This window comes from Amblyomma mixtum, chromosome 7 (assembly GCF_055824585.1).
Source record: "Amblyomma mixtum isolate Tamu chromosome 7, ASM5582458v1, whole genome shotgun sequence".
Lineage (NCBI taxonomy): Eukaryota > Metazoa > Arthropoda > Arachnida > Ixodida > Ixodidae > Amblyomma > Amblyomma mixtum.
The window spans coordinates 86,308,506-86,433,277 of NC_143018.1; the positions used below are offsets into that span (position 1 = coordinate 86,308,506).

At 47.0% G+C, this 124,772-nt stretch overlaps 3 protein-coding genes across 3 annotated transcripts; all 3 read left to right on the forward strand.

Annotated features, from left to right (window-relative positions):
* The first annotated feature begins 6,807 nt into the window (after window positions 1-6,807).
* Window positions 6,808-36,159, forward strand: LOC149336712 (uncharacterized). The gene is made up of 8 exons (XM_089554216.1): window positions 6,808-6,935; window positions 11,016-11,167; window positions 18,123-18,378; window positions 20,588-20,754; window positions 30,435-30,526; window positions 31,625-31,783; window positions 33,000-33,069; window positions 36,047-36,159. Exons 1-8 carry the CDS (start codon window positions 6,808-6,810, stop codon window positions 36,157-36,159), a joined length of 1,137 nt encoding a protein of 378 aa, XP_089410342.1.
* Window positions 36,160-49,582: 13,423 nt separating this feature from the next.
* On the forward strand, window positions 49,583-95,392 carry LOC149336713 (2-Hydroxyacid oxidase 1-like). The gene is made up of 8 exons (XM_089554217.1): window positions 49,583-49,710; window positions 53,870-54,021; window positions 58,747-59,002; window positions 68,683-68,849; window positions 69,464-69,555; window positions 87,513-87,671; window positions 90,426-90,495; window positions 95,280-95,392. Exons 1-8 carry the CDS (start codon window positions 49,583-49,585, stop codon window positions 95,390-95,392), a joined length of 1,137 nt encoding a protein of 378 aa, XP_089410343.1.
* A 5,494-nt stretch (window positions 95,393-100,886) lies between these two features.
* LOC149336714 (2-Hydroxyacid oxidase 1-like) lies at window positions 100,887-115,846 on the forward strand. Its single transcript, XM_089554219.1, has 5 exons — window positions 100,887-100,965; window positions 101,580-101,671; window positions 107,958-108,116; window positions 110,883-110,952; window positions 115,734-115,846. The coding sequence occupies exons 1-5, from the start codon at window positions 100,887-100,889 to the stop codon at window positions 115,844-115,846; spliced, it is 513 nt and encodes a 170-aa protein (XP_089410345.1).
* Window positions 115,847-124,772: the final 8,926 nt, after the last annotated feature.

Here is a 124,772-nt window from a genome sequence, read left to right on the forward strand (position 1 = left end):
TCGAGCTTGGAGCTCAGCGAGGATCTCAGCGTCGGTCTCGTGACTGTAGGCTCTATATATGATTCCTCGCACGGAGTCATCGGGGGCTGGGGCGTACGTGGCTACCAGGATGGCGTTGGAGTCAATGGTTAAAGTTCGTATTTTAGCATACAGGAACGCCCGTTCTTTCTCCGGTGTGCTGATGGTGACAGTGTTGTTTGTGGGGTGGACGCGGACTTGGTCGGCGGTGATTGCAAGGCGGCCGTCGATCTTGGCGGCGTTGTAGATGGCCATCGCCAATTTGGCCGGGCCGACTGCGTTGAGGTCGACGGTGCCTTGCGGTCGGAAGACGATTTTGTAGTCCTCTGTAGGCAGGCGAGGAAGTGGTCGTCTTTTAGTTGGCGGTGGTGGACGGCCGCGGGGTCGTTGGTCTAACAGGCCAGTGGTGGCTGCGGGCGTTTGGGTGGTGGCCGGCGGCGTTGCCGGTGGTGGCGGGCGTCTGTAGCGGCGTTGCATTTCGAGTGCCGTCCAAGTGCCATCGGCCAGCTCCGCGGCGGTAACATCCGTGCCGGTGACTGTGTACTGCATCTTTAAATGCAGGGAAGCGCCGTCGAGGCGAAGCGGGCGTCGCCGCCGCAGGTGGGAGCAGAGCACGCACTAGGCGTGCTGAGCCGTTAGGCCTAGCTCCCGCGGTCGGGCGTGGCCGCAAATCGGCCGTAAAATTGAAGGCACTCGCCTGAAGGTGGTTAAAAGTCCCACAGGTGACGCCGGATCGGTGGCGGGCCGTCCTGTGAAAAATTGGTGGCTGTAAATAGCCGGAAACTGGTGAAATCGCCGGAAAATCGCAGACCGCATATAAGATGCGTCCGCTCGCTCCGAGCGCAGTCGGCGTTCCTCCACTGGACAATTTGGACGGAGGTGGCCGAATTGGTTCTTGGAGAGCGCCTGGTATTGGGGCTAGTCGCCATAGCCATTTAGGTTAAGGGCGGGTTGTAGTGACGCTGCTCCGAAGCCAGCATTCGCGGGGAGCAAGGCGCCCTCCACACCGGAGAGCGAGCAGCTGTCGTCGTAGTCTACCTCAGGGGAGCGCCTCGGATGTTTGAGAGGGCGTCCGGACACGTCCTTGTACGGACCGCCGGGCCTGCCCGAGGGGCGCGAAGAATCCGCAGTTTGTTGGGAAGTCATTGCGGGGATTGTCTCTTGCAATTTGGAGATTGCGCTGACCACCATTGAGATTTGGTTTTCTATAGCTGCAAATAGGTCGTCCATTGCCCCGAAGCGGGCCTCGAAATTACTACACCTTCCAGCAGGACCCTTCTTCATGTGTCTGTGTGCATAAAAATTATACGGCTAATCTAGTGGACTTGGAACTTCGCACTGAATACTCGTACGTGATGGCGAAACTCCTTGCGCTCAAGAAACGCGATGCACCACTCCCCATACTCAACACCTACTGTTCTCCCCGACTCGAAAATGTAACGTTCGCACCACTCTTTAGCCGCGCTGTAAAGGCTGCGCGCAGGGACCCCCTTGTAATTGTAGACGATTTCAACGCCCACAGTACGCTTTCTCCTCACGCCCACAGTGCGTGAGGAGAAGCGGGGGCGCAAACTAGCGGAACTTGCGTCCACGCTGGGCCTGACTCTCCACACCGACCCTGCATATCTAACGTGGGTGGGTAACACCGTGACTCGGGATACGTGTACGGACCTTACCTTTACCAAAAACATTGCACACTCAGAGTGGGCCAGTATAAGGAAACCCTCGGTAGTGAGCACTGCCTTATCAATACCACTGAAAGAATTAAACCATTGGCAAGACCCCATGCACAAGCTCGGGTTCCTGACTGGAATAAATTCCGGCAAGCTACATTGATTCGGCCTCTATCCACGAACAAGGATACCACGCATGGACACAAGGATTGCCTACACACTTTCGTTCGACAGAAACTCAAATTCAACTGCCGGAGGCAACGACAGGAGGTGGACAACCACCTTCTGCACCTCTGCGAGGCGCGGCACAGCCCTGTCCGCAGATGGCGCCGCCAAAAACATAATAGAAAGCTTAAAATTCGTATCGCCGAGCTCAGCCAGCGAGCGGCAGAGTACGCGGCCCAACTCGCCGACTCGAACTGGGTGAACCGCTCTAACAGGGCGGCCAGACAAATGTCTAGCCGGGGCACGTGGCGCCCCTTCCGCGCCCTAATTGACCCAAGTCAAACTCGCGCTGAGACACAAAAACATCTCCGACGACCTATTCATAGCTTTGATGAAAATAGCTCAAAATTAGCGTCAAAACTTCGCGACCAGTATCTTTGCTCTCAACAGGACTCCCGAGACCCCGCGTACTAGTATAAAGGTTCAGAGAACGCGGAGCTGGATCAGCCGTTCCAGCTGCACGATCTGAATGCGGCTCTGGCTAAAAGCAAACAAGGAACGGCACCATGCCGGGACAAGATAATTGTGAAACTGCTTGCCATTCTTCCTGACCCCAGCTACGAAATCCTCCTCGCTTTCATCAATTCAATCTGGCTTCGTGAGGCACCCCTACCATTATAAAGGAAGACCGCCCTGGTAACTTTCCTTCCCAAAGCCGGCAAAGCCATAAACACAGACAACCTCCGCCCCATCTCCCTCACGCCTTGTGCGGGAAAGCTGATGGAGACCATGGTGTGGGACAGGCTGTCTGGGTTTCTGGAAAACCAAAATGCATTCGCGGACACCATGTTCGTTGCCACCCGCACTGGTCTGCGCAGGATATTCTGCTTCAACTCGACCGGGAAATGCTGAACCCTTCCGAATACCCCTTCAACGATAAGGCAGTACTCGCCCTAGACTTGAATGGTGCTTTCGGCAACGTTACACACGAAATTATCCTGCAACATCTCTCTCAGACCAACTGTGGACATAAAACCTTTCAGAATATCAAACAATTTCTCTCGGATCGACAATCTCTCATCCGAATTCAAGATTATGAACACGGCCCCTATTAACTGAGAACGAGAGGAACACCACAGGGCGCGGTCCTTTCGTCGTTACTTTTTAATCTGGCCATGATGAAACTCCCGGCTGAGCTGGCGCAGGTCGAAGGCGTTCAGTATGCGCTGTATGCTGAAGACATAATCATCTGGGCCAAAAAGGGATCGGTTGGAGACATTGAAGCCAACTTGCAGAAAGCGGTGGGGATCGTTGACGCCTACACCTGCCGCTGTGGCCTTCAATGCTCCCCGTCCAAATCCGAATTTGTGCACATTCGCCCGTCGCCTAAGTGCACCACCAAAACTGATCTATCGCTGCCCAGTGGCCCCATACCCGAACACGATGAGATTAGAGTTCTTGGTATCGGGCTTCTCTACTGTTAAATTTTATGCCGGTGCCCGGGGAATCGACGCATTCCCAAATTATGTGAACAAGAGTGCTCCTTTTTCCGGAATTCTTAAATTACGCTGTCGTTTTCATCCCAGGTCTGTGTCAAGTAGACCAAGACTGGGCAGATGCAATTTCCAGCTTGTAACCTCTTCCAGATACGCGCCCCATTGTTGGGGAGAGACCGATCCTCGGATAGAAATGTCCTTCTTTGTGATTTATAGTATTGAGTAAACTCGTCATATGTGGCTATGCTATCTTTTACTCCTCTGCATTCGGGTTTTCTCTACGGCCATTCGGTAGTAGAGATCTCAAGCGAGCTCGTACGCAGCTTCGTTTCCAGGGACAGATGTGTGCGCAGGTGTCCATATTACGGATATTCTTCTATTAATTGGCTTCGTTTTCAGGATGCGCTTGGCTTCCTCTGAAATTCTACCTTTTGCAAAACTTCGTGCGGCTGTTTTTAATTATATGCGCTCGGGTACGGGCACAAGCGAGCGCTGTTGCAACTTCTTCGGCCGTCGTTACGTATCGGGTGTGCGACGAGGCCGTGCTTTTGAATGTGCCTTCTCCATCTACCACTGCCGATACTACCGCTTCACGCATCCCGCTTGTTGCTTCCACATAGGCTACATCCTCGGCTTTCTTCATTTTCATATTTTAGCTAGCTGTGGCCTTGGCCCTGTGCTCTCTGTGTTCTTTATTGTGTACTAGGTGCATGTTTCTCAGTAGGGGTGTGATTAGTAGATTCCTCCTCACGTCTGGGCGGACGTGTTTTTTCGCACGGGCCTCTGTCTGGTCGGAGGCCTCTCCTTGCTATAATTGTTCTTACCATCCTCATTTGGGCTCCCAGATAATAATTTCGACCTCCTGCGGATCTTTGACGTGCACTGACATCGCACAGCACACGGGCGCCTTTTGCATTTCGCCTCCATCGAAACGCAGCTACCGCGGTCGGGCCCGAACCCGGGTACTCCGGCTCAGTAGCCGGGTGTCATAACCACTGAGCCACCGCGGCGGGTAAAAAAAACTACTTTTGCACAATTTTTCGTCGTTTGCAATGCTACACCGCCAGCCACTTTTTCTCTGAAATTTTCATCCGCAAACTTTTGTTCTTGACTACGCAACTGCCGCTCTGCCTGCCTACCGAATTACTTATCACAGTGCCCGCATTACTGAGTCGGTCCACGAGGAGTTCCACGACTGAACAAGCGAAAAGCTCCAGCTTAATGGCGGTTTGTTCGCCAATTGGAACGAAAGTAAAAAGTATCATCCAACTGCTTCGAAAAGCGCTTGATTCGACGTTTTGCAGTCTGGCCCTCATGTACCGCTCGGAACACTAAGCTAGTATCGACAAAAACGTATTCCGAACAGATACAGCCGCAGCTCTGCTCGCAAACAGTACGAAACCAGCTGCTTATGCATGCTGCTTTCGCAGTCCTGAATTCCAGACGGATGGCACGTGGTGAGAAGGTGATGTTCAGGGGCTCGCACGATTTTTTTGTTATGAGTCGTCAGAGAGACAGACGCAGGTGGTGCGAGCGATAGAGTTTTTTAACGATGTTTTTGCCTTACAGTATCGTAGACTCGTGCGACACAGACCCGCACACAGATGTGAAGTCGTCAGGCGAGGTTCAACGAAGGCATTCAAAAAGTTGATTTGTGCGGTGCAATTAGGGCGTTGTCTGTTCGAACAGCAAGTGTAAGTAAACAGTGGCTTTTCCTGCCTTGCCCAAAGGTTTGGAGTTGCATTTCTACCCCCCTCCTGCAATATGCTTTTGGTTTTCGTTTTTTTTCCCACCCTCTTTTGCCTGCATTCCAGGTTGTAGTCTTGTAAACTAGGACAATCCTGGAAAAACGTTTTTGGGTAATGCTTGCGAATCGCCGGAGACATTTTCAGTGTTTACATTTAGTGGGTTATGGATCGCGTAGATCAACAAGCGTTCAGACGACAGCGTCAAAGTGAACTTAATCTTTACCCGACTAGACAGACGTTCATTCATTTTGGACAAGCAGAGGCAAGAAACTTCCACAGTTCATGCAGAAATTCGTGACTGGATACAATTATTCACCAAAGACAATTCTTTTTCCATATGTCAACAGTAAATTCATGAAAAAAAAACAAACAAGAAGTCGCTCCAATCTTCAAGCTTATTTGTCTTCGAGCTTTAATTACATTTTGTGTTTGAAGAAAAATGTTAGGAAACTAGACAGATTTATGGGGATGCGTAGAAAGTTTGTTCCTTACTCAACAAATTTGATCTGAGAGCTCCAGAGTTGCAGAAAAGAAGAATTTAGTTCAAAATTTCAAATACCCCATGTGCGAGGCGTTGTGCAGAAAAGGGGTTAATTTTGTGATTAAAATGTTATATGAAGGATTTTTTCATAATTCGCAGACTTGCCTTGACTCATAAAATGAGGCTTGGATTAGAGGATTCACAAGCCTGGCAGTAGTAATGAGCTGTGAAAGTTTGAACATGTGAATAAAGATGCGTAATTATATGACGAAAATAGTAAATCCGTAGGCCAAAATTATACGTTATACAATCAAAGTAACAAGTAAATTACTGGCATGCAATTTAAAGGAGAGATTTCAATCTTGTAATGAAATCACAACGAAAAAAGGCGGGGTGTTCGGCGGCTAATTTTAGTTGCCAACCTCTTGAGGTATCTTCGTGTTTGTCACTGCTGCAAATTGGGTAGCCTGCTATTCGGAGAACTTACCTTTTAATGATAATAATAATAAAAATAGTAATTTTATTTCCAACAGCTAGCGTTGATGGAGGGGGTGGGAATAAAAGCGATTAATGCTTGATAAAGTTCCCACCAGCTTTACAGCAAGTGAGCAGTTGCATGCGATGGCACTTCGGTCACGACAGCTAAGAACTAATTGAAGAAGAATAAAAAAAAGAAAGAAGAGGCAAAGTTCACTTAAACGTGCGCACGAAATAGCAGTTCGCTTAGGAAAACAAAACGCACATCAACACAACAACAATGCAGTGACCATTCGCAACAAAGATGAAGTTATGAGTTATCGTTATCTGTGAGGAGAGGAATGTCAGCGCACAGTCGGCGCCAGTATTTCGTCATGAGGGATTAAACGAAGGACGGAAGAAAAACACACAGAGAAAAAAATTGATAAGCGTCGGCGAGGGTCACGATCGATACGAGATCCACGTGCTGAGCACTCCAGCGTTCCGATGATCGACCCACCGCGACGGTCGCAACCAAAATGCAGCTGTGCACCTATATTCCTGACGAATTTTTATTTTTTATCTATGCTCGGTATCATGATCCATACAAGACTCGGATGACATGTTTGTTACCCCATCAGAAAGACCGCACTGTTACGAAATGAAGCTAGATGTTGATAAAAGAAGACAGCAAGCAAGACATGAGAGTGTTATGCTGAGAAAAAGATCAAATGTAAGTAAGCTTTCACACTTTGTTAGCAATGCAGTCCATGGCGGCCACCTTGTCGGATATCGAGCACCTCGGGGAGGCCAAGCTGGATGAAGGTGCAAGGACTTACATCTCCATCGGAGCCGGTCAAGGTCACACCCTGAGAGAAAACATAGACGCATTCAAAAGGTGCGCTTTTACTATCCATGCATGCGCAACACATTTGACATAGTTGCTGCAAGTGTTAAACCCAAGACTAAATTTTAAGCGTTAGAGGATAAAACGGAAATTTCTGATCTATTTATTTCTCTCTGCTTCCCTGCTACGCATGTTAACCACGTGATGGCTTTGTGTCGGGCACGGACCGTGCGTCTTATCAAATTAAATGCAGAGAAATTTTAAGGCGAAAGCCTTTAATGCCCCATCGTTGTCGACAGAAGGTTGTCAGCAGAGGTCTCACACTTTTCGGTTGGTCGAAATGGTTATGATGTCAGAGTGCGCGGATTCGCAGAAATGAGGTCACCCACGGATGCCTGACGCCCCCTTTTGGAGCAGACGACAAGTGATAAAATAGTTGTCGTCCGCTCCGACCGGTGGCGTGAGGCGTCCATGGGTGACCACATTACACACTTCATCACTGCGAACGGAGCCATGCATACAACCGAACTCATCGAAGCAGAGAGAGAGTCGTGCTAGAGAAGCAGTCAAAGTCGGCAGTCAAAGTGTGTAGTTGTAAAGTGTAGTCAAAGTGTGTAGTCAAATAAAGCACTAGTGCAGCACAAACAGTCTCGCAGTCAATGCCAAACAGTGAGCCGGGAAAGGCTTTCACCTTGCTCCACTTTAGAGAGCCAAAGTGCCCCCTGAATTTTTCTTCTATTGCTGAACACTACGATGAACCCTTTTAAACACGATGTGCATACCTGCATAGGCAAAACTCGCAGCTCTTTCTGAGAACGTGCTACGCCTTCCGGTGATTGTACTGCTTCAGACGAATTCAAAACTCTTAACATGGTCTGGTTGCGATGCTAATTGCTTTGAGGAGCAGGCCGGAAAAGAATTTCACTGAATATGTCGGTAATCGCTCCTTCTGTGCGGGATAATGAAAGTAAATGTAATTTCTACCGATTTGCCAGGAGGCCTGCGTCCTCAGAGAAATATTATAGGACCCTCGTTAGCACGTGCGTCTAGTTCGCGGAGCTTCAGGCGACACCACGCTAGTGACACAGGTGAGGTACGCATTTCATGGCACAACGCAACTGAAGTGTTCTTCATGGTTTCTACCGAAAGAAACAAATTCATTTCTTTAAACCATGGCAGCAGGTCCTCCGGCATAATCATGTAGTCATAATTTTTCACCCGCTGTAAAATAACCTGATTTTAAATTTCTTCCTTCGTATCATCAGAAAAATTAAAAAAGAATTAAACGTTGCATGACACCTTGAGTATTGAGTACATGTCTGACGAATCCACGTGAATAAAATTGTGAAGCATGCCATAATTTAAAGGTTTTATACCCAGTCTTGTCGTCGCCTGCAGAAAACAGCTGTTCGTTTTTTTTCCATTGGAAACTTGATTGGCTTGCGAGCACGGTTTTGCAAGATAAATTTTTTTCTCACACAGATAGTAAGCAGCAAATACCGGGCAAAATGTGAAGTTCCGAGCGGAACCGCCAAAGTTACTGCAATGCTATCTTATTGCCTCGGCGCACCAAATCCCAGCTGTACTGATTGTAGAGTGCGCGACAAGGACAACAGGAAAGGAGCGAGTCTCGACGTTTCATTTCCGGAGTGAAAAAAAAGTCGCGTTTAATATAAAGGACTGAAACCTCTCATCTCATGTGAAATAGCTATCTCAACCGCATAGGTTTTGTTAATCTTCAGGGACCTTGCACATGTATCCTAAACCTTCAGTACAGACAGTTTGATAAAGTGTTCATTTGATTCGAGTTAGTGCAGTTCAATGCCGTTAGATAGCCCTAGCTATTGCCTTGGCTATAAACAAACCACTATGAAGCGATCATCCGAAAGCCATATCTTAGATCTCATAAGCAGGCGTTATAAGTCACCTTTCTGGCTCCAGGCACTAAGTGAGAACGGCAGAGCATTGCCACAAATGGGCTGTGATACCCTACCGTCGTAGTGCAATGCTTGCAAGGCAGTTCTCACTTTAACATTCTCGTATGAAATATCAGCTCCTCGCATGCTGTGCGCTCTCCTACTCGAATCACATTTTTCTGAGGGCAGCAGGGCTAAAACCTACTACTGGAACTGAGGGCGGTATAAGAAAAATCAGACAAGCTCTGACGTACTCGACAAAAAAAAAAATGAAACGAGGACAGCCCGCCGCGGTGGCTCATAGGTTATGGTGCTCGGCTGCTTACCCCAAAGACGCGGGTTCGAAACTGGCCGCGGTGGCCGAATTTCGATGGAGGCGAAATTCTAGAGGCCCGTGTACTGTGCGATGTCAGTGCACGTTAAAGAACCCCAGGCGGTCGAAATTTCCGGAGTCCTTCATTACGGCGTCCCTCATAGCCTGAGTCGCTTTGGGACGTTAAACCCCAATAAACCAAACCAAACGAACAAGGACAATGGGTAAGCAAGCACCTCATATTAACGTTGATGAAAGGTGAGCAGCCGCACGCAACGAAGTCACGAGATGATGAAGCTTACGAAGGCCGGCCAATGCAGGTAGCAGGCGGCATGACAAGCGCTTCTATGCCAGCGCGCTAACGCAGTAAAACATATTTTTATTGGAAGAAAAGCGTTATTCTCTCCCAGGCAGTCTACGTGAATAGAAGGTTTTTAAATAGTAGTTACTAGTATAGTCTTTAGCCCTGTGCATCTCAAATATATGCTCACGTCTTTTATTCCATTATTATGCTTTCCGCTCCTCTCATTTTCTCAATTACGCTTCACTGACGATGACTGACGTCTCTGGCACTTGGCCCTAGACATCCTTCGAGCTTCGCTTTCATGACCCATGACTATTGACCATGTTTGTTTCGTTTACGAAGATTGTTTGTATAGCGGCGTCCCAGTACAAAATCTCCTGACACTCGATTCATCATAGACCTTGCATCGAAGCAGTTCAGTGAAAGCCTGAGAGGACAAGTGGAACAGGGAAGCAAGCTGTGACATATCGCTGATTTCTTACAAGTCTCATCAGCCCAGAAAAAGAAGAGTTTTGCGCAGCAACACACTGTTTTCTAGAAATGAAATATATTACCAAAGAGTTATTTTCACAATCGTTTTTACTTTGCGTTCTGTTTAAATCTTGCCATTAGTCTACAAGCGCAGCTATACCTCCCGGAAAACGGAAGGTGACTAGACGAGTTGAGTTGATGACAGCCGAGCAGCAATGAAAACGCGCCGCTTATTCTCAAAGTCGCGTTTTCTTCGTGCAGGGCACCAATAGCAGCCGTAGGTAACATGGTAACATGGGCCCATGATGTAGGCGCTTAACTACTTATCTAGGCTTAAGTTATTCAGGCTCTGCTGGTTATCCAACATGGTTATCCCTGTTGGCCACTCTATATGTGTGGACGAGAGGTTTTATGAAAAATCAGTGCAATTCGCTATAAAAAATGTGTCCACGTTGACCTCTTTTCTGTAAGGTATGTAGAGTATAAGGCACGGAGCTTCACGGGAGCTATTAGCTTGGACAAACTTGTGCGGGTACTTTAACGTGCATAGACATCGTAAAGCACAACGGCGCTTTGACATCGGATATCCGTTCAAAATGAAGCCGCCGCAGCATCCGGGATTGGACCTCACGGCCTTGAGTTCAACAATCGTGCGACACGGTAGAGCAAAGGCTGCCAGAACGTATGATCACTATAAATGTCGTCCTTGACGCTTCCGGCAAGAAATATCACTCAAACACTTAGACAGCTTTAACAAATTCTGGCTTCTGTGCTTGTTTATGCGCTCTCTGCTGTCTTCGAATTAGTGAGTTATGCAATGAGCCACATGATTTCAAGTGACCGTGTTTGCCTCTGCAATCTGCTGTCCGTCTCCCCGTCCTGATTCTACCCGCGCGACATACGATTGCAGTGGCGAGCGCACCCCCTATATTGAATGGTTGTTGGAAGTGAAAATTCGTGTTCATAAACTATTCGCGGATAGGGCTTTCTTTATCCGCCACCTTTTTTTTTCCTGGAAGTTATTAAAACTGATGTGCTTGATGTTCGTCTTCGCCACTGCAGGTCTAACCTAAGAGTGCCACTTCTCGTGCCTGCCACTTTCAGTAACGCAAAATCGTGGCGTGCAGGTTCCGCTTCAGACCGCGGATTCTTGTGAACGTGGAGGCAGTGAACACCTCAACCACGTTGCTGGGCCGCACCATATCCTTCCCGGTCGGCTTGGGGCCGTCCGCCGCTCACAAGCTAGCGAACCCCGTAGGGGAGATCGGCACCGCGCAAGGTAAAGCTGTCAAATATGTGCTCCGTAGTCGCAGTTTTCAACTTACGCCAATAGAATCATGGACAGCCTTCCTTTGAATTATTCTCTCGAAGATCTCTTCATCGGCCTGATCATTCACGGGTTTAGCAGAAGCGATTGGAATAGGAAAATGAAGAACACATCTCCCGAGCGAGCGCCATGTTTTCAGTGCCACACTCAGTGAAGTCCTTTTATTATGTGTTCCAAGAAATATTAACTACGGAATACCAACGCTGACGAATTGTGCAAAAAACAGCGCGAACAAATGGGGACGAAAGGAAGAATACACAGGAAGAAGCGCTGACTCTCAACTAAAGTTTAATAACAGGAAACACGCTTAAAAAGGAAACAGAAAACAAAAAACACCAAAACCAGAACGCACGTGCTACTAATTGATATCCAGATATGCAACCTCACAGTTACGCAGGAGCAGGGATGGTTTGCTGACACACAATCTGGCTTCCTTTGCCATATTATACGCCTCGATGATTTCTCTGGTCAACTGGTCGGGGTGTTTGTACAAAATATCAGTACAAAGCAAGGACAGAAAACAGGACAGACACTCTCGGCAATCATCAACTAGATTAGTGGAGCGATTAGATTCTAATGAATTGAGATGTTCTCCGAGTCGTGTGTTAATACAACGTCCCGTTTGCCCAACGTATATCTGACCAGAAGACAGGGCGATTTTATAAACTACCCCTTTGGAGCACGCCACAAATCTTTTGCCGTGCTTAACACCACAAGACGCTACAGTACAGGTTTTTTGGGATTGCGGGACTTATTTTCTACCAACGGGGTAGAAAAGGGATATTTTCTAAAGGGGTAGTTTATAAAATCCCCCTGTCCTGTGGTCAGATATACATTGGTCAAACGGGACGTTGTATCAACCAACGACTCGAAGAATATGTCAATTCACTAGAATCTCTCCAAGAGAATTTTATTGGACCCCGTGGTTACACGATAAGGGACCACAGTCCCTCAAAAAATACAAGAGTACAGTTCGCGACTAGTGTCGCTCGATTACGGAAAAGCGATCACTCAAGACACGACGGCGACTCCTGTCGCCCTGCAAACAAAAGTCATTCACTGCACGTAATAATGTCCACAGTGTCCATAATGTCCGGATGCCGCGGGGGAAGCACGCTCCCTAACTAAATAAGAAACGCGCAACAACACCGCGCACTGCACACACTCAATAAGGCAGGAGCCGTACGGTCACGCGGCCCCTGTCGACGGCGATGAAGCGAGTGCTCCAAAGCCGAAGGAACTCTTCCTCGGGGAGCATCACTCGGTCCAGGCAGGCCTGTTGGAAGAGGCGCGCCCGAACCCGCTGGAGCAGGGGGAACATGGCTCGCTGCGGTCGGCCCTGTAGAGACGCGACGCCACGCTGGCGCCACAACACAAAAGCGCCCACAAAAAGGAGCAGGCGCACAAAAAAGTCGCGCGGCCTAGTGCGCGCGTCGAGAGTTACAAAAAACATGCGGGACAGAAGTCTCCAAAAAGTGCGCGCCACGACGCACTCGAACATGGCGTGCTCGAGGGTCTCGGTCGCACCGCACTGGGGACACCGCGAAGAAGGAGCGATACCCCACGCGGCGATGCGGACCCCCGTCGGAAGGACACTCCAACCTCGCAGCCAGCCGAAGTTGCGGACGTCTGGTGGTAACGTGTGTGACGTCAAGTCCCGCCACCGTACCCGCCTGCTCCGCTGTAGCTGGTCGGGTGTAGCCTCCTGAATTGCCAGGAGCTCGCAAACGCGGGAGGCCTGCGTCTCAGAGACGTCGACCTCGGGCAGGGTGGCGGTGAGGGACTCGGCCGTCCGGCAGACATACCGGAAGAACCCCGGCTGCTGTTCGGCTGAAGGACCTGTGCAATTACCAAAAAAGAGGCGCCGCGAAGTCCCGAGAAGGTAGGCGAGGAGCCCTCTCCCCGGGTAGTCGGTGGCGTTGACTAGGTCGCGGACGCCTCGAACAGCAAGGACGCTGCACATAGTGCGCAGGTTGTGCAGGCTAAACCCGCCCATGCTCGTGGGAAGACGGAGGAGCGCACGAGCGACGGACTCCGTCTTTCCCGCCCAGAAAAAACTGCCACATAGTGTGGCCAAACGACGCGTAAAAGTGCGCGGCGGGCAAGCGACGCGGGCGATGTAAAAGAGCGACGAGCACACGGACGATCTTATCACGAACGCGCGCTCTGACGGCGAGAGATGGAAATTCGCTGCCACTGCCAGACGTCGCTCTGCGGTCGCTCTCAACTCGGACCACGTTTCTCGGGCCACCTCCCCTGAGGAGAGGAACACGACACCTAACATCTTTACCGCCGATACCCACTCTACGTCGCCCAGCAGGTCCGACGAAGGGAGCCAAAGCGCAAAGCTTTGCTCTTGCTCCTGTTAAGCAGGGCTCCAGACAGCTCGCTATAACTCGAGAAAAGCCGTAAACACGCTACGTAGCTGTCCTCGTCCCGCAGAAACAGGGACACGTCGTCGGCGTAGGCGGAAACCTTGACCTGACCTTGACCTGGTAGGGGGAATCCGCGCACCGATGGACTCACTGCTATGCGGCGCAGGAATGGGTCCAAGCATAGGACGAACAACATTGGCGACAGGGGACAGCCCTGTCTAATGCCGCGTTCTATACTAAACGGGTCGCTTAACGAGCCGTTAAAAAGCAAACGGGCTGTGAGGCCCGAATACAGCTGCTCTAAACGCTCCACGAACTCTGGCGGAAAGCCGAAAGCCCCGAGGACGCCGAATAGGTAGCGGTGCTCGACACGATCAAAGGCTTTAGCCTGATCGAGCGAGACGAAACAACCCGGGATTCCCGTTCTGGAGGTGAACGTGAACAAGTCACGCGTTAGTGCGAGAGACGAGAAAACCGAGCGTCCGGTCACACTGCAGGCCTGCGCAGGGCTTACAAGCACCGCTAAAACCTTGCTCAACCTTTTGGCCAGCAGTGACGCCACGATCTTGTAATCTGCGTTAAGCAGAGTGATCGGGCGCCACGCCTGCGGGTCAGATGGGCACCCGCCAGAATCTAATCACTCCACTAATCTAGTTGATCATTGCCGAGAGCGTCAATACTGTTTTCCGTCCTTGCATTGTACTGACATTTTGTACAAAAACCCCGACCAGTTGACCAGGGAAATCATCGAGGCGTATAATATGGCAAAGAAAGCCAGATTGTGTGTCAGCAAAACATCCCTGCTCCTGCGTGACTGTGAGGTTGCATATCTGGATATCACATAGTAGCACGTGCGTTGTGGTTTTGGTGTTGTTTGTTTTCTGTTTCCTTTTTACGCGTGTTTCCTTTTATCAAACTTTATTTGAGAGTCAGCGCTTGTTCTTTTGTATTCTTCTTTTCGTCCCCGTTTGTTCGCGCTGTTTTTTGCATAATGTATCCCCAACTCGCCCGCTTAGCTACCCTGCTGATAAATTGAAAGAGAAAAAGGTTTAATAAGACATTATGTTCCGGCTCGGGGATTTAAGCAAATATGATATGATGCTGGAGTTTGTACGGAAGGGGTAAGGCGGATACCCAACGCACAGGCCACGTGGGCTAACAGCGACCGTAGTGTGTAGGCAGAGTGGAGCAGGTGGAGCTTACCACCTCTCCAAGAAGAAGCGCAGCTCTGGCAGGAGAAGTTTTGGAAGTAAGTTGGTAGCGAAAGGTGCAGCTTTACGGGGTAGTTGGTAGGTGAGCAACGGCGACACAACTCAACAGATGAAGAGGATGACATCCGCACCGCCAATCGTGACATACTTGCGACTTTTGCATTTTAACACACTTGTAGTTGCTGCGAAAAAATTTGCACGGTAGTGGTTGGAAAATCTCCATGGGGCTGCTTAAGTTGACCCATGGGATAAAAACAATTGCGGCCAAAACGAAGAATTGCTGGTAAAACAAAAACCAACGCAGAGGGACAGGTTAGCACAATCGCAGAGGAGGTAAACTGGATTCCCCGTAAAACAGCTTATGCACCCACTTTCAGCCTTTGACAAAAGTTTAGACTGGGGGGGGTTTTGCTTTTTAGCCACACCGTCTGGCAAGTAATGCATTACTTTCTGCGGTCCTAGTCTCCTGAAGTTAAGATCTCTGGCTCTGTTAACTAAAGTCGGCAAGACTTTCGCAAAGACTAGAGGAGCCCCACTACAAAGCTTGCAACCAAATCCTCTGGTCTATAAACTGCTCACAAAGGCTCGACCCGATGTGGCCCTGTGTTTCAACTTGTTTCTGTGCGTCGCATTTAACATGATTAGCGGTCAGGACTCTGTGCCGTTGAAAAGCGGGTGTCGTCAACGCCGTCCGCGGCGTTGGCCATGAGCGAAAAATCCACAAAAAATCTCGAGACGATCAGCCTAATGGGCAGGTGGGCCGCCTAGGTGACATGACCTCGTGGCGTCATCACGACCTGCCCATCGGATTGTGAACAAACTGACCACCATGGTAGGCGGTAGTTTAATCAAAGATTGGTCAGAAGAGGTTGCTCGGGAGGAGCAACTTTGCTCTCACAATGGCAGCACCTGCTGTCGCAGGTTAATGGCGCATCGCTTAACCGCTGCTGCACTGTCAGATGGGGTACGATAACTTCCAGCGATCTACGAATGCAGCGTATGATCCATTCCGCATGCATGGGCAACAAGCCATTAACGCTTTCGCATCACGCCCTCCAGGCGGATCTTAGCTGTCCCCTTCATTTTTTCTCTGGTGCGCTGCAATTCGTAATGGTCCACAAACTACCTAGCACCCTTACGCTTAGGGCAAGAATGCTTGAGAGGAATGATGGCGGCACTACCACAGCTATATAAGGCAATCGTCGTCTAGCTAGTCGCATGTTGATTCCTCATTCACTCATATAGTTTCTAGTTCAAGAAAATGGCAGCTAGTGGGCCAATCAACAGTGTGTGGCTGCCTTTAGCAAAGAGCTAACAATCTGTCCATCAGCAATGAATATACTGACGAGTATTGACGAGGAATACTGACGAATATTGGAGTCAAATTGCGAATAAAAATTGATATTTGATCAGCCAAAAGTATTATCCTCGTGCAAAGTGTTGTGAATAAAAAAATTTTGCTTTCTTAATTTTAAATCCGAACGAACACCTATGTTCAGAATCTATAAGAACAGATAAAATTCCCGGTATGCTACACCACACTTGAAATCCTATAAAATAGTTTAATAGCTCACTATTTTTGCACGGAAATTTACGTTCTATCGCGGACAATTAAACATGTAAAGACAGAGTGATGACCTGCAATTACTGGTGGCGCCGTGTAGCTACGAGAACATACTTGTAACGAAGCACAAACCATAAATTATATACCTGGAACTACAGCAGCGTGTTAGCTGCATTAAAGAGTTCGAGGTAGGATGGTTTGAAGGAATCATAAATTAGTGAACTGACAGCGAAACATCCAGACGAGAGTGCGGACAGGCGCTTCTTCTCGTCGCGTTGTTCTTGCATGATTACGTATGTTGCCGTACCTACATACAGCTGGTATCAAATTTTCGGCTGTGCTCTGTTATTTCATGTTAGCTTGCTTATCAGAGTTTCTAATGGAAGTACATATTTACTGCTCCTGAATGATTTATGGCTAGCTTTCGCATTAATCATACTACATAAAGCTTGAGTGATTGCGTCAATGGTTTTTTTAACATATATGAGAAAATGTGAAGCTCGATACCAAACACAGAGACAGGAAGCCAAAAAATGTATTAAAAACGACGATCACTGAGGCAGTGGTCCTAGCCACCGCAGGTTTAAGGGCCCGAATCAAGTCGCAATACATTCTCAAATAGTTCACACTGTGTTTCAAGGGCTGAAAACGTCTAGCACATGCCGGTAACTCAAAAGGGACGTCCCGCAGTTTACGTTCGTATGGGCTGAATAGAGCCTCAAATTTTTAAGCAATCCCTGCAATACTCGCCCCATTCGCGGTATAGATTCTTTTTCTCATTACTGAAAATTAGCCCCACTCCCACCCTGTTCCTCTCGTGACAAAACAGAATAATAATTTCGCGAGCCGAAGGGCGGGGATTTGTCTTGCATAAGTCGGCAACTCAAAAACTGCATTCTAACAGTTACGCTTGCAGCGGATAACTACAATCGCCAATTCCGAAGGGATCCCAATATAAATCACAGTAGAAACTCGCCGCAGTGACATTATAGTTTGCTGTTTCATGACTAAGAATAAACCTTGCGACCACCTTCCGCCATTCGTGACAATATGCAATAAGAATGTCCTTGTCCTTGTAGGCTGTCCTTATCGAGACTAAGAAACAATATTACTTCACATTATGCCCAGCTGTCATGATAAAACCTAATGATAACGTTAGGACGCAAAATTGCAGAATTTCACAATTTTTAACACTAGTTTATTTTAACAAAACTTCTGATTGGGCTAGATGGTGCATAGCTTATTTTGAGCGCCTGTCCTGTGTCTTTCCTCTCTTGTGTGCGTGTTGTTGTGCGCTTGATTTCGTTTTAACACTAGTGTTGAAGAGGACGAAGCTAAAAATCTGCCTATCCATAGTGGCGTAAACGCAGCAAAGCTCTCATTTCAAATATCTGGTAGCAGCCTTATTGCGTACTTTTGGGGTTACTTCTCTTGTATTTTGACAAAGTAGGCTCTGCTATTTTCTCTTCCCATCTGAACAGTTCACTTTAAAAGACCGAATTTCACACGGGGCTTACTTTTTGGCCCAGTGTTCATAGCTTAGCTGACCACTATCCAGCATCACAGTGACCGAACAGCACATGTACGGTTCCCTGGACTTGGTTCAAACAAGACTGCTTTCAGCAGTAACATTGTCCAAGTTACGTTAAAGTGACGGGGCCATTACCTTTATTATCGCGGACCGGTTTACAAAATTTCTCGCCCTTCTTTCAGCCGCCCCAGAGTCCGAACACTGTTTGTACTTTCTCGTACCACAGCGGCACAGGCAGCCGGAACAGTGATGATCCTGAGCTCCCTGAGCACCGTGTCCCTGGAAGACGTGAGGGCAAGTGCTCCCGACTGCGTCCTCTGGCAGCAGGTGTACATCTTCAAGGATCGTTCCCTCACCGAGTCCGTGGTCAAGAGGGCGGCAGCCCACGGCTACGCGGCCATTGTGGTCACAGTGGACTCGCCCGTTCCAGGAGACGGAGTCGCGCGCCTCCAGTATTTGAGCCGTCTACCAGAGGGCTTGAGGTTCACACTTCCTGGTTTATTCAATGCATACGCGTATTGAAATTGCCTAAAAATGATAGAGAACAATCCAGGCACACGTCCCAAAGTTCAGTACCGTAGCAGGACCTTTTTCAAGCCCGTTTAACCCGCTATGTGGAAACGTCGTTCATTTTCTACGCTATATGCGGTCACTTTGGTCGAAAATTGGTTTTTGATGAAAGGAAATGGCGCAGTGTCTCGCTTCTCGGTGCACACCCCAACCACGCCGTGAGGGTAGAGAGGAAGGTGGGAGCAAAATAACCGAGAAAGAGGTGGTGTGCCCCTCCAGCAAACTGAGGTGCGTCTGTTGAACTGCAACGGCTACTGCTGTAAGCGGGGAAACTTGCAGATGCACATACTGAATTTGGACGGTAATTCGGACGTCATAGCTCCACAAAAATCTAGTGACAAGGCAAAACCGCCGGGCTATAAGGGGTATTAGCCGCCAGGAAGCGACACAGGGAGCGCATCGGTCTTTTTCGCAACCATTTTCTAGCCACCGGGAGGACTGCATCCTACTGGTGATAGTATCTAAGAACAAAGTGGACGGCAAATTTTTGTGCAGAACGTGTACAATTCTCCTAAGGATAACGAAACAGCAAAACCGTAGCTCCTGATTAAAACTAAAAGACTAGTTGCAAGGCCCATCTGATAGCTGTAGGGTATTTCAACGCGCCGAGCCGTGAGTAGGGTCATATCAGGGCTAGTCCGAAGGGTAAGAGGTTGTAGCAGGTTATTCACGATTTGGGAATGACGCTCCTACATAACCCACAAGCACACACACGGATATGAATCGACGTATGCGTGATGCCTATCCAGATCTTACGTTGGTGCAGTGAATCCAAATCGCCAAATAAACGGACATGTGGCAGGAGGCAGTGATCACTACATCCTGTCCACGCTGTTTCGGACTGCAAAACATAGGACAAGTTGATGAGGATTGAGATCACGGACTAGGACAAATTCAGGAAAGTCAGGGAAGACACCGCGGACTAAGAGATTGGGGACTTGGAGCGTGGACCAAGGTGCTCAAAGAGGACGTAAGGGGAACCACATAGGAGAGCCCAGTCGGGGAAGAAAGGCGCATTCCCGATTATAAGCTTCTCCACATGCGCCAGGCGCCATGTAGTCTCATGAGACGGAGTAAACAAAAACACAACGGAGATTTGAGAAGGCGGATTGCTAAACTAGAGGAGATTGAGGCGTACACGCTTGCGCTCCAGGATAAGCAGTGGCAACTTGCACTGGATCTTCTTGATCCGACGCAGGCCAAATAGGAGCAAAGAAACCAGATGGCGAGGCTTGTGAACCAATACAGAGGATCTGTGGAGCATTTCGCGGAGATCTTAAGTGTCGGTGCATTAACAGTACGAGGGGGGTCGACTACCAGACTACAGGGGAAGGAGAAACCCTGAACTAGAAGCGGACTTTACGCTGGCGGAAGTGGATTTTTCCATAGGGCAGCTCCGCACCACGTCAGCGTCCAGACTGGACGGGGTGACGAATAAGGTCTTGAGGAAACGTGTGGGTTGGGGAGAGGGAGGGGAGCCGGTCGCTGAGGTCCAGACAATCTGTATCCCAGGGCTGTACTTGCAGGCGAAAAGGATAAATACGGAGGCGTTGGAGAGGCTCGAAAAGACGGTCAGTGCAACGATAAGACTCACTAGGAGAATAGCCGACCGGAAAAGGGAGGCCCAGGACAGAGACGTGTAAGCTGACGGTGGTGGTGATGGTGGATACGTGTCCGGACTTAGCCTTACTGCGTGTTTGAGGTGTCCACTGAGATATACGACAGTTACTGCACCATTTTCTTTCCTCCAAAGCGAGTTTCCTTGAACCCTTGCTGTATAAAGCCATTACAGCTATCACTGTCGGAACTTTCTTGTCTTCGAGACAATTTCTTCAATGTAACATGCTTGTTCATGTCAAGAAGCTTGAGCCTTGGCTACAGCCTTGGCTGAACGCTAATGCTTACTTAAAACTTCAGTGCTTTTTATAGCTATTTGTATTGGGATATAGTTATAAAACATAAAATATTAAAATAATGACACAAATTTATGGTTTTTCTTACTCATAATTTTATGCCCAATTAACTTTTGACACTGAGGGGGATTTCAACCACTAGGATTAATTGGACATGGCACTGCGTTAGAGTATTAAAATGAAAAATATGCCTTTGGTGCCTTCGCAGCTTCGCAAATGTGCAGGCATGTTTCGAGAACAGCACGTGCTGTACTGAGACAGATTACAGCCTATATTCGCCTGGAATGGACGCTAAGGGTAGAGCCACTTTGAAGGATCTGCAGTGGTTGTGCAGCCTTTCGGAGCTACCCGTGGTTGTCAAGGGTGTTCTCACCGGTGAGTAGTGCATTTCAAGCGTAGTGCACCAAAATGATACTACGTTTCTTTCATAAGTTTATAGCTCGAAAACCCTTCTGGCTGCACTTTTCTGGTTTCAGCGGTGTGTGTCTGTGTATGTGTGTGCAGACTATGAATAGCAAATGTAACTTGCTCACTGGATCAGTGGGCACCTCAGTCGCTTTGTGAATAGGTGGTATTGTTGAGGGGGGAGGCATTAATTTAAGGTCATTTACAGGTGACAGTGAGGACGGGCCTTAAGGGCCAGTTCCTTACAAATTCTATGAGGGGTCCCTAGTCCGGGACCCCTGTGGCTTCCGCGGCAGCTCGGGCGCTAGCCCCGAGAGCTCATTGGCTCTCTAAGGTAGGGCAGCCGGGCAGGTCAGCCTGCCAGCTCTCTCGGGTAGGGGGAGGAAAAACGAGGTAAGCGGGGCGCTGTCCACCTACAAATTCAGGCAGTTAAGCGCCTTTCATCTTTGAAAAGCAGCGGAAGGTTTATACACCATTGATTTGGAGAAGGAAAGGCGCCTAACTGGTTCGCTACGTCAGTCAACACCTTAATGCGCTTTGAGATACGAAGTGGCGGTGGTCAAAAACTTTTATCACCGATTAAATAATTAGAGAGGTGATTGGAGTAGGGCCCTATTGGCGCCTTTCCTTCACAATAGTAAGTGTAGCCCCTATTCCGAGCCCAATTTAGAAGCAACACCTGCCGCGTCCGTTGAACCAAGGCATTTTGTGTCTTGAGGTCTTGACAGCCGAGCGGGGCCGTCTCCCAGTCATCTCTGGTAGAATTGAGATTTGGGGGGTATATAGGCTTTATTGGCACGCCTAAACCATGTGGAAGGTGTCAGCCACTTCCCCACAGAACTCGCACGCGTCATCAAAGGATGTGTTGAAATGTTTAAGCACCGCCGGGCACAATACAGTGTTAGTGAGAATTTTGATGATGATGCGCAGGTCCTCGCGATCCAGTACCTTACAGGGGGCCGTGTAGTGCCGGTGCTCCTCCTTGTAGTAATCGGTGATGTGTTGTGGAAAGTAATGGCCAGATTGTCTGATTGGGAGTACCCTTCCAAGGACAGGGAGATAGCCCGGTGAGAGAGTGCGCGGGCGGCCTGATCGGCCTATTCGTTTCCCTGGAGTTCCTGGTGACACGGGGGCCCAAATCAGGTTGCGGGAAGTGAAGCTCCGTATGGGCGGTGGTGTCTACCAGGAAAAAAAACCGTGCTTAGGAACAAAAACCTTAGTGCGGTGGGTTCGGCGCGACCCAGGGGCCAGCGTGTCCCGAATTCCTTAATTATAATACAATTTTGCCCCCTTTCTCTTTCGCACAATATTTCGGGCTTAGAAATGCTAAACCACCAGTAATTTTTTATGCTGAAACAACCTAGCTGTTAAAGAGTCACGACAGTTATTACGCTACTGACAGATAGTTGCCATCAAAGCCCCGCCAGCGTTCACAGACATTCAGTGTTATGAACCCCGTTAGTCATAATTTTATAAACATCACGTCGCAACAATGCAGAGAGGTTATTTGCATGCAACCCGCAGCTTCCCTCACTACTCAATACATTCGTTAATGTATTGCCAAGGAATGCATCCCAGGATACCGCAGTTACTGCAATGCGATGCCACAGTCACATACAACAACCACGGCATGGACTCTTTCTGTCAGGCACGTCTGCAATTCTACAATCCCTACGTCCAAACTAGCGTTATTACAGTTGGCTTATTTGATGGAGCATGACCTCTCAAATCAGTGCAAGACATTAGGATGAAAACGAGACACTCTATTACATTTGGTGGGTGTGTGTCCTATGTACTGTTTTGCACTGTTACCTCAGGTATTATTGCACATAACCTTTGCCTCTAACCTGGAGACGTCACTAGTAACGTATTTGCTTGCTGTTAGTCAAACACTCTCCGTAGACCGATGGTACCTGGTATTTAAAGAAAAACTGGAACAAAAAGTTTTATTTTATTTTTGCACGTCTCCATTTTATGTTTTTAACCAGTCTGCCTGCGTTCCCTTTCGAAAGCATTCATCATCTTGCATTGGTTTGAAAAGTTATTTCTTTTTGTGTGTGTGAAAATGCTTTTTGGTGACGCGCAACAATTGTGTGATTCAGGCAGAACTTCAGAATATTTTCCATTCGGAGAATTCTCAGTTTTTCAGAAGGTTCTGGAAAAGCTGTCGGTGGAGGGGAATGGAAATCTTCTAGCGTTTTGAGAAAATGTAGAGAATTAGCAATGAATTTTTTTCCATAGAGGCATTTCTTACAAACTTTAAAGACGCACCCAGGGCGAGGCACAATTCACGCTGCAAATTCAGAAAATAAATCGAGAGAGCAGAGCAATCGGCGAGTGCTGATTGCGTTTCTTTGCAGCCGCCTCTCAACTTACGACATTTGTTGCCACTTTTGCGCTAAGCCTTTACGCGTCCCCTTTTCCTCAGAACGATGCGAAAAAGATTCGAAGACGCGGCCGACACGGTGGTCTGCACTTTCCTGCGCTTCATCACTTGATGAAATGTCGACGTTACTGTTCAACATCGTCGATGATGGTGACGATGGCGACTCTTAGGTTGTCTGCAGAAAATTAACTGAGCGACCAGACAGCGGTTTCAACTTGTACCAATCCTAGCGCTGTCTTTCAAGTCTCGTCTTTACACTGGTCGGTTTCTAGAAACTAGTTTGTAAGGGCACCGCAGCATAAGCCATATGCGATAGCATGACTCAGCCACCTCAATCCCAAGTCAGGGGCTCAAGCTGTCATTAGCGGCTTATACGATTTTCCAAGGATCAACTTTTCAAGACCAAGTTTTAGGGCATGCAAAATGAAAGAAAACTTAACTGTGCACCACTGTCCAGCTAATACAGACGCCAGCGCCAGATCCTCCCATAGCGGTAGGAGGAAAGTTAACTGGAGCGCATTAGCGTCGTCATGACAACGCTATCGAGGAGAAAAAAAAATATAGCCGATTTAATTTGGTTTGGTTTATTGGGGTTTAACGTCCCAAAGCGACTCAGGCTATGAGGGGCGCCGTAGTGAAGGGCTCCGGAAATTTCGACCACCTGGGGTTCTTTAATGTGCACTGCCATCGCACAGTACACCGGCCTCTAGAATTTCGCCTCCATCGAAATTCAGCCGCCGCGGCCGGGATCGAACCGGCGTCTTTCGGGTCAGCAGCCGAGTGCCGTAACCACTGAGCCACCGTGGCGGGGCTTTTAATTTACTTGACCAAATGCGGAGTATGTGCACTAGCATGTCGCTGTTTCATTCCTCTTTCGGTTCGAAGCTAGGGTTTCAAGATGAGGCTTCAGGCAAAGATCGAAGAAATCGGTGATTGAGGACATTAGTGGTAGTGAACTATAAAATTTTAAGCCAGCTTAACGCAGTTTAAGAGAGCATTGCAAAAGCGGTGTGTTCTGGATCCATTGTGCACCGATAGTTGATAAGGACGACGACGTGCAATACACAACGCGAGATAGTGGCAGTTCAACACGATGGGTCATCGCATACCCCAACTATATTGGACGAAAGCATTTTTGAGCGGGAAACCGTTGATGAACGCATTTTTTCTTCATATAATGTAAGATTTCACCATAAAAATCAACATATCCGCAGGTCACCCGACGGCAGTTTTGTATTTTTTTTTTCTATTGACGTTTTTGTTATCGTCAAAAGCGGTCCCTATTTGTTTTCTATGGCAGTCTTAACTGTCCGATGCGATTGATCGAAACACTCTAAAAGAAAGTTTTTGATGCATATCGCAAGAACGAACCATTGCCTTCAATATTTCCATAACATTATTATACAATTTTCAAATTTTAAAAATTTTCGTTCCAGAATATTGGACAGGATTGCGGCGATAGCACTACCGTAAAAGTAGAGCTTCAGCGGTTTGCAGCGGTGACATACAAGGAAGACTTGATAAGGTCTAGGTCCATAGGTTTCTGGAGGTGTCTTTACAAGGCAGACTACTCTTGCAAAGGAAAGAATGTAAATTCAATAAGGAGGTCGCACCTACCGTGGTGCTCCTGGTATTCTTGATGCCCCCTCTGACTATTATCGGACGCTCTTTTTTGAAGTTATGGAGACCAAAAATGTGGGATAAGGTCACTGTTGGATACTCTAAGCCTTTCTTCGACTTAACGATTGATATGACTGCCGCCAGACGTGGATGACGAACGAAGAACGTTTATTGAAAAGCGCGCAGCAATATAGAGGCCCGAGCGTAATGATAACGCGGCACTGAATCATGATTCGAAAGACCGCAGTGACGTCACAGCCCACCGTCGCGCTATCACAACGATGAGCAGCGTGCTGTAGTGAAGGGACATATCACTTTGGACAAAATTAATCTGCCCTTTCCATCCTGCAGGGTCAGAAAGTTCTTGGTCGAGATGGTATGACTAGCGAGTTCTAAAAAACATTTTCCCTTTGCCTTGCAGCTGTTTTGGTGGAGCTTTTTCGGGCATGCTATGATGTTGATTATCTGGCTCCACCTTTCTATTCGGAGCTTACTAAATTAATTACAAAAAGCAAACGTACCAATCAGTTCAAAACAGTTGAAGGATATTGTCCAGTTTCCCTCTGTAGTGTAGGTCACAAACTTTTTTGGTAAGGCTCTCTGCTGTCGTCAGCAGCTATTTTCGCTGACTTAATAAGTCAGGTCTGTGGTAACACAGGCCGCATTATCTAATCCAATATTGATATTACACTTCAGTATTGAAAAAATTATCAGATAATAGTGGCCAAGTAGCTTTTATTCAAAATGACCCTGCCAAGGCTTTGATAATGTTCGCCATGATTTCTTGTTTAGAGCTTAGAATTCGGAAAATATTGGTCATGTTTCGCTCAAGGGCATAATACTGTGCTATAAGGAGTACCACACAAGGCTAATTGTTAACCCAACGCTAACCAACCACCTATGATTGAAATCATCTGTTCGCCAAGATTTTTCGTTATCGCATTTGCTGTTCGCCCTATATCTTGAACCCTTTTGCCTCAGTATTATAACAGCGTAACTATGCGTGGTATCTCTCTGGCTCAATGAGAAATTATGATTTTAGGTTATGCTGGTTACGTCACTCTCTTCTCTTCTGACAAAAAGAGTGTACCTGAAGCAATTTTGAACAATTTTTCGAGTTATCAGATGCAACTCCAAAGGATTTTGGTTGGCTCATTTGGGTGCGAGGCCAAGTCATTTACGTGACGTAAGCTGAGACTGCGGCACGTTTCACCACCTAGAGGTTCCCTGCACCAAATTCGCAAAAACGGAGCCTAATAGAGGTAAACGTAGCAGGGGCGGCAGAAAGTTAGGTGGGCGGATGAGATTAAGAAGTTTGGTGGGACACGGTGGGCCCAGCTGGCAAAAGAAAGGGCTAATTGGTGAGACATGGGAGGGGGCTTTGCACTGCAGTGGGCGTAGTCAGGCTGATGATGATGATAGTGATGATGAATGAGATTCACAAATTATGTCATGAGACCCCAAACGCAGGCTTGGAGGAGTAGGAAACTATCAGTGTTTGCTCTGAAACATTTTCATGTGTGCAAAAATTGCCTACGTGCTGCAGGTTCTCCACTGTACAAAGAGGAAAGTGCATGTGATGCATAGAATATTTTCTGCCTTCGCATGGTGCCTGTTTCTTTCTTTAGAGTCTTGGAATAGGCCTTGTTCACTTATTCATGCATAAGCTTCTTTCACGTTCTTTTCTTTTCCAAACCTGGCAGACCTCTCCTTTTAGTAGCTATGTCTATCAGGCGTCTTAGTGCTTATTGGCCTTTCCTATTCGCACGGACTGGGCCGACTCTTGAGAGGCATTCATGAGGATTCCTTAAGATAGTTGCTGATACCTATAAATTCCTCACTGTGTGCTTTTCGCTTGATTACCGGTAAAGCCTCTCCAGAAGGTCGTGACTCACGTACTTGCAAAGCATTCGTTTGCTATAGAGTTGTATCGGCAGCCTTATATGAAGTTTTTTGACACTCAGTGTTTTAAAGCATGTTGAGCGTATGCCAATTTCATCTGCTGCAAAACTATTCTTCTTTAAACTGCACACATCGACGCTACCTGTCAGAGCATGGCTTCACACCAAAGAGATCTTTGGGCCATGCATGCTGAATTTGTCCCTGTGCAATACGCCAGAGTCCATTGACCACTGTTTTATTCTCTGAAATGGTGCTATGTTTTTCTCGGATAAATTACAAAGAATACTTAAGAAGAGCATCGAAATCACACACTGCAGTACCAGTTTTTGCCTCTTGAGAAAAACTGCCCTTTATCTTGTGATCTCTTTATGCTGATGGGGATATTCATTGTTCCGTAAGCAGTGCACTTTGGTCGGGGAATATATGCTTCCTTGGAAGAGCCGCCTAGCTGGCTCCCCTAAATACGTGTGTGTGCCTCCCAGAATTTGAAGTTTGGGAAGGTGGGGCCGTGATGGGGTATATCGGGCTCGTATTATGCAATCCGGTGTTTCGTGTTATGGACGCCATCAGATTTCCTTTCCGACTGTGTTTCCATGCAATGAAAAAAAGGCGGCGATGGCGCAGTTCCCTCGTGCAGTGGCCCGCAAAGCAGATCTCATCTCAGTGGGTTTAAAACTAGGCGCGGTAGATACGGGCAAATTTATTTTGTTTTTGTAGGTCTAGCTGGCTTCTCCCAAAAAGACAATCAGTTTTTCCATGATAGGAACTCAAAGTGCTGGCACACTAATACTTCAAATCCAGCAGCTTGGTATCCCCGTGCCTCAGACAACTGAGCCACCACCGCTTCTTATCACGCTGCGTGCGTTGACAGAAATCACTCACTTTTAAACACCTGTTCTATGGCACTCACGACGTGCGCTGGAGTAGCTTAAACCGAAACTACCAGAGTTTCCAACCCATTGCATCGACCCTCACAACGGATCGACCAGTTATGACGTATATATGGTAGTCAGGATGAGATGGCACTAGGCTCAGTTGTAAATGTCACGTAAGAGATACGAGATGCGAATTCATGCTAACCTATTACTTGTTTGTTTCCTTTGCTTCCGTTATTAGGACGTACTGACTGAATCAGGCATGAGAGCCCCATTCGTCATTCTGAAGCGAAAGCTTCCCTATTGGACCTCGGCCTTCAATCAGGGACCATGTCAATTTGACCTTCAGCTGCGTTAGAGCTGAAATCATGAAAAAGAGATAAAGAAATTGAGCAAATATTCTTGACTGGGAGTCGAACCCGTGGCTGCGCGAACAGATCTCCTTTAAGCGCCGGTCAGCGGCCCTTAAAAAAAACTAGGCTATCGCCTCAGCCAGCACGCGTCGTGTTAAACTGCACCACACTCTCGCGCTGTGCATTGGACAGCGTCGTCTTCATCAACTTCCATCTGCTCCGTCCGGCGGCACTTCCTGCTCATGGTCGTCTTCTAGGTAGCACAAATCCGTGCTTTCAGTCCGACTCGGATGTAGTAAACATCTGTATTTTTTGCACTTAAGCACGTGCACTTAGTTGGTTATGGCAGCCAAATTATCTCACGGGTGGCTCCGGAGTGAAGTACATGAATCGCGGAAAACGAAACACGCACGAGCTTATTGAGCGATACTTGGTGAAATTATGCATTTTGGCCTGATTAGCGCCCATGAGAAGAGAGTATTAGTTTTAAAAAAACGGCATAAATTAATGTGAGGGACTATGGCCTCCTCCGGCTTTCGATACCTCATCCTTACGCCACCCGCAGGAAACCTTCTCCATTCCTCCGAACAAATAAAAGTTATTTCACTCTTGAAATGGAGTCGGGAAATGTTTAGGGATTTCGGCAACAACTACAGGAAAAAAGTGGCTGGCATGGGGAGTTTTTTTTCTGTTTAAGGTATCGAGGATCTACAACGGTACTTACCTTCATAGGCGTATATCGTGAAAAAAATCAGGATCCCAGCCACCACATGCAGCAAACTGTGACAGAAAGCAGAATAAGCAGATTCAACAACAAGGGCGCAGATGCCAAAACACGCCCCTTAATTTCGCCCGGTCTTGAGGTAGCTCCAGACAAACTCGTACTTACCTCCGACAAAAGTGAACCACATCCACCCTACTGTATACCCAACTCACTTCACCTCCTGCCAGGCTGGGCTACACATCTCTGCCACTACCTGTGGGTCTGCCGGCAACTGCGGACATTTGGCCCCATACTAAACGCATCCCGCTCTGCCTAGGAGGACGCTCTGGTAGCCGCCGACCATATCGACCAGCGAGAGCTGGTGGCCAGGGCGGGCGTCAACCGAAAGCCAGAGGGCTTCTGGACTTTTAAAGGTCTTCCCGGGGTGCCAGAGTTACTTTTTAGTGTGGTATAACTACTAAGGACATTTTATAATTTCGTGCATGCGTACAGGATTGGCCAAAAGTTCCCATGCCGCAGGGTCTTCTTTTCTTAAGTATATCCTGGCACTTAAGAGGTCGATGAAGCTATCAAAATAATCAGTGGTTAAAATGATGCTCTTGTACCTTGTGCAGATATTTTTAGCCTCACGGGTGTCTTAACTGTCTGACTATGCTGCTCAAAAGTGGACCCTGCGGCCTGGGAACTTTTCGCCGACCCTGTACGCATACACGGGTCTCAAGTCTGCTTCATGGCAGGCGGTTCGCCTTCCCATCAGGTTGTGGACAATTTGTCAGGTGTGCACGCCTGGCGGCCTTTTTCTTGGCTGAAGGCCTGGGTAAAAGCCTTCAGTGAAAAGGCCTTATGGTAAAGTGTGTGGAAATATTGGGGGTGAAGTCTTCCGCTTCCGCACTTCCACACCGCGGATGCAGAGTTGCCGCTCGCTAACCGCGGAGGGATTCGTGCTCGACGGAACAAAGGGAGGGACGACGGAACGTGAACACTCATGTGTTATTTATTACACTTGCAATGAATACATAGAGTGGGCCCGCTAGCTACAGAACATCAACGAGGCATTTTTCAGAAATAGAATTACAGCTGCGTAAGAAGGGTTTCCGACTTACCGACTGGGGCAGGGGCGCGACTTCAGGGGCGAATGTTTGTACGCGCCGACAATGGCGGCCGGGTTTTCCCGTGCGCGCCGCCTTCTTTGGGGCAAAGCCATCTTCGAGAATTTGCTGGGGGAGATGAGGAGAACGCGCGTTTGCTGCGCTGCTAGCTTCTCTGCTGGGTCCAGAAGTCCACCGGCAAGGCACAACAGATCTCCGTGCCTGCCGCGGAAGGTGACGAGAGTGTGCGGCTGCAACCGTTCGCGACGATGGCCGGATCCCGAAGAGACTCTCAACAGCTCTACGGAGCTCCGCGTAGCCTTCGAGGTGGCGCTCCCTTCACTGCTTCCGCTTACCCAATGTGGGAAAAAGTTCCCTCCTCGCCCAGCTAGTGCGGTCTTGACGCACGGTGACGATGGTCGGCCGCGTCGAAACAAAGAGGCGGGGGGAGAGGGGCAGGTTTTCCACAAGGCCTTAAGAATGAATGCTTTCATAGTAAATGCCTTCCATCTGAAGGCCTTTAGGCTACAGGCTTTTAAGGTAAAGGCCTTGACGCCACATGCCTTCAGCACGTAAGGACCTGAAGTGCCCATTGTATCAGTGCTACTGCATTATTTTCAGCCCTTAGCCATGCTAAACCATGCGCTATTTTTTTTTTCACAAAGTGAACTCTACTCTTCGTCCTCCTTAATTTCGCTGCAGCCGAGGCAGCACTGGCAGCACACCGCCATGGTGCCTCAGCTGTCATGGTATCCAACCACGGCGGACGTCAGCTCGACGGAACCCCGGCCACGGTGAGTGAATTACAAAGAAAAACTCCGATTGTGTATGGACACCTGAAAAGTAATTACAAAAAAATGAGCACGCGTCGACAGTAGAACTGCGTGCAAATAATCTCACCTCCTTCAAGGATTTTTGTGGCATCCTTGAGGTGAAAATAAAGGGGCCACTAGAAATATCTTCTGGGCAGTTACCTTGTGTTGCCCAGATTGTGTGGGGCTGTTGGAGCCCAAATGCTTTTCAAAGTCGAAAAAAGACCCTCTTGCTTCAATAATCGCCATTGGCCAGTAACAGCTTCACATCAACGTAAGAGGTAAGCCTGAAAATCTCTTGAGGTAATTTCAAAGATTATTAGGGAGAACGAGCTGAAGAAATCCAAGGCAGTAGCCGATACGCCCGAAGAGCGCGAAGAACGGCTATCCGTGCGGAGACGCCAAACTGCGGAACGCAAGAAGCGCCTAGCCGCTCTCTCGGAGCCGGTAATGTTCGCTAACAGCAGCCAGCCCAACAGAGGAAGAGGTGAAGGCCTTTTGCTACGCATATCCTGGCATAGCCGACCTAAGCTACCGCAATTTTTTTTCTCTCCTCTTTGTTTTTGTAGACAGCGGTAAGAGCCTTGTCAAAGAGAAGGGGAAAATCGACTTTTCGAAGGAGAACGTTCCGGCAGCTTAGCAAATCTGTCACCTATTCCATATTTATGATATTCCTCTAGCCGAAGTGCATATCACCTCGCATATAAATGAAGCAATGGAAGACACACTGTCAAAAATCGGTTCCCTACCATGTCGCTTCTGCAACTTTCACGTACGAAACTGCCCAGGCCAACCCCACTACAGAGTGTGGGGCGCATACTCTTACCATAAGCATGCATGCTGTCGATGCGAAACTCAATCACCACACTACTTTCTCTGCACTCGGTGCTTATAATTCTCGACACAGTTAGGTAGCTCATCCTGGGTCCCTGCGCCTAATCATCTGTCACTTTTGGCGCCCATTTACCGATGTGCTGGGCGAGCACTCTACCACCAGGATCATCAGTCGCAACCTCGGCCACTTAGTGCCAGAACACCGTACAGGGGCCGTCTAGTAAAGTATTTTTCTCTGTGTCGCAGGTGGACGTCCTGCCCGAAGTGGTGGCGGCCGTGGGTGACTGCATGGAGGTGTACTTGGACGGCGGAGTGCGCTCTGGGGCCGACGTGGCTAAGGCACTCTCGCTCGGTGCGAGGGCTGTGTTCGTAGGAAGGCCCGTGCTCTGGGGACTCGCGTACGACGTATGCACATTTCCATATTCCCCGCCAGTTCCAGCCCTGTTATGTCTTCTTAGAAGTGTGCACACCACTGTGTGACGAGGTGTGCGTACTGGAACATCTGGCCCATGATTCCTGGCATGTACTAAGATTCCTGTCAGGCAGATTCTGTCAGTGGACCATTAGTAGGAAGAAACTACAGCGTCAGTGTGTTTTATGTTATCAAGGATTGTTTCAGTCAAATGAAGAACGAATAACTATAGAATGAAGATAGTAGAGCATGTAGGAGATTCGATGCATCTTATGCGGTCCCAGCATGCCGCAGGTTCATTTCCAGTACTCCTCCGAGTCGTCGAAGAGATAGCGATGCAGTTTTGTCGGTAATGTCGCAATCAGCCTATAGAAAGGAAAATCGATCTCGGCACGAGCTTTGTCGTTTGTAGTTTCAGAACCTAGTAATGCGAGAGAATTTAATTACGAAAGGGATTCAGAGGAAACCCCTTGCCAGCCACTGTGAGAAGCCATTGAAGACAACACTCTCCTTTGCATCACGAAATGACCATTCATACTGACTGCCGCTAGGATTGCACCTCCTATACCGCACGGAATGGCTTCCCTTTTTCACTGTCATACTAAATAATCGCAAATGGCTTTGTTCAAGCTGTTTACCCATGCCTACTATTTATACTTCGCTCCGGTCTTCAGCGGGAGTAAAAATTGTTTCAGTTAGATGTTATGTGAAACTGACGGCAGTTTTTTTTTAGTTGCGTTCTTCTTACAATCGATTCCTTTGGTAAATGCGCTGTCCGCGGCCCGTCAGGCGGGGATATTAGTTCGATAGTAGTATAATTGAAGAAGACGAAAAAATGCAAAGCGCAGCGTGAGAGTATGTTGAAGTTTCACACGACGCGGGATCGGCTGCGGCTTAGCATAGTGCTCTCTAGGAGTGGCCAGCGAAGCTCACCTGTTCCCTCCGCCGCGGGATAGAATACCAATCGCGGCAGTATTTAATTAATTCATTTATTAATTATTTGGCCAAGCTCACCATCAACGTCAAGCTTCACACAGAATCGGTGAGCCGGTTATATTTCAAGAAGTTGGGATTTCGCGCTGATACTGCAAAGATGCAAATAGTCGAAAGCGGACATTATATCGAGTGGTCTAGCTTGCTCGTGCACTGATTATCACACCCGTATGTCTACTTTTCTTACGTGGCGCTGTTTTACTTTTCGCTTCGCAGGGTACACGAGGCGTCGCCAAAGTACTGAACATTTTGAGAGAAGAGCTGGAGCGCACAATACGGCTACTAGGTGAGGGAGTTTTTATTTATCTTTCCTGCCCCAAAAATTTTTTGATTACATGTTCTTCCATAGAGGTGCGAAATTTCTGTGAGGCCTTACCACCTCATTTTCTAAGTGTAGCGGTAACTATCCACCTCATGAATCGGCGTTCTACCCCTGCATTATGTCCACAGAATGCCATGTCTGAGGCGCCACGGGCAGGCGCCTATACCTTCTATTTTTTAATGTGAGTTCGCTGGTTCATATTCAGGTCGCAGCAAGCATGTTGCAGGGGTACAGTTGCCAAAGCCACCTTTCCACTTTATGTGGCGTCGGTTTCGTTGGCAATGTAACACATGACGTCATGAGCATGAGCCCCGCCGATTTGTTCGAGCATAATAACGAGACTCGTTAACGTCACGTGTTCCGTCGTCTCCCTTACTCCACGGCTGTCGCCGCGGCTGCGTCAGTTACACCCTAGGCCCGCCTTGAATTCATTATTATGTAAGAACGCATAAGCGATAATAGGCCTCACGGGTGACAGACGGTCTGGCGTTAGGTACGCTTGCCCTAAAGACTACCCCCTCACCAAGACACACAAAGCCGCTTACCGCTTCCACAGCCTACGAATAGTTACTGCCCACGGCTACTCTACAACTATGACAGGAGAAGACACCCCTACCCGTAGCTAATGAATACATTTTTTTTATTTATCAAATTCTGCCGGCTGCCCTTCGGCGGCCAAGGCAGGAGGGCGTACAAACAAAAGATAATAAAAATACACTCTTGGCGTTCACGTGAAATTACAATATGAACACTTCCTAATCAAAAGAACAACATCAGAAGAAGTTAAGCCGTACATGGTAGATATGTTGTGGGGAGACCAGATATGAGCAGCAGTAATTGTGATGAAGCACGAAGAAAACACATGCACAAGCAAATACACATAAAAAAGACAACAACAAGACAAAACGTACAGTAGAGTGCTAGGCATCGCTTTGCCAGCTATCGGAAGGAGCACTTTCTGAAACGCTTATGTGCGCGAAAACTGGGGTCATGGGGGGAGCGAAATTGGGGTCATTTGAAACCACCCCCGCTGTCAGTGATAACAATTATTACGAAAAGGGCAAACGTGTGTAGAATTTATTTTGCACGAATATAAACCTCACCCTCGAGAACAAAGATTTTGTAGCCCAGTAATAATCACCACTTAGTCGTGAATAATGCGGAGCACTGTTTCGTGGTATGCTCGATAACCCGGGTGTAGATTTCATACGATATAGGAGCTTATTAAAATGAATGTAATCTGTTATTTATTATTTTTTCAATCAAATCCACTCAGGATATTTATTCTTTGAAACTTTCAGGTTTTTTTATTTGTTTTTTAAACTTTCAAAATCTAGAATCCAGGAGCAGAGAGAGGGACATTTATATGGAAGTGTTTTTGTTATGAACATTGTATTTGTAACGTTATTCAACCAGTCGAATTCTTACCATGTCAAGAACGAAGAAAATTTTAACTCTACAACGTTATAAGAAGCCGATTCGGCGGCTGTGCATAACAAGAGCTGGTCAGAGATTTTAAACACAGGGTCACAGTTACGAACAGCTACCTACAGCTTCGTTACTAGCAGGAACGCTACGAATAAATAATCAGACATCTGCGGAACCTTGTATGATGAACTGGAATGGCATATTGTTGGTCAGATTTTAGACATGGCTTGTCACAAGTTATTAATTTATTCTAGACTAGCTTTTGAGGCTGGGAAAATATCGCATTCGTATGACGCATTCTGAGCTTCTGCTTTTGTGTCGCCATTCGGCAACGATTGAGAGCAGTGACGACGAATTCCACGACACCCCCAGCCCCCTTTTTCTTCGTTACGAAGTAAAAAAACTCATTTATTTCATTTCAGAAGTGTATGGTTGCGAGTTTATCGCGGTGGTCCAAGTTTTCCTTGTGTAGCTGATGAAGGTATTCATTCACTACCTTGCTCAGGCTAAGGAAGAACTTGTGCACTACGGTAATGTACCAGACTTTTGTTTCCAAGTTTGATTATTGCTCAGTCGTTCGTATAAAATTCCCTAAAGATAATTCTTCGGCAGTCTCAGCTTCGAGGGTCGTTCGATTCCTTGAAGGAATTTTCTGCACACGCTGAAACAAAAATTTAATAATGGATCATCTGCTGTTGCTTTTACAAGAACACTTGTGCAACGCTCGTAAATGTACATATCTCTCTTGACAGACAATAAAATACCACGCAACCACGTGGTGTTAATTTAGTTTATAATGGACCCATCGAGGAACAGAATACGCAGTGATTTATTTTTCCTGAACACAGCTTCTATTTTCTTTTGGTCACACATAACTACGCTTTTGAAAAACACTTGGGACAACACAGGGACGACACAAACTAAGTCTAAATGAAACTAAGACATTTAAATGAAAGATGTCTAAGTGTCTAAATAAAGATGTATAAATGAAAGACTAAGAGAGCATCACCGTAACTGTCGCCAGATTAACTCACCTGGAAATCTGGCGGCGCATTGTGCCAGGTGCAATAGCTGCACACCCCACTTCCAACAGACCACAGTTCAGGTGAAATCCAGAGATAAGGCAATCAGGGAGATGTGGGAAGCTTGCTGCATGAAATCGGGTTAAGGGACTTGTGTAAGTGATTCATCGGTTTTGCTTTCCAGTCAGGAAATGCCATTCTTGGAATTGTATTAACAAATGTAAACCAATCAGCTGTAATATAATCTTTTTTCGATGGTTGTTGATATGATTGCAAAATTGCGGCTTAACTATGTTTTTTGGTGTTTTCCGTTATGACATGTGAAGCTTATATATGTGTGCTGACAGTTTGTGGACCAGTTGACAGTTTGCGGACCAGAGTTTGTGCCGTCACTGTGTTGTCCCAAGTCTTTTTGAAAAGCGCAATTATGTGTGACCATGTTAACTACCAACTAGCCCAATTTCAAACCCTATTAATTTAATTTTTCCCAGGCTGCCCTGACATCAAGGACCTCGGCGAAAACTTCGTCTTGCGCGAGGAGCACTACTTGGGGCCGGTACGTTGTTCCCTGCCAAGGCAGAAAACCTGGAGGAACGGAGTCTAGCTCGATGGGTCACTTGTGCCTGCTGCTAAAAATAAATTAACAATATTTACTTGCAGATGCGCACCTTTCCGTTTTATAACTAGTAGGATTTATGTTTTGAAGCTGCATGTAGGCTTAACAAGATAGAAAAAGAGAGCAAGTACTGAAAGTACAGGGAGCACTAATGAGGCTAAGGCAGGGGGGGGGGGGGGGTAAGGTCGAAAGAAAAGAACAATAGAAGAAAGAGGCAGAGATCAGATAAAAGATACAGTGACACGCAGGCAGTTTCACGCGAAAAGGGAGGAAAAGCCATCGGCTTCACAACATTGCCCACGACTTCATCATTATCAAAAGTTCATTCACCACGAAGCGTGAGCTGAGGTTGGATCAGGTGGGTGTAGAGTACAGGGCACGGGAGAGTAAATTAAAGATGGTTGATTCCTTTCTTCGGAGGGCTAAAGCCTGTCTGAACGTGGCGATTCGACGGTGGTGTAGGCTTATAGGGTTGATGATGCAGATGATGAAACAAAGAAATGTGTGTACAGAATGTACGACAACGAAGATTTGAAGTTACATAATCAAATTCAGACCGACAAATACAAACTGTAACTTAAACACTCAAATAAACGTTTACAGAACTTCACTTTTCAACTAAACGTACAATTAAAGCCAAGGTGATGTAAAATATACGAGGTAAGCACGGAGCCTCTACTTAGACTGCTGTTTTATGTTTTTGCATCCCATTTCAAAGACTCCAATGAAAATGAAATTGGAGCGGTCATTCCAGGCTTGCTTTCTAAGTCTATCATTAATGCACCGTGCTATTTAGTTGATGTAGCACTAACCCCACGACAAGGAAATGGAGTACACAGCTTAACTGCAGCAATCAACAAATCGACATTCATGCTTCTTATGGCCCATGCTACTACAGTTTTCACTCGCATTCACTCGTCTGCGTGGCCCAGAAATTTCCTCAGCTGGCGGAATCCCCACCTTCACTTCGGCTTACTGCATGATTTTCTTAATATTGTCGGACAACTTGTATGTGTATCGAATGACCGCCAAGCGAGTAGTAGTAGTAGTATAAAACTTTATTCCGCAAAATGGGACGGCGTTTAGGGGTCGGGGTCTTGAGCAGCAGGTGGTGTTCCTAGGTACAGGATCCCATTGGTTCTTGCTGCCTCCTCGGCCCGCTCAACCAGCGCAAGCTGATCTTGCGGGTCGGAGCTGGACAGAAGCTCCTCCCACTGCTCGACTGACGGGTTTGTAATTTTGGCCTCTATCGGGCTCGCCCGACCGCTCCATGTGGAGTGGTAGAGGGTGGCTATATCTCCGCACCACACGCATTCTGGAGTGTATTGCGTAAGCCAGATCATACTGTACATGCAGCGACTTGGGTATGAGTTTGTTTGTAGCCGTCTCCATGTAGCTGCCTGATGTCTTGTGAGTGTCTTGTGGGGAAGCGGGTATTTACGACGTCCTAACTTCCAAAACATGGTGAGCACTCCGTAGCTGTTCGGAGTAGTGTTGGCATCTCTGGAATTCGGCTGCTCGGAGGTTTCAACGCGATAGTGACAAGGAGGTCATGTTTCAGAAAATTCGGCGACTTCGGCGTCGTTTAACGTGAACGAAATATTGTAACGGAAAATAGGGCGACAGGACGCTAACCGGCAGAATACAGCAAGCAGGCAGCCAGCCAGCGCGAGACACTTCAACGTCTTCGAAGACACTTCAGCGCCACCTGAGAACACCAGGTGGCATTACTATATCCTTGAAAAACCCCTAGGGAAGCAACCCAGGAGGATGATGGGCCACCTAGGTTACGTGATCTAGCGGCGTCATCACGAACTGCCCACCGTCGCGGTTGGCAGAATATTTAATGATCGGTCGCTAGAGGGAGCTAAAAAAATTCAGGGGGCACTTTGACTGTCTAAAGTGGGTAGAGGCGGAAGCGTTTTCCGCACCACCTTCGCTGTTTCTGTGGCATTGGTGGCGTCACATATATTTGAGTACTAATTACTAAGTGATGGCAAATAACTAATTAATTCTTAATTACTGATTAATGCCTGAATACTAATTAACTGCTAATTAATGACGCTTAAGCTTCGCCTTTAGGAGTGGAACGCGACGGCGCGTTGTAGCGCTGCCAGGGAGTCCACGGAACGCCACCACCGGTTCGGCGCGATGCCTTGCCCTTTGAACGCAACGCTTTTTGAGGAAAGGAAATGGCGCAGTAATTCTCTGTCATCTCGGTGGACACCTGAACCGCACCGTAGAGGAAGGGAGGTGGGAGTGAAAGAAGATAGATAAAGAGGGGCCGTAATGAAGAAAATGAAAATTGTATTTGAGGAAAGGAAATTACGCAGTAATTGTCTCACACATCTCGGTGGACACCCATCAAAATTCAGGGGGGCACTTTTTTTTACCTAAAGTGTGGTCACTGATGTGCGGTTAAGATGTTAAGCTTCGCCCCTAAGAGTGGAACGCGACAGCGTCTTGCAACGCTGCCAATGAGTCCATAGAACGCCATCGCCCATTCGGTTCTACGCCTCGCTCGTCGGTAAATTGGTTTTTGAGGAAAGGAAATGTATGTCTCTCATTTGTCGGTGGACACCTAAACCTCGCCGGAGGGGAATGGAGGAGGATGAGAGTGAGTGAAGACACCGTATTCACTAGACGCTCCTTTGTTCATTCCAAACCATCGAGCTGGCATGGCGGAGTGGATAGCGTGCTCGTCTCTCACGCCGAAGACCGGGGTTCGATTCCTGAGCTCGGCCAATTTCTTAATCGGTTTTATTTACTTATATGGCCTGACTAATAAAGCTAATTAGGCTAATTGGGTAATTAAGCAATTAACTAAGCTCAGTCCCACTTACTTGGAGCATCACTATACGATCCCTTCAAATGGTTGTATGGTTACTAGCCAAAGTGCAATTGGCCCCGTTTAAAATTCGCGCACTGTGACGTCACGACCGTTTCCACCAATTGAAAAGCGTGACATTTTCTGTCGACAACTGCTGCTTACAACGATGAGACATTAAAGGCTTCCGCCTTAAAAATAGCAACCTGGGTCGCACACTTGCCACCGGTGGCAGCACTTGCCATCGCAGGGCAGCGGCGCATCGCTTAACCCCTTCACCACTTCGCCAAGAGTGGTATGGGGACTCCCAGCGATCTCTCAATAGAGAGAATCAGTAATTCTGCTTATCTGGGCATAAACCAATTAAGCTATCACGTCATACCCTTTTACTGGAGCTTAAGTGTACCCTCAATTTTTTTCCTATGTACCTCATTCACCTAAGTAAACGCTTAACTGCATTTGTCAGGCTATGCTCTCGAAAGCCAGCCTTCCGTAGTCGCCCTACCTAAGCCACAAATCTTTCGTCAGTTATTTGATGACACAATCTTTTCAGTGAGGCTTGGAATGGGCAGGGCTGAGTCATATGTTCCTCGCAACGACAATAAAGTCGGTTGCAAGTCGTCGCTTGGTTTGCTTCTGCTCGCTCTGTTCCGTCCCTGCGTTGCTCTTTTCTCACTCCGTCGATATGCATCAACCGACCCAATTTGCGCTTTGCTGATGTCTAATTCCAAGCATGCGTGCACAGAATGAACTACTTATACAGTTTACTGGGGCAGCACGGGCAAGTCTGTACTCGCAGGAGAATTCAATTTACACATCAATGTCTGGAATTACGCTACAAATTTCTGCGGCCATGTTCTATGGTGGCGTATGTCTGGGAATGTAGAGCATTGTTCCAATCCACGGCCCGTAATCATTGCGCGAACAGATTCTCCATGAACAGTTGGTTTAATCTTGGCATCAGGAGGGGTAAGGGTGACTTCCTTGTCAACAGAGAGCTGAGGCCCTGTAGTGAGCACTCTACAATAATATTTAGAATTTTTTCTAGCTTACTCAAGGACAGTGGTACTGCTCTATCAGTCTTGTAATCTGCAAGAAACTGGTGTATTTGCCCTTTGCCTGCATAGTGTCCGCGAATTAAAATGTATGCGGAAAACAAGCTCTAACCTTTTTGTTAGATGTCACTGAGCGTTCCGTGTTCGTGAGGAAAGCTTGCTTCGGGACGGAAGAAAGTAGAATTTAAAAATTCATAAGCATATCACAGCAGGAAAGCCGCATAGAAAAGCCTTTCGTACAATCAGAGCCCTGGGATTTAGAAAAGTGTACATTTTTGTGGCTTCATGTAAGCAGGGTCTTCCCAATGCTAACAGGAATAAAGTGCAAATTTCAATACTTAGCAAACCCAACTAATCACAAAACTTAGTTGAGGCTCAACTAGCGCATGCACAGGCCGTCATCCTGTCACATAACGCAATCAATGGTGTTGCTTCCTGGGGAAGCAAAATCCTTCGACACAGCACAGGACTTTGTTCTGCGTACCCAAGTGCGGACTGCGGTTGTGATGAACCCACTACAAGCGCAAGTTGCACCGATGTCGAGCCATCTGAATTTTTTATAATTTGTTGCCTGAAATCAGCAGTCCTTAGAGATGACGGCATCACATTTTTTTGTTGAAAACTATAGCTCAGGATTACATATCTGATATTTTGCACAATTTAAATCGGTCCATGGAGAAAACCTGGCGACCGCATGATTGGAACGTAGCGAAAATCATCTTACTTCCAAAATTTTCTGGGAATAGTTTTGATCTTCGCACTATTCGGCCGAGTACACCCACGTGAAGCTTCCTGAAACTTGCACAACCGGTTTTACGGAGCTGTCTCACGAAACATGCCCCGCCATTTAATGCGTTCAGTGATGCTCAGATTGGTTTCCTTCACGATTGCTCAATTTCGTCACTGCATATAGGCCTAGAGAGCCGAATTAGAGGGGCTATGCAGAGTAAACATGTCCACGCTTCAACCACACTGGACGGTGCAAAGGCGCATGATATTATCGAGCCTATCATTCTTCAGAAAAAATTAGGTTAGCTTCGGCCCCGTTTTTTAAGCATTAACCTGGATGTGGGAATTCTTAAAAGATCTTCCCTTCCGACACCTATCCTCACTCTAGAGCGAATGGTCGGTCTATGCACGTACAGTTAAATATACTGAGGCGAGGTCTTCCACTTCACCGTAATGTCAAAGTCTATGTAAACGTGGGCACTCCCTTCTTGCCTCCGTTAAAGATATTCGCGTGCTTTAACAGTAGCTGCAAGTGTGCCTCAATGATCTGGAATTCTGGCATTCTTTCTAAATCTTCTAGCGAAAATTAATTCAAATTTCAGGGTGAAGAAAAGTGTTATAAATTGGTAAATTGGTTTTTGAGGAAAGTAAATGGCGCAGTATCTGTCTCACATATCTCGGCGGACACCTGAACCGCGCCGTAAGGGAAGGGATGAAGGTACAAGGGAAAGAAGAAAGAGAGAAAGAGGTGCCGTAGTGGAGCTCTCCGGAATAATTTCGACCACCTGTGGATCTTTAACGTGCACTGACATCGCACAGCACACGGGCGTCTCTTGCGTTTCGCCTCCACCAAAACTCGGCAGCCGTGGTCTGGTTCGAACCCGGGTCCTCCGGCTCGGTAGACGAGCGCCTTACCACTGAGCCACCGCGGCGGGTAGAAATGTTCTTTCTTTTTCGTTTTTGAGAGCGTTCGCTCTTACTACTTACGTTGGTCAAGGAGGCGTCTGTCTGCAATGAAGGTCAAATTGAGCAAAATAGTAACCACGTGACCGCACTATATCACATAGCAACAATGGGTAGGTAGCGCGTTAACTGATATCTATACTTTCGATCCGTTATATACGAGGTCTGTTAGAAAAGTATCCGACTTTATTTTTTTTTTACGAACACCTGATGGATTTGAAACAAGCACGCTTGGTCCAGTCTACCTTGAACCTTCGTGCGCATGCACAAATTTTTTTTCGCCTACCGATAGCGTCAGTCACTGGCACGCAGCGTTTGAGTGAGGTAGTGCGCAGTGCTCTCGTCGGTATTTTATTGCAAGGAAAATGGAGCAGCGACAGGAGCAGCGCTAATGCATCAGATTTTGCCAGAAACTAGGCGACAGTCAAGTGGAAACCATTCGGAATATTCAGACGGCTTTCGGTGACAATGCTATGAGCATCACACAGATTAAGCTGTGGTACAATTAGTTTAAAGACGGCCGCACATCAGTGGAGAGAGAGCCACGCTCCGCTCGGCCATCAACATGCAGAAATGACCAGGTCATTGCCGAAGTGAACGCTCTGGTGACGCGGGGCCATCGTGTCACTATCCAAGAAATTGTGGAAGAGGTGGACATCACCAATTTTTCTGAACATTCCATTATCACCGAAAATTTGGCCATGGAGAAAGATGCCGCGAAATTCGCGCCCAAGCTGCTCACGGTGGAGCAAAAGCAGCTTCATATTGAAGTCTCACAGGATATGCTGGATTCCACAAACAGTGACCCCGACTTCATCAACACCATAAACGCTGGTGACGAGTCTTGGGTGTACAGGTACGACCCGGAAACCAAATACCAGTCGTCACAATGGCAGCATTCCACGTCACCAAGACCATAGAAGGCCCGCGAAGTGCGCAGCAATGTCAGAATGATGCTGACTACTTTCTTTGAGTCCCTCTGTGTGGCACACCACGCGTACGCACCCCACAAAGTAAGCATTCCCTTAGCGAAAAGAGGATGTGCTAAAAATGCATTTCAAACGTATTGTATTAATTTCATATTTATTTCGCATTTTTTTGTCCGTATGCTTAAACTGCAATACGAATGCTTTCTAAGTATACTAGGAATAATATTTTAAACGTACTTAAATATACGTGAAAAGTACATTTTTGCCCGCTTAGCATATTTATAATGCATTAAAAATATAATAAAAATATACATTAGAAATATACTAAAAATATACATTTAATACATGAAAAATGTGTTTACTCGGGCTTAAAAAAAAAGTCTACTGGGCGGCTCCATGGAATGACACGGGTTAATTCATCAACTGGAGAACAAACGTACACGGGTATTTATCATTAATCAGCAGGAGTCTGATATTATAACGTCACGTGATTGAATGGGAACGGCAGATACCTACATACAGCATACCAAGACGACAGCGACACAGCAAACAACAAATCCTACGACAAGCGCTATACTTGGCTTGCCGTATATATACCCAGCGAAAGCGACGCACTATTTTGCACGGTGATACCTTTTTTGCGCAAATACTGTGGGCTTCCAAATTATCGCAGAAGTACCCTACTGGTCGCGTTCGAATCTAGGATTAATTGAGAACGGAATTGCTAGTTGAAACTTGCGTCAGGCACAGGTCAGGAGTCGAACTGTCAACCAACAGATACATGGGCGTGTAAGGGAGCCGGTCTGCCCTGCCACACGGGGTCCTTTCCGCTGGCTTATTCGGACCCAGAAGTGTCCAAGGCGCTTTTGCTGGTATAATGCTATCACGTTCTCACACGGAAATGTTCGAATGACATTGAGTGGAATGGCATTCGAGAATAGGAATGACATTCGGACTCGATGGACTGCCGCGGTGCTGCACGACACTTTCGAAACGCATTCGAAAGCCTCAGCTCGTTTTCAGTGTACAGCGACGACGACGACGGCGGTCACACTAGTCCGACAACGACAGTATATATCACGCTGAACAACAGCATGTAATTATAGTGAAATATCTAGTTTACTAAAATATGATTCTAGAGGGACACGTTTTTCAGGCCAACGACACCGACGAATCCGGTCGGCGGACGGTCAGCCTTGTCGGCGGCTGAGCGAGAGCACGGTGATGAGGCGGCGCCGCGGCGGTGTGTGCATGCTCGCGCTTCTAAATGAGCGAAACGAACGGCTATATTTCACGTGTGCATACCTGAACACTCACCAGCGATAAGCGCTTGCCAAATCAGTTTCAATCGACGACGGCTCTGTTCCCTTCCGCGACGACTAGGCCCAGCGAGTTCGCAGGGTTGGATCTGTGATTTCGGCGGTTGTGAAGAGCGAATCACAAGCTTTAGCGAATGCAAATGGTCACCAGGTGTAGTTTTGGCAACAGTGACCTGAAATAAACTATTGCTTACATCGCAGGGCACGCGTACGATGAACGGGAATCGCCGGTGTGACCCAGACTGCCGAGCCGTGCTTTACGGCCAGCAGCAGTCGTCGCCGTCGCTAGCTTGTGGATAACAAGTTAGGCCGTTTCAGTTAAAGCGAACAGTCGCCATACATACTTCTGGATAAAGTAGTTTAAAAAAAAGTACTGGTCACGTCGGAGAAAGCCGGGACAAGAAGCGAGAAGCGCCAGTCCTGCGCGATGCCAACTCAGGCGTGCTTTCTCAGGCGTGCGATCGCATCATCGCTTCCCACACATTGTATAGCACTGCGTAAACAATCACGAGTACAACCAGTAAAAAAGAAAACAGATTGTTTATTAGAACCAAAGCGCAGATTGCGTTTTATGTTATGTAAACAAGCGATGTAAACAACAGTATGAGTGCAGTCGTCATCATCGGCGCACTCCCGGGGAAACTTCATGCTGACGCGGTTAATATTCATTGGCGTAATATTATCTTCAAGCACTCCCTTAGACAGAACACGTGTAGCATCGTTAGATGACATTCGGCTGGAAGGCATTCGAAGCGCCCGTGTAGCAGGGGTATAAGTGGTGATCACCTTCCTGCTAGAAGTTACCATAAACGAAAGGATGACAAGAAAGGGAAAGTTTTCACTCTTCGCTGAAACGTCATTTCGAGCCCTAGATTGTTCCACGGTAGCTTGAAGTGTAATGCAAATATGTTTACGCGGACAACCCATTTGTTAGAATTTAAATATACTTCAGACGGATTAATTGCGTATTTACGAAAGTACACTTTAAATAGATGGCCAGCACCAAAATGCGATGTCCCGAAACTCGATTTTGAGCATTAGATTGTTCAACGACAGCTTGTAGTGCGCTGCAAATATGCTAATTCGGACTGCCAATTTGCTAGAATTTCAGTGTTCTTTGGACGAATTAATTACGTATTTACGGAAGTACACTTCAAATACATTGACGACACGCAAATGCCATTTCCCGAAACACGATTTCGAGCACTCGACTGTTCATGGCAGCTAGAAGTGTGCAAAGACGTTTAAAAGGACTGCCCGTTTGTTAGGATTGAAATATATTTCGGATGAATTAATTTCATATTTACGAAAGTTCACTTTTAATACATTGACAAGATGTTAAAACTGCATACATATACGTTTACAAGGGCTGCCCGTTTTCTAGAATTGAAGTATACTTTCGATGAATTAATTTCATATTTCCGAAAATACACTTTTAATACACTGACAAGATGCTAAAACTGCATGCATATTTTTTCATGTATTTGAAAAGTGCTCGAAGTATGCTTTAAGTGAGGTATTTTTGGCACATTTTAAAAATATATTTCGAATACCAAGCATGAAATTTCAGAAACGTATTTCCTACATATTTTTAGTGCATTCATGAATACAAAATATGTTTAAAATACATTTTAAATAGACCTCCGTATATTCCAAACGTATTAGTTTTTGCTAAGGGTTGACCAAAAGAATACTACAGGGATGTCCTCCGTCGCCTGCGTGGTGCTGTGCGGTGCAAGAGGCCGAAGTTGAGGTCGACAGAAAATTGGCGCATCCATCATGACAATGCACCTGCACATTCCTCGCACTAAATTCACACTTTTTTCGCGAAAAACCAGGCTGCTGTAGTTCAACAGACTCCTTCCTCTCCTGATATGGCCTCCTGTGACTTCTGGCTGTTTCCCAAAATCAAGAGGCCACTGAAAGGAGCGCGATTTCAGACAAGAGAGGACATTATGGCTGCAACGACAGCTGAGCTAAACTCCATTTCGAAAGGGGCCTGTTCGGAATGCTTCCAACAAAGGCAGCACCACTGGGAGAAGTATGTGGAGTCCCAAGGAGACTACTTTGAAGGTGATTAGGTTTCCAACGCTCCAGTTATGCCAGTTTTTTTTTTCTCGGCAAAAGGTCGGATACTTTTCTAACAGACCTCGTATGTGCCTGTATTGCGACCAACGAAGTGGATCCCCCGCTCTCCCGGGCCACCATTTGCATAAAAGATGAGGGCCACCCGCTTGAGTGCAAAAACACTTCTGGCCGCACTCTCCGTGTTTCATCAGCCTTAACGTCCTATCACCCCTACTACGCTTCAGTGCAATCCGAGATTACTACTGCCAGCAACGCCAGGTATATCCCCCTCCGGTGAAAGACCTATCCAGAACAGAAGAACGCGTCCTACGACGCCTCCAAACTAATACGCTATTCTGTCCAGCTATAATAAAACATCTCGATCCAAAAATCAATGGGCAATCAGCACTGGTGATTTGGCAGATAATCACATGGTCTGGGCCAGCCAACCGAACCCCAAATTATCCCCTATTCCCGACCCCACTCGACAGTCCTGGGAGGCGACCTTGCTCAGCAGCTCCGGATTAGACGAACAACGAGCTCTGGTCTAACGGGCTCTAGCGGCGGCTTCTACCCATGGCATCCCGGACTAAGGACGACAGCTAGTTTAGTGGCGCCCACGGGATTCACCCTCTATCAATGCTGAATAAAAGTTTTCACTACCATCCACATCAGTGTGTGTCTGTGTTATGCCTACCACAGGAAGCGTAACTGGGTGAGCGGAACCTCAGTCGCACTCTGTGTAAGCGGAGGTGTTCACCTACAAGTTGAGGCATTTATGCACCTTTCCTTTTCTCAAAACCAATACAAGGTTTAGAGGCAGAGAGAAAAACTTCATTATAGGAATTCGAGGCACGCCCCTGGATCTGTACGCGACCCCACTGTCAATAACACTGGCAGTAAGTATGGTGGCGATGGTCTGCACGGCCGGGTCCTCCTGCGCAGCTTCAAGACCTGGGAGACCCAAGGCGGCCGCGTTTCGTTGGAGGCGAGACGCAGAAGGCGTAAAACCAATTTTCAATTTTGTATGAAACACAAGGTTTAGGCGGAACCTTTCAGTTTGAGTAAAGTAATGGCCCATAGCTGGCTCATTGGGTACGTGGACAATTCAATCGCGCTTTGAGATACGTGGCGATGTGTCCACTTCCAAAAAAAGTTTGCTTTCACACAGTATTTCGCGCTTAGCAATGCCAGACCGCCAGCCATTTTCTTGTTCTCGAATTTTCACACCGCAAACTTTCATCCATAATTTGGCACAAATTGCCTGCCTGCCCGCCTGCCCGCCATCCCGCGTGCCCCGACCTCCTGTCTCCCAGCCTGCCTGCCTGCCGGCCTGCCCAAACTGATGTCCTTAACAATCACAGTGCCAGAATTATGTTTTTGAAAAGTTCCGTGATTGAACAAGCGAGGAGCTCAAGCTCAGCGGCGGTTGGTTCGCCAAGTGGAGTGACAATAAAAGACCACCCAACTGCTCCGGAAAGCGCTTGAGTCAACGTTTACCAGTTTGGGCCTCATATGCGGCGGCAAACGCTAAAGCTTCCGTCGACTTGTCAAACAAAAATAGCGCTGGGGCAGAACAGGGACAAGCAAGGACACACACGAGCATAGCGCTCGTGTGTGTCCTTGCTTGTCCCTGTTCTGCCCTTCCGCTATTTTTGTTTTTGTTTTATTTTTGTCGGAGATGTGTTACCAGCAAGCCCAAACTGTCACCTTAATTGATCTGCCAAAAACGCATTCCAAGCCGAAACAGTCCGCAGCTCTCCTCACTAAGATAACGAAACCAGCTGTTCATGCACGCTGTTTTCGTCGTCCTGAATTCCAGACGAATGGCACGTCGTGCAGCAATGATGTTCAGGTGTCCGCAGGATCTCTTTGTTTTGCTTAGCGAGTCGTCACAGAAACAGACGCAGTTGATGTTAATTGTAGAGGTTTTCGCTGCGTTTTTGTTTCGTACCGCATTTGGCACTCGTGAAACGCAGGCACGTACACAGATATAAGGTCGTCTGGCGAGGTTGACCAAAGACATTCACTTATTTGATTTTTGCGCAGTGAAAGCTTTGTTTATTCGGACGGCAAGCGTAAGTATTAGCTTTCCGGTTTCGTTTTTTTGCCCCATTCTCTTTTGCCTACATTCCAGGTCATAGTTGGTAGATGTAGACAGTGCAGGAAAGGCTTCTTTGTGTAAAGGTTGGGAATGCCTGGATTCATCTACATTTTTTACGTTTACTTAGTTACGGATTGCGTATGCTTAAGAAAATTTCGGACGAGCGTCTCAAACTGAGCCTGTTCTCCACCCCACTCGACAGACAATAATACATTTGAGACAAGCAGTGCCAAGAAACTTCCACAGTTGATGTAGAAATTCGTTACAGAATTCAGTTATTCGCCGAACGCAATGACCTTTCCATATATCGAGTGTAATACCAGGAAAACGAAAAATAAGAACAGGCCCCAATCTTCAAGTTAATTTGTCTCGCGGTGGGGTTACATTTTGTGTTTGCAAACGAATGTTAGGAAAACGAACAGATTTGGGGCTATTCGAAGACATTTATGTTCCTACACATCATATTGAGTTTAAGAGTTACAGAGTTAATCTTCATTTCAAGTAGCTCATGTGCCGAGGCACTGTGGAGGAAATGGATTATGATTGTGCGAAAAGTGTTATACTATAGTTTTTTGCAATTCGAAGAATTGAAATGTGGCATAAAAAGAGCCTTGCGTTAGAGGAAATCTGTCTAATTATATGGCAAACTAGTCAACCAGCAGGAGAACGCTATATGTCACACGATCATGGTAAGAAAGAAAATGATTAACATATAATCCAAACGATAGATTATGCCACCGCAGTTTCTATGTGGTTATGATGCTTTGGTGCTGACCTGAAGGACGCGGGTTCCATCCCTGTCGCGGCGGTCGAATTTCTGTAGAGCTGAAATTCCAGGGGCCCGTGTACTGTGCAATCTCAGTGCATGTTAATGATCCCCAGATGGTCGAAATTCAGGAGTCCTTCACTACGGCGTCCTTCATAGCCTAGCTTGGTCGCTTTTGGACGTTAAAGACACATAAAACCAGAAATCATAGACTAAAATCTTGAAATCAATTCACAAGAAGAGAAGGCATTGTGTTTTGCCCCGAATTTTAGTGGCGAAATTCTTGAGGTAACTTTTATTCGTCCTTCCCACTTCAACTCACATTTGGGCAGCCTGATGCACCGAGAACGTAGGTTTTTAAAAGCGGTGTTGTTACTACTCACGTTTGTCAAGGACGTGTCTGTCTGCAATGAAGGTCAAATCGACCAAAACAGCAACCACATGACCGCACTATATCACATAGCAGCACCGGGCCCGTAGCTCCTTATCTGATAGCAATACTTTCGACCTATTATATATGTGCCAGTATAGCGACCATCGAGGTGGACCCCCCCCCTCCTGAGACCACCATTTGCATTAAATTTGGGGGCCACCCGTTTGACGCCCGTTTGTGGTGCCAAATGACTTTCCCACTTCGTTACCAATGCAGTCGATGGCGGCTACCTTGTCGGATATCGAGAGCCTTGGGGTGGCCAATATGGATGAAGATGCGAGGACTTACATCTCCATCGGAGCAGGTCGAGGCCAGACCCTGAGAGATAACACAGAGGCGTTCAAAAGGTGTGCTTTTGCTATCTATGTATGCGCAGCACATTTCACACAGCCGTTGCAACTGCTAATTTCTGGAGCTCAAATGTCAAGTATCTGAGAAAAAAAAAAGGAAGTTTCTGATCGGGATTATTTTTTTTCTTCTCTGCTAGCCAAGTTAGTCCCGTGGTAGCACTCCATCTGGCGCGGAATCAGCGACTAATCAAACAGAACCCAGAGAAATTTTCTTTTATAACTGATTACCAAGATAAACCCTTTTAAACACAATGCTAATACCTGTATACAAAAAGCCCGCAGTTCTTTCTGAGGCTGCGTTACGCCTTGCTGTGACTGCATTGCTTATACGAATTTAAAAACTTTTCACATCTTGTGATTGTGGTGGTAATGGAGTTGAGAAGTAGGCAGAATAAGCATTAGATTGATGACGTCGGCACCCGGTCCTTTTCTGCCGGATAGCCAAAGCAAAAGATAACTGCTACCGATTCCCCAGGAGATCTGCGTCCTCAAAAACATCTTAAAAGAGCCTCATTGAGTCTTAGTTCGTGGACCTTGAGGGAACGCCAGGCTTTCGACTAATTTCAGGGACGCATTCCATGGCAAATGTAAACTGGTCTTCTCTGTGATGTCTGCTGAAGGCCGTAAATTTATTTCTGAAATCAGCTATAGCAGGACACAACATAAAAAAATAGCAGTTGCTAACACTGGGCCGCGGTCCGCTGCGTCTTGTATTACTCCGCTGGCCAATCGCAACAAAAAACAACATCAGCTTTTTAATGTTTGACTGTATCAAACAATCCATGTATCACAATTCCAGAGCTCATATTTTTTTTTCTTGTGATAAGCTCCTTGTTTAGCTAACAAAAATGCGTTTAAGCAGCGAACTACTTTTCCGTCGGTGAGGAATCCTGTGCGCGGAGGCTGAATGTGGGCGGAGCTTCACTGCAGACTTAAGTTGTATCCGACTATAGTAAGCATGTCCTCCGGTACTGTCATGTAGACATAATTTTTCATGCGTCATAAAATAATCTCCTTTTAATTTCTCGTAATGGGCGTGACATCAAAAGCTAGAACGATTAAAATGATTTTATGAACCCTTGGCTATATGCCACGAATCGTAGAGAATAAAATGCTGAAATTTCCAAGCAGTTGAATGTTTTAACGCGCAAGCGTTAAAAGCACCGTTACCCAGAAAATCAGGCGTAGGCATTGTGGTGCGAAAAATAGGGTGACCCAGGTTTCCACTCCGCGTAGAAGCAACCTACATAGGCCGCCTATATCACGTGACCTTTTGGTGTCACCGCTACCTTCCCACGGGATTGGGAAGAAACTGACCACTATGGCAGGTGGCTGGTAAATCAATGATTGATCGCGAGAGGGTTCGTCGGCAAGAGCAACTTGGATCGCATCAGAACCACGTGGGGCAGCGCCTTTCATCGCAGTGTAGTGGAGCATTGCTTAACCTCTTCACCTTTGCAGAAGAAGTGGTGGGCCAAGAAACCAGATCTTATTTAAGGCCACTTCGCTGGCGACCCCTTCGTAGTTGCGAAGAAACAGAACGTTCAAGTCATGGGTCCCGAAATAAGTTCGAAGATGGAATCATCAGCGCAGCTTTGCAAGTTCCACGTTTCTCATTTACGGAGCTCAACCATAAAGACATCGAGATCAACACTAAAGTACACTCCAAAGTCTGCACCACTAAGGTAATTCCTTGGGCCAAAGGTTAACAGTACTTTATGGCAACATAAGAGATGTTTATATGACATTTTAGGCCGTACGATCAGAGCGTGTACGCTTGGTCGTTTATGTACTGCTTAATAAGATACAAGCATGGGAACAGTATTCTAAGTGCCACAACAGCCCTGGACACAGACGTTCTCCGTAGACGTCTGATGACAGCTAGCTCAGCTTCTGTCCAACCAAGGGCCATAATGAAGCTACAACGCTCCACAACATGGGCAAAAAGGAGAATGCAGCTGTACAGGATCGAGACACACAGCCAGAAGCAACAGAAAAAGAGGTGAGCTTATAGGGCTAACTGCATCAGGCGATATTTAGCGGCTACGAGCCACGCAACGCCTTTGTGGGATGAAGTAGACGCTGCAGGGCCGCTGTCGCTCTGTTCTGAGTTTCTAGAAAATTTCCGTCATCTCCCGGAAATAGCTTGTTAGGCTAGCCTACAGCGCTAGGCAATGCGCTTAAGTGGCTTCCGACATATTTAAAAGTGAGTGTGCAGTGAAAGTGTAGCTTTCACAGAAGCCCACACGCTCAAAATTGAGCAGCTTGTCGTGCGCAGGCAGCGCCATCTTCGAAATGAGTGCATATGTGCCGCAGTGGAGGATGCTAATTAAGAATATCTTGCTCCAGACAGGCCGCCATTGCAAACCAAACCTGGCAGCGTTTCAGATAAACTGCTGAGCATGATCGATGAGGTAGACAGGCAGAGCAGAACAGTGGGTATAAAAATTAACATGCAAAAAACCAAAGTAATGCCCTACTATCTCGTTTGGCAAGTTAACAGCAGTTGACAATTCGTAGCGAGGTGCTGGAAGTGAACACGTCTACTTAGGGCAGGTCGGAGATCAGGATCATAAGAGGGAGATGACTAGAAGAATAAGAATTGGGTGGAGCGCATATGGCAGGCTCTCTCAGATCATGAATGGCAGTTTGCCAATATCCCTTAAGAGAAAAGTATACAACAGCTTCATCTTACCGGTACTCATCTATGGGGCAGAAATATGGAGGCTAACAAAGACAGTTCAGTATAAGTTAAGGACAACGCAACGAGCCATGGGAATAAAAATGATGGGTGTAACGTTAAGAGGTCGGAAGGGTGCAGAGTGGGCGAGGGAACAAACGTGGGTTAATGACGTCCTAGTCGAAATGAGAAGGAAGAAGTGGGCTTGGGAAGAGCATGTAATATGCGAAGGTAAGATAATCGCTGCTCCTTGAGGGTAACGGAGTGGATTCCGGTAGAAAGCAAACGTAGCAGGGGGTGGCAGGAAGTTAGGTGGCCGAATGAGATTACGAAGTTTGCGGGGATACGGTGGTCGCAACTGGCGAAGGACAGAGTTAATTGGAGAGATATGGGCATAGTCAGGCTTATGATGATGATGATGGCTTCTACCAAGTGCCTGAAAGGCTGCCCGAGGATGCTAGTTATGCACGTCTTAAACGCATAATGCTGTAGTGCCTTGTTTCTGACAGAACTTTGTGCATGCCAACGCATGCAGCTCACATCTGTCACTACCGTCACATAGCCGAAAACACGAATATTATTTCGATAGTAGTATTAGAAGTATTAGAGAAATGCGGTAACCGCTTAACTGGTTATCCAGCAATGCCCTGTTGGCCACCCTACATGTTGGAATTAGAATAAAGAGAGCAAAGGCAGCAAGAATTCGAATCAAATATCAGTTCTATTCACGCTACGGAATCTATCCATGTTGTCCTTACGTGTGTGTGGTATGTGGAGTCTAAGCTCGGAGATGCACGAGAGCTATCATAGGCGCCGTTATGAAAGGCTCCGGAATAGCTTCGACAACCTGGTGCGGGTAATTTAACGTGCACTGATATCGAACAGCGCAAATGCATTTTCGCATCGCTCAGCCAGCGAAATCAAGTCATCGCAGCAGCCGGGATTTGATTCATGATCTTGAGTTCAAAAATCATGCGACATTGCAGAGAAACGCTACCAGAACTGCTGCTTAAAAAAATCGGCCTTGAGGCTCCAGTAAAAGAGATGTGAGATGTTGCGAAAGAACTCATACACCCAATACATCAGACAGCCAATACAAGTTATGGCTTTCCTGTTTTTCCAGTGTTTGTTACTGTAGTCGAGTTTGTGAGTTAAGCGCAGGTCTCATGCGTTCGGATGGCCGTGTTTTCCTCCACAATTTGCTGTCCGCCTCCCCGTCCAGTTTCTATACGCACGGCGTGTGATTGCAGTGGCCCCTATATAAAATGTGTGTTGTAACTATAAATTCGTGTTCATAAATTATTCGCGGATGTTGCTTCCTTTCGGTACGATGTTTTTCTTTCCTGCAAGTTATAAAAATTGCAACGTTTAAAGGACTTCTTTGTCGCCGCATGTTTAGCATAAGAGGTAAACTTATTCGTGCAACTTTATCGTCTCTATCTTCACTTTTAACTATAGCAAAATCGTTGCGTGCAGGTTACGCTTCAGACCACGGATTCTTGTGGACGTGGAGGCAGTGAAGACCTCGACCACACTGCTGGGACGCGCCGTATCCTTCCCGGTCGGCTTGTCGCCGTCCGCCGCTCACAAGCTGGCAAACCCCGTAGGGGAGATCGGCACCGTGCAAGGTAAAGCTGTCGACCATGTGCTCTGTAGTCACAGTGTTGAAATTAGGTCAAGATAATCATTTACAGCCTTCCTTTCAATTCATTGAATTATTCGAACGAAGTTATTTTCATCGACCTAGTCATGCGCGCGTTTAGCGATAGCGATTGGAAGAGAAAAAAGAAAAAGACGTCACCCCGGCGATTCCAGGGTGGTATTCTCCCGGTGTCGCCTTTTGCGACATGTCCACTTCGCTCTTCGCTGATTGGCTGAAGCCGCGGTGACGTCGGCGTGACGACAGTGGATCCGCCTTCCTGCTACGTCATCGTGACGTCGCCTCCATTTATTACGCTTTGTCGAACAATGGAATGCGCGGAAGCGGTTCGCGCGGGCGACGAACTAGGCCATGGATCCCACTCTCCTTGCCTGGTTTTTGAGCCGCGAAGAAAAGTGCCGTGTCCGCGGACATCGCGACCCGTTTGCCTTGCCCGACAAATCCTTTCGGCGGCATTACCCGCTGCCGAAGAGCACAGCACTGTGGATACCGTCTGCTGAGCCGGGCTGCCGCTCGCCATGCGAACTTTGCACCGTCGTAAACAGTCGACGAAGCAGACGTTGCCCGCTGCGACGAGATGGCCTTGGCAGCATTTGCGCTCGCGGCTACATGAACCTTCAAGGCGTTTTAATGCACGTTAGCGCCACGAAACAGTGTCTGCACGAGCCGAAGAGTATTTAAAGCAATGTGACGACATTTACAAACGTCGAACTGAACATCAAAGACCCCCGTGTTGTCGTTCACATGTTTCAACCATCGATGCGGCTGGAAACAGCACTGTACGAGGCCATACGGCATGCTAGTGCCCATAAATAGTTACCTCACACGCTAAGCAGACAAAAAACGTACATGACAACGTTCATATAGGCATTATTGAGGAATAACGCAATTTGATTTGTCGACAATATACTTCAGACACCGACATGACAGGCGCCATTTTCATAACGGCTTAAACAGCAATCGCACTCGTAAAATGATTGATAAATTTAAACAAGTGCCATCAATATTGCATTGTAAATACTCATTGACTGTACTACGTACATTATGCAGCTTGAAATAAAAAATAAACACCTCTGCAATAATTAACAACTACTAATCGAAGATAAAAACTACTGCTGCTAGTGAATCAGCAGTGGTAAATTGTCGCATCTCGGAGTGAATGAAAGCACCGCCGACGAAAGTGTCGGGGGTGCTTTCTGTTCCTTCGAGCAACTGTACGCACTTTTTTAGATCCCGCCCTAATGCGACGTGTCGCAAAAGGCGACACCGGTAGAATACCACCCCAGGGTCCTACATGCAACTACACGCGCTAAGTTTTCAGTGCCGCACTCGCTGAAGCTGTTTCTTTATTGGACCAAGAAATGTTAACTACAGAATACGCACGCTCGTAAATTGAAAGAGAAAAGACTGTACTAACAAAATTTAATTCCTGCTCGGGGAGTTAAAGAAGGGAGGGGGGAGGCGGATGCCCAACGCACAGGTCACGTGGGCTAACAGCGGCCATAGTGTATAGGCGGAGTGAAGCAGGTGGAACTTACCACCTCTCCCAGAAGAAGCGCGCCTCGTCAACTAAAGGTTTTGAAGGCAGGTTAGTGGCAAAGGCTGTTGCTTTATTGCGGAGCTGGTAGATGAGCAAGGACGACAGAAACCAAGAAATGAACAAGATGAGGTTTCAAGCACCGGTCGTGACATACTTGCAGCGCTTGATTTTAACACAAGATAACGCCAGAAAATTTTGCATCGCAGTGGCTGGAACTCCTCCGGTTTGCTTCAGTTTGCCTATAGGATGAAGCAATACTTTGCGGTAAATGTGCTACAGTGAGGAGAAAAACAATTACGGTAAGAACGATGAACTGTTGTGTGCAGAAAAACCGACGCTGAGGGACAAGTTAACAAAATCGCAGACAATGCACATGGTATTCAGTGACAAACTGGTTATGCACCCATTTACAGCCCTTGCCAAAGGTTTAATGACCAAGGGGGTCGCTCGTGAACCTCACTTTCTGGCATGCATTGGATTATCCCTAGCGTTTCTAAAAACCTGAAGTTAAGACGACCTCTGACTCTGCCCACTCCAATGACAAAACTTCCACGATGGCCCGTATCCACCCGTATGTTCGGATATAAACTGATAAATTTCCACGTACTTCATACCACCGTTGAAGCACTAAAACGGGAATCAGTAGCTTACTATTTTCACAAGGAAATTGATGTACAGTAGAATAAAACCAAACCTGTAAAAACAGAGTGGTGGCCAAAAGTGCTCGCACTTTAGCCTTGCGAAATACGAAATACTGTGCGAAAGCACAGTTTTTTGCAGGTGGACACCCCCGCAACGTACCTGAAAGCGCGACTGAGGTGGCCACTGATCCAGGGAACCGGCTATACGCGTCTTCAATTTTTTCATCGTCAGTGCTAATGTACCCAGTGTACGCCGGCGGCCTAAGCTCCAATGCTACGTTTCTGCAACAATGTTGTTGGTATTTCTGTGGTGCCGCGTTTCTGCCACAACGTTGTCCACGGCAACGCATGCAGCGCACAGCTCTCTGTCATTATCTACATATAGCTCATAGCGCGAATATTAAATTGATGGCAGTATTAGTTTATGATGGTGAAGCGCAAAGCACAGCTTGAGAGTGTGTTGCAGTTAAACACGAGACATTTTCGGCTGCCGCGATAGCCTAGTGCTCTCGTGCAGTAGCCAGCGAAGCTGATCTGTTCGCACAGCCGTTGGTTCAAATCTCAGTCGCGGATATTTACTTGATTTGTTTTATCTATTTATTTAACTTGGCACAAACCCACAAACATCGAAACACCTTGCTCCGTGTTTACCAACTGAAACAGTACTTTCGCGCTAATTACGATTGGTGTCCCCGTGCAGCAACGAGGGCATGATGATGAACTGACAGCGAAACATCGCGACGAGAGTGCGAGCAAGTGCTTTGTTTCGTAGCCGCATTGTTCCTTCAGGTTTCCGTGGCTACATTGAGCCGCAAGGAAATTTTCATCTCCGCTCTGTTATTTTATGTTTTATGTTGCTTATGGTAATATGACATGTAAGTTCATGTTTACTGACCCCGATTGATTTTTATGCATATTGACATGGAGCTCAATAGGCAAAGCCTGAATGATTGCTTTTCAGAAATTTTTATACACAAGTTCAAAGTTGTGAAGTTCGGTGCCAAAAAATTATACGGACGGTTACGTTACTCACTAATGGGAAATTTGAGCGCAGCTCTGTCTGCTTTTGCGTCGCCAACGGCAGGTTCCTCTCGAAAGCGGTGCGAACGGCAGAGTTCTCTCGTCGGTGACGGATATCTTCAGCATCGGCAGCGTGAGCAGCAGGGGCCTCTCGGTGGCAGCGCTTAGCTGCAGCTGCGGCGGCGCGCACTTATGGATTCTGGCGTTGGCAGCGCTCAGCCTCTTTTCGGGCAGCTTGTTTAGCAGCAGTGGCAGACGAAGCATCTCTGCCGGTTGCGCTACTAATGCCTGAGAAAGAACAGGCTTAGATTATTAAGGCAAAAGCCTTGCTTGACCCATTCAGGGAAGGCCTGTCTCTATAAGTGATAACACTCGATGGTATCTGGGATCTGCCTAACTACGTCGACGAATCCTCATCTAGCACACGTACGACACGCGTCTAGCAAACGTCTAGCACAAGTCAGACACTCAAAAGAGGCGTCTCGCATGTTTACACTCACAGAGGCTGACTACGGCCGCAAGTTTCCATGCGATCCCAGCAAAACTCGCCACACTTGGAATATAGACTGCAGTTATCGTGACTAAAAATTAACCCTGCCCCCACGTTGTTGTGCACGTCCTGATAAAATAAAATGTCATGAGCCGCAGGGCAGGGACTGCCTCTTGCGCAAGTCGGCAACTGAAAGACTGCGTTCTAAGAGCTAAGCTTGCCGGGGATAACTACAGTCGCAGGTTTTGCAGGGATCCCTACACAACTAACCGCAGCTACTCGCCTCAACAGTACCATAGACTGCTGCTGTCATGACTAAGAATTAACCCTGCTGCCACCTTGTGCCTGTCGTAAAAAAACCAAACAAGAATGTCCTTGTCCTTCTATACTCCCCTTGTCACGAATAACAAATAATCTTACTCTCACGTTATGCCTAGAAGCAGCGACAAAATCTAATGACAACGTGACGACACATAGCAGCGGGAAGGTGATAACTTTGACCACTAGTCTTGAAGTGAACGAAGCTAGAAATTAGCCTATCTACCGTGTCATACAGGATAGAAAGCTCTCAGTTTAAATACTCTGCGAAGGAATCCGTTCGTACTTTCGGTGGGTTGCTTCTTTTTTTTATATTCACAAAATATGCTCTCTTATCCCCTTCCTTTCGCAACTATTAATTTTAATTCACCGAACTCTAAACGGCTTAGTTCCCAGTCCTGGGCTCCAAATATAGCTTACCATTATCCAGCATACGTATCCAGCATATGAATCCACTATCATATCCACTATCCAGCACATACGTATGGCCGAATAGCACATACTTATATACGGCTCACTGGACTTGGCCCAAACAACAGTGCTTTTCTGCAGTAACGGTCTCCAAGTTCCGCCAAAGTGACAGGACCGTTACCTCCCTTACCGCATACCGGTTTACAATATCTCTCGCTCAGACTCTCAGTAGCTCCAAAGACCGAACACTGTTTGTACTTTGTCGTACTTCAGCTGCGCAGGAAGCCGGCACAGTGATGATCCTGAGCTCCCAGAGCACCGTGTCCCTGGAAGACGTGAGGGCAAGTGCTCCCGACTGCGTCCTGTGGCAGCAGGTCTACATCTTCCAGAACATTTCAATCACCGAGTCCCTGGTCAAGCGGGCAGCAGCTCACGGCTACGCTGCCATCGTGGTCACTGCGGACACGCCACTAGAAGGGGACGCCGTCGCTCGTCTCCAGTATATCGCCCAACTGCCAGAGGGCATGAGGTTCGCACTTCAAGCTTTATTCAAAGCATCCACAAGGGGGCGCCACTTCAATACCTCCCAAAGGTCACGAATTACAGACGCTAGCGCCAATCCCTCCTTCAATTACGTTCATGTCTATTAGAGGCCGAATAATGGCGTGTTAATCTCCATGGCAACGACAACCGAAACACGCGGGCGCAGCGTGTTTGCATGGCGTCTGCGTCACGCGCGGTCTGGTAAAAAATCGGGCCCTATAGCGAAAGTGGGCGGACGTATTGTCCGCCTGCGCCAAGCTTTACTTAGGAGGCCGCCGCGGTGGCTCAGTGATTATGTCGTTCGGCTGCTGACCCGAAAGACGCGGGTTCGATCCCGGCCGCGGCGGTCGAATTTCAATAGCGGCGAAATTCTAGAGGCTTGTGTACTGTGCGAGGTAAGTGCACGTTAAAGAACTCAAGGTGCTCTGATTTCCTAGCCCTTCACTACGGCGTCCTTCACAGCCTGAGACGCTTTGTGACGTTAAACCCCCGTAAACCATTAATCTCTACTTGGGTTTTCGTACACCATTTCTTTGCTGTTGTAGCATGTTAAAGTTCGTTGCGCTGCTGGTCAACAATGGTAACCGCAGAGCGTGGCCAATGTTCGGAAAGATAGAGCATAGTTTTCATGTTTTTTTTTTACACATATATCCTTTTTTTTTTTGTGACGGAACAGCGCAAAACACCGGGACAAGAGACAAGCGCTGACTTACAACTGGTTTTTATTTCGAAGAAACACTGCTTCTTATACCTTCTTCCCCCTCAAAAAAAAAAAACACAACAAATGCGTCACAACCATATCGTTCAAGCGTCCAAAAAAACATAAGATAAATAATCACAGAGATTTATAATCACATTTTTAACATTTCAAATTCTTTCTTAGTCAAAGCAACAGACGGCGTGCTGACACAATCGTCGCGCAGACTCGCTATCGAAGCTGCCTCGATTATTTCCCTGACTAACTGGTCTTTGTGATTAGCCAAAGCTTTGCATTTCTGGAAAACAGGTGCACAACTTGTTGAAGGGCAATCTCTGCAATGAATTCCCAGGTTCCGGCAAGCTTGCTCGAAATTAGTTTTGTGTTCTAGTAGCCTTTCGTTCATGCACCTACCAGTCTGCCCTATGTATTGTTTACCACATGCCACTGGCAACGAATAAACAAGGCCTTCGGTGCACTCCACAAAGGGTGTTCGATGCTTTATCGTGCATCCCTGCTTCTTTTTGGTCGGGTCGGAATTGACTCGTCTGCACAGACTTTTGAGTCTGTTAGGAGCAGTCATCACTACATTCACGCCAGCTCTTCGACCTATGCTCTTCAGGCGATGAGAAACGTTGTGAATATACGGTATTGCTACTACCGGCCTCCTTTCTTTTTGTTTCTTTGCCTCATCTTGCTGCTCGGGCCTAGCCTGCATCAGGTGCTTTTTTCATCTGCTTGGCAACAGAAACCAAAAGGTGCGAGGGGTAACCCGAGTTGCCAAGCCGTTCAGCCTGGCGAAGAAAGCTCACTTCCATTTTGTGAGCACATGATTTCCTCAAGGCATTTGTGAGGGACAAGTTCACAATAGCCCTCTTGGTCAACTTAGAGTGAGCTGATTGGAAGGGCATTGGCGCTTTCTCCCCTCTGGGCTCATAGGCCCAGCAGGCATGCCCTTTAGCGAACTCAAGTCTCAGGTCTAAAAACCTTAGTGACCCTTGAGCAGGAAGCTCGTGCGTGACAATAAGTGGCTGCAAAGCCTGTGCAAAGCGACCCACCTCCTTCATTACTGTTTCTAACGTATTCGCGCGTTGGCCATCACAAAGAACCAGGTAGTCATCAACGTACCTAAATACCTTTTTTACGCTTGTACCAGCGAGGGTTTCGTTCAGGAACCTGTCTTTTCGCGCCAAGTACAAATCACTGAGTAGAGGCGCTATGCACGAGCTTTGCACAGGCTTTGCAGCCACTTATTGTCACGCACGAGCTTCCTGCTCAAGGGTCACTAAGGTTTTTAGACCTGAGACTTGAGTTCGCTAAAGGGCATGCCTGCTGGGCCTATGAGCCCAGAGGGGAGAAAGCGCCAATGCCCTTCCAATCAGCTCACTCTAAGTTGACCAAGAGGGCTATTGTGAACTTGTCCCTCACAAATGCCTTGAGGAAATCATGTGCTCACAAAATGGAAGTGAGCTTTCTTCGCCAGGCTGAACGGCTTGGCAACTCGGGTTACCCCTCGCACCTTTTGGTTTCTGTTGCCAAGCAGATGAAAAAGCACCTGATGCAGGCTAGGCCCGAGCAGCAAGATGAGGCAAAGAAACAAAAAGAAAGGAGGCCGGTAGTAGCAATACCGTATATTCACAACGTTTCTCATCGCCTGAAGAGCATAGGTCGAAGAGCTGGCGTGAATGTAGTGATGACTGCTCCTAACAAACTCAAAAGTCTGTGCAGACGAGTCAATTCCGACCCGACCAAAAAGAAGCAGGGATGCACGATAAAGCATCGAACACCCTTTGTGGAGTGCACCGAAGGCCTTGTTTATTCGTTGCCAGTGGCATGTGGTAAACAATACATAGGGCAGACTGGTAGGTGCATGAACGAAAGACTACTAGAACACAAAACTAATTTCGAGCAAGCTTGCCGGAACCTGGGAATTCATTGCAGAGATTGCCCTTCAACAAGTTGTGCACCTGTTTTCCAGAAATGCAAAGCTTTGGCTAATCACAAAGACCAGTTAGTCAGGGAAATAATCGAGGCAGCTTCGATAGCGAGTCTGCGCGACGATTGTGTCAGCACGCCGTCTGTTGCTTTGACTAAGAAAGAATTTGAAATGTTAAAAATGTGATTATAAATCTCTGTGATTATTTATCTTATGTTTTTTTGGACGCTTGAACGATATGGTTGTGACGCATTTGTTTTGTTTTTTTGAGGGGGAAGAAGGTATAAGAAGCAGTGTTTCTTCGAAATAAAATCCAGTTGTAAGTCAGCGCTTGTCTCTTGTCCCGGTGTTTTGCGCTGTTCCGTCACAAATGAATAACCAACATGCCCAAGCTGCTGTCCTGACATATATCCTGGTCGCTACTTTAAGTCTAAAGGAATTATTTCTCAAAATGCATTACAAGTCTATGTTACAGCTTTGCCTATGTTACAGGCAACGTGTGTCGACGCACCACAGATGTTAAGGTTATCTCAAACGGCCAGCTGACGTTTCAGTACATCACTTCGTGCATCATTCACGCTATGCATGTCGGATCATTCCGAACATACGAGGGGGTACCCAAAAGAAACCGGACTTATTTTTGTTTGAACTTATTTGTTCACATTTTAAGCACAGACCTTCAATCAACTTCAAAGTATTCCCCACTTGCAATGATACGCTTGTCAAATCTTTCATTCCATTTTTCAAAACATTGTTTAAATTCATCTTTTGTGATGCTTGACAGTGCCTCCGTCGTTTTTTTCTTCACCTCAGCAATATCAGCGAAACGCTTTCCATTCACCTATTTTTTCATTCTAGGAAACAAAGAAAGTAGCACGGGGTAAGGTCGGGAGAGTATCAGGGTTGAGGAATAGGGGTCATGCCATTTTTGGTCCAAAATTGTCGTAGAGACACGGCTGTGTGAGCAGGGGCATTGCCATGATGGAAAAACCAGTCACCCGACCGCCACAAATCTGGCCGCTTCCACCGCACACTGTTGCCCAATCTTTTCAAAACATCCAAGTAGAAAGCCCGGCTAACTGTCTGACCCTGCGGAACAAATTCTCAGTGGACGACTCCTCTATCGTCGAAAAAACAAATCAGCATTGTTTTGAGGTTTGGTTTCACCTGACGAGTTTTCTTGAGGCGAGGTGAATTTGAAGTTTTCCATTGGCATGATTGTTGCTTTGATTCAGGGTTCGATTCAGGAACACTTGAGTTGTCCCCACAGCATCGTCCTTGTACGTCTTTCTTAATATTTAAAGAGTTTCCATTCAACTTTTTCCGAGCAAAAATCAGAATTTCACCGGCGCACGCTGTTCACGAAAATCAGCCATTGCAAAAACGACGTTCACACAAAACAGTCGTCACTCTAAAACTCTGCCTAAACTAGTCTGACGTCCTTCAACGACGGCACTCGGCTTACTGACTCTGGAATGTTCGTTCTATGCGCTCCTAGTGGCAAAACGGGGTACCACAGAAGCTTTGCCGACCAAAAAATTTAGTCCGGTTTCTTTTGGGTACCCCCTCGTACTGTTCACGCAATGCAGAACGATCAGGCTGTGCACAGTGCGTGCACACAGTTTTATGCAGGCGCGATGTACCTTACGATCGTAGAGTTTGGCTTTTCTTTGTCGCGGCGGGCTGTACACATTCAGCCCGCCGCGACAAAGACAAGCCAAACTCTACGATCGTAAGGTACATCGCGCCTGCATAAAACTGTTTGCACGCACTGTGCACAGCCTGATCGTTCTGCATTGCGTGAACAGAAAAGCCAAACTCTTCGAACTGTTTTATGGAGCGCACAAGCTGGCCAAAGAAAATGCACTCATCATCGTAGGAGATTTCAACGCCATGGACAGGAGTTGGGGATACCAGAAACAAGACATCAAGGGAAGAACATTAGTGGAAGTAGCGGAATACTTTGGCTGCAGTCTAATCACAGATCCTGCGACCCCCACGAGAATCGGGAATAGCGTGAGCACGGACACATGCCCGGACCTCACCTTCGTAAGGAACAGCAGGGAGTCACAGTGGGAAAACATGATTGAAAATCTAGGCAGCGATCACTTTATCCTCCGGACACGAATAGCATCCGACGCCATAAGACGCCAGATTGGACAGGCGAAAATCACTGACTGGAACGCGTTTCGCGGGGTTTGCAACAAATCTGAAGGCGGTATCCAATCACTGGAGGAATGGAGCGGCATGCTGAGAGAAACGCGACAACGATGCACAAAAAGTTTAAGGAGAACGACAGCAACGCCCGAAGTAGACGCCCACCTCCTCAGGCTATGGGAAGCGAGACGCAGTCTCACCAAAAGATGGCGGAAGCAAAAACACAAAAGGAAACTATAAAACTAGAGATAGCAGAAATTACGGCAAAGGCGGAAGAATACGCGATGCAACTCGCGAAACAAAATTGGGAACAACTCAGCGACTCGCTTAGGGGAACTCTAGGCACAGCCAGAACCTGGAATCTCTTAAGAGCACTAATCGATCCGACCAAAATAAAATCAGAAAACAATAAAGCCATTCACAGGTTCATCCACTCCTTCGAGGGATCAGACATCGCCCTACTGGAGAAGGCACGAGGAAAATGTTTTGGCGATCACAATCCCCCGCGATACCAAGGAACGTATCGAGGAGCCGAAAACGAGAAACTCGACCGCCCCATAACTGTGGAAGAGGTTTACGCGGCCATAAGAAACACTACCAGAAACACGGCAGCCGGAGCGGACAGAATCGACAACGCCCTAATCCGCAACCTGAGCGACGACCTCATACAAGAGCTCGTCAGCTTTCTTAACAAACATTGGGAGGCGGAGACGGTTCCCGAAGATTGGAAACACGCCGAAGTAATAATGATACCTCAACCTGGTAAAAAGCTACAAATTGAAAACCTCAGACCCATATCACTCACGTCGTGCTTTGGCAAGCTTTACGAACGGGTTGTAACTTTAAGACTTCAAAATTACATGGAAGATAACGACTGTGTACCACATACCATGTTCGGCTTCAGAGCGAAGCTCTCGACGCAGGACGTTCTCCTCCAAATACAAGAAGATTTCCTGCGAAACGTACCTCGGACGGGAGAAAATGTCATAATGGCCCTGGACATCAAGGGGGCATTCGATAACGTCAGCCACGAAGCGAACCTTACGGGCCTAGACAACCTGGATTGCGGACGCAGAATCGACGGCTTCATCAAAGCCTTCCTGTCCGATAAAACTGCCACCATCGGCATAGGAGACCTTCGATCGGACAAAATTCGCACTCCAAACAAGGGAACACCCCAAGGGTCAGTTATCTCACCCCTACTCTTCAACATAGCTATGATAGGCCTAGCTCGAAAACTAGAGAACATCGAAGGCATCAGGCATGCAATGTATGCTGACGATATAACAGTCTGGACAAACACGGGCTGTCTCGGAGAGAAGGAAGAAAGGCTACAGCAAGCGGCCTCTTCTGTAGAGCAATACCTCGCAGAAAGAGGACTCGCATGCTCGACCGAGAAATCGGAACTGCTGAGAGTCTGGAGAGGCAAGCAAAACCGGACCATCCCAACCAACGAGGACCTAAAACTCAACGTCTACCTAGAAGGGACACCCATACCGGAAAAGACAACAATAAGAATTTTGGGCATGTGGGTTCAATCCAACCAGCGCAGTACTCACATTTTTACATTACTGAAAGCAGCAACGCTACAAGTCGCACGCATGATCACCCGCATCACCAACACGCGACATGGCATGCGTGAAGAGGACACACTAAAACTAGTAAGAAGCCTAGTAGTTAGTCGAATAACGTACAGCCTACCCTACCAGTGCCTCAACAAAAACGAAATACAACAAGCGGATGCCCTGATACGCAAAGCGTATAAGACAGCGCTCCGACTACCACGCTACACGTCTACAGAAAAACTCATGGCCCTGGGATTACATAACACCTTTGAGGAGCTCGAGAGGCGCAGCTTGAGTTACAAAAACTCAGGCTGCTGCAAACAGCAACTGGAAGAGCGCTCCTGCAGAGGCTCGGATACCGCGAGCAGATGCGAGAAATGTCGAGGACGGCAACGATCCCCGACGAGCTTCGCAAGACCCTCAAGGTAGCTCCATTACCAAAAAACATGGATCCCAACCTCCATCGAGGCAGAAGAGAAGCGAGGGCCGAATTCATTGAGAAAACATACGCTCCTCAAGCCACGACCATGTATACAGACGCGTCTTGGAGAGGAGGAGATACCAAAATCGCTGTAGCGGCGGTGGTCGATTGGTCATTACGCGAAATGACCAGTGCGTCTCTCCGAGGCTGCACAGCTGCAGAGTCCGAGGAAGTAGCCGTTGCTCTAGCGGTGCCGGAGGGCTATAGAACCGGGCGGTCACTACAATACTCGCGGACTCTCAAACAGCCTGCCGAAATTACATGAATGGCAGGATAGGTCGTCACGCGCTCCGTATACTCCTCGCAGCGAGCGACAGAATTAAAAACCAGGAAGAACAAAACGACAAGATCCCACACACAATTGTGTGGGTACCGGGGCACACGGGGGTGGCAGGGAACGAAGAGGCCGACAGGATAGCTCGAGGATACATTACTTTCCGAGCATCCGACGAGACCGCGGAACTCGCGCCAGCACGCAGGGAATATTCGGCCATACTACAAAACTATAGAGGCAGAAGAATGCGATATCCCCCACCGTACAAATCTCTCAGCAGAGAGGAGGCTGTCACTAGGAGACAATTACAAACAGGCTCTTTCCCAAACCTACATATACTAAACAAAATGCACCCTACGATATACACGGACAAATGTCCCTGGTGCGACGAAAAACCTACTCTATACCACATCACATGCGCCTGCCAAAACATAGACGTGGTCCCCAAAATACAAAACCCGAGTGCGGAGCAGTGGGAGACTCTGCTGTCCAGCGACCGCTGTGAAGACCAACAAGGTCTGGTACAGCGAGCTCGACGGGCGGCAGTGGCCAGCGGGGCCCTGGACTGAGGGCAACCGACCACTGATTAGAGGCGGACGACTTCGACAGAGAAGGCTCCTGGGGGTAGAACCAAGACGTCTGTGAAGATGCCCCAAACCGCAGGAAAAACCATTAGTGTAAATAAAGTTTTCCCTTCCTTCCTTACGATCGTAGATGAATAAAAAAAAAAGTTGCTCAATATTTATGTAAACACGTGGGTGCAAACCACTATCACCCAATGGGCTTCACTGTCGATGCTAATATATTTTCACGCAGTGCTGATTGTAGCTCTGTGAGCAGGAAAACAAAGAGAATAGCTTCCAAACGAACATCTTCATTTAAGCTGTCTTGCGCCCGCAAAAAACTTAATGACTCGGTGGCTGCGTGGCAACAGGCGTGCTCGGCTGTCGTCGAGCAGAATTCCCTCCGCCCCGTGCTCAATTTAAAGCTGATAGCGAACTTTAGAGACACAGCGCGCAAAGTTATTACAGCTTTCTGAAACAAGGTAGAATAGGCTCCGCCTGGCTGCGAACAATCGAGATCGATCTAGTTGCGTCTTTCATCACAAACAAAGCGATAAAGCGTTGTGCCGGCAGCTTCGAAGAATGAATATACCAACGCGACGAAGATAGGCGGCAATATACAACACCTACAGAATTCAGTTGACATACAGTTGCGTAATCGGTTTCCATGATGCGCCGACTCTTCTGCGGACCCTTTGACTGCTTCGTCAACAGCAGCGAATAAATCATAGTTCATTACCCATGGCGCCGTTGTCAGCGATGGCTCTCGAGAAAGCGAGCGCAGATAGAGGTTCCCGTTGTATCCGTGCGGGTCTCGCGGCACCGTTCGCGATTTCGAAGGTTACGAGCAGAAAACCAAGCATCACAGTGGCTGTCTCAGCACCGACATCACTAACACATAAAGCAACACGACGTCAAACCTGTCTGTGAACGGCGCCGCAAAGCAGGCGACAACGCCCGAGACAGCGGGACTGACGGAGTTCGCGAAGCACGCAAAGGTTGAGGGATGGTTGCCAAGGCGTCGCGGGTGAGAAATTCAAAAGGGATAGGAAGAGTACGATCTTTTCCCCCGTTCAGAAACTTTTTGCGGTCAGATCTTGTTGTCTATTACTGACGCTAGCGCCAATTCCTCCTCCAACTGCGTTCACAGTGGTTGGAGGCGCAGTTAGGGCTTCAGCGGAGGTTTCTCCAATTAGCCGGGATGGAAGTTGCTCGCGCTTTCCTCCCGGTGGCTTAGCTACATATCATAATTTCCTAAAAATAAGGGAGAGGATTGTCCAGACAGGTTGCCTAGTTTTCAACAGTGCAGTAGTGTAGTAGGATCTTTTTTGCCTCAATTTAGCCCACAACACCGAAAAGTCATTCAGTTTTTTCCGCTAGATGACGTTAGTTTTCTCGATTGTTATTGCAATGTCCAGCCTCTGGCAGTGAATCAGACGGTGGAAAGGCGCTTCGCAATGGCAAGAAATAACGGGTCAACCTCAAGCCCAGTCCCAGTCAATCTAAAACTCGTCTCTCTTCTGAGTACATGGTGGTTGAAAGACTAACCAGACGTGGTACCAGAATCCAAACACAAGTCCATTCATTCCTGTAAACGCGGTGACAACGAAACCTACACATCTCAAAATTTTCGCATTTAGCAGCTCAGTAGCTTTCACTCCAAAAACTTTCGTGGCTTCGAGACAATCACTTCGGCGCAGTATGCTTGTTCGCGTTCTGAAGTTCATGCCTCCTATTGTCTTTCGGGTGTAAAGGATAAGTACTATGGCTAACTTACATCTTCAGTGTGTTTTTATAGCAATTTGTCATGCGATAAAATTTTCAAACACAACATGTTAAAACATTTAAACTACTCTACGGCTTTGCTTATTCATAATTACGTGTCTAATGCCATTTTAACAATGACTTAAATGTCAAGCGCTCCGATCAATTTGTACATTCCCCTGTATTAAAGCATTAGTCGCAAAATTCAATGTCTTTGTGGGCTTCGCAGTTTCGCAAACGTGCAGGCCTCATTCCACAACAGCACGTCCAGTACCCAGACAGATCACAGCGGGAATTCGCCTGGAATGGACGCTAAGATGGCGGCCACTTTGAAGGATCTGGATTGGTTGCGGAGCCTCTCGGAGCTGCCCGTGGTTGTCAAGGGTGTTCTCACCGGTGAGTAGTGATTTTCAGGCGCAGGCCACCGAAGTGAGACATGTTTCATTTTAGAGAAAATTAATTCTTTTATAGATTTTTATACTAAAACAACGAAGCTATGAGAAGAGCGAAGTCGGGTATTACAATATTGAATTCTGAGCGCCGTCATTGTCGCAATCGGCTTTTCCAGATTCACTGTTATTATGAAGCCCGTTAGTCGCAACGTTGGTCAACTGCGTACAAACAGCAGCTTCCTTTACTGCTCGATTAATTATTTAATGTATTGTCATGCAATGCATCTCAGGATACTGCAGTGACCGGAAGGCGGTGCCACAAAATTATGCAAAACTCGCGATGTGGACCCCTTCTGTCAGGCGCATCTGCAGTACCTACGCCTAAACTACCTTTACTACAGTTGGCCTGTTTAACACTGCACCCCACTCAATGTACCAGCTGGCAGGCCTCAACGGGCGGCAACCGCACGCGTACGGCCCCAACCTAAGCCCATCCCACTCTTCGCGAGAGGAAGCTCCGCTAGCCGCCAACCCGATGAACCAGCGAAGACTGGTCACCCGGGGTCTTCCCGGGGTGCAACTGATGTCTATTCTTCCTCGTCCTTTATTTCGCTGTAGCCGAGGCAGCACTGGCAGCGTACCGCCACGGGGCCTCCGCTGTCATTGTATCCAACCACGGCGGACGCCAGCTCGACGGAACCCCGGCCACGGTGAGTGCATGAGAAAGAAAAACGCCGAATGTTTACGAACACCTGAAGCGTAACTGCAAAGAAAAAATGAGTATGAGACGATAGTAGAACTGTTACAAAACAATTCCACTACCTCCAAAGCATTATGTTGCCTGGTTGAGATCAAAATGAAGAAAGCACTTGAACTCTCTACTGGGCAGCTAAGTTGTGTCTGCTACCCCATCCTGTTAAAAGTGATGAAAACTCACTTCTACAATCTTCACTGCCGGAAACAACTTGACATCAACTTGACATCTTAGCCTGAAAAATCTATTGAGGTAACTAAAGAGGCTATGTGCACTACGGTAGACTTCTTTTCTACAGACTCCAACCAATGTTCATTCTGGGAACATCGAGTCGTCCTAAGTAGTGATTAACAATTGTAGTTTCTCGTATATCATTACAAACTCTTTTCTTCCACTCATGTGTGATACAAGACACAATTATTACGCGTATACAATCTGTCCAGCCAGCCACTTTTAACTACGGACATGCGAAAAATTTCTGCTTCTCCAAATATTACCAGTTTAAATCTGTGCATCGCCTTCTTATGAAACTGTGTTCTGAAGCACTGCTCCTTGTGTGCGCTCTTTCCAGTGCACAATCATTGATTCCTAATCTTTTCTTGTCGAGGGTAGCGTCGCAGGGAAGTTCGTGTTTTTACGCCCTCTGTTCCCTTTTTCTATCTCGGCAAAGCGCTCCTCTTTTTAGTAGAATAGCGCTACTATCCGCATTTTGCGTATCTCGAGAAATCTTAAATACATCCCTAAAGTCTATGATAGAGATTTAGTTAAAGGCAATAAAATTCTTATTTTGAAGTTTTATATTCAACGCCTTTAGTCAAATCTCCTTAGGGTGAAATTGTGCAGGGTAAATGCTTTTCGAGTAACGGTCCTTGGTGAAGGCATTTAGGTCGAAGACCTTTATGGTAAACGCTTTCAACCTAAAGCCTTTATCATTTGTTTTGACATCACCCGTGACCATAACTTGGCCATTGACCTTGACCTTTGACATCGTCAAATGTCAAAGATAAGTGCTACTGCACGATATTCCGCGCATATACGTGCTAAAGCGTCTGCTAATTTTTCCTCACACTGTTCCCACAAATTATTTTCATCCCCAACAGCCGGGTTAACACCTCTGCAGGACCAAAGCCTTTTCCGAATGATCCCTAATCAGCAGCGCATTGCAGTAGGTGCTGTGCTCCTCGCACAAACTATCTCACCTCACTTAAGTGTGTGTTACCCCTTCTTATGTTTCTTTCCTCTAGTGCACCCTCGGCCGCGTAACGCTGAGACCGCTCGGCGCATTGTTGGTCTCCCTTGAAGCCTGTGCCCTCCTTTTTACTTCAGCCCCATTGCAAGCTCACGTTTTAATTCTCTAGCCTGTGTTACTCTATCTATTTCATGCCGCCGCGGTGGCTCAGTGGCTATGGTGCTCGGCTGCTGACCCAAAAGACGCGGGTTCGATCCTGGCCGCAGCGGCTAGAATTTCTTTGGAGGAGAAATTCTAGAGGCCCGCGTACTGTGCGATGTCAGTGCACGTTAAAGAACCCCAGGTGGTCGAAATTTCCGGAGCCCTTCACTACGGCGTCTCTCATAGCGTTAGTTGCTTTGGGACGTTAAACCGCACAAAACCAAACCTATTTCATGTTAGAGCTATACATTTCCTTTCCAAAGATGACTGTACTGTTCTTGCTCGCAGGTCGAACTTGATCAGTAGCGTTCAAACTTTTGTCGCGAGTATTATTGCTATAGCACGTACGCCGCTTGTATATTTACTCTTCAGATATATCGGCAAGTTTCTGTTCATAGTTTATCGTATGCAGTCAAATCCACCACAAGCATTTTTATTCCCCCTAAGGTTTTTTTGTCCCGGTCAGATATTTGTCGGGCTACCTATAGCTTCCACCGATGCACTTCTTTCAATAAGCACCACTAGAAAATCTAGGCAAATGGTTTTAGTCTGCGTGCCTGCCATCACATCTCGCATAGCGCTACACATCTAGAACTGTGCCGCGACAAACCTCATTGCTTGGTACACTCCAGCAATTTCCAACGGTCGTCAGACCATGCAGGTTTGGGCGCAGGAAGCATTTCTCAGATATGTTTCAAATTTTTAGAAAAGTAGGCCACCATTACCAACATTTTCCCGCCGCCTGTCATCGTATTCTATGGCTTTTCTCACAGAGATACGAGTGAAAATATCCCATAAAATGCGCGATATTCGCTACTGGTGCCAGATGGGAGCATCTAGTTGGTGACCATGTGTCGAGTTACACTTTAGGATTCCTATGAGAGAAGCCAACAGCCATTCCTATGGTTTAGGATTCCTATGGTAGCCACAGTTCCACTTTTGTTTTCCATGCGCGGCTCGCTACATTTTAGGGCCGAGGCTATCATTTGTCTCCAAAGTGTCCATGGACCTCAGGGAAGCCGATACCTGCTCAATAATCACAGTCGCCGAAAGTACATTGCTTTACTTACGGTCATAGTTGCTGGCGGGATGTCTTTTCTGCCAGGGTGCGCATTTTCGTCGAACAATTATTTTTCTATCTTAAACACTAAATCTTATTGCAAGTTTTCTCTCACCTTTGAAAACATAGCGTTATTGATTTGTTGCGTCCGCAACAGATGGCACCAGCTATACATACAGCGAGTATTTTGTTTATAACTTGAGATAGGTCTCGGTACAGCCAGAGCAATAGTAGAAAGTCTCTCACTCACTGAGACTGTGTTTCTACTAAACAGTTTGTGTTCGACAGCAAGAATAAGTGTTTGGGGCGGACATAAGCAAAAAGCGCCGTCTAAAACATTTCTCCGGCCTGCAGGAGTGGCAGGTTTCTCTCATGACATAGATTTTTTCAAGAGCGAAATGGTGGGCCCCCGCGCAACTGTTTTTCTCTAGAGGTTATACCTGGTGCTTGCTTGTGTCATAATTGTTGTTATATTATTTGGTGTCATTGTTTGTGCTACATAGGCGCTAAAGCTGTTTGCTGCCGCCTGTATCAGAGAGCCAAGGCCTAGTCAGGCCTACCGCCTTTTCCTTTGGCTTCCCCTTTCATTTTAGAGCGCAGCTCTTTGGCGTCCGTTCCTGGGTTTCGCGTCGTCGTCGGCGTCGGCCTCGTAACCAGCTCCGCCCCCAATGTCCCGCTTTTCAATTGGTCGAAATGCTCGTGACGTCACAGTGCGCGAATTTCAAATGGGGCCAATTGTACTTTGGCTAGTAACCATGCAACCAATCAAAGGGATCGTATAGTGATGCTGCAACTAAGTTGGACTGAGTTTAGTTAATTGCTTAATTAATCAATTAGCCTAATTAATATAGAGGAGAATGAAGAGGTCAGAAGAAAAGAAAAGAAAGACGCGCGCCGCAGCGACAACAGCGTCCGCGGAAAAAGACGCTGCTGAAAAAAAAACAAAGTACGAAGCCGCGTTCCCTCCACCACCACGCACTTCCCCACTCAGTGAGACGTTGCTCGTTTCATATACGTTGTGTCGAACATCCTAGACAGTTCCAACAATTGACAGGTTAATGACAGAACACGATGGATAGAAATACAATAATATAAATATGAAATAGCCTAATTAACCTTTCTAGTTAGACCGCATAAATCAATAAAACCGAGAACGAAATTGGTCGAGTTGGGGAATCGAACCAGGGTCTCCGGAGTGCGATACGAGCACGCTAGCCACTCCGTAATGCCAGCTGAATGGTTTGGAATGAAGAAGGGCGCGTCTAGCTAATACGGCGTCTTCGTTCACTCCCATCTTCCCCCTTTCCCTTACGGCGAGGTGCAGGTGTCCACGCAGATATGCGAGAGAGATACATTTCCTTTCCTCAAAAAATAAATTTACCGTCCAGCAAGGCGTACAGCCGAATTGGCGATGGCGTTCTGTGGACTCCCTGGAAGCGTTGCAAGACGCTGTCGCGTTCCACTCTTACAGGCGAAGCTTAACATGTTAACCACACATCAGTAACACACGCAGACAGCCAATGGACGCGTCATTCGCTGGCAGCACTTCATTCATCATTCACAACCACATTCGTGACAGAATGCTGTACGAAGGCTTTCGCCTTGCACCACTTTAGTCGCCAAAGTGACTCCTAATTTTAGAGCGCAGCTCTTTGGCGTCCGTTCCTGGGTTTCGCGTCGTCGTCGGCGTCGGCCTCGTAACCAGCTCCGCCCCCCTTTCATCCCCCCAGCGCTAGCAGCGACCGACTGATAACGACCGACTGATACCGCTGGATGCCGCTGACGCCGCTAGAGAGTCAAGATAACGTGACTACATAGAACACCGTCGCCGCCATGCAGAACAGCAATTCACGCAGAAGAGGTTGCCATCGCTTTGGCAGCCTCTGACACCTCCTCCAAATACATAATCACCGACTCACGAGGGGCTTGTCGAAACGTCACGCAAGGGTGGGTTACTCCCCTAGCTTATCGTATTTACCAAAATTGTAGCCGAGACTCGGATCCCGCGCACCGATCTATCGTTTGGGCTCCAGGTCACCAAGGCGTCCACGGAAATGAGGCAGCCGACGCCGCCGCCCGCGCGCTCTCTCTCCGGGCATTTCCCACGGGACCCGACGCCGACCAGGACTTCCATTTCAATCCGATTTACACTTTTAAGGAAATATGCGATTATTACAAATCCACGCACCAAACTCTTCCCACCCCATGCAAAGGGCTGGGGAAGGACAACGAGCGGGTACTCCTGCGCCTGCTCACCAACACGATGTTGTGCCCGGCAATTCTAAAGCATTTCGATCCTAAATTCGACGGGCGGTGCTCACACTGTGGGGAGGTGTCTGACACCTACCACATGGTGTGGGCCTGCCAGCAGAACCCATCCCTACCCCCTATCCCGAACCCCACCCGAGAGGACTGGGAGGCGACCCTGTCCGGTTGCTGCACCCTCGAGGCCCAAAGGGCCTTAACGCAGCGCGCCCGGGCTGCGGCAAACGCCAATGGTGTGCCTGACTAGGCATCCCACCTAGTGGTTGTAAGGGCGTGACCCTTCAGGTCACGACCCCCAACACCTCTCTCTATGATTAATAAATGTTTTCACCACCACCCCCATGCAGAAAGAGGAGGAAAGGGTCCCCCCCCCCCCCCCCCCCTGTTCTTGTGTGGCGGATAGGGTGCTCTTCAGTTGCCGACGCGCCGGTTATTTCACGTAGGCCCCGGCACGTCGACGAATACGTGACCACCTTCCCACGGCTAGACCTGGTTCTTAGCGCTGCGGAAGCGAGGGTATCATATTGTTTGTGTCGGCATCGGCGGCGTTGTCCCTGAAACTAACTCCGCAGCTGGGGTTGACTCACTATCGAAAAGGTGAAACAGCTTATTTGCTGCGCTCAAATTTCGCATTAGGAAGTAACGTAATCGTCGGTAATTTTTTTAAAGACAATAAACACCAAACCAAACCAAAGCAAACCAAACTATTATAGAGTTAGGTGCCTAGTTGCAAACAGAGATTTGTACCTAGTCGCTACTAATACTAGCTATATGAATTTTTAGAATTTCGAAAACACGATTATCCTCGGCGCTGCGGCTCGGCAAAATTTGGCTGCATCGTTCCAAAATACATGCGCTTTCGAAAAGCATGCAGTCAAAGAAACCTTTCCAGTGCACGTAACTAGTCAAAAAAGCCAAATTTTGTTGAGCCACACAGCCAGGGGTAATCGAATTTTCAGAACTCTAAAAAGATATATGACTATTCTTAACGGCAGGCTACAAATCTCTAATTGCAATTAAGCGCCTAATGCTGATCGTTAAAAAGTTAATAAAAATAATTTGTTAACCAGCTTACTACTTAAACAATTCACTGTTTTTCTTAAGCAATATTTTGTGACCTCGAGCGTACCTAGAGGTTGGCAAAACGCTAACATTATCTTAATTCATAAGAAAGGATACGTCAAGGACTTGAAGAATTACAGACCGATCAGCTTACTGTCTGTTGCCGGCAAGGTATTTACTAAGGTAATCGCTAATAGAGTCAGGACAACCTTAGACTTCAGTCAACCAAATGATCAGGCAGGCTTTCGCAAGGGATACTCAACAATAGACCATATTCACGCTATCAATCAGGTAATAGAGGAATGCGCAGACTATAACCAGCCCCTATATATAGCGTTAATTTATTACGAGAAAGCATTCGACTCAGTACAAACCTCAGCTCTCATGCATGAAATGCGGAATCAGGGTGGAGAAGAGTGTTACGCGAAAATATTGGAAGATATCTATAACGATTGCACAGCTATCGTAGTTCTCCAGCCGCCGCGGTGGCTCAGTGGTTATGGTGCTCGGCTGCTGAGCCGAAAGACGCGGGTTCGATCCCGGCCGCGGCGGCTGAATTTCTTTGGAGGAGAAATTCTAGAGGCCCTTGTACTGTGCGATGTCAGTGCACGTCAAAGAACCCCAGGTGGTCGAAATTTCCGGAGCCCTCCACTACGGCGTCTCTCATAGCCTTAGTTGCTTTGGGACGTTATACCCCATAAACCAAACCAAACCAAACCGTAGTTCTCCATCAAGTCAGCGATAAAATTCCTATAAAGAAAGGTGTCAGGCACGGAGACACGATCTCGCCTATGCTAATTACCGCATGTTTACAGGAGGTATTTCGAGGCTTGAAATGGGAACAGTTGGGGATAAGAGTTAATGAAGAATACCTAAGTAATCTGCGATTCGCTGATGATATTGCCTTGCTAAGTCACTCAGGACATGAGCTGCAAAGCATGGTCAATGAGTTAGACAGGCAGAGGAGAACAGTGTGGCTAAAAATTAACATGCACGAAACCAAAAAAATATTCAACAGTCTAGCAAGGGAACAGCAGTTCGCAATTGGTACCGAGGTGCTGGAAATAGTAGCAGAATATGTCTACTTAGGGCAGTGTAAGGTATCGGTAGCGTTCGCGGGGGTCATTGGAACGCGGCTGGGGGCACTCAAAGCGGAGCGTCTCCTTTCTTGGAACGCGGCCGCTCGTGAACGCGCCGGGAAGTACGGGTGTCCACCCGCCCCGCGGAACCGATTAGAGCACGTTCTGGCACGAATGTATATTTGTGTTTTTGTTTTATTTTGTGGTGGAGAGAGCGCTCTACCTTACGGAAGCTGGAGGGCTGGCCATGCCCTGGATGAACCAACCATGTTAAGAGCGCAACATGATTGGAAGTTACCGAATGTGGGCCGGGCATTGATGTCTTTAAAACCGGGCTCCGGTGCCAGAAAAAGGGTTCTGCGCTAAGGTCAGATGCAACGCATCTTCGGCAACGCCGAGTTAGGGGCCTCCTCTAGTATTAGCCAGATCCACCTTTTCGTTGTTTGTCCTTGTGCCGTTTAATTTGTCTCGAGTGCCTAACCTTGTATATGCAATGTAAATAGCTGTATATAAATCTTCAGTTATTGCCTTTTTTACCCCTGCGTCTCAACCGAACACAAGACCGTCTCTGACGTGGCACCCCTGGTGCGAAAAAATAAGCTTCAGTCTTCGAGTTATCAACCGTCTCTGGCGGGGCACCTATGGTGCAAAGAAGAAGAAGAAGAAGAACCTGATCTTTACTGGCGCAGTCGACAGGATCCTGCGGCCATCGGAAGACGGCGCAGGAAGAAGACAAGGCAGGGAGAAAGGTGACGACAAGGCGACAGGTCAGCGTTCGTGAACGGACCTGCGGAGACACGGCGGCAAGGACGCAACCCTTATAAAAATTTCTATAGACAGTCCATAGACTGTCTATAGACTTTAGTCTATGAAGTCTATAGACTGTCTATAGACAAATCCTTTAGACTGGTCTATAGACAGTCTATAGATTTATGGCCATACACTTTTAGTAGACTTTTGTCTATAGACCGTCTATAGACGAATGTCTACTGAAAGTCTATAGGTCTATAGGAAGTCTATAGACACAGGTCTATAGACAGTCTATAGACGATCTATAGACTTATGGTCGTACATTTCCTATAGAGCTGTCTATAGACCGTCTATAGACACTTGTCTATAGACGGACTATAGACGACCTATAGACTTATGGCCATAGACTTCCTGTAGATTACTGTCTATAGACAGTCTACAGACAAAAGTCTACTGGTCCAGTAGACATATGTCTATAGACTGTCTATAGACATTTCATAGGGGTGTGGCCTGGCAGTGCTATAGACCTTTGTCTATAGACAGTCTATAGACCTCTGTCTACTAGACTATTAGTAGACCATTATCTATAGACTGCCTATAGACTGTCCACAATCACTGAAAAAGGTCCCCAGACAGAGTTCACACATGAAACAATCAATATACTTACAAATTTAGTTTATTTCCAAGCTATCCAGGTTGGGAATATGCAATACATGCACGATTAGAATGCACCACAGTAAAATAAAAGTTGAAAGTAACAGTCGGGCTAGTTTCCTCAGAAAAGCATTCTTGTGGCCTGTTGTCTGCAGTAAATCATCCGGGCATGTTCACCTGTACAGCACAAAGGAAAAAAATAATATAAGAGGAAGTGAAAAAAAAATTCCCATTCCATCTCTACACATGTGCTTTACAATGCAAGGCATATCCTGGCTATGCCATTCTAGAAAGCCAATCTTGATCTTTTGTTTTGGTTTTATGGGGTTCAAAGACCCAAGGCGACAGGCTACGAGACGCTGAAGTGAAAGGCTGGGGAATAATTTCGGTCACCTATGCAGAGTACACAGGCCTTAGCATTTTGCCTCTATTAAAATGCGACCGCCTAGGCCGGAATCGAACCTGCATCTTTCAGGTCGCCATACGAACATCATAGCCACTGAGCTATCACGCCGGCTCAATCATTTCATTAAATACACGACAGATTATAAGTGTCGTCATAAAACATTGTAACAAATACCCCTAATCCCTGGAGCACTCTACTCTGAATCCAGTACTCATATTGATTTCTGTATGGCATTACTGTAGCAGCCAATACTGATCTCTTTATGGCAATCCTTTTACACTATTTGTAACAGAAGACTTCGAACAATTGTGCCACATATCTGCATTGACTCGCAAGGAGCTGTTAAGAATGCCACCTCCATAAAATACAGATTCAGTGCACCTTACAGAGGGATCCAAAAAGAAGAATATTGCAGCATTTATTCTTATAACCGCTATAGAAGAAGCGCTTCAGAATACCCTGCGTGAATTAAGCCTGGTACACCCGGCCAAATTTTTAACTGGCTCGGGTGTTGCATCGCTAAATGCACCTTGTAAAAAAGGTGCCTTACGGCTACACTGCTGGCATATTCATGCTGTAATTTGACGAGTGAAATGTCATTTCGTGGTTCCTTTTTGTTTATATAATGTTTGCGTGGAGTACTTGCGTGTTTAGATCAACGTTATCAGAAATATTCGTCTGCCACTACGAACAGCTGAAGCAAGCGGCATACGCAGCAATGGATCTGGTCCATATGGCCTCATCCTCTGGGTAAACTACCACTCCTTAATGGGGGACAAGTCGTTTACCCAGATTAGTGCAAATGCGCCACCAGAACCATTGCTGCGTATTCCGCTTGTTTCGGCTCTTCGTAGCGGCAGACAATGAATATTTCTGATAACTTTGATCTAAACATGCAAGTACTCCACTCAAACATTAGATTAACAAAAAGAAACTATGAAATGCGATCTCACGCGTTAAATTACAACATGAATATGCCAGCAGTGTAGCCAAAAGGCACCTTTTTACAAGGTGCATTTAGCGATGCAACACCTAAGCCAGTTAAAGATTTGGCTGAGTGTATACGTAAGCCGATACTCAAACGGGCACAAGCTATACAAAACCAGCAGGCAGAAGCAACCAGTTCACCACAGATTTGCGCCTATAACTTGAAGCACAAAGACGGAACAGCATACTCGTACATCTGCGCGCGCTCTTAGAAACAAGCGGGTTGCAGCGCTTCCATGCCGCGCTCATTACTCAGAAAACTAATACAGCACACAGAGGCTGCAGCTGCGCCGTTTCAAAAGCAGTCGCGAGGTTGAGACAGCAAATTACTGTCACGATAAAATACCGTCTGAAATTCACTTAGTTTTTCCTTCGAGTGCAGCTCCAACAGCGTAGTAGAGAGGTGTGTTTCTTGCATGGAGGCAGCCTAACCCAACGCTGCTAGAAAAATCAGCGAAAGCATTGAACGTGCTCAAAGTAGGAAGTATTTCAATGAAACAATTAACGCCTTCAACAGGCGCAGCTATAGTAACACGAGAGCTTAATTTAATTTTAGGCGCAAATAAGCGGCGAGTCACATCGATGCTTTCGTAACGTAGCAGTCTGAAATCAGAAACACATACTTTGCCTCTCGCGCAAACGGTATTCTAGAAATCTGTGCACGCGTGAGCGGGATTCATGAACGAACCACTCGGAACGAAATGTAAGCCACCTCTTGTCGAGCCGACCTTTACCCAGCTTTCAAAATGAAGTGCCCGCAAGCCAGCGGCGGCGGCCAACGGCTCTGATGACAGACACGGACGAATCCATACGTGTGCAACGAAGGGGAGATGGGATGGAGCTCGTGGGTTCTTCGCAGTGTTTGAGCACGCCGGACATTCGTGCCGGCAACGAATTTTATTCACCCATCACACTACAAGCATTCCTCCAGCGCCGCTTGAATACAACTTTGACAAACGTCTCGCGCTCCAGTCTATAGCGTTACAAGACACCTTTGCTGAAACGTCGGCGTCCACGACGCGCACCGAGCGAGCGTTCATACGTAGCAAGCAATGCACAGCTCAAAAAGAACAGCACTCCATGGTCCGGACAGGCGATAACACAAAGATAAGAAAATAAATGTAATCCACCACTGAACGAGACTTTATGTAAGTACGTTTTCGGAGGTGCAAAGTAAATTGAGCTCACACGGCGCTAACTAACACAAAGTTCCATTTCGGCCGTCATTCACAGGCTAAACGACATTTCTGGCCGCGCATCTACCTTGAAACACGAAAAATCTAGTAGACAGCTCGCGAGAAGCGGCTTATCATCAAGGGCATCGCACAGACTGCCTTTCCGCGCGTCAGTAAAGACAGCGGGACAGAGATAAGCGGCATTAGTCGAGAACCCGATGGCTTCCGCCTTAGAAACGAAGCTAGGACGTTTGTAACTCCGCACATAATCTGTTCTGCACAAACAGCTCTGCTTGGAGTGGTTTAGGAGACCAAATGAATAAAATATAAACGTGTAGACTTACCGTAAGCGGACGATGAAGCTGGATTTTGAAGAAAACGTAATCCCCGCAAAACACGCCAACGCCATTGATGCAGCCACGCACAGGGTTGTTTGCAGCCCGAATGGTTTTCCGCCGTCTCGCGGTAAAATGGGTAAAACGTGAAACAGAAACCCATTTCACGGTCGTATGTTTATCGCTCGCACTCTTGCCGTGTGCAGCTTGATCTGATATCCAAGACCACAGAAGGCAATTGGTTTATAAGCTTAAATTCTTCGCTTACCCTCTAAAAATCTTATTGTTTTCGTGAAAACAGAACCGAAATCTAACTTCTTGTCGGTATACGCGCCGCATCTCCCACCGAATAGTATGTGGTACAATTCTCAAATAATAATTATAAGGTTGCATAGCATAACGTCTTTTTTGCGTGTGTTCGTGTTTAGAAAACTGATATGCGCCACATCAGCGTGTCATCGGCTCCGAAGCAACAGGTGCAAGGGTTGGAACGAAAAAATACTGGCTTTGTGATTGTTGCGTCGCAGCACTTATTCACGTGAATACAAACTGCAAAGGTAGAAATGCAAGATGTTAATCGCACAGAGGACCAGGCTCTTTGAGATTAATCTAAGATGTTTCTAAGGGATGGGCGCTTCCTTGAATTCTCACACCCGTATTTCCCCCTTTATTTCCAGCACGTTTTAAAGGGAAATGTAGAACCGTTGATGAAATGTTTCTGATTTCAGCGCGTTGGACAGTAACGATCGAAAGATGGAATGGAATTGTGTAGAGCAATTCCTTTAAGGGACAGCGTATTCGTTCGATGTAGTACAGTTTGCGGGCGCACTTACTTCAAGAATGGCTGCCTTTCCTCGGCTTACTTGTTAGCATTAAATATCTAATTGTATTGACAATATACGTCACGGTATAACGAAAAGGAGCTTGTCAATGCTCCTGAAAACAAAATACAGGGGAGTGTTGTAATGGCCTTACGCAATACTTTTTAATTTCCGTAATAGCGAAGGAGGTGGGGGATTCCCGACTTAGTTGCGGTCACTAGATGCAGGTCCCCTCAACATGCAGTGCAAAAAGAAATTGACATTGTTCTGGACTTAGTCGAAAGTCAGTGTATCGCAGATTGTTAGATAAAATTACGATTGTTATAGACTGGTCTATAGGCAGTAGACTATCTATAGTGTGCAGTCTATAGACGAAAGGAAATTGAGGTAGTTGTAGACTGTAGTCTATAGAGAGTCTATAGACCGTCTATAGAAAAAAGGAAATTGAATCAGCTATAGACCGTAGTCTATAGAGAGTCTATAGACCGTCTATGGACGAACGGAAATTTAACCAGCTATAGACCGTAGTCTATAGAGAGTCCATAGACCGTCTATAGACGAAAAGAAATTGAGGCAGCTATAGACCTTGGTCTATAGAGAGTCTATAGACCGTCTGTAGACGAAATGATATTGTGGCAGCTATAGACCTTAGTCTACAGATCGTCTATAGACGAAAGGAAATTGAAGCAAGTTATAGACTTTAGTCTATACAGAGTCTATAGACAAAAGAAAATTAAGGCAGCTATAGACCTTAGTCTATAGCGAGTCTATAGACCGTCTATAGACGAAAGGAAACTGAAGCAGTTATATACTTTAGTCTATAGACAGTCTATAGACAAAAGGAAATTGAGGCAGCTATAGACCTTAGTCTATAGCGAGTCTATAGACCGTCTATAGACGAAAGGAAATTGAAGCAGTTATAGACTTTAGTCTATAGACAGTCTATAGACAAAAGGAAATTGAGGCGGCTATAGACCTTAGTCTATAGCGTGTCTATAGACCGTCTATAGACGAAAGGAAATTGAAGCAATTATAGACTTTAGTCTATAGACAGTCTATAGACAAAAGGAAATTGAGGCGGCTATAGACCTTAGTCTATAGCGAGTCTATAGACCGTCTATAGACGAAAGGAAATGGAGGTAGTTATAGACTTCAGTCTATAGAGAGTCTATAGACCGTCTATAGACAAAAGGAAATTGAGCCAGCTATAGACTTTAGTCTATAAAGTGTCTACAGACAGTCTATAGACGAAAGGAAATTTGAGCCAGCTATAGACTTTAGTCTATAAAGTGTCTATAGACAATCTATAGACAAAAGGAAATTGAGGCAGCTATAGACCTTAGTCTATAGAGAGTCTATAGACAGTCTATAGACGAAAGGAAACTGAGGCAGCTATAGACCTTAGTCTATAGAGGGTCTATAGACAGTCTATAGACAAAAGGAAATTGAGGCGGCTATAGACCTTAGTCTATAGAGAGTCTATAGACCGTCTATAGACAAAAGGAAATTGAAGCCGCTATAGACTTTAGTCCATAGATTTTCTATAGACTGTCTATAGACAAAAGGAAAAGTCTATAGGATGGCTATAGAGTCTATAAAAAGTCTATAGAAAGTCTATAGACCATTTTTATAAGGGAAGGACCACGGCAGTAGTCCAGCGACGCGGGACTGCGTCCGGTCAAGGAAGCAGCGCGTCGGGAACTCGACGATCACCGGCGGCGGACCAGCGGCGTGCGACAGCTCATCGCAGCGTCCGGGGAAAGTGGCGGTGGACCCCGACGCCAAGCAGCTGGCAATGCGGATCGACGCATCGAAACCGTGAGTTTCCTTGGTCGCATTGTTCACGTCCCTGTGTTCGAGCCGATAGGACATCTGAGGGGTACGGAAGGCGGTATGGAGAGCTATCCAAGCCTGCCCTCACTTGATGTGAAATACCGAGTTGAATTAGCGAAGGCGCGCTTAGCGTACTTTCAGGCTGAACTTGCGAAAGTGAATGGAGGAAAGGCGCCGCTGTGCGAGGAGAAACCTCAGGATGTTAAGTGCGTCTTGGAGGAATTAGAAGCAAAGCGCCAGCAGCTAGCGCTGGAGCTCGCTGAGCTCAAGGAGTCTAGGAAAGCTAGTGGACTAGCGAGGGACTATTCCGATTCCCGAGAGGAGAGGCCACCTGTGCTGGAAGGTAAAGCCTTATGCTTGTCAAGCACAGGTCAAGAAAACAGCCAAGCAGAAGTAAAAAGTGAGCCCGATTTCTGCGAAGCTGGAGTCGCAGTTCAAGAAAGCAGCCTGACGGAACGCAGCGTCGCGGTATCAGAAGCGGTGAACGCGCACGCCGACGACACGGCCGCCCAGGTTAGCTCAATCCCAAATGACACCAGGGACGCGGACGCGTGCTCAGGATTGTTGGAAGTGAGTCTCACAATTCCAAAAACGCAGTCTCAAGCAAGCTGCGGAAAAGAGCATTTAGCTCAGCAGGGAACGGCCAGCGACGACAGATGTCAGATCGCGGACCTAGTGACAGGAGAAAGTCTAGCGTTGCTGGAACCGCACACTGTGTCGGTCATAGGGCATGAAGGGCCCCGTAGCGTCATTGATGGAAAGAGCGTTCCATGCGAGCCAGGGAACGGAGGCGGGCTTGCTGGGCCGACCGGGCAGAGCGCCACACAGTTGTGGAACGCACCCGATGTGTGTCTGGCCAGGTCATTTGAGTACCCGGAAATGAGTGGCGACTTGCCGCAAGGCAAGCTCGGGTCAAGCGACGGCGAGTCAGCTCGTGCAGCAGACGATGCCACGAAGCCGGCCAGCGTCTATCAAGCAGGGAGCGGCGATTTAAATGTTTGCCCGTGCAGGAACGGTGCAAATAGCTCCAAACGCTTCAAAGTACCAGGGGACAGGCGCATAGCCTTCACAGTGAATGTCGGCGCGTGGAACAGTACGTTCCGTGCTGCGGTACGCCAAATTATGTTCAGCAAAGCCGGCCGCGCTGTTACAGCTGAACTCGGCAAGAGAGATGTTCCTTACGCAGCACGCGGTTCGTACCGGCGCGCCAGAGAGAGCGGGCCCTCAGGTGCGTCATGTAGTGAGGGGTTTAGACCCATCAAAACCCGGGACGTTTTTGATCCTGGAGGGCACCATCTTTTCTGTTCGCGCCCCGTTGTGGCGCCAGCCTAATGAGTGAGTTACCGTTTAGGCGTTAATTGTGTTACTGACAACACGTGGTGGCTCGAATGTACACAGGGACGCTCGGTGCGACTAAGGAGGCTCACGTGGGCATTGGGCGAGTGCTGTGAACGCTCCAGTCGCGAGTGTCTGTGTCTGTGTGCTCATTCGCGAGCAGGACGACGGCGTGCATGCAGGCGAACTGGGTGCAACGCACCAACTTGGACGCTGTGTTACGGCGCACGGCAGGCATGCCACTGTGTGTATTTAAGTGTGCATTTTGCGTGATGTTGTGTTGGTGCCCGTGTGCATTTTGTTGTTTTTGGTTTTGTTCGTGCAACTGGTCGCAGCGCGACAGCTTGGACTTCGGTGAATGCGCTGGTTTTACAGGTGTGAAACGCGCATTTGAATGTGTACGTTTTGTTTATGTTATGTCACCCGAAGGGTAGTTTCGTGTCAGACACCGATCCCTTTTGTTTGTAATTCTAAAAGTGCCATTTGGGCCCTTTGTACAATCTTGGGAAGGGCGTGTAAGGTATCGGTAGCGTTCGCGGGGGTCATTGGAACGCGGCTGGGGGCACTCAAAGCGGAGCGTCTCCTTTCTTGGAACGCGGCCGCTCGTGAACGCGCCGGGAAGTACGGGTGTCCACCCGCCCCGCGGAACCGATTAGAGCACGTTCTGGCACGAATGTATATTTGTGTTTTTGTTTTATTTTGTGGTGGAGAGAGCGCTCTACCTTACGGAAGCTGGAGGGCTGGCCATGCCCTGGATGAACCAACCATGTTAAGAGCGCAACATGATTGGAAGTTACCGAATGTGGGCCGGGCATTGATGTCTTTAAAACCGGGCTCCGGTGCCAGAAAAAGGGTTCTGCGCTAAGGTCAGATGCAACGCATCTTCGGCAACGCCGAGTTAGGGGCCTCCTCTAGTATTAGCCAGATCCACCTTTTCGTTGTTTGTCCTTGTGCCGTTTAATTTGTCTCGAGTGCCTAAACTTGTATATGCAATGTAAATAGCTGTATATAAATCTTCAGTTATTGCCTTTTTTACCCCTGCGTCTCAACCGAACACAAGACCGTCTCTGACGTGGCACCCCTGGTGCGAAAAAATAAGCTTCAGTCTTCGAGTTATCAACCGTCTCTGGCGGGGCACCTATGGTGCAAAGAAGAAGAAGAAGAAGAACCTGATCTTTACTGGCAGGTAGTTACCGCAGATCCGAATCATGAGAGGGAAATAACTAGAAGAATAAGAATGGGGTGGAGCGCATATGGCAGCTTCTCTCAGATCATGAATGGTAGCTTACGAATACCCCTCTAGAGAAAAGTATACAACAGCTGTATCTTACCGGTACTCACCTATGGGGCAGAAACGTGGAGGCTAACAAAGAGGGTTCAGCTTAAGTTAAGGACAACGCAGCGAGCTCGGAGATCCGAAGCGGGCGGAGTTGGATAGGGAACAAATGCGGGTTAATGGCATCCTAGTCGAAATCAAGAGGAAGAAGTGGGCCTGGCCAGAGCATGTAATGCGAATGCAAGATAACTGCTGATCTTTAAGGGTAACGGAGTGGATTCCAAGAGAAGGCAGCTTAGGAGGTTGCGGCAAAGAGTTAGGTGGGCAGATGAGATTAAGATGGTTGCGGGGATATGGTGGCCGCAACTGGCGAAGGACAGCTTGATTGGAGAGAAATGGGAGTGGCCCTTGCCCTGCAGTGGGCATAGTCAGGCTGATGATGATGATGATGGTGATGATGATATGGTTTTCCTTGTGTCCGCCAAAACTGGTAATACTGTGCTGGAGAAGCCACATTTTTACCTGAGAAAAAGAAACATATTTTCAGAATTACTTAATCTGCCCACAAACACCTGGTGTGTATTGACCGTTGCTTGTGTGTGTGTGTGTGTGTGTGTGTGTGCGTGTGTGTGTGTGTGCGTGTGTGTGTGCGTGTGTGTGTGTGAGTGAGTGAGTGAGTGTGTGAAGTGAGCACATTATTTTATTACTACATTTGGCTCCCACTTTATTTGTTTTCCGACATCATAGTGGCTGCCAACCTAAACAGAACGACGGAGAGAGAATGCCGATAACGTTCGAATATTGGTTAAATTTGAGTCCTTTTATATGATGATCACTCTCCACCCCTCATTGTATACCTGATGAATGAATGAGTGCCCTATGCCTTACCCATGTCTTCTTAGCCACTGGTATTCATCAGTGCACAGGCAACCACAGCATTCTTCACTTTTTTTTGTTTATTATTGGGGACATCGGTAAGAGCCTTGGCGAAGAAGAATTGAAAATCAGTTTCGCGAACGACAGCGCTTACGCACTTTACCCAATCTATCGCCTATTCGACTTTCCTGATATTACTCTGGACGAGGTGCACATCATCGGCATATCAGTGAAGCAATCGAAGACACACGGCCGCTCTCAGAAATTAATTCTCTGCCCTGCCGCTTCTGAAACTTCCAGAGCCTCAATGCCCGGGCCCACTCCCCTGTAGGGTATAGGATACATACTGTTACCGTAAACAAGCATGCTGTCGGCCGCGACCTCAATCACCACAATCCATTCCCTGTAACCCACGCTTATTCTTGACAGAGTTACGTAACGCAGCCTGGTTCACTCCGCCCAATCTTGTTGCACTTTAGGCGGCCCATTTACCTATGTGCTGGGCGAGCACTCGACCACCAGGACCATCAGCCGAAACCTCGACCACTTAGTGCCAGGGCACCGTACGGGGCCGTCTAGTAAAGTTATTTTTTTTTCTCTGTGTCGCAGATCGATGCATTGCCCGAGGTGGTGGCTGCCGTGGGCGACCGCATGGAGGTGTACCTGGATAGCGGAGTGCGCTCCGGGGCCGACGTGGCCAAGGCACTCTCGCTCGGCGCAAGGGCCGTGTTCGTAGGCAGGCCCGTGCTCTGGGGACTCGCATACGACGTATGAGCATTTTCATGTTCCCCACCAGTTCCAGACTCTGCGAGCGGCGCAACATAGCCTTAGTCGCTTTTGCGCCATAAAACCACACGCCAACTGTTTCCAGCTTCAGCTTTGTGGCAGAAATGCGCTTAGTATAAAAAAGCGAGACGAGACAGGGCTGGACGAAGCGCAACAGTTCCAGGCCTCTTATGTCTTCTAGAAGTATGCAGTCCACTGTGTGACGAGTTGGGCATACTGGATCATCTTGAGCGAACTCTGCGAGCACTGCAAACAGAACCTTTCTCAGCAACTGTAGAGGTGCTTATGCTCTGTATATCCGCGCGAAAAAAAAAGTATAAATACGCACTTCTAGCTTCAGAAGCGTCCTCACGGCTACCGCGTCAGACAGACCGCACTAATCGGAGAGATGGGCCAGTTTTGAACATCTGAAGATGCAGAGAAATTACTAATTCGCCAGAGTTACACTGATTCTACCAGTATAAATAGCGCCCCATAAAACCTGTGTGTCGAAATAAGTGCTTTTATTGTGACAAACTTCTCATGTCTACTCACTGTCACATGGCCACCTGCTTGTTTGACTCTCGGCGGAGCACGCAGCAGCTTTGTGCCTCAACTTTCTCCATGTCTGTGATCCAGTGTTCGCAGTTACTAAGTACGGCGTTCTATATGGCACCGACTCTCGATGTTTGTGTCCATATGTATACAGATTAGAAACAAAAGGAGCAAGACGGCCCCAAAAGCTTGATTCCCAACTCGTAGTGGACGACACCATCTGTTGAATTTCGCTAATTGGCTTTATGAAGGAACTATAGAGGGATACAACTCAAAAGTGGAGCCTCAAATGTGCCCCGAAAGCATGACCTCCGGCTACTGACGTGTACCGATTGTCATATTCTCTAAGTTAGCCGCATTTGATCGAGGAATTTGCCATTCATTTCCGATGTCACTCTCAGGGATCAGGTGCAAAGACATGAGAACCACTCGATGCTATTGGTGGCATGGCATCCTTTCACGGGCATTCACCGCTGCATGCTTGAGTTGTATCCGACTACACGTCAGCCAGAATTCACCTAAGCGCAAGAAAAAGTGCAAAGAGAAAGACACACAACTTTCACAGAATATTCGCAGTTGGATGCTTATGTTGTTTGCGGAACGTTCACAGAACGAAAATACAATACAATAAAATGCCGAAGATAGTAGATTATCGAAACTCCGTCAGGAATAAATACTCAAAATGGGGAATCTTGGATCTCGGTAAAGCAATACGTGGCGAAAATTGTTCCTACTCCAAGGCTCAAAACAAACCACCGTATGCCCTCGTTACTCGATCAACCACGCGAGCTAACTAAGCCATCTTATGCTTATCGGGCGCAACAAATGCTGATTTGTACCACCTGAAATGATTTGGAGTAACGTGCACTGCAAACTCTGAGGTGGTGTTCAGTTAGGCGCAGCTTTATTCTTGATCCTGAAAGACGCTGGCTTTGGTCTGTTTCTCAACCACAGTTGGGCAGGTGCTGCGTCAAATACTGAGTGAACAGAAGTGACGTACAACGAGAATGGTTGGTACAGCCGGAGTAGTCACTTAATATTCAGGTTTTATTCTCATTCTAAATTCAAAATCGTTAGTTTGATGACTTGCTTAGCTGGCGTATATGTCCAATATTCGCGGACAAAAACTTTGAAAATTGAATGTCATGGAAATATTGAAGGTAATGATCTATTCTTCTGACATTTTTCTTTGAAAGTGTTTCCATTGACTGCATAGAGCAGTTAAGACTGCCTTAGAAAGCCAATGGGGAACGCTTTTGACAACAGCAAAAACGTTCACAGAATAAATTCAAGAATGCCATCGGGCGATCTGCGAATAGTTTATTGTGATAGTGGTATCTTACATCATATGAAAAAATTGCGTTCATAAGCAGTTGCCCGCTGAAAAATTCTTTTGTCCCGAATTGTTGGGTATGACATGCCTGTATTTTACTAGGCTTGTGTTTCCTGGCATGCACTAGGATTCCTCTGAGATAAATCGGTTGAGCGGGCCATTAGGGTCAGGAAACCACAGCGTCACAGTATTTGGGCTTATCAAGGAATGTTTCGATCGAATGAAGAAAGAAAAATTATAGAATGGAGGCAGTACACTATGTTGAAGAAGAGACTACAACTTATGCTGTCAGCAAACACGTAGCTCGAAGTCGGCGACGAGGTAGCGATGCAGTTTTGTCTTCAGAGTCGCAATGAGCCTATTGGTTGGCAAAACAATTTCGGTAAGAGCACTGCCGTTTGGAATGATTTTTAGAACCTAGTAATGAGAGAATAATATTAATTAGGTAAAGCCTCTTACCAGCCGGAACTCTGAGAAGTCATAGAAGGCAAAATTCTGTTTTGAGTCACGAACTCGATTATTTACAGATTGCCGCATATGAGTGCAGCTGCTATATCGCACGGAATGACTTCTTGTTTTCAGTGTCATACTCTACAATCACAAATTGGTAGTTCAAACTGTGTACCCAAGCCTACTATTCTTCCGTCCGGTCTTGCGCGGGTGTAAAAAATGTTCAAGGCAGATATTGCGCTAAAGTTAAGGCAAATTTCATAGTTACTTTTTTTAGAATAAGTCCTTTTGTTGAATGCGAAGTAAAATTAGTACTGTATAGATTCAAATGATCGACAACAGGCGCTAGTTCGTCTGTCGCTAGCACGTACACTGATTACCACACCTGCAAGGTGACGCCCAATTTTTTCGCTTCGCAGGGTACCCAAGGTGTTGCAAAGGTATTGAACATTTTGAAAGAAGAGCTGGAGCGCACCATGCGGCTACTAGGTGAGGGACTTGTCATTTTATTTAGCGTTCCTGCCCGAACTTCGTTTCCAGTTTGATGTTCTTCCAGCCAGATATGCTATTCCGCAGAGGCCTTACCTCCTCATTCAACAATTGTTAATGGTAGTTATCCTCCTCATGAATAGGCATTTCACCCCTGTGCTATGTCCACAGATCGTCGTGCCCGGGGCGCCGCTGGTAGCCGCCTGTACGTTCTGTTGTTGAGTGTGGGTTCACGGGTTAACATTCATGTCGAAGCAAGCATGTTTCACAGGTACAGCTGCTAAAGCCACCTCTCCCCTTTATATGGCGTCGTTTACGTTGGCATTTTAACACATGACGTCATGACAAAATCCCCCGGCGTTTGTTTCGAACACAACAGCGACACTCCTTAACGCCACGGGTTCCAACTCTTCCCTATCATAGCCCTGCCCCCGTCGCTGCGTCTGTTACACCATACGCGTGCCTTGAGTGAATGAATAATAATGAAAGGATAAGCGGTCGTACGTAGCACGCGTGACTCACTGTAGGGCGTGACTAAGGCCTACCCTAACCCCGACCCTTCTGCCCCTTCCACTTTAGCCACACACAACCGCTTGCAGCTTCCACATCTTATGAATACTTACTGCCAACGGCTACTCTACAATTATGAAAGCAGAAGACCGATAACTAATCAATAAGCATGAATCGGAATGATATGACTCCACCTCGGCTATGGTGAGAGTCACATTTCGAAAAGGGCAAACATACAGAGAATTTCTTTTACGCGAAAATAAACGCCACCCTCGAGAACTAAGATTTTTATTCCCAATAAATATAGCCACTTGGTATTATCTAATGCGGAGAGCTGATTTGTGGTATGCTCGATAATCCGGGTGTAGATTTCGTACACCTAAGGTGATCATTAAAATGCGTATTATCTTTGTTTTATTAGTTTTATATTGTTTTGTACGCCGGTAATTTATTATTTGCTACTATAGTCAAAGCCCTCGCACACGTTGAAACCGTGGTCCAAGAAATGACGAGAAGTCTATCTGCTTTTTTTTTTGTTTTCAAGCCTTGAATATTTACTGCGAGGTGCTATGGAGGGACATTTAGATTGATGCTGTTTTGTTAATCATATATTGTGTTCGCTAGACCTACGTTATTCACGCAGTCCAATGATCCAGCAATATCCAGAACGAAGAAAACAGTATCTCTCCAATGTTATACGAAGCCCTTTCAGAGTAAGCGTGTAGTCAGTGGTTGTCAGAGAATACAAAAGCAGACTAGTAATCACGATGACCTGTACGGTTACCAAGGAAAGCAATGAATAAATTATGAGACCTCTTCAAAATTTTCGATAAAGAAATGGCCTGAGTGGCATATTGTTGGTTGGATTTTAAACATGGCTTGTCACAACTCATTAAGTTACCGTAGGCTAGCTTTCGAGGCTGAGAAAAGGTTACACTCTTATCGTTATTTGAGTGTTACTTTTATCCTTTTTGAAAAGCAGCCGTTTCTGCAGCGCAATGGAATTTACATAAGGACCCTTGTGGCTCCTATTTTATGTGATATTTTGTTACCTTATGTTGATCGCCTTTTGTAGGAGGCTTTTATCGGAGGCCCGGTTTTAAAGGTTTTTAGATATGTCGACGACTTTTTAACCTTTTTAAAAACCCCTTTTAAGTCAATCATTGAGGATTCCGTTGGTGATGTCTTAAGAGCTTTTAACGAGCACGGTAAAGGCCTGACCTTTACACATGAACTTCCCCAGAATGGTGAGATACGCTTTTTAGACCTGAGGTTGAGGTTTGGTGCGGGACACACCTGTTGGGCGTATTTTCCACGCGCGAAGAAGGAACTCTTGCAATATGATTCGTCCCACTCTAAGACCGTTAAGAGAGCAGTATCAATGCTCTCCCTTGAATCCGCGCTTCGGAAATCGTGTCCGCACAAGATGCATGGCAGTTTCAACCATCAGGTGCGCAGGGTTTTGGCCGCAGGCTTCCCTTGCTCGGTCCTTACGGCAGTAGCCGAAACCCTCCTGAAGAAGTTTCGCCCTCGACGAAACGTGGCTGCAACTGAACGCGGAAAGCCCAAACCTGAGGATGCCTTATATTCATAAGGTGTCACATAATCTCAAAAAAGCCGCCACGGTGGCTCAGTGGTTATGGTGCTCGGCTGCTGACCCGAAAGACGCGGGCTCGATCCCGGCTGCGGCGATTCAATTTCTTTTGATGAGAAATTCTAGAGGCCCGTGTACTGTGCGATGTCAGTGCAGGTTAAAGAACCCCAGGTGGTCAAAATTTCCGGAGCCCTCCACTACGGCGTCTCTCATAGCCTTAGTCGCTTTGGGACGTTAAATCCCATAAACCAAACCAAAACTAATCTCAAAAAAGTGGCCAGCAGGCACAAAGTGCCTCTTGTATTCTCCGCGCCAAATAAGTTGGCGAAGCTGTGCCCCCGCATCTGCGGTGACGGTGAGCGCGGTTGCAAAAAGCAACATGAAGAAGCCTTCGTCAGATGTGCTTTAGGAGTGGTTTACAAGATCCTCCTGTCCTGTGGAAAGTGTTATATTGGGCAGACAGGGCGTTGCATCAATGACCGTTTAGGGAGCATGCTCAAAATTTGTTACATCAAGATAAGCTTGCGAATCTAGTTTCGCACGTAATGGGGTGCAGCTGTGCGCCGCGGTTCAAAGAAGCAAAGGTTTTAGGAAGAAGTAAAAGCACAAAATCAAGAGTTATTTTGGAGGCCTTTCATATTCTTAAAAAATCTAGCCAGTGCATCAGTGACCCTTCCATAAGTTTGTACTCGGCTGAGCGAATGTTTTTGGACAACGTCATATAACGTCATGTAACATCCTGGCCCGTTTCTTTTCCGTCTGTCGATTCTCGAACTGTTTCGGTCATATCCCATCCATATCTTTTCGTTTTGTCATTTTCATGTTCTGAGTTATCTACCCTTTCTGGTTCCCTCGCTTTCTTCAGTGACATAATGTGAGCTTAGATAAGTGTGAGCCATCTAAAACTGTTGCCTGGAGCCGCCCAATTGTGCGCATGCGTGTGAAGACTATAAATGTGTTTCTTGCATTTCCAATAAATCAGTTGTTAGTAGCGCTCCGTGTGTGTGGTTTCCTTTCGTTGTGTTTGTCTTTTGCGCTGAACCAAGTTTCAACTCATATCACACATTCTGAACATCTGTTTTTCTGTCGCCATGCGGCACAGATTGGGAGCAGTGCCTGCAAAATCTATGACACCCCAAGTCCGATTTATCTTCGTCAGGAACTAAAAAAATTGTACGATTTATTTATTCATGAAGTGATTTGCGAGTTCATCGTGGTGGTCCCTTCCCAGTTTTGCTTGTGCAGAGTGTGAATTTACTCATCCACCAGCTTGTTCAAGCTCGGGAAGAGCTTGAGCACTACGCTTAAGTACGAGACATTTCTCTTCCGGGCTTGATGACTGTTCCGTCGTATATATACATTTTTGGGACGAGAAATAATTCTTCGAACAGCATCAACTTTCATAAACGCTCGAATACTTGCAGTAATTTACTGCACATGCTGAAACAAACCTAAATTAATGAGTCTTCTACTATTGCTCTTGCAAGAACGCTTGTAAAACGTTCGCGAATGCGAAGTCATCCGCAGACCTGTCTAGAGTGCTCGAACAGAGCACCGATATGTATACTTGTGTGGGTTACGTGTGGTCTGCGGCTCGAAACAGGACCATATGGAGCATGCAAATTTCTGTGGATCATGCTTCATCGCTCATGGCTTCAAAAGCTGTATCAAACCCTCCAGGCAGCGGCGATTGCAATAAAGGTACCACAGACTGCATTGCTCGTGTGTTCTAGACAAGTGTGTTGACGAATGTACATTCCCTTTGTGCAAACAGTAAATACCACGCAACCTCAATGAGTTATTGCAATGTGTAATGCACGCATCAATGATTAGTATGCGCACTGATTTATTTTAAGAGCGTTAGCACTTATTCATCACGTTTCTCGACTTCTGGGGGGTCTGCTACCACCGACCTTCGGCGTTCAATTTTCCAACTCAGAGGAATTCCAGATGGCGGCCCCCATAGTAAATCGATAGAGCAACCCAACTGGTGATTGACTGCTGACGTCATTAGTATATCGAATTGGTGAATGGTGAGGTCACTGATTTTGTGACGCCATAATTAGCTAGTCACATGACTATGTTTAATCGCTTTTAACTCAGTAAATAACAAAGTGTCATAAAACGAATTAGATATTTGGAATTCCCTATATGAGTAGAACAGGTTAGACAGCGAAATTAACTAATGAAGTTAATATTTAATTATGGCTATGCTTACATTTAATTCCTTATAATTAACTAATCGATAACATCATGATCTAAGTAATGGATATGCGTAAAGGGCTCGATCAGTAGGACATGTTAGACACCAGTATTGTGTAATTAGGTAGATATTTACTTATGGTTAGGCTTAACATGGCGGCCATGTCGTCAGCACTCGTCTGCTCACAGTTCCGTACCTCACGGCGACCGGGCACCTACCGCCTTCAGGTAAGGAAAAATAGCCCTCTAAACAGCCGAAAAACTCTTTCGGCCCAAATTGGTCACAAATATCCGACCTCAAAGCGTTAGGCGCCCACTCGCCGCAAGGTATGGGAAAGTAGCCTAATCATGTGGCAGTACATCACATGGACAATAGATGGCGCTACCGAAGAGCTAACGCTCGTTACTTCAACGTCTTCCAGACGGCGCCGGCATTTTTTTTTCCTGAACAAAGCTTCCATTGCCTTTTTTTTTCTAGGCTGCCCTGACATTAAGGACCTCTGCGAAGACTTCGTCATGCATGAGGAACACTACAGGGGGCAGCTACGAGGTGCTCTGCCAATACAAAGAGCCTGCAGGAACGCACTCTAGCTGGCAGGGTCACGCGTGCATGGCGCGAAAAAATAAATCAGTGAAATTTATGTGTGGATTTGCACCTGCCTTAGTTATTAATGTGAAAACGTTACATGGCTCTGTCGCGTCAGCAAAAAGTGTACGCAATTTTGTCAGCACGATTACGTCGTTCTCAGAAGGTGAATGTGTGAAAAATGTGTTTGCATGGGATAGTGTATGATAAAATGTTGCCGGGGAAAACTTAAGCTCTGCCTTCAGGGTAGGACGCGACAGCTTTAGTGGGTTAACGCCCATATTTGCGGAATAGGCATTTCTCTACTTCACATTCGTAGATTTATACCAAAGCCAATGCAATGCCACAAATATTTCAAATTAGCCAATGAGAGCTTTGTCTGCGGCAACTTGAGATGTGCTCCCGTTGGGCCAGAGCTCAGAGCGCCGAGTCCTGCAACGCACAAGCTTTTAGGCGTTCAAACTGCAACGGGCCCCATGACGCCTCGTCTAGATTGCCTTCACATAAAAGACGAGCGTGCCATCCTCAAGCAAATGGTTGGGCGCGCTCCACGCACCGCGAACCTGCTGCGACTGTTCGGAAAAGGTGTTCTCGCCGCAAAACGAATTCCACAGAGGCTGCTGCCAAAAGCAGCGCCACTGACGCGCCCATGGCATCTTCAACTCAACCGCCGCCTGCGCCCCTACCTCCAAGTGTGCCTTGTCAGCGCATTATGGTCTAAAATGGTCAGAACTCGTCGAGTGCTCATGCTTGGCCAGCGCTTACACCATTGCGTCCTAATAAACCTCTTCAGTGTAAGCTCGCATCATCGAGCTGCACAGTTGTCACAAACCGGCTCCCAGAACAATATCCCCAAGCCGATGTGATACTAAGGACGATGGTCAATGCCATTCGACCTCTGCTACAGGCCCTGCTAACCTCAACCGCTCAAAGCGTCTTACTGGTGGAGGTAGGCTCTCTGGGTACAGCGCTTCAACATCTTTAGAACATAATGGCTCGACACCTTACAAGGTTTCATGAGAAAGTCACAGGCGCTACGCTCTTAGAGTGGAACGCAAGAGGCCCGAAGTGACGAATTTCAAGTTGCCGACAATATGTTTTCAGCAACCACTTCCCGATACTCCTCATCTCCGATCCTAACTTATCCCAAGCAATCAAGCTTTCCTGGTACGGGCCTTTTTTCTCCCCCACACGCGACGGGCCTAGCAAACTTCTGGTTACCTCCGCACCGACATGACGTACGTTTGCTGCCAAGTTCATCCCCACGATGGTAATCAGTAGACGTGTTTGAGCCAAGAAAGGAACCATAGAGTTCACACTGATTACCTCGTATGTGTCCCCCTCCTCTCAGTTGGACTGAGAGAGTCTGAAGCCACCATGGAGGCAAACCAGGCTCCTTGCATTACTAGTGGCGATTTCAACGCCCACCACCTGCTGTGGGGAAGTCCTACACTTAACGCCAGAGGAAGGGATATCACCTTACTTCGCTTCAGAAAATGAACTTTGTGTAATGAATGACGGCAGCCTGCTACCTATTCAGGCTGCTCCTACAGCAGTTGCCTGAACCTGACGTTAGTTTCGCGGACACTGCACGAGCGTGTCCGGTGGCTTGATGATGTGGAGACCCATAAGAGTGACCACATGCGCATTGACCTCCAGATTGCTGGACTTGAGGCGTCCGGCCGAACTAAATCCGCGCACATCGGCTGGACTGTATGTTACTCATATATGGAGGAGACGTTCAAATATACCCTCGCTAATAGTTTGGAGGACACCATAGCAAATACAATGAAGGCTGCAAGAGGCTACGTTATGTCAACTAGAACACCTATTGAGTTCGATATAGAATTGGACGACGTACGTGCAATTCGTATTAACACCTCTTTTTCGGCTACATGTTGGATACTTCAATTAGAGGAAAACTGGCGCCAAACCATGAACACCACAAGAGAACAACGCAGACGAGATACAAGCGTTTGTGTCTCGTCTTCGTTGTTCTCTTGTGGTGTGCTGATGTGGTGTGCACCCATACCGGAAAAGACAACAATAAGAATTTTGGGCATGTGGGTTCAATCCAACCAGCGCAGTACTCACATTTTTACATTACTGAAAGCAGCAACGCTACAAGTCGCACGCATGATTACCCGCATCACCAACAGGCGACATGGCATGCGTGCAGAGGACACACTAAAACTAGTAAGAAGCCTAGTAGTTAGTCGAATAACGTACAGCCTACCCTACCAGTGCCTCAACAAAAACGAAATACAACAAGCGGATGCCCTGCTACGCAAAGCGTATAAGACAGCGCTCCGACTACCACGCTACACGTCTACAGAAAAACTCATGGCCCTGGGATTACATAACACCTTTGAGGAGCTACGAGAGGCGCAGCTTGAGTCGCAAAAACTCAGGCTGTTGCAAACAGCGACTGGAAGAGCGCTCCTGCAGAGGCTCGCATACCGCGAGCAGATGCGAGAAATGTCGAGGACGGCAACGATCCCCGACGAGCTTCGCAAGACCCTCAAGGTAGCTCCAACACCAAAAAACATGGATCCCAACCTCCATCGAGGCACAAGAGAAGCGAGGGCCGAATTCATTGAGAAAACATACGCTCCTCAAGCCACGACCATGTATACAGACGCGTCTCGGAGAGGAGGAGATACCAAAATCGCTGTAGCGGCGGTGGTCGATTCGTCATTACGCGAAATGACCAGTGCGTCTCTCCGAGGCTGCACAGCTGCAGAGTCCGAGGAAGTAGCCGTTGCTCTAGCGGTGCCGGAGGGCTATAGAACCGGGCGGTCACTAACAATACTCGCGGACTCTCAAACAGCCTGCCGAAATTACATGAATGGCAGGATAGGTCGTCACGCGCTCCGTATACTCCTCGCAGCGAGCGACAGAATTAAAAACCAGGAAGAACAAAACGACAAGATCCCACACACAATTGTGTGGGTACCGGGGCACACGGGGGTGGCAGGGAACAAGAGGCCGACAGGATAGCTCGAGGATACATTACTTTCCGAGCATCCGACGAGACCGCGGAACTCGCCCCAGCACCCAGGGAATATTCGGCCATACTACAAAACTATAGAGGCAGAAGAATTCGATATCCCCCACCGCACAAATCTCTCAGCAGAGAGGAGGCTGTCACTTGGAGACAATTACAAACAGGCTCTTTCCCAAACCTACATATACTAAACAAAATGCACCCTACGATATACACGGACAAATGCCCCTGGTGCGACGAAAAACCTACTCTATACCACATCACATGGGCCTGCCAAAACATAGACGTGGTCCCCAAAATACAAAACCCGAGTGCGGAGCAGTGGGAGACTCTGCTGTCCAGCGACCGCTGTGAAGACCAACAAGGTCTGGTACAGCGAGCTCGACGGGCGGCAGTGGCCAGCGGGGCCCTGGACTGAGGGCAACCGACCACTGATTAGAGGCGGACGACTTCGACAGAGAAGGTTCCTGGGGGTAGAACCAAGACGTCTCTGAAGATGCCCCAAACCGCAGGAAAAACCATTAGTGTAAATAAAGTTTTCCCTTCCTTCCTTACGATCGTAGATGAATAAAAAAAAAAGTTGCTCAATATTTATGTAAACACGTGGGTGCAAACCACTATCACGCAATGGGCTTCGCTGTCGATGCTAATATATTGTCACGCAGTGCTGATTGTAGCTCTGTGAGCAGGAAAACAACGAGAATATCTTCCAAACGAACATCTTCATTTAAGCTGTCTTGCGCCCGCAAAAAACTTAATGACTCGGTGGCTGCGTGGCAACAGGCGTGCTCGGCTGTCGTCGAGCAGAATTCCCTCCGCCCCGTGCTCAATTTAAAGCTGATAGCGAACTTTAGAGACACAGCGCTCAAAGTTATTACAGCATTCTGAAACAAGGTAGAATCGGCTCCGCCTGGCTGCGAACAATCGAGATCGACCTAGTTGCGTCTTTCATCACAAACAAAGCGATAAAGCGTTGTGCCGGCAGCTTCGAAGAATGAATATACCAACGCGACGAAGATAGGCGGCAATATACAACACCGACAGAATTCAGTTGACATACAGTTGCGTAATCGGTTTCCATGATGCGCCGACTCTTCTGCGGACCCTTGGACTGCTTCGTCAACAGCAGCGAATAAATCATAGTTCATTACCCATGGCGCCGTTGTCAGCGATGGCTCTCGAGAAAGCGAGCGCAGATAGAGGTTCCCGTTGTATCCGTGCGGGTCTCGCGGCACCGTTCGCGATTTCGAAGGTTACGAGCAGAAAACCAAACATCACAGTAGCTGTCTCAGCACCGACATCACTAACACATAAAGCAACACGACGTCAAACCTGTCTGTGAACGGCGCCGCAAAGCAGGCGACAACGCCCGAGACAGCGGGACTGACGGAGTTCGAGAAGCACGCAAAGGTTGAGGGATGGTTTCCAAGGCGTCGCGGGTGAGAAATTCAAAAGGGATAGGAAGAGTACGATCTTTTCCCCGTTCAGAAACTTTTTGCGGTCAGATCTTGTTGTCTATTACTGACGCTAGCGCCAATTCCTCCTCCAACTGCGTTCACAGTGGTTGGAGGCGCAGTTAGGGCTTCAGCGGAGGTTTCTCCAATTAGCCGGGATGGAAGTTGCTCGCGCTTTCCTCCCGGTGGCTTAGCTACATATCATAATTTCCTAAAAATAAGGGAGAGGATTGTCCAGACAGGTTGCCTAGTTTTCAACAGTGCAGTAGTGTAGTAGGATCTTTTTTGCCTCAATTTAGCCCACAACACCGAAAAGTCATTCAGTTTTTTCCGCTAGATGACGTTAGTTTTCTCGATTGTTATTGCAATGTCCAGCCTCTGGCAGTGAATCAGACGGTGGAAAGGCGCTTCGCAATGGCAAGAAATAACGGGTCAGCCTCAAGCCCAGTCCCAGTGAATCTAAAACTCGTCTCTCTTCTGAGTACATGGTGGTTGAAAGACTAACCAGACGTGGTACCAGAATCCAAACACAAGTCCATTCATTCCTGTAAACGCGGTGACAACGAAACCTACACATCTCAAAATTTTCGCATTTAGCAGCTCAGTAGCTTTCACTCCAAAAACTTTCGTGGCTTCGAGACAATCACTTCGGCGCAGTATGCTTGTTCGCGTTCTGAAGTTCATGCCTCCTATTGTCTTTCGGGTGTAAAGGGTAAATACTATGGCTAACTTATATCTTCAGTGTGTTTTTATAGCAATTTGTCATGCGATAAAATTTTCAAACACAACATGTTAAAACATTTAAACTACTCTACGGCTTTGCTTATTCATAATTACGTGTCTAATGCCATTTTAACAATGACGGAAATGTCAAGCGCTCCGATCAATTTGTACATTCCCCTGTATTAAAGCATTAGTCGCAAAATTCAATGTCTTTGTGGGCTTCGCAGTTTCGCAAACGTGCAGGCCTCATTCCACAACAGCACGTCCAGTACCGAGAGAGATCACAGCGGGAATTCGCCTGGAATGGACGCCAAGATGGCGGCCACTTTGAAGGATCTGGATTGGTTGCGGAGCCTCTCGGAGCTGCCCGTGGTTGTCAAGGGTGTTCTCACCGGTGAGTAGTGAATTTCAGGCGCAGGCCACCGAAGTGAGACATGTTTCATTTTAGAGAAAATTAATTCTTTTATAGATTTTTATACTAAAACAACGAAGCTATGAGAAGAGCGAAGTCGGGTATTACAATATTGAATTCTGAGCGCCGTCATTGTCGCAATCGGCTTTTCCAGATTCACTGTTATTATGAAGCCCGTTAGTCGCAACGTTGGTCAACTGCGTACAAACAGCAGCTTCCGTTACTGCTCGATTAATTATTTAATGTATTGTCATGCAATGCATCTCAGGATACTGCAGTGACCGGAAGGCGGTGCCACAAAATTATGCAAAAATCGCGATGTGGACCCCTTCTGTCAGGCGCATCTGCAGTACCTACGCCTAAACTACCTTTACTACAGTTGGCCTATTTAACACTGCACCCCACTCAATGTACCGGCTGGCAGGCCTCAACGGGCGGCAACCGCACGCGTACGGCCCCAACCTAAGCCCATCCCACTCTTTGCGGGAGGACGCTCCGCTAGCCGCCAACCCGATGAACCAGCGAAGACTGGTCACCCGGGGTCTTCCCGGGGTGCAACTGATGTCTATTCTTCCTCGTCCTTTATTTCGCTGTAGCCGAGGCAGCACTGGCAGCGTACCGCCACGGGGCCTCCGCTGTCATTGTATCCAACCACGGCGGACGCCAGCTCGACGGAACCCCGGCCACGGTGAGTGCATGAGAAAGAAAAACGCCGATTGTTTACGAACACCTGAAGCGTAACTACAAAGAAAAAATGAGTATGAGACGATAGTAGAACTGTTACAAAACAATTCCACTACCTCCAAAGCATCATGTTGCCTGGTTGAGATCAAAATGAAGGAAGCACTTGAACTCTCTACTGGGCAGCTAAGTTGTGTCTGCTACCCCATCCTGTTAAAAGTGATGAAAACTCACTTCTACAATCTTCACTGCCGGAAACAACTTGACATCAACTTCACATCTTAGCCTGAAAAATCTATTGAGGTAACTAAAGAGGCTATGTGCACTACAGTAGACTTCTTTTCTACAGACTCCAACCAATGTTTATTCTGGGAACATCGAGTCGTCCTAAGTAGTGATTAACAATTGTAGTTTCTCGTATATCATTACAAACTCTTTTCTTCCACTCATGTGTGATACAAGACACAATTATTACGCGTATACAATCTGTCCAGCCAGCCACTTTTAACTACGGACATCCGAAAAATTCTTGCTTCTCCAAATATTACCAGTTTAAATCTGTGCATCGCCTTCTTATGAAACTGTGTTCTGAAGCACTGCTCCTTGTGTGCGCTATTTCCAGTGCACAATCATTGATTCCTAATCTTTTCTTGTCGAGGGTAGCGTTGCAGGGAAGTTCGTGTTTTTACGCCCTCTGTTCCCTTTTTCTATCTCGGCAAAGCGCTCCACTTTTTAGTAGAATAGCGCTACTATCCGCATTTTGCGTATCTCGAGAAATCTTAAATACATCCCTAAAGTCTCTGATAGCGATTTAGTTAAAGGCAATAAAATTCTTATTTTGAAGGCCTTTATATTCAACGCCTTTAGTCAAATCTCCTTAGGGTGAAATTGTGCAGGGTAAATGCTTTTCGAGTAACGGTCCTTGGTGAAGGCCTTTAGGTCGAAGATCTTTATGGTAAACGCTTTCAACCTAAAGCTTTATCATTTGTTTTGACATCACCCGTGACCATAACTTGGCCTTTGACCTTGACCTTTGACATCGTCAAATGTCAAAGATAAGTGCTACTGCACGATATTCCGCGCATATACGTGCTAAAGCGTCTGCTAATTTTTCCTCACACTGTTCCCACAAATTATTTTCATCCCCAACAGCCGGGTTAACACCTCTGCAGGACCAAAGCCTTTTCCGAATGATCCCTAATCAGCAGCGCATTGCAGTAGGTGCTGTGCTCCTCGCACAAACTATCTCACCTCACTTAAGTGTGTGTTACCCCTTCTTATGTTTCTTTCCTCTAGTGTACCCTCGGCCGCGTAACGCTGAGACCGCTCGGCGCATTGTTGGTCTCCCTTGAAGCCTGTGCCCTCCTTTTTACTTCAGCCCCATTGCAAGCTCACGTTTTAATTCTCTAGCCTGTGTTACTCTATGGCTATGGTGCTCGGCTGCTGACCCAAAAGACGCGGGTTCGATCCCGGCCGCAGCGGCTAGAATTTCTTTGGAGGAAAAATTCCAGAGGCCCGTGTGCTGTGCGATGTCAGTGCACGTTAAAGAACCCCAGGTGGTCGAAATTTCCGGAGCCCTTCACTACGGCGTCTCTCATAGCGTTAGTTGCTTTGGGACGTTAAACCGCACAAAACCAAACCTATTTCATGTTAGAGCTATACATTTCCTTTCCAAAGATGACTGTACTGTTCTTGCTCACAGGTCGAACTTGATCAGTAGCGTTCAAACTTTTTTCGCGAGTATTATTGCTATAGCACGTACGCCGCTTGTATATTTACTCTTCAGATATATCGGCAAGTTTCTGTTCATAGTTTATCATATGCAGTCAAATCCACCACAAGCATTTTTATTCCCCCTAAGGTTTTTTTGTCCCGGTCAGATATTTGTCGGGCTACCTATAGCTTCCACCGATGCACTTCTTTCAATAAGCACCACTAGAAAATCTAGGCAAATGGTTTTAGTCTGCGTGCCTGCCATCACATCTCGCATAGCGCTACACATCTAGAACTGTGCCGCGACAAACCTTCATTGCTTGGTACACTCCAGCAATTTCCAACGGTCGTCAGACCATGCAGGTTTGGGCGCAGGAAGCATTTCTAAGATATGTTTCAAATTTTTATAAAAGTAGGCCACCAGTACCAACATTTTACCGCCGCCTGTCATCGTATTCTATGGCTTTTCTCACAGAGATACGAGTGAAAATATCCCATAAAATGCGCGATATTCGCTACTGGTGCCAGATGGGAGCATCTAGTTGGTGACCATGTGTCGAGTTACACTTTAGGATTCCTATGAGAGAAGCCAACAGCCATTCCTATGGTTTAGGATTCCTATGGTAGCCACAGTTCCACTTTTGTTTTCCATGCGCGGCTCGCTACATTTTAGGGCCGAGGCTATCATTTGTCTCCAAAGTGTCCATGGACCTCAGGGAAGCCGATACCTGCTCAATAATCACAGTCGCCGAAAGTACATTGCTTTACTTACGGTCATAGTTGCTGGCGGGATGTCTTTTCTGCCAGGGTGCGCATTTTCGTCGAACAATTATTTTTCTATCTTAAACACTAAATCTTATTGCAAGTTTTCTCTCACCTTTGAAAACATAGCGTTATTGATTTGTTGCGTCCGCAACAGATGGCACCAGCTATACATACAGCGAGTATTTTGTTTATAACTTGAGATAGGTCTCGGTGCAGCCAGAGCAATAGTAGAAAGTCTCTCACTCACTGAGACTGTGTTTCTACTAAACAGTTTGTGTTCGACAGCAAGAATAAGTGTTTGGGGCGGACATAAGCAAAAAGCGCCGTCTAAAACATTTCTCCGGCCTGCAGGAGTGGCAGGTTTCCCTCATGACATAGATTTTTTCAAGAGCGAAATGGTGGGCCCCCGCGCAACTGTTTTTCTCTAGAGGTTATTATACCTGGTGCTTGCTTGTGTCATATTGTTGTTATATTATTTGGTGTCATTGTTTGTGCTACATAGGCGCTAAAGCTGTTTGCTGCCGCCTGTATCAGAGAGCCAAGGCCTAGTCAGGCCTACCGCCTTTTCCTTTGGCTTCCCCTTTCATTTTTAAAGACAATAAACACCAAACCAAACCAAACCAAACCAAACTATTATAGAGTTAGGTGCCTAGTTGCAAACAGAGATTAGTACCTAGTCGCTAGTAATACTAGCTATATGAATTTTTAGAATTTCGAAAACACGATTATCCTCGGCGCTGCGGCTCGACAAAATTTGGCTGCATCGTTCCAAAATACATGCGCTTTCGAAAAGCATGCAGTCAAAGAAACCTTTCCAGTGCACGTAACTAGTCAAAAAAGCCAAATTTTGTTGAGCCACACAGCCAGGGGTAATCGAATTTTCAGAACTCTAAAAAGATATATATTCTTAACGGCAGGCTACAAATCTCTAATTGCAATTAAGCGCCTAATGCTGATCGTTAAAAAGTTAATAAAAATAATTTGTTAACCAGTTTACTACTTAAACAATTCACTGTTTTTCTTAAGCAATATTTTGTGACCTCGAGCATACCTAGAGGTTGGCAAAACTCTAACATTATCTTAATTCATAAGAAAGGAGACGTCAAGGACTTGAAGAATTACAGACCGATCAGCTTACTGTCTGTTGCCGACAAGGTATTTACTAAGGTAATCACTAATAGAGTCAGGACAACCTTAGACTTCAGTCAACCAAATGATCAGGCAGGCTTTCGCAAGGGATACTCAACAATAGACCATATTCACGCTATCAATCAGGTAATAGAGGAATGCGCAGACTATAACCAGCCCCTATATATAGCGTTAATTTATTACGAGAAAGCATTCGACTCAGTACAAACCTCAGCTCTCATGCATGAAATGCGGAATCAGGGTGGAGAAGAGTGTTACGCGAAAATATTGGAAGATATCTATAACGATTGCACAGCTATCGTAGTTCTCCAGCCGCCGCGGTGGCTCAGTGGTTATGGTGCTCGGCTGCTGAGCCGAAAGACGCGGGTTCGATCCCGGCCGCGGCGGCTGAATTTCTTTGGAGGAGAAATTCTAGAGGCCCTTGTACTGTGCGATGTCAGTGCACGTCAAAGAACCCCAGGTGGTCGAAATTTCCGGAGCCCTCCACTACGGCGTCTCGTCTCTCATAGCCTTAGTTGCTTTGCGACGTTATACCCCATAAACCAAACCAAACCAAACCGTAGTTCTCCATCAAGTCAGCGATAAAATTCCTATAAAAAAAGGTGTCAGGCACGGAGACACGATCTCGCCTATGCTAATTACCGCATGTTTACAGGAGGTATTTCGAGGCTTGAAATGGGAACAGTTGGGGATAAGAGTTAATGAAGAATACCTAAGTAATCTGCCATTCGCTGATGATATTGCCTTGCTAAGTCACTCAGGTCATGAGCTGCAAAGCATGGTCAATGAGTTAGACAGGCAGAGGAGAACAGTGTGGCTAAAAATTAACATGCACGAAACCAAAAAAATATTCAACAGTCTAGCAAGGGAACAGCAGTTCGCAATTGGTACCGAGGTGCTGGAAGTAGTAGCAGAATATGTCTACTTAGGGCAGGTAGTGACCGCAGATCCGGATCATGAGAGGGAAATAACTAGAAGAATAAGAATGGGGTGGAGCGCATATGGCAGCTTCTCTCAGATCATGAATGGTAGCTTACGAATACCCCTCTAGAGAAAAGTATACAACAGCTGTATCTTACCGGTACTCACCTATGGGGCAGAAACGTGGAGGCTAACAAAGAGGGTTCAGCTTAAGTTAAGGACAACGCAGCGAGCTCGGAGATCCGAAGCGGGCGGAGTTGGATAGGGAACAAATGCGGGTTAATGGCATCCTAGTCGAAATCAAGAGGAAGAAGTGGGCCTGGCCAGAGCATGTAATGCGAATGCAAGATAACTGCTGATCTTTAAGGGTAACGGAGTGGATTCCAAGTGAAGGCAGCTTAGGAGGTTGCGGCAAAGAGTTAGGTGGGCAGATGAAATTAAGATGGTTGCGGGGATATGGTGGCCGCAACTGGCGAAGGACAGCTTGATTGGAGAGAAATGGGAGTGGCCCTTGCCCTGCAGTGGGCATAGTCAGGCTGATGATGATGATGATGATGATATGGTTTTCCTTGTGTCCGCCAAAACTGGTAATACTGTGCTGGAGAAGCCACATTTTTACCTGAGAAAAAGAAACGTATTTTCAGAATTACTTAATCTGCCCACAAACACCTGGTGTGTATTGACCGTTGCTTGTGTGTGTGTGTGCGTGTGTGTGTGTGTGTGTGTGTGTGTGTGTGTGTGTGTGTGTGTGTGTGTGTGTGTGTGTGTGTGTGTGTGTGTGTGTGTGTGTGTGTGTGTGTGTGTGCGTGCGTGCGTGCGTGCGCGCGTGCGCGTGTGTGTGTGTGTGTGAGTGAGTGAGTGAGTGTGTGAAGTGAGTGAGTGAGTGAGTGAGTGAGTGAGTGAGTGAGTGAGTGAGTGAGTGAGTGAGTGAGTGAGTGAGTGAAGGAATGCACGCATGTATTTTATTACTACATTTGGCTCCCACTTTATTTGTTTTCCGACATCATAGTGGCTGCCAACCTAAACAGAACGACGGAGAGAGAATTCCGATAACGTTCGAATATTGGTTAAATTTGAGTCCTTTTATATGATGATCACTCTTCGCCCCTCATTGTATACCTGATGAATGAATGAGTGCCCTATGCCTTACCCATGTCTTCTTGGCCATTGGTATTCATCAGTGCACAGGCAACCACAGCATTCTTCACTTTTTTTTGTTTATTATTGGGGACATCGGTAAGAGCCTTGGCGAAGAAGAATTGAAAATCAGTTTCGCGAACGACAGCGCTTACGCACTTTACCTAATCTATCGCCTATTCGACTTTCCTGATATTAATCTGGACGAGGTGCACATCATCGGCATATCAGTGAAGCAATCGAAGACACACAGCCGCTCTCAGAAATTAATTCTCTGCCCTGCCGCTTCTAAAACTTCCAGAGCCTCAATGCCCGGGCCAACTCCCCTGTAGGGTATAGGATACATACTGTTACCGTAAACAAGCATGCTGTCGGCCGCGACCTCAATCACCACAATGCATTCCCTGTAACCCACGCTTATTCTTGACAGAGTTACGTAACGCAGCCTGGTTCACTCCGCCCAATCTTGTTGCACTTTAGGCGGCCCTTTACCTATGTGCTGGGCGAGCACTCGACCACCAGGACCATCAGCCGAAACCTCGACCACTTAGTGCCAGGGCACCGTACGGGGCCGTCTAGTAAAGTTATTTTTTTTCTCTGTGTCGCAGATCGATGCATTGCCCGAGGTGGTGGCTGCCGTGGGCGACCGCATGGAGGTGTACCTGGATAGCGGAGTGCGCTCCGGGGGCGACGTGGCCAAGTCACTCTCGCTCGGCGCAAGGGCCGTGTTCGTAGGCAGGCCCGTGCTCTGGGGACTCGCATACGACGTATGCGCATTTTCATGTTCCCCACCAGTTCCAGACTCTGCGAGCGGCGCAACATAGCCTTAGTCGCTTTTGCGCCATAAAACCACACGCCAACTGTTTCCAGCTTCAGCTCTGTGGCAGAAATGCCCTTAGTATAAAAAAGCGAGACGAGACAGGGCTGGACTAAGCGCAACAGTTCCAGGCCTCTTATGTCTTCTAGAAGTATGCAGTCCACTGTGTGACGATTTGGGCATACTGGATCATCTTGAGCGAACTCTGCGAGCACTGCAAACAGAACCTTTCTCAGCAGCTGTAGAGGTCCTTATGCTCTGTATATCCGCGCGAAAAAAAAAGTATAAATACGCACTTCTAGCTTCAGAAGCGTCCTCACGGCTACCGCGTCAGACAGACCGCACTAATCGGAGAGATGGGCCAGTTTTGAACATCTGAAGATGCAGAGAAATTACTAATTCGCCAGAGTTACACTGATTCTACCAGTATAAATAGCGCCCCATAAAACCTGTGTGTCGAAATAAGTGCTTTTATTGTGCCAAACTTCTCATGTCTACTCACTGTCACATGGCCACCTGCTTGTTTGACTCTCGGCGGAGCACGCAGCAGCTTTGTGCCTCAACTTTCTCCATGTCTGTGATCCAGTGTTCGCAATTACTAAGTACGGCGTTCTATATGGCACCGACTCTCGATGTTTGTGTCCATATTTATACAGATTAGAAACAAAAGGAGCAAGACGGCCCCAAAAGCTTGATTCCCAACTCATAGTGGACGACACCATCTGTTGAATTTCGCTAATTGGCTTTATGAAGGAACTATAGAGGGATACAACTCAAAAGTGGAGCCTCAAATGTGCCCCGAAAGCATGACCTCCGGCTACTGACGTGTACCGATTGTCATATTCTCTAAGTTAGCCGCATTCCATCGAGGAATTTGCCATTCATTTCCGATGTCACTCTCAGGGATCAGGTGCAAAGACGTGAGAACCACTCGATGCTATTGGTGGCATGGCATCCTTTCACGGGCATTCACCGCTGCATGCTTGAGTTGTATCCGACTACACGTCAGTCAGAATTCACCTAAGCGCAAGAAAAAGTGCAAAGAGAAAGACACACAACTTTCACAGAATATTCGCAGTTGGATGCTTATGTTGTTTGCGGAACGTTCACAGAACGAAAATACAATACAATAAAATGCCGAAGATAGTAGATTATCGAAACTCCGTCAGGAATAAATACTCAAAATGGGGAATCTTGGATCTCGGTAAAGCAATACGTGGCGAAAATTGTTCCTACTCCAAGGCTCAAAACAAACCACCGTATGCCCTCGTTACTCGATCAACCACGCAAGCTAACTAAGCCATCTTATGCTTATCGGGCGCAACAAATGCTGATTTGTACCACCGGAAATGATTTGGAGTAACGTGCACTGCAAACTCTGAGGTGGTGTTCAGTTAGGCGCAGCTTTATTCTTGATCCTGAAAGACGCTGGCTTTGGTCTGTTTCTCAACCACAGTTGGGCAGGTGCTGCGTCAAATACTGAGTGAACAGAAGTGACGTACAACGAGAATGGTTGGTACAGCCGGAGTAGTCACTTAATGATTCAGGTTTTATTCTCATTCTAAATTCAAAATCGTTAGTTTGATGACTTGCTTAGCTTGCGTATATGTCCAATATTCGCGGACAAAAACTTTGAAAATTGAATGTCATGGAAATATTGAAGGTAATGATCTATTCTTCTGACATTTTTCTTTGAAAGTGTTTCCATTGACTGCATAGAGCAGTTAAGACTGCCTTAGAAAGCCAATGGGGAACGCTTTTGACGACAGCAAAAACGTTCACAGAATAAATTCAAGAATGCCATCGGGCGATCTGCGAATAGTTTATTGTGATAGTGGTATCTTACATCATATGAAAAAATTGCGTTCATAAGCAGTTGCCCGCTGAAAAATTCTTTTGTCCCGAATTGTTGGGTATGACATGCCTGTATTGTACAAGGCTTGTGTTTCCTGGCATGCACTAGGATTCCTCTGAGATAAATCGGGTGAGCGGGCCATTAGGATCAGGAAACCACAGCGTCACAGTATTTGGGCTTATCAAGGAATGTTTCGCTCGAATGAAGAAAGAAAAATTATAGAATGGAGGCAGTACACTATGTTGAAGAAGAGACTACAACTTATGCTGTCAGCAAACACGTAGCTCGAAGTCGGCGACGAGGTAGCGATGCAGTTTTGTCTTCAGAGTCGCAATGAGCCTATTGGTTGGCAAAACAATTTCGGTAAGAGCACTGCCGTTTGGAATGATTTTTAGAACCTAGTAATGAGAGAATAATATTATGAAAGGAACGCCGGTAAAGCCTCTTACCAGCCGGAACTCTGAGAAGTCATACAAGGCAAAATTCTGTTTTGAGTCACGAACTCGATTATTTACAGATTGCCGCATATGAGTGCAGCTGCTATATCGCACGGAATGACTTCTTGTTTTCAGTGTCATACTCTACAATCACTAATTGGTAGTTCAAACTGTGTACCCAAGCCTACTATTCTTCCGTCCGGTCTTGCGCGGGTGTAAAAAATGTTCAAGGCAGATATTGCGCTAAAGTTAAGGCAAATTTCATAGTTACTTTTTTTTGGAATAAGTCCTTTTGTTGAATGCGAAGTAAAGTTAGTACTGTATAGATTCAAATGATCGACAACAGGCGCTAGTTCGCGCTGTCGCTAGCACGTACACTGATTACCACACCTGCAAGGTGACGCCCAATTTTTTCGCTTCGCAGGGTACCCAAGGTGTTGCAAAGGTATTGAACATTTTGAAAGAAGAGCTGGAGCGCACCATGCGGCTACTAGGTGAGGGACTTTTCATTTTATTTAGCGTTCCTGCCCGAACTTCGTTTCCAGTTTGATGTTCTTCCAGCCAGATATGCTATTCCGCAGAGGCCTTACCTCCTCATTCAACAATTGTTAATGGTAGTTATCCTCCTCATGAATAGGCATTTCACCCCTGTGCTATGTCCACAGATCGTCGTGCCCGGGGCGCCGCTGGTAGCCGCCTGTACGTTCTGTTGTTGAGTGTGGGTTCGCGGGTTAACATTCATGTCGAAGCAAGCATGTTTCACAGGTACAGCTGCTAAAGCCACCTCTCCCCTTTATATGGCGTCGTTTACGTTGGCATTTTAACACATGACGTCATGACAAAATCCCCCGGCGTTTGTTTCGAACACAACAGCGACACTCCTTAACGCCACGGGTTCCAACTCTTCCCTATTATAGCCCTGCCCCCGTCGCTGCGTCTGTTACACCATACGCGTGCCTTGAGTGAATGAATAATAATGAAAGGATAAGCGGTCGTACGTAGCACGCGTGACGCACTGTAGGGCGTGACTAAGGCCTACCCTAACCCCGACCCTTCTCCCCCTCCCACTTTAGCCACACACAACCGCTTGCAGCTTCCACATCTTATGAATAGTTACTGACAACGGCTACTCTACAATTATGAAAGCAGAAGACCGATAACTAATCAATAAGCATGAATCGGAATGATATGACTCCACCTCGGCTATGGTGAGAGTCACATTTCGAAAAGGGCAAACATACAGAGAATTTCTTTTACGCGAAAATAAACGCCACCCTCGAGAACTAAGATTTTTATTCCCAATAAATATAGCCACTTGGTATTATCTAATGCGGAGCGCTGATTTGTGGCATGCTCGATAATCCGGGTGTAGATTTCGTACACCTAAGGTGATCATTAAAATGCATATTATCTTTGTTTTATTAGTTTTATATTATTTTGTACGCCGGTAATTTATTATTTGCTACTATAGTCAAAGCCCTCGCACACGTTGAAACCGTGGTCCAAGAAATGACGAGAAGTCTATCTGCTTTTTTTTTGTTTTCAAGCCTTGAATATTTACTGCGAGGTGCTATGGAGGGACATTTAGATTGATGCTGTTTTGTTAATCATATATTGTGTTCGCTAGACATACGTTATGTTATTCACGCAGTCCAATGATCCAGCAATATCCAGAACGAAGAAAACAGCATCTCTCCAATGTTATACGAAGCCCTTTCAGAGTAAGCGCGTAGTCAGTGGTTGTCAGAGAATACAAAAGCAGACTAGTAATCACGATGACCTGTACGGTTACCAAGGAAAGCAATGAATAAATTATCAGACCTCTTCAAAATTTTGGATAAAGAAATGGCCTGAGTGGCATATTGTTGGTTGGATTTTAAACATGGCTTGTCACAACTCATTAAGTTATCGTAGGCTAGCTTTCGAGGCTGAGAAAAGGTTACACTCTTATCGTTATTTGAGTGTTACTTTTATCCTTTTTGAAAAGCAGCCGTTTCTGCAGCGCAACGGAATTTACATAAGGACCTTTGTGGCTCCTATTTTATGTGATATTTTGTTAGCTTATGTTGATCGCCTTTTGTAGGAGGCTTTTATCGGAGGCCCGGTTTTAAAGGTTTTTAGATATGTCGACGACTTTTTAATCTTTTTAAAAACCCCTTTTAAGTCAATCATTGAGGATTCCGTTGGTGATGTCTTAAGAGCTTTTAACGAGCACGGTAAAGGCCTGACCTTTACGCATGAACTTCCCCAGAATGGTGAGATACGCTTTTTAGACCTGAGGTTGAGGTTTGGTGCGGGACACACCTGTTGGGCGTATTTCCCACGCGCGAAGAAGGAACTCTTGCAATATGATTCGTCCCACTCTAAGACCGTTAAGAGAGCAGTATCAATGCTCTGCCTTGAATCCGCGCTTCGGAAATCGTGTCCGAACAAGATGCATGCCAGTTTCAACCATCAGGTGCGCAGGGTTTTGGCCGCAGGCTTCCCTTGCTCGGTCCTTACGGCAGTAGCCGAAACCCTCCTGAAGAAGTTTCGCCCTCGACGAAACGTGGCTGCAACTGAACGCGGAAAGCCCAAACCTGAGGATGCCTTATATTCATAAGGTGTCACATAATCTCAAAAAAGCCGCCACGGTGGCTCAGTGGTTATGGTGCTCGGCTGCTGACCCGAAAGACGCGGGTTCGATTCCGGCTGCGGCGATTCAATTTCTTTTGATGAGAAATTCTAGAGGCCCGTGTACTGTGCGATGTCAGTGCACGTTAAAGAACCCCAGGTGGTCAAAATTTCCGGAGCCCTCCACTACGGTGTCTCTCATAGCCTTAGTCGCTTTGGGACGTTAAACCCCATAAACCAAACCAAAACTAATCTCAAAAAAGTGGCCAGCAGGCACAAAGTGCCTCTTGTATTCTCCGCGCCAAATAAGTTGGCGGAGCTGTGCCCCCGCATCTGCGGTGACGGTGAGCGCGGTTGCAAAAAGCAACATGAAGCCTTCGTCAAATGTGCTTTAAGAGTGGTTTACAAGATCCTCCTGTCCTGTGGAAAGTGTTATATTGGGCAGACAGGGCGTTGCATCAATGACCGTTTAAGAGAGCATGCTCAAAATTTGTTACATCAAGATAAGCTTGCGAATCTAGTTTCGCACGTAATGGGGTGCAGCTGTGCGCCGCGGTTCAAAGAAGCAAAGGTTTTAGGAAGAAGTAAAAGCACAAAATCAAGAGTTATTTTGGAGGCCTTTCATATTCTTAAAAAATCTAGCCAGTGCATCAGTGACCCTTCCATAAGTTTGTACTCGGCTGAGCGAATGTTTTTGGACAACGTCATATAACGTCATGTAACATCCTGGCCCGTTTCTTTTTCGTCTGTCGATTCTCGAACTGTTTCGGTCATATCCCATCCATATCTTTTCCTTTTGTCATTTTCATGTTCTGAGTTATCTACCCTTTCTGGTTCCCTCGCTTTCTTCAGTGACATAATGTGAGCTTAGATAAGTGTGAGCCATCTAAAACTGTTGCCTGGAGCCGCCCAATTGTGCGCATGCGTGTGAAGACTATAAATGTGTTTCTTGCATTTCCAATAAATCAGTTGTTAGTAGCGCTCCGTGTGTGTGGTTTTCTTTCGTTGTGTTCGTCTTTTGCGCTGAACCAAGTTTCAACTCGTATCACACATTCTGAACACCTGTTTTTCTGTCGCCATGCGGCACAGATTGGGAGCAGTGCCTGCAAAATCTATGACACCCCAAGTCCGATTTATCTTCGTCAGGAACTAAAAAAATTGTACGATTTATTTATTCCTGAAGTTATTTGCGAGTTCATCGTGGTGGTCCCTTCCCAGTTTTGCTTGTGCAGAGTGTGAATTTACTCATCCACCAGCTTGTTCAAGCTCGGGAAGAGCTTGAGCACTACGCTTAAGTACGAGACATTTCTCTTCCGGGCTTGATGACTGCTCCGTCGTATATATACATTTTTGGGACGAGAAATAATTCTTCGGACAGCATCAACTTTCATAAAGGCTCGAATACTTGCAGTAATTTACTGCACATGCTGAAACAAACCTAAATTAATGAGTCTTCTACTATTGCTCTTGCAAGAACGCTTGTAAAACGTTCGCGAATGCGAAGTCATCCGCAGACCTGTCTAGAGTGCTCGAACAGAGCACCGATATGCATACTTGTGTGGGTTACGTGTGGTCTGCGGCTCGAAACAGGACCATATGGAGCATGAAAATTTCTGTGGATCATGCTTCATCGCTCATGGCTTCAAAAGCTGTATCAAACCCTCCAGGCAGCGGCGATTGCAATAAAAGTACCACAGACTGCATTGCTCGTGTGTTCTAGACAAGTGTGTTGACGAATGTACATTCCCCTTGTGCAAACAGTAAATACCATGCAACCTCAATGAGTTATTGCAATGTGTAATGCACGCATCAAGGATTAGAATGCGCAGTGATTTATTTTAAGAGCGTTAGCACTTATTCATCACGTTTCTCGACTTCTGGGGGGTCTGCTACCACCGACTTTCGGCGTTCAATTTTCCAACTCAGAGGAATTCCAGATGGCGGCCCCCATAGTAAATCGATAGAGCAACCCAACTGGTGATTGACTGCTGACGTCATTAGTATATCGAATTGGTCAATGGTGAGGTCACTGATTTTGTGACGCCATAATTAGCTAGTCACATGACAATGTTTAATCGCGTTTAACTCAGTAAATAACGAAGCGTCATAAAACGAATTAGATATTTGGAATTCTCTATATGAGTAGAACAGGTTAGACAGCGAAATTAACTAATGAAGTTAATATTTAGTTATGGCTATGCTTACATTTAATTCCTTATAATTAACTAATCGATAACATCATGATCTAAGTAATGGATATGCGTACGCTCGATGAGTAGGACATGTTAGACACCAGTATTGTGTAATTAGGTAGATATTTACTTGTGGTTAGGCTTAACACGGCGGCCATGTCGTCAGCACTCGTCTGCTCACAGTTCCGTACCTCATGGCGACCGGGCACCTACCGCCTTCAGGTAAGGAAAAATAGCCCTCTAAACAGCCGAAAAACTCTTTCGGCCCAAATTTGTCACAAATATCCGACCTCAAACCGTTAGGCGCCCACTCGCCGCAAGGTATGGGAAAGTAGCCTAATCATGTGGCAGTACATCACATGGACAATAGATGGCGCTACCGAAGAGCTAACGCTCGTTACTTCAACGTCTTCCAGACGGCGCCGGCATTCTTTTTCCTGAACAAAGCTTCCATTTCCTTTTTTTTCTAGGCTGCCCTGACATTAAGGACCTCTGCGAAGACTTCGTCATGCATGAGGAACACTACAGGGGGCAGCTACGAGGTGCTGTGCCAATACAAAGAGCCTGCAGGAACGCACTCTAGCTGGCAGGGTCACGCGTGCATGGCGCGAAAAAATAAATCAGTGAAATTTATGTGTGGATTTGCACCTGCCTTAGTTATTAATGTGAAAACGTTACATGGCTCTGTCGCGTCAGCAAAAAGTGTACGCAATTTTGTCAGCACGATTACGTCGTTCTCAGAAGGTGAATGTGTGAAAAATGTGTTTGCATGGGATAGTGTATGATAAAATGTTGCCGGGGAAAACTTAAGCTCTGCCTTCAGGGTAGGACGCGACAGCTTTAGTGGGTTAACGCCCATATTTGCGGAATTGGCCTTTCTCTACTTCACATTCGTAGATTTATACCAAAGCCAATGCAATGCCACAAATATTTCAAATTAGCCAATGAGAGCTTTGTCTGCGGCAACTTGAGATGTGCTCCCGTTGGGCCAGAGCTCAGAGCGCCGAGTCCTGCAACGCACAAGCTTTTAGGCGTTTAATCTGCAACGGGCCCCATGACGCCTCGTCTACATTGCCTGCACATAAAAGGCGAGCGTGCCATCCTCAAGCAAATGGTTGGGCGCACTCTACGCACCGCGAACCTGCTGCGACTGTTCGGAAAAGGTGTTCTCGCCGCAAAACAAATTCCACAGAGGCTGCTGCCAAAAGCAGCGCCACTGACGCGCCCATGGCATCTTCAACTCAACCGCCGCCTGCGCCATGTTGGGTCTGGGGCATCCCACCGCTGACGCCACTGTTGGGACTGGGAGTCCGAGCCAGGAAACGGTCGAGGCGACGGTGAGTAAAAGGACGTTTATGTACAGTATGTACAAGGGCTTTTACATGATACAAGGGTCAAGAGCACCACGGGCAGGCACACAGAAGAAGGGCGGCCCCGGCGGCGAGCGTAGCTCCGGCGTGATGGCTCTTCTGCTGCCCGTCTGCTGCTCGGGTTGTTGTTGTTGTTGTGACTGAGAGAAGGATGAAAAGGAAATTGCACGGGCCTGCTGCTCGATCCGAGCCACCACCGCTGCCACGTGCAGACAGAGGAGGCGTCTTTTCTTTCCTATTTCTCTTTCGTCTGCTGCTCGGGTTCAGCGCGGCTCCGTTTTTATAGCCGCTGGTAACGGTTACGGCAGCCAGCCGTTCAAATCCTCCAATCACTGGCCACCGTTCAAATTAGACCAATGGTCGAGAGCCGGCCAGCGTCGGAGGAGTTCGCACCGACGGAGAGGAGGAGAGGAGGAAGGGTCCGTGTCGGCGCCGCGGCGGCGGGATGAGTCACGCTGCATGTCGCGACTTGTCCGAGAAAGTCTGGACCTGCTTTGAGTGCCGGCGGGCGCGCAGCGCTGGTTTAGACAGGCCCGCCAGCGAAATGGGATCTCCGGCACTATAGCTACAGCCACCACCTTCAAGTGTGCCTTGTCAGCGCATTATGGTCTAAAATGGTCAGAACTCGTCGAGTGCTCATGCTTGGCCAGCGCTTACACCATTGCGTCCTAATAAACCTCTTCAGTGTAAGCTCGCATCATAGAGCTGCACAGTTGTCACAAACCAGCCCCCAGAACAATATCCCCAAGCCGACGTGATACTAAGGACGATGGTCAATGCCATTCGACCTCTGCTTCAGGCTCTGCAAACCTCAACCACTCAAAGCGTCTTACTGGTGGAGGTGGACTCTCTGGGTACAGCGCTTCAAGATATTTAGAACACAATGGCTGGACACCTTTCAACGTTTCATGAGAAAGTCACAGGCGCTACGCTCTTAGAGTGGAACGCAAGAGGCCCGAAGTGACGAATTTCAAGTTGCCGGCAATATATTTTCAACAACCACGTCCCGATACTCCTCATCTCCGATCCTAACTTATCCCAAGCGATCAGGCTTTCCAGATACGCGCCCTTTTTCTCCCCCACATGCGGGAGGCGCAGCAAACTTTTGGTTACATCCGCACCGACATGACGTACGTTTGCTGTCCAGTTCATCCCCACAGTGGTAATCAGTAGACGTGTTTGTTTAAAAAAAGTAACCATAGAGTTCACACGGATTACAGCGCATGTGTCCCCCTCCTCTCAGCTGGACTGAGAGAGGCTGAAGCCACCATGGAGTCAAATCAGGCTCCTTGCATTGCTAGTAGCGATTTCAAAGCCCACCTCCTTCTATGGGGAAGTCCTACAATTAACGCCAGAGGAAGGAATAGCACCTAATTTTGCTTCAGAAAATGAACTTTGTGTAATGAATGACGCTAGCCTGATACCTATTGAGGCTGCACCTACAGCAGGTGCCTGAACCTGATGTTAGTTTCGCTGACACTGCACCGAGTGTTCGGTGGTTTGGTGATGTGGAGAGCCATTAGAGTGACCACATGCCCACTGACCTCGAGATTGCTGGACTTGAGGCGTCCGGCCGAGCTAAATCCGCGCACATCGGCTGGACTGCATGTTACTCATATATGGAGGAGACGTTCAAATACACCCTCGCTAATAGTTTGGAGGACACCATAGCAAATGCAATGAAGGCTGCAAGAGGCTACGTTATGTCAACTAGAACCCGTACTGAGTTCGATATAGAATTGGACGACGTACGTGCAATTCGTATTAACACCTCTTTTTCGGCTACATGTTGGATACTTCAATTAGAGGAAAACTAGCGCCAAACCATGAACACCAGAAGAGAACAACGAAGACGAGATACAATCGTTTGTGTCTCGTCTTCGTTGTTCTCTTGTGGTGTGTATGGTTTGGTTTGGTTTGGTTTGGTTTAATAGGGTTTAACGTCCCAAAGCAACTGAGGCTATGAGAGGGCGCTAGTTTTTCTCTAATTCAAACCTCCCATTCGGCGCCGTCAACAAAGACGATATAGACGGATCAAATGCTTAAGGGATCTGAGAGAGGCGCGACAACCGCGGACTAGCGCAGGAAGTCCATCCGTCAATCTCTGCATCCTCGATAGCCCATGTCTTCTCGTTTGGCGGATGGTGCGGGTGCTTCGAACGCTTCCACAACAAAGACAGACCTTTCTCCGCATCAGCTCGTCACCAGATCGAAGTAGCAACTCACTAGACTTAGTAAAATGCGGGTGCAATAAATACCTCGAGTTCCCAGCGTGTTCCTCCTGCATTACGGGAATCAGCGACGGATGTTGTCTTCTAACGACAGGAACTCGATGCTGCGCTTGTGGTAAGTAAGCGTTCGTCTTCACCAGGGATACCAGGTGGCATCGTCTATGCTGCACTGTGCCACCTTGGCCACGGCGCGCGAACAGAGCTACTCAACCATTTACAGACATTCATGGCAAGACTTTTTTGTTCGTCCCAAGTGAAAATCCAGTCGCATGATACCACTATTAAAACCAGAGAAATCCCCGCTTCAACTCGCATGATACAGGCCAATAGCTTTAGCCAGCTGCAAGGAAATAATCATGGAAAGAATGATTCTGATGCGCCTTGAGCAATGTGCGTGCGTGCGTGCGTGCGTGCGTGCGCGCGTGTGTGTGTGTGTGTGTGTGTGTGTGTGTGTGTGTGTGTGTGTGTGTGTGTGCGTGCGTGCGTGCGTGCGTGCGTGCGTGCGTGCGTCAGAGGACCAGTCTTTTTCAACATTTATTTTCTTCTCTGGTATATTCCCTTTTATAGGGTCGGTCACAGAACAGGTGAGCGAGAAACGGATCTACTTATTTCTGGACTCGCTATCCGTTTCTCGCTCACCTGGTCTGTGCCAACCCCTATAAAAGGGGAAACACCAGCGAAGACAAATCACTCTTGAAAAAGATCGGGCCTTCGATCGAAACGTCGAGTGAAATAAACGTTTCCTTTAACGATGCGTATACTTTGCTACATACTTTTAAGCAGTCAGGCACTTCATGCTCTCGTAACCTATATATATATATATATAAGTAAAAGGAGGAACATCGCTTCATATCGATTCAAACGAAAGTATACAGGCTGCCTACCTTGCGGAAAGAATCCGTGTAAAGTTTTTAAGCACATACAGACAACAATTCTAGCTCAAAGCACACATTCCAACTTCGAACACTCAATTCGTGGAAATTTGAATTGTGACAGCAGCAAAGTTGCGTACATGCTTGAGTGTGGCACGTGTCAAATGTAATACATTGGTCAAACCGAGAATTCATTCCAAATTAGATTTAATAACCATCGTGCTCACGCGAAATCCCTTCCTGACCTCCCTCTGTCGAAGCACCTAACTAATTACTCTACAGTCATCAAACGGGCCTTCTAGGTTCATTTCCTTCTCTATATGAAGCAACCATTTCCTATCTTTTTTAGATCCCGAGTTAACACGAGTTATACGCTGTCAAAGATGTGACACCCTCTGCTAACGGATGACAGTATGAGCCATTATAGGCTTTCGCCTGAAATTCGTTTCGGGGAAAAAAATTACGCAGTAACTGTCTCACATACCTCGGTGGGCACCAGAGTCACGCCGTAAGCCAAGGGATAAAGCAGGGAGTGAAAGAAGGAAGGAAGAAAGAGGTGCCGTAGTAGATGGATGGATGAAAAATTTATTAGGCAAGCGAGTTTGGACCATTCAAGGTGCCAGGGCCATCGCACAGCCCTTACATTATATGCATGTGTCCAGGCCACGTAGGGCAATGGCACTGGCACCCCGGTTCACACAGCGAAGTTGCGCGTCCGGGTCCTGCGACTCAAGGAGGGCCTCCCATTCCTCCCATGTACCGATGGCGGGCTGTCCCTGCGGGGGAGGATCGACAGGGCAGCCGAAGAGAATGGTGTCCAGGGTGGCGTGCGATTCTCCGCAGAGAGTGCACTCTGGGGAAACATGGCGGAAGTAGGATAGACGCTGAGGGGTAGGAAGAGTTCGGGTCTGGAGTCGCCTCCAGAGGATTTCTTGGGAGTGGGATAGGCGGGGGATCAGGAGCATGGTAGAGTCGACGGGCAAGGCATGCTTGTTGTCATTTCTGAGAACGTGTGTGCCCGCTCCCTCGAGATATCACGGCTGAGGTCGCCATTTGCCCGGCAAATAAGTCCTCGGGCTATGTTATCGGCGGCCTCATTTCTGAGATCGCCAGAGTGAGCCGGCGCCCACACGAGATCAATACGCCTATCGGAATTCAGGGTGCACATTCTCAGTATCTTCCACGCGAGGGGATGGACGCGTCCGCGGGAGAAGTTAAGAATGTCTGTTTTGGAATCGCTAACTAGATAAGCCGCATTGTTTTGGGCGATGGCTATTGCTATAGCTGCTTCCTCTGCTTCTTCCGGAGCACAGGGGGGGGGGGGCTGCTGGGTGGTAAGCCAAAGCTACTGAACTGTCTGGACCACACGCGCCGTCCACTCAGCGCGCATCATTTCGTGTGTCATATTCTTTACGGAGAGCTGTGGCTCGCGCGACTCGGCGGGATTGATGGTATTCAGGGGGGACATTCTTAGGAAGGGGTTTGAGGACAAGCGCGAGGGAGAGAGATGAAGTCTGGAGCGTGTGCGGGCATGCGAATTGTTAGAGAATTGAGTATATATCATCCTGTTTCCGTGCCAGCCACACGACGGTACTGTGTGTGGTGATGCTCATCTATAAGTTCTTGTATAGTGTTGTGCATTCCTCATTTAAAGAGCCTGTCCGTGCTAGTGCTCTTTGGAAAGTTGAGCGCTGCTTTGGTAGCCATGCTGATTAGAGCATTGATCGTATCTTTATCCGCACAGGAGAGGTTCAGATAAGGAGTGGCGTAAAGAATGCGACTAAGCACAAAGGCATGCAGCACCTTGAGATTGTCTGCTTCGTCTAGACCGGCTCATAAATGGGAAACCCTTCTAAGAAGATGGGTGACGGAGTAAGTGGACTGTTTTAGTGCTTTCCATGTAAGGTTGTTTTCCCCGTGTCCTGAAAATGTAAGCCAAGAATGAGAAGGGTAGGTGTTTGCGGTATGGGAGTGTCATGCAGGTAAATCGTGATGGGGGAGGTAGGGACGCGCCGCGGCAGGATTATGAGCACTGCTGATTTTGTGGCGGAGAATTCAAGCCCAATTCTTGCCGCGTGAGTACCTATAGCTGTGGCTGCTTCGTGAAGGGTCGATTCTATGTCGCCATCCGAGCCGTATATAGTCCAAACCATTATATCGTCCGCGCAAAGTGTGTGTCCTAAGTGCGGGATGCGGCTGAGAGCCTTAGCCAAGGTTATGAGGGTGAGGTTGAAGAGGAAGAGTGATAACACCGCCCTTTGCGGGGTGCCAATATGCCGTAGTGGAGGTCTCCGGAATAATTGCAGCGACCTTGGGGATCTGTAACGTGCACTGACATCGTACAGCACACGGGCGCCTTTTTTGCTTCACCTCCATCAGAACGCAGCCGCCGCAGTAGCGTTCGAACCCGGGTAATACTGCCAGGTAACGAGCGCCTTAACCACTGAGCCACCGCGGCGGGTAACATGCACAGTGCACTTTGTGAAATGTTCCATTACCACATCCGTCCATGACGAGTTTAGCGGCTGAACAAGCTTACAGCTAAAGCTGAGCGGGTGCTAATTCGCAAAGTGGAACGAAAGTACAAACATTCATCCAGCTTAGTAAAACACGTTGCGGGGCTAGTTGGTGATGCATTTTCTTTTCTTCAAATTTAAACAGCGCTAACTTTTCAGACGAATACACAGATAGACATAAAATGACAGACAGCGCCCGTCCTGTCATATCTATCTGTGTATTCGTCTGAAAAGATAACGCTGTTTAAATTTCAATCAAAGGAAATTCATCCAGGTGCTCTGAAAAGCGCACGTGTCGACGTGGTTCAGTCAGTGACCCTCATGTACCGCTGGAAACGATCAGCTTGCTTCATTAACAACGCATTCGGAATAGATACATTCTGCTGCACTGCTTGCAAAGAGAACAAAGCCAGCTGCTCATATGCGCTGCTTTGGCTTAGTAAAACACGTTGCGGGGCTAGTTGGTGATGCATTTTCTTTTCTTCAAATTTAAACAGCGCTCACTTTTCAGACGAATACACAGATAGACATAAAATGACAGACAGCGCCCGTCCTGTCATGTCTATCCGTGTATTCGCCTGAAAAACCTTGACTTGCAAACCAAAGGCATGTGCTGCAGAGATGGGGCTGAGGTATTCGCAGAATCAGTTTTTGTGTGTGTCTGTCGTGTGTGCTTGCGTGCGCGTGTATGTGTGCGTGTGTGTGTGCGTGCGTGTGTGCGTGCGAGCGTGTGTGTGTGTGCGTGGGTGTCGTCAGCGAAAGAGACGCAGGTCTCTTAACGATAACGATAGATGTTTTTGTTATATTTTGCTATTACAGCATTTTGCACTCGGGTGATGCAGAAAAGCCCACAGATGTACAGTACTCTCTAATCGAGCAGCATGTGTAAGTAAAGAGTGTCTATTCCTGCTTTGTTCCAAACTTCAACAGTTGGGTTTCTAACCATCTGCTCCTGTATTCTTTTAGTTTAACTTCTATTTTCCCATAAATGCTGCGCTGCTTAGTTGTACACGGAAAAAGAAACTGGACAAACGCTGAGTTTAAGCGCAATAATTGCGCTTAACCTCAGCGCTTAAGTCAGCGCTTAAGTCAGCGCTTAACTCAGCGCTTAGCTCAGCGCTTAATTGCGCTTAACCGCAGCGTTTGCCCAGTTTCTTTGTCCGTGTACAACTAAGCAGCGTAGTATTTATGAAAAGATGTTCCAACTAGCCCAGTCCCAAGCACTTCTTAATTCTATTTTCCCACTCTTCTGCCTTCATTCCAAGTCGTAGTCTGGCCGACAAGGACAATTCAGTGAAGGATTTGTGTGTAAAGTTTGCGAATCTCCCGATACATGTGCGGTTTTTACATTTCGCAAGTTGCAGATTGCGCAGGCTGAACAAGCGTTCACACGAGAACCTCGACCTGTGCCCCTTCTTCACTAAACTAAGCGTACATTTCTTGACTGGGGAAATCAAAAATAGACGAGAAATTTCCGCAATTAATATACTAATCTGTGACTGCAATTATTCGGCAAATAACGCCATTTGCAGTGGTAAGTCGTGATGACTGAAAACAAAGTTAAAGTGGCCCCAGTCTTCAAGTTTATTTGCCTTCCAGTTGTAATTACATTTTGTGTTTACCCAGGAATATTATCTAAACTGATAGATTTTCCGGTGATCTATTAAAGATTTCGTTCCTGCCCAATATATTGGGCCTAGAAGCTAAAGTTACGCAGAGGACAAATTTATTTTTTGATCTCAAACACCTCGTGTACCGAGGCATTTTAGGGAAAATTCGTTCAATTTGTTGAGGAAATGTTCTATGAAGAATGGGCAAGCCATATATTTGTAGGGAGCTGTAAAAATTCGAACAAATGAATAAAGGTGCGTATCTATATGGCCCAACTAATCATTCAGGAAGACAAAGTTGTTGGGCACACTCATATTAACAATGATTACCATTATCATGAAGACTAAACGACAGATTAGAATCTTGCAATCAAATCACAACGAAATAAGGCGTCATGTTCTGCCCCTAATTTTTTGTTAAATGCCTCTTGAGGTAACTTTTATTCGTATTTCACAGGTAAACTCAGATTTAGGCAGCCTGCTATTCCGACAGCAATCGTTTTTTTTTTTTGCAGCGACCCTTCATAAAAAAGTTGTTTGTTTTGAATTATAATTGTCTGCGAGAAAAGGGAAGCCACAGTAACTGCGCGCCGGGTGGATCCCAGAACCTCGTTGTAGGTGAAGAAAAGAAGGACAGAAGAAAAAAAGCTGAAAAAAAAGAGCCGTCATAGTGAAGGGCTCCTGATTAATTACGGCCACCAGGCCTTTAATGTGCTCAGACATCTCCCGGTAAAGCGGATGTAGTTTTCACTTCGCCTCCTCTCCACTGATATGTGGCTTCGAGGGTCGGGATTAGATCGGAGTACCCCGTGCTCAGCACGCAAAAGTCATGATCACCGACCCCCCGGGATCGACGCATCCAAAAAAGGAGCTGTGCAGCTATTTCTGCAGAATTGTTACTCTTTACCTC

Bases quoted from the DNA above. Each gene is read 5' to 3' on its own strand.
- LOC149336712 (XM_089554216.1), top strand. From the start codon at position 6,808: ATGGCGGCCACCTTGTCGGATATCGAGCACCTCGGGGAGGCCAAGCTG. The intron at 18,379-20,587 runs GTTCACACTTCC...GTGCCTTCGCAG, and splicing joins CGTCTACCAGAGGGCTTGAG to CTTCGCAAATGTGCAGGCAT. The intron at 20,755-30,434 runs GTGAGTAGTGCA...ATTTCGCTGCAG, and splicing joins TGTCAAGGGTGTTCTCACCG to CCGAGGCAGCACTGGCAGCA.
- LOC149336713 (XM_089554217.1), top strand. From the start codon at position 49,583: ATGGCGGCTACCTTGTCGGATATCGAGAGCCTTGGGGTGGCCAATATG. The intron at 49,711-53,869 runs GTGTGCTTTTGC...CGTTGCGTGCAG, and splicing joins AACACAGAGGCGTTCAAAAG to GTTACGCTTCAGACCACGGA. The intron at 59,003-68,682 runs GTTCGCACTTCA...TGGGCTTCGCAG, and splicing joins CAACTGCCAGAGGGCATGAG to TTTCGCAAACGTGCAGGCCT.
- LOC149336714 (XM_089554219.1), top strand. From the start codon at position 100,887: ATGGCGGCCACTTTGAAGGATCTGGATTGGTTGCGGAGCCTCTCGGAG. The intron at 101,672-107,957 runs GTGAGTGCATGA...TCTGTGTCGCAG, and splicing joins TCGACGGAACCCCGGCCACG to ATCGATGCATTGCCCGAGGT. The intron at 110,953-115,733 runs GTGAGGGACTTT...TTTTTTTTCTAG, and splicing joins GCGCACCATGCGGCTACTAG to GCTGCCCTGACATTAAGGAC.